General features: G+C 59.4%; 2 protein-coding genes across 2 annotated transcripts; both read left to right on the top strand.

Moving 5' to 3' along the window:
• The first annotated feature begins 24,315 nt into the window (after positions 1 to 24,315).
• On the top strand, positions 24,316 to 111,241 carry DLGAP2 (DLG associated protein 2). Its single transcript, XM_037063384.1, has 13 exons — positions 24,316 to 24,343; positions 57,485 to 57,550; positions 66,742 to 67,787; positions 72,001 to 72,194; positions 75,228 to 75,375; positions 76,952 to 77,171; positions 89,242 to 89,564; positions 90,371 to 90,412; positions 94,815 to 94,900; positions 96,452 to 96,867; positions 102,102 to 102,193; positions 107,907 to 108,059; positions 109,397 to 111,241. The coding sequence occupies exons 3-13, from the start codon at positions 66,810 to 66,812 to the stop codon at positions 109,613 to 109,615; spliced, it is 2,871 nt and encodes a 956-aa protein (XP_036919279.1). The 5' UTR covers positions 24,316 to 24,343; positions 57,485 to 57,550; positions 66,742 to 66,809; the 3' UTR covers positions 109,616 to 111,241.
• A 16,802-nt stretch (positions 111,242 to 128,043) lies between these two features.
• CLN8 (CLN8 transmembrane ER and ERGIC protein) lies at positions 128,044 to 138,746 on the top strand. Its single transcript, XM_037063382.1, has 3 exons — positions 128,044 to 128,131; positions 133,039 to 133,700; positions 137,491 to 138,746. The coding sequence occupies exons 2-3, from the start codon at positions 133,158 to 133,160 to the stop codon at positions 137,812 to 137,814; spliced, it is 867 nt and encodes a 288-aa protein (XP_036919277.1). The 5' UTR covers positions 128,044 to 128,131; positions 133,039 to 133,157; the 3' UTR covers positions 137,815 to 138,746.
• The last annotated feature ends 323 nt before the right edge of the window (positions 138,747 to 139,069 follow it).

Genomic DNA, 139,069 nt, shown 5'->3' with positions numbered 1-139,069 from the left:
GAGACGGTGCGAATGCTGGTCTCTGCTTTGCTGAGGCCTCCAACCTGCAGGACACGGGCTCTAGTCCTTGGTAGAAACAGTTCCCTTTCAAGCCACAGCCGTTGAAGTTATGTAAGGTTCTTGGTTCACATGCCAAATGCTTTAATCTCAAGCGTTTGACTAGAAAGAACCCTTGCTCGCTCCTTGCCTCTCCCCGAGCACGCACCTGGGGGAGGACTCCAGGGCGAGCCTGGGGCTTTCATCCCGGTCTGTCCACAGTGCCCCTTCTTCCCTTCCCTACTCAGCGGTCCTGGAACCAGCAGTAAACTGGTCTCATCTGTTTGTATGTGGGGGACAGGGTAGGGGTGCTGATAGTGGACCCCCCTTAGTGACTCAGTGCCAGGCTCCCGTCTCCCCAGGTTCGTCCGATTTTCCTCATCCTGAGACAGACTCTGCTTCTAGGAGCAAATCATGCAACACTTCAGATATCATTGTTCTCCCATTTAAAAAAAAAGCCAGTTCCTGTACTTTGATATTTTTGGCCTATTTAAAAAGGAGTAGCCAAAACTTAGCTACTTGCAGTTTTATACTCTCAGGACCCTGTGTCGGAAACCTGGAGTCATGAGAACTAGTCACTTTCCCCAGATTCCTGAAACACTCACCATGCCCAAGTCTTCCTCTGAGAAGAGAATGTTACAGTCTGCTTGTTTCTGGAGTTGGAGATCCACGCTTTGCAGGCTTGGTCAGTCCATGTCGGGAACAAACCCCATGCAGGTTGTGGCCCTACAAACACGAGCTTGAGCGTGAGTGGGGCTGCCCGGTGTGCGCGTGTGGACCCAGCAAGGCTGGCGCCCCCACAGGGCCGTGGGGCACTCGGGCAGCTGCGTGACAGGATCCCAAAGGGCTGGGGGTGGCACCTCGGGGGCCGGCTGGCCTTCCTGCACCGACAGGGAAATTGGAGTGGTGTGTTTAAGACAGCTTTGAAAAAGTAAAATTGATTAAAAATCAAAGGCAATGTTATGCTGTTTCAGAACTGAGGAAAGCCCTGCCGCTCACACTTAAAGCTGCAATTCTAATGAAATTCCCGGAACCGCCGCCAGAGACGGTGATGCCGCCCTGACCCAGCGCCTCGGGGGCTCAGCTCCTCACGGGCGCCTCACCCGAAGGTGTGGCCGGCACCCCTGGGCAGGACAGCGCCTGATCTGGTGATTGCACTCTGGCCTCCTTTTCTCAGAGCAGCTGGACGGTGGCGCCCATGACTGGGAGCACAGGGGGCTTGAGTTCCGGGCACACTCCGTGTTTCCCATGTGCATGTGCACGTGTGTGCATGCCCTTCTGCACCGCAACAGGGATGCCGCCGTTCCCCCAGGACTGCAGTGTTCTTGTGCAGGCGGCGCCCCTCACGGTGCATCCCAATTTATGGCTGAGAGTGTGAACCTGAAGTCACCAGGCCAAGAGCTCTCTGAGCTGCGGACCCCCCCTTTGTAAAATGAGGTGACAGTGGCTGCCTCCTGGGTGGCTGGCCGTCATCGCCACTAACCCCAGATACGCTCGGTGTGTGTGAGGTGTGTCACCTGAGCTCAGCGAGTCATGGTGAGCAGGTGCCCAAAGTCCACCTTCAGCTGTTCCCCCTGGATCTCCGCGTCCCCTCTGCAGCCTCTCTGGGCATCAGCGGGAGGGCGTGGCCACGTGTGTGTGTGTGTGTGTGTGTGTGTGTGTGTGTGTCTGTGTGTGCACACATGCGTTTCTAGGGAAGTGAGTGGCTCCCACCCTCCACACTGCTTCACGCGAAATGTAATGCTTTGCTGTGTCGCAGTGGTGAGACTGCCTGATGTTAAAGGCAGCTTCCTGATTTCCGGGCGGTGAAGGGTTTTTATCGAGGGCTTGTCATACACTTTAGGCTCCTTGGGGCGCATCCGTTATAAGGGCGAGCGAGGTCTTCCCCTGGAATTTATCAATTATGCCGATCCATTGTCCACGGGGAATCGTGTGTCCACTCTGGAGTGGACCCCTTTGATCAGGATGGACCATCACAACGTACTGGGTTTAACTGACTGATGTTTTATTTGGAGTCTCTGCACATTTGCCTGGAAGGCAGACGGCAGTGATGCGGAGCATGCCAACCGTACCTGAACTTGGCCGCACCACAAGCTGCTGGCTGCACTCACCTGTCAAGGTGGACTAGAACTCAGAGAGGGGCCGCGCCCGCATGGGGTCGGGAGGGCAGTACCTCAGTTCATTAGAACAAGTGACTTTTTCATTGTGTTTACTGTGACATCCAGATGTCACCACTGTGGGCGACCGCAATGTCTAAAACGGAAACTGCAGAAACAGCGATTTTTGACAACTGACTTTTAAATTCCGTCGTCTTTGCTGTTGGCAGTGTTCACTGCAGAGTCCCTTAGACACTCAGCTTGTTTTATAGCCGATGCCAAGCACGGCCCCCGGCCTGTGGGGGGCCCTGATGGGGTCTGGGGGACACATGGAGCCACATGGTGTCCCACACCTTGCCCCATGCCATTCAGCTGTCCCGAGGGTGAGAGGTCAGGGTCACTGCCGCCCAGACAAATGAATGAGGCTCTTTGGCCGTCAGTGCTGACTAGGTGGTCTTCCTTGGCAACATACTTGTTTCTGGTGGAACAAGGTTCTTAGACGATTATGAAGATGATTTTCTGCAAAAGCATGAAGCCTCACGAGGTGGTCATAATTCTCTACGTGTTGTCAGTAGGTGTGATGATGAGAAACGCACGTTCATATGTAACTCCCCAAATTCCTTTTTTAAAAAACTTTTAAATGGGATGTTGAGTGACACCTACTATATACTCAGTTCCTGGAACACTGAGTCCAAGTCGGTCAGACCCAGGTTCTGGACCGAGCCCGCCCTGCCCAGCTTGCCAGCCGGCTGTGGGTGGAGCAGGGGCTGCGTGCGGCCCTCCGACCCTGAGCCTCGGGGTGCACGTGTCACTGCTGACCAGCCGATGCCGTCCCCGAGTCAGACTCCCCCTCAGCATCACCAGTGTTGGACACTGACACTCGAATTAACCACGCTGAAGTGAGCGGGGCAGTTTAGGGCAAGGAATCTAAAATGGGGTTTTAATGAACTGACGGGAAAGACTCTGTCTGATTAAAAACTCTGATTACGATCTTTAGGGCCAAAGAGCCTTCCGGCGAAATGACTCCACTGCTCTTCACTTTAGTTTGATGGAAACTTTCCATTTTCTCCAGTGCAGCCATTAAAGTATTTCCTTCCCCAAGGGTTTCAGTGCCTCCGCATGGAAAGCTTTCTTGGATTCCTTTTCAGTGTTAGTCTAGCTGTTGGCCACGTAAAATGAAAGTGTGGGCGTGTGGAATAGATGCCCAGCGGGACACTGCTCAGCCATAAGAGGAATGACATCTGGCCGCTTGTCACAACGTGGGGGGACCCGGGATTCTGCTGAGGGAGAAGCGTGGGACAGAGGGAGGGGACGACTCCGTTCTCACGGACACGCGGGGTCTACAGCAGCCGGATTCCTAGGGGCAGACAGCCGCTTGTGGGACCAGGGGCAGGGGGAGGGGGATGTGGAGATGCCAGTCAAGGGGACAGCTCTTCAGTTAAGAGGCCGAGGGTCCCAGGGATTGGACGCACGATGTGGCCTGGAGCTGAGGGTGCTGTGGTGTGTGCGGCAACGCGCCAAGCGAACGTGACTTCCTGTGCCCACCCCTACCAGGTGAAGCAACTTCCTTTCTACTTCTTGTCTGCTTAAAATGTGTTTCCTAAATTGAATTTTATCAAATGCATTTCTACGAAAACAGTCACATGATTTTTCTGTGTTCTTTTTATCTGGTGCCTATTAATGTTTGAACAATAAACCACATCTGCATTCATGAAACAAGCACTGTATTTTGGGCTGTTGATCCACTTGAAATATTGCCTAGTGTTGGCTAACGCCTGGCCTAGTGCTTTTGCAAGTACATTCACGACAGATTGCCTGATGCCTTTGGTTTGGAATTGACATTAATCTGACCTCAAAACACATTGGGGAGTGTTCTTTTTTTCCTCTAAAGAGTTCGTGTAATTAGTATTATTTGGTCTCTAAAACATTGGAAATGTTTCTGGGGAAGCCATCTGCCTCTGCTGATTCTTTTATGAAAAGATTTACAATTCCAGATTTGATTTCTTTCCTAGATGTAGGATTGTTGATCATTTTTATTCCTTCTTGTAGCAATCATAAGTTGTGTTTGTCGAGGGAATTTTTGCATTTCAATTAACTTAAAAATTTGTGACGTGAAGTTGCTGTTCACCTGGCCCTGTAAAATCTTCCGATGCCTGTAGGCTTTTCGTTTTCCATTTCCGATGTGGTTGCTCTAAGCCTTCTATGTTTCGCTTCTTGATTAGCATCAATAGGGGTTTATGAATTTTGTTAGTCTTTAAAGAAAACCAATTTTTTGGTTGTTGATTTTCCTCAGCACTGTTTTTTTCTGTTTAACTACTTTCTGCTTTTGTCTCAATTATTTTCCATTTGGTTTTTACATTCTATTTTATCTAACTTTCTGAGACATGGAGTAAAATCACTGACCTTTGGTCTCTAATGCATATAAGTCTGCAGGTGTTTCTTATGTGTAGTCTTGGTAACACTTGCACGAACACCATTCGCAAAGTGTCTTCTTATTTTCATTCAGTTCTCCCTGGACAAGGAATTTTTGGAAGTATGTTACTGAATTTTGAATTACTTGGCCACTTCCTACTTATCTGTCTTGTCACTGAGTTCAGATTCCATTCGGCAGGGTCAGGGGGCTTCCTCTGCGCGTGCCCAGCCATTCGACCTGCGCTGGCACTCGGCGAAGTCACGGCAGACGCCGACCTTGGCAGGCGCTCCGTGTGCGGTTGGGGGGATGGGACTGCTTGGCTCTCGGATTCTGGGTTCTGCACGATCGATAGCCCAAGGCTACGAATCCTCTCATTCAAATGCTTGCTGTCATTTTCTGATTAATCTGTCAGATAGATCTGGATTTCTTCATTGTCTCTTAGAGGCTTGTCAGCTTTTGCTGCTTAAATTTTGGAGTAACATAATGACATGTAGATTTAGGTCCCTCTACGTTCCGGGAAAATGCATCCTTTTATCTTCAGGAAATTCCCTCTCTCAGTGATTTGCGGCTTCACAATCCACATTGTCTGACATTGAACCAGCCAGCTCTCTGAGTTCGTGTTGCAGAGTGCGTCTCTGCACACAGCTCACGGCTGCCTTCCGAGGCTCTGGTCTGCCAGCCGCACCCCGCACACGCCTGCTGTGGCCTTTATTCCAGCCAGGCCGTCTGTGGCAGGTGGCCCTCGTGATGCAGGCAGGTCAGCTCTGCCGCCTCCCTGGTCCTGGTCTGTCTGCAGCATCTCCTCACTGGTTAGTCTTTCCTCCTTTCTGCTCTGTGAGCCCTGGTTTATTTTGGTTCCCCGTCCCCTCCTCTCAACTCCTTGCACACCCTGTGGCAGTTCTGGCAGCTTCCATCACAACCACCATGGTCACCGGCAGAAACGGAGTGTTCGGATCACTTTGTACCACACGCCACGACCTCGCACTCGCCTCCCGTTGTGCAAGTCTGTCACAGTTTAGATCCCGCCCGTGTCTGTAAACCCGGGAAGACAGTGCCCCCGGCCCTTCCCACAGCTAGTGTTACCTTGTATGCACTCAGCCCCGAGTTCTCCTCCCGCAGCTCCCCACTCGTTTGTACCTTGTCCTGCGCCTGTCTGGGAGCCTGTCCCTTCTCCTCGGAGAAGTGCCCGGGTTTGGGGGCTGTGGCTTCAGTGTGCCTCTGTCAGCCACACGCTCCCTCCGTTTTCCTTTGCCCAGGAACGCCTTGTCTCCCTCTTCCTTTTCGGGAGTGTTCTCTCCGTGCAGGGGCTGGTGGGCAGGGGTTTTCCCCTTCAGCCTCCCCACCTCTGGCACCTCCTGGTGTCCGGTTGTCACAGGTGTGCCCCGTTGGCCGATGCCTCTGCGCAGCCCTGAGGCCAGGCTGGAGAAGCTCCGCTCCTGTGGCCCCAGGCTGGGAGGGCTCAGCCCAGGAGGAGGCCGGGGCTCTCTCCCCTTTCTGGAAACCCCAGGTGGGTGCACGGCCCGGGGCTGCGGGCCTGGCGTTTGGGGAGAGGATGGTGGAGCTCTTAATGTGGAGCTTCCTCAGAAGCGGAGTGGGGGGGGGGTCAGGTGGAGAGTGGGGGATCGTGGGCGACCCTGACAGAATACAGCGTGTTACCGAGTGTGCAGTTTGGCACCACGGTTTTCGTAGCTTAAACATGACACAAATGTGGAACTGTAGGTAAGGGGACTAAAGAGTAATGTAGAAAGGACAGTAAAGGTTAAATAAAGTACAAAAAAATGGGTAACGTTACTTTCTGAGATAATCATCTATCGACCTGACATGAATCCTCCTGTTTTCTCCTGCTGTTTGCACACTCCTGTGCAACAAACACATGCGCACACACACGCACACACACACACATGCACACGCACACGCACACCCACGGCAGGTGGGCCACAGCCAGTTCTGCGCTTCCTGCCTCCAACGCCCTGCGGTTAACATGTTTGTCTTCCTTTAATATTTCCGAAATCATCGAGGGAACAGACTGGCTTGTCTTGCCCCATGAATGGATCTTCATTAATTTAGACGGTATCTGCATAATCGAACACTTAGGTTGTTCTGGTTTTTATTTTTTCATTGCTTTTTAGGGAGAGACCAAGGGGGAAGGGAGAGAGAGAGACATTAATTGGTTGTCTTCAACACACACCCCAACCAGAAACTGCGGCTGCTGCCCAGGCCCGTGCCCGGATCAGGAATTGAACCCACAGCCTTTCCACTTGCGGGACGATGCCCAGCCCACTGAGCAACCCAGCCAGGGAAGGTTGCCCTATGGTGTAAAACCTACCATTACTGCAGTTGCCATCAGCCTCTTTTAACACAAACCTTTGACTTCGTTTCTGGTTATCTCATTAGAATAACTGAGTAGAGGTAATGCAATAAATCAGATGTTACAAAGTTTTCAGGGTCATGGCATATGCAGGCAAATTACTCTTCTGACCGCTGGGTTGGATTTGGTCACCAGGGGAAGTCTGAGTGCCTTTGTCACCCAGTCTCAGCAGTGTCACCGTTCATTTTTTATCTTTCCCGGATTGAGAGCCCACTCTGGTTTCCGAGACAGGTGCGTGTGTATTCAAGCCTTTTCTGGCTATCTCTGCTTCTTTGGGGCACTTTTTTTTGCACACATGTGTTTGCTTTACTCAGGGAGCATGCGTGACTTTTGTTTTCCCAGAAGTCTTCGTGTAATTGCAACACTGCCATTTTTGGTCTTCTGGACATATGTTTCCAGTTGGACTTGGGTGTTTTGATTCTGTAAGCGCTGTTTCTAACACCTGTAAGTTGTGCGAGTCCTGTCAGGGGCCGGCCAGCGTCCAGCCTCCTCCCCTGGCTGGTGCGGGTGGTCACTGTGGCTTTCCTTGGGAGCCCCGTCTAGGGCAGTGAGGGGCTCGGGGGGCGCTCTCTTCGCCGTTCCCCAGACCAGAGTGGCGCGTCTCGGGGGGCAAGTCTGAACTGCTCACACACAGGGTGCCGTCTCCTGTGTCCTCCTCCTGGACACAGTTGTTTCAGCGGCTCACACCCCCCGCCACTGCAGGGGACGCAGAGCCGGGAGAGAGGTAGCGGCAGATCAGACAAGGCCTGTGGGGCCCGTAGCGCGGAGGGCAGACACTGCCACGCAGGACAGAGCGTGGCGAGGGGCCCGGGGGGACAGACGGAAGGATGGACGGTCCGATCTGCGGCCCTGGGCAGGCCCCGCCCCGCCCCTCAGGAGCTGCCCTGTCCGAGAGTGCCGCCGTACAGCAGTGTTCCTCCCGGGGGGTCCGCGTGCCTGGGGACGCCCTGAGCCAGGCGGAGCGAGCCCATGCCACGCCGCCTCTGCCAGCTCTGGCTGCGTCCCCTGCAGTGGCCACCCCCCGCTCTCCCCTCGATTTTGAGAGGACGGCTCTGGCGGGCCAGCTCGTTTCCAACTGTGGCAGCCTGCCCACTCCAACGCTCTTCTTGGCGGTGCGTTCGGCTCTTGCAAACACTCGAGCCATTTGAGGGAACTTAACATGAAACTTGCCTCCTTGACTCATCCTTACACTGCCTTTACGAAAAGGGGGTGGTTTGCTGTGGACGGCGTGGTGTGTGGGAAACACTTCCTCCCTCCGGGTTGTCTCCACCTGCTGCCCTGGCGTCTGCAGGGAGGGGTCTCGGCGCTCCGGCCACGCGTGGACGCGCAGGCAGGATGGCCGGTCCCTCTCCCCGGGAGCAGACGGTCACCAGTCCTACTTCAGGGCACGTCTAGATAGTCGCCACCTTCCTCCAAAGGGAGAGCCAGGCTCCTGGTGTGGCTGCACTCACGTCAGAGCTCACCTGCCTCCGGAGTGGCGCGCACAGCTGCGTCACGCTTGTGGACACGCGGGTGCCGGTGTCCTCCCTGTCACGAGTTGTCAGCCCGGGCGGCGGCCGCTGCCACTCTCAGGGTGTGGATTGGGCCCCAGACCCTCCCTCCGCCTCAGGGTCCCCAACAGCTGACGCACCTCCTTCCGATGGAACTCGCTCGCCTGCTTCTCCCTTCTTTGCCTGCGGCAGAGAGAACCGACGGACGGAGAGACACTCGGTGAGAGCTGGGAGCCAAGCACGTTGTGACCTGGTTGAATGAGAACCAGGCTGTCCCCACGGGGCCTGTCTGGTGCTGCCAGGCTGAGTGTGTGGTCTCAGCACCGGCCGCTCCGGGCACACGTCTGCGGCCACCCGTGTCACGGAGCATCATGACGTGGTCCAGACCTGTCTCGGTGGCACAGTTTTCCCGGGAAACGTGGACCCCAAGGGCATGTGTTCAGTGGGCTCTGGGGTCCATCCTCCGTTCTCTCCGGCTCCGCGGGGACGGGGCTGACACGGAGGAAGGTGCGGCGTGCGGGGTGCCTGGCACCCATCTGATCCACTCCTGTCGTGCGGTGACCACTGTGGGTCCGTTCTCACCGGCATCGGCCGCACGGTCGCCGTCTCTTCCTCGTGGGAGCGTCTGCGATCTTCCTCAGTGCAGCGACCCTGGGGCACCGTTTGTCCTGGGCTTTGGTTTTTAAAGACACCTTTTGAAAAAAAGGAAGCAGAAAGAAAGGAAGAAGGAAAGAAGCAAGCCAGGGAGCAGAAATGAGAAGAAAGAACGCGGTTAACAGAGTATTTTAGACAGTTTCTTTTCTGATGAATTTTCTTTGCTTTCATTTGGAATGAGAGCAATTTTACATGCAAGTAACTTGCACTAATGGTGAGTCACACCTACTGCTTTGGTCAGTTAGACCAGGAGGACACGAGAACAAACGGAAGCTTCGGTAGCTTTGTCGCGGGGCAAACACCTCTCTGGCGGGTGTCCCTCAGGGTTGTCTGGTGGGGCGGGATGACGGGCTGTGTCTGCAGTGGAGGACAGTGACTTTGATGCTAAGCCCTCTGCCGTGCCTTTGGCCGTGCCTTTCACACCCTGCGTGAGTGACTGCAGTTTCTGGCGCCCTGACCTTGGACTCTGGACTGTGCCATCCCCGCGCCGGTGCAGGCCTGCGTCCTGCGGCCCCTGGGTGGACGGGAGCACCTGCATGTGCTGCCTGGTGCACAGCTGGGGGGCGGGGTCCTTTCCACCGTCTTCAGAATCGATTCCCTTTCTTTCTTCAGTGGAAATGACACGTCGTGTTTCAGCCTCCGGGACTCCGAGGCGCGGAATCGCACCCGTGGTTGCTGTTATTCGGAAATGTCTGGCTGAGCGGAAGCCTGACCTTCAGTCCTGGCGCTGCGACCTTGGTGTTTCAGGTTTGAATACAGGCCGCTGTGTGAGAAAACCCGTAGCTGGGTGGTGGGTGGCTGGGGTCGGTGGGAAGGGTGGTGGCGTGGACCCAGTGGCGTCGGAGGCACCGGCCCCAATGGCTCGTCCTGCCCGTCTTGGGTGCCTGTCGGTCACGGAGAGGTGGGGATGACCGCCTGCCTCATCGCCAGGGCTGTGTCCGCTGTTACCGCCACCCTGTCTGGTCGGCCTCGGAGCTGCGCTGCTGATGCTGAGCCTCGGTTGTGTTCTCCTTTCGGTTCAGTCCGAACGCCGAGGGCCTCAGCGCTCAGGGCGGTGATGTCCCCGATCCAATGCGTCACAGGCTCTCACTGGGAGTTCGCACCGAACTCCCGCCTCCCTGGCAGCCTCCCCTTTACCGCCTATCAGTTTCCTTTCTGTTTGCTTCATTTGTGAGGCTTTTAGGGGGTAACGCTCCCAAATGGCAGAGCGCTCTCCCACGGGGAGAGCCAGCCCTGGAGACGCCGTGTGACTGGCTCTGCCCCAGAGCTGGGGGCGAGGGGGGGCGTGGCAGGGACACACCGCGAAGCCCAGGTGCGAGTCGGAAAGCAGGGTGAGCTGAACACCTGTAACAACAGCACCGACCTGCACTCTTCTCTGTCTCGAGGCGTCTCCCTCTGTCCGTCCGTCACTCGAGAGCCCGCAGGGCCACGTTGGTGCAGAAAGTGGTCTCCCCTGCCCCACAGGCTTGCGAGGCCTGCGTGCGGCTCTGTCTCCGTGTGGTGCAGTAGGGACAGGCAGGGAAGCGTGTCGGCACACCTGGGGCAAATCCACAGCCTCCCACACCATCCGAACGGCGTTCACTGTGAAGGAGAAAGGAGAGCAGCTGGGTTTCCTCGAGGACACCTGCCCCGGGTCCTTGGTCTTAAACTCCTCGGTGGCCTCTCCTAATCTTGGGGGGAATTGGGTCATTGGTATGACCCCCAATTTCTCCGCCCTCTGGTGCTCAGGACCTCGCCCTTTGGGGCCTCAGTGCCCCTGGACACTGTGCCTCAGCTCCCATCCGACTCCCTGGGGGCCTTCCTGAGCCTGCCCCACAGAGTCCCCGGGGTGCCAGTGTGTCCCCTGCCCGGCCTGCACCCACTGGCCTGTCAAATGGTTCCTGGACAGCTGCCCGTGGATGTGTCCGAGCTGCACGTGGGTGTGTTTGAGCATGTGCGTGAGCATGTGTGTGTGTGATATACATGTGCGACATGTATGTGTGTGAGCATGAGCGTGTATGTGCATGAATCGTCCCCCCTTCAGCCTCGTTTCTTCTTGGCTCTGAGCATCTCCCGGAGGGGTTGCCTCTCTGGCTCTGGGAGGCACAGGGCGTCTGGTCCCAGGTGAGGCCAGGCTGGGTGAGGGGCGTCTCCCCCCCACAGGGGCAGACGGCAAGGGAGGGGCCGCTTCCCAGTGCCCAGGGTCACTCAGCAGCCTCAGGACATTCCTCCTGAACCCAGGCAGCGGGGCTTTCCAAGGAGCTTCCTAGGCAGGAGGGCATTGAAGGCAGCCGATCGCTGGCGCAGTGTAGGCAGGTTGCTAGGCAACCACGGTGCGGGGCGGCCGGTAGTAGCATCTGTGACAGATGCGGCAGCTGGAACAGACCCGACCCAAGAGCTGGGAGGCAGCTGACTCCATCCTCAAACCCCACGGGGCATCGGGGCGTGGCCAGCAGGGAATTAATTTCCCGATGGGAGAAGCAGCACATGGTGCACCGGTGCCCACTCAGGAGTCTCCCTGTCTCTCGGAGCCGCACAGACTTGGGGCCCGCAGGACAGGCTATGGTGGCCCCTGGAGGGGCCAGACGGACTCGGCCGGTGTCCCTACATGCCCTCAGCCACCGAGCGCTCAGGCTTGCAGAGCTGGCACCTCGGCCCCTGAGCCGTGTCAGTGTGGCAGGGGGCTCAGCCTGCACCCTCTGGGGCTCGGGCAGAAGTGAATGTAAGCGTGTTGGCGTGGTGAACTCTAGTGTGGCGCACCTTCGTTCTTAATGGGATTCACTGGCTTGTGAGTTCACAAAATTCAATTTTGGGGGTGGCTGTGCTCAGCACCAGCTTGTACGCTGCCGAGAACTGGAGGCAGCTCCCTGGCCCAGGTGTGGCTGAGGCAGGACACCTGTGTAGCTCCCTCAGGCCGCCACCCACCCGGATGGATGGACAGCCAGTCTCGTTCCCTGAAATCAAGGCGCTGGTGGGTCCGAGCAGAGACGCCGCTGCTGCGTGGCAGGTGGGACCCTCCCTGACCGTTTACTTTGTTTGCATTCATTTAGTGTCGTTAGTACTGAGAATTAACACAGTAACTTCCTTTTTGATTCAGGAGGGTGAGACAAACGTGGTCCTGCAGAATCACATCAACCCTCTTGTGCCTCAGAATTTTGAACAAGCCCATGTGTCTGTGCGACACAATTGCAACATTTCGAAGTCCTCACGCAGGGATGATCATTGACTTGAGAGAGAGAGTAAGTGGGGAGAGAGGGAGAGAGACAGACAGACAGACGGCGATCGGGTGATCCTGTGGGTGCCCCGGGCGGGGAGCCAACCCACCGTCTTTTGGTGCACGGAACAGCGCTCCGTCCCTCGGAGCCGCCCGGCTAGGGGGCTGTCCTGCCTTTAAAACATACGTCCAGTTCCAATGTCTGTGTTGATAGATACTTGCAGCGATTTGTAATGTTTTTATACAATTAGTGTACTTTTCCTTACTCCACAGTAAAAATACTTGTGTGTCTATAATGCACCCTTAAATGTGTTCCCAGCGGTGGCAAGAATACAATAAAAGCATCCAACATACATGACCAGTTATGTGGGAGCAACACGTGCCTCGCACGCAGGCCGCAGGGCCCTCCCGTCCCTGGAGAGACGGACGCTGGTCTGAGCCAACGCAGCGACGGCGTCTGGGGTTTGGTGCCAGGCAGTCGGAGTGAGGGCTTCGTCTGTCTGTTCTCACTGGCGTGCAGATGTCCTTGCACACGGCTGCTGAGTGTTCGCCTCACGTTTCCGTCCAGTGCCCAACGCCGAATAAATACATCACAACGGAAATGTGCTCTCTGTCACACAAATTTTATTTTTTCCCAAGCTAATGAGGATGCAAATCATAATTTATTTTTTATGAAACCAGAAAGGTTCTCTTCTATTGGTGCAGAATTTAGACTCAGTGACCTGGCCAGGCACCGGGATGCATGTGCCCACGCCCGCACACTGTGGCCAGGGGATGGACGCCGTCCACCCTCCAGAAAACTCCCTCCTGCCCTTCTAGGGCAGCCTCGGCCACCAGAGCAAACCGAGTCCTCGTTTCTGTCATTGAACATAAGGCCGTGTGTCTGTGTGTGGATAGCGTGTGGGGCATCGTCCTGTCCGCAGGCATCTGTACTGAAATGAACGGTGCTTGGTCACGTCATTCAGTCCGTGAGCATGCAAGATGTGCGAACCCACATTGTTGAGGGGAGACAGCCTGGGGCTGTAGGGACGGGACAGCGACCCCAAGGGCCAGTGTGGCCGGAGCCCGTGCCCAGCCTGCGGCGGATGACGTCAGGATCTTCCCTGTACTCCCAGCACCTGGCTTCGCTGTTCCCTGTTCAGGAGGCGTTGACTGATGTGCACATTTTTGGTGGGCGTCAGCCCTGCAGGGTAATCCAGGCGGCCGGTGAGAAGGGCGTTTCACGTGCCATTTTCTCCCAGCCTGGCCGAGTGCCACCTGCGGACCCTGGCCACGAGTTGCTCCCTCACGGGGGGTGGGGTGGGGGTGGACCTTCAGCTCAAGAGGATTTCTGCCTCAACCTCTCGGTCTGTGGTGAGTGAGCTGCTTGGTCCACACGCAGCCTCTCTGCTGGGGTGGGAGCACACCCACATCCCCTGTGTGTCCCTAGCGGGGGGCGGAGCAGGGACCACCACGTCCATCCTCCCTGTTCTGAGGACCCGTGTGAGAGGACACATCACATTCATCTGCGGTCCCCGGATCTTTGTGGCAAAATGAGACTGGGTCTCCCTCCCGCGCAGGCGGGGCGGCGTCAGGCCGCCCCACTCCTGGATTCAGAACTGGCTTGGGGCCTGAACGGAGTCGTATTGCTGGCCAGGCACAGCTGTGTTTGGTGGCCCGGGTTCCCCGGGCTCTGTGACCGCTGCCCGGCAGGTCGGGCCCCCTGGTGCGGACACTCTCGGTGGCAAAGGCCCATGAAAATGTGAGCTTTTACTGGATTTGGACGGGCACAGAGAAAACATTGGGGGCTGCGGAAGTTCTGTGACGGCCCCACTGGGACAGCTGGGTGGCAGCAGCCAGTCTGTCCTCATGGTGCGTGGCACGTGGCGCTCTGTTGAGTTGGTGCGAGTTCACGTGCAGCCGCTTTTCAGAGACACCAAGGGGGCTGCAGGGTCTGAGACGGCAGCCCAGGGAGGGAGCACCGCTGGAGGGGCCCACGGGGATCGGGGCCGTGGGATGGGTGCTGGGACCCGTCAGCGGCCACGTGCAGACACGGTGACCTGACTCTGCTCAGAGACCCTCCTGGGTGACCATCCCCTGCAGGTCTCAGTGCAGCGTCGTGTCTGACCTTCTGCCACCAGGCAGCCCCAGCTGCGCCGGCCCCTTGCGTCCGTGCTCGGTGCTGGTGCAGCGCCTCCTTCCTCAAGGACGGCCACTCGCAGCTGCTTGTGATGATTCATGGTGTTTCCATCCCCACCGGACGATTATTCATCATCGCCCCCTCCGCCTGCTCCTGGGGGACAGCGTGGCTGGGACAGTCCGACCGTCCTCTGCTCCGCCTTGCCGAGTCCTTTACCACCCCCTCCTGGGCCGTGAGTGCCCAGAGCTCCCGCCTCCGGGACACGCGCGTGGCCGTGCTGGGCTGGATGCGCCTCAGGGAGGCGAACAGTCCGTGACCTTCGATCTCGTCCTCTCGGAAGACACGCGAACTCGGGGAGCCGGGGGGCGGGGGGCGCGGACTGACGGGAGCAGCGGTTATTTTGTAGCTGTGTCCGGGCTTGGTGGGACGGAGGCTTCGGGGCGACTCTGACCTGCTGCTGCTGGTTCATTTTTCTGCTGTTGCTGCTTATTTCTGCCCTTGAGGGGCGGGTCGGCTGTGGGCTCCAAGCAGAGAATCGGTGCTCCACCAAGGTGCCTTCCCCTCCTGCCCTCCTCCGTGAGCAGTGACTGAGGGTGAGGCCAGGACACACCTCTGCCTCAGGGCCTGGGGCGTGGCAAGGGCCAGCAGCCGCCACAGCCGCTCCTCAAAGTGCACAGCCTCCCCCCACCCGGCCACCCAGAAGGCCCTCCTCCCGCCCCCCCATGGCCCTGCCCTGCGGCAGCCTCCTGGGAGGGGGGTGGGGTCAGGGCCCAGCCCCAGCTGTCCAGGGTCGGGGGGCGTCTCCAGAGGAGGGAGGAGATGGTTTCTGATGTGACTTCTAGTCTTAGACGCTTGGTGCATTTTTCCAGCCGAGACTATTTTCACAGCAGCGTCGGATTCACAGCAAAACTGAGGGAAGGACACAGAGGTATCCCACCTGTGCCCCTCCCCTCAGGCACAGCCTCCCCCGCACCAGTGTCCCCATCGGGTGGGACCCTTGTCACAACCAACGAACCTGCACTGACACGTCAGCGTCACAGGAGTCCACAGGTGACATCCGGGTCACTCTGGGTGTTGTACATTCTGTGGCATGTGACATGTGATGGTGACATGTGTCCATCATCATAGCATCTCACAGACCAGGTTCATGGCCTGAAAACCCTCTGGGCTCCCCTGTCCACCCTTCTCCTCAACCCCGGCAACCCCTGATCTGTCACTGTCCCCAAAGTCTCGCCTTCTTCACATGTCACATGGTTGGAGTCACACAGCGTGTGGCCTTTTCAGACTGGCCCTTTGACTTAGCCACATGCATGTCAGGTTCCCCCACGTGTCTTCCCGGCTGGAGACCTCATCTGTTCTCAGTGCTGACACTGTCCCACTGTCTGCAAGGACCGTGGTTTGTTCGCCATCCACTGACGGGTGTCCCGGTTGGTTCCCAGCTGTGGCCGTTCTGGGGCAAGCTGTGGTGCACAGCTGTGCAGGTTTTGTGCTTCCGATTCCTCAGAGTCAATATCAGACAGTGTGGTGGCTGATGGAGGCTGAGAGCAGGGTTGGTTTCGTGAGAACCCTCAGACGGTCCCCGGGGTGGCTGTCCCGCTGCGTCCCACCAGCAGGGCGTGAGGTCTCTGCCGCTCCGTGCCCTCCCAGCCCCCGGCCTGTGACACGCCTCTGATTCTTGGTGCCACATCCCTGGAAACTGAGGTCGCCCAGCTGCTCGGCTCCCGGGCACTGGGCCCCTGTGAGTGTCCTGGGCTCTGGGCTGGCCCTTGCGAGTCCTGGTTCATCCTCTAGTGAAGAGCAGGAGGAGAGGCACCTCCCTCTGTCACCCTCACTCCTGTGTCACCGAAAGGGCCCCCAGTGCTCTCTGCACCTCGCACACCCTCGTGCGTTCACAGTGACTGACAGGGAGGGAGGGGAACCAGCACGGATGCAGAGGAGGCGGGGTCGTGGGGACCAGAAACTGTTGGCAGGCCCAGAGGGCGGGCCCTGAGTGGCCAAGTCCACGAGAAAATGCTTGGACTTGTGCCTGTGGAGAGTGAGTGTCGCTAAGCTTTTCTGAGGGAGGAGGGGGCGTCAGACATACAAACTTTGTTTCGGGGGACGTCTGCCCCTCTTCTGCTGGCTCGGTCCCCAGGCTTCAAAGGAAAGGCTTTGGGGGGACGGGTTGGGGATACAGAGCGGCTCCTCCTCCTCCTGTTCGGCAGGAGGCCCTCCAGCCAGCGGTGTTTACTCGTATCTGAGTTGGTTCAAAGCCACGCAGAAGCCTGGAGTGCAGTCAGCGTGCATGTTGCATGTTAAACATCACGGGGGCTGTGTTACGGCGACGATCTGCCGTTGTGAGGCTCCAGGGCCCTGAGTGACAGCCCGAGGCAGCCTGGCTGTTTTCCCCACAAATGAAACGGTTGGACTGTGTGTACAACAGCTACGAGAACAGGCAGATTCGCAAGAACTTTGTTCCAGTGACAGGTCTCGTAGAAGGTGGAGGCCGGTCGCCTCTGGGCACTGTCACCGGGTCAGAGAAAGAAGGGACCGAGCTCCAGCTGCGCCAGCTCTGGGCGGGGAGAGCGCCAGCGAGTGCGGCTCTGTCTCTGAAGGGAGAGCGCGACCACCTGCCGTCCTTCCCGGCCGAGACCTGGACGTGACCAGGTGTGTTCAGATTGTACTGCAGACAGCACCTCCCTCTGCTTTTCCACATCCCTCCCTCCTGTAACAAAGATTTATTTCGTGTCTGCAGTTTGTACCAGTTTTCTGTGCCCCAGAGCTCTGGCCATGAACAGATGAAGCAGGAAATCCCTGCACTTTGCAGGGTAGTTTAGAGGCCGATGGTATAAAACACACTATGACCTGAGTTAGGCAAAAGTGTGCCATCATGGAGGGCTGCCTGGAGGTGGTGACTTAGATCTGGGTTTCCAAGGACGGTTGGCTGCACCTGGCATCCCACCCGATGGCATTTGCCTTAAGAAACTTTCTTACACCTTTATTTTTTCAGCACCATTTTGTCAAGACTTACCTTCATCCTGTGACAGGAGATTTGACTGGTTTAGGGCACATAAAAGGGCAACATTCAGGAAGAATGACCACATGCACGACACTGACTCTTTTCTCCCAGTGTTCTCCTGTCTGTTAATTTACTGAACTCCTCATCTGACACCAGTGCGAACTCTGAGTGTTCTTCATGGCGATGGCCACCATTTCCTGGTAGGTGTGTCCCTTGTCAGTGCATTATTGTTGCTCTTAGGACAGATCCGTTTCCTTAAGCGCCCCCACTCACTGACGAGGGCAGCTCAGGAAACGACGGACTGCGCGTATCTGGCACCTCGGAACAAGTCAGCACCCCGCACAGGCGGCGCGCAGTGAGCCCACGAGACTGAGTGAATACATTTGCTGCTCTTGCGACTATCAAGACTTTCTAATTAGCCTTGGATTACAAATAATATTCTCTCGTGAATCGCAAACCATCTGCTGCTGTTGCTGCTGCCCACTTGTCGCTCAGGCGCACAGAAATCCTCAGAAAAGCAAAGCGAGTGGAACCTGCAGCCACACGGGACGCAGCCAGCGCCACCGCTGGGGGAAGGACCCGAGGCTCTGGAAACGTGCGGGCGAACGGCGGCGGGGAGGGGAGCCATAGGTTATCACGCTGCAGGAAGCAGAAAGAAAATCACACCATCTGCTGGGAATTAAGATAAAGAATTTGTGGGTAGCAGAGAAGTTCAAGTCCGAGGAACCGTCCTCTGAGGCGGAGCCCCTGGCGGGAGGACAGAAGTGGGCACTAGCCTGTGAACAGCCCGTGTCCTGTCACCTGGAAACCGTGCCCCGTCTACCTGCGGTGTGGCTTCGTCCCGCAGGCCTGTCTCCGTGATTTGCGCCTTCCGAGGTGTCCCCTCCGCTTTCTCTCTTTCCAAAGAGCGTGTGTGATTTGTGGCCGTCTTGCGGGGGAGAGCTGATGTGGGCACAGCCACACCATACACGGGGCAGGTGTTCTGGGAAAATGTCTGGGTCCCCAGATGCCATGCAGGGGCCGCAAGCCACCGTGTCTCCGCCTTCAGAGAGACCTGTCGCATGAATTGGGCTTCTGTTCTGATTGTTGTGAAGCCACCAATACATGAAAAAAATTTCCTCCCTAAATGGCACCTTGTCACCCAATGGTCCCCACTCATGAGTGGACCAAGCCACCCTCTCTTCCCTGGACCGAGCTCGCGCTGCCCTGAATGGGGTGTAAAGTGAATGGTTTGGAGCACACGGTAGGGACGTAACTGGGGCAAATTTCGTTCTGTTCTCCTTGAAGGATTCGACCCCCAAGGTGAGCAGGGGCCCTGTCAGCACCCGCTCAGAGTATCGGTTTCTAATGAAACGGATGAGATGCTGCCTCGTGTTTAACCAGCGGCTCTGCCTGTGGAGGGGTGGGGGGTGGGGGAGACGAGGACTTGAGCGCTTGGGGAGGGTGACCCTCCTCCTTTCTCCGCATGACAAGGAACGTTGGAACTGTTGGAGGGGCTGCTGGAACAGAAGCCGCCAGAACTGCTGGGCTTTGAGGAGAAATCCAACTTAAAACAGTGTTTATAGACCTGACAGGCTGACCACGTTTACAGTGTGGTTTACTGAAAACCACCTGGGGCTCCAGGCCAGGGCGTCTCACAGACGCGGCTCCCCCAGGGCCTTGGTGGGGGGACTCTCATCGCTCTGCAGCTCCAGTCCCCGCACAGCCGCCCCTGGTGGTCTGGGTGCTGCAGCCAGTTCACCGGACGGTCCGGATTTTCCAGGGGAGCAAGGACAGGGACCGTCCCCTCAGAAGCCCAGGAGAAAAATTTTGCGTCACCGGAAAAACACAGAAATGTGTGCTCTGAAAACCGTAAAACTACACGGAAGGAAATGAGAGAATACGTAGCGAAAGGGACACGCCCCATGTTTGCGGGCGGCATGGCTACACTCCTCGGGTGATTGCGGGGAGGAGCCCCGGTCGAGTCCCGGTGGTCTTCCTTCTCAGAAATCCACACGCTGCCCCTAAATCCTGTGCGGAGACCCAGGCACTCAGGCAACCCCCACAGTCTTGAAATGGAAGAGCTCCTGTCATTTTAACTTTTCAGAGTGAGAGTGCTTTTGATTTAAACTTGCACAAAGGAGACCCCGTGTAAACGTTGAGAAAGTAATCAATTCTGGATGCGTCCCGACAGCCCGAGTTTCCTCAAAGTTTGGTGCTGCTGAGACTGGAGGATGCGACCCTCACCCCCAGGCGTGCACGGAAAGCACAGCCGTCACGCCCGCACTCGTGGGCCATCTGGTCTGTCCTCCCGCAGCTTCAGGGGGACAACCCGAGTCAAGTAGGAACATTATCTCCATTTTACAGATTTCCTTGTGGGGGGATGATCTTGGGGGCCGGGGTCTGCAGGGAAAGATGCTGCTAAGCCTTGCTTTGATTGACATTTCAGTATAATTTGGTAAAACAGGATTTAATTTGTTTGTAGATAAGCTCACCTAAAGGGACCATCACAAGAAGAGAAATCCCCTAGCTTACACAAACAACAGAAATTAATTAGCGCGGAAGCACTAATTAGTTTATCCAGTTGGCTGGCGGAGCTCCGGGTCTGGAGGGACTGAGCCAGGGCTGGGGGTGTGGGTGAGTTGGGCAGGGGTGGGGTTCAGGGGGAGGGGCTGTTCCCACGGACTCGAGTTGGCGAGGTGATGAGGGTGGGGAAGGGGCTGTAAGGGACCACAGAGCCTCCTCGGCCACCTGGGACCTAGAGACCCAGAAAACGCCGAGACTCAGGGTCCCCAGGCAGGTCACATCTGTAGGACAGGCGGTAGCTACGCTCTGATTTCATCTGCTCCTTGTAAGACGCTCCCTTTCTCTGGAAGGAAGGTCGGCTTTCTCTCCAGCCGCCCAGGTTCGGTCCCTCTAAGTGGCCAGGGCCCTCCCTCCTGAGGGCCAGGGCCCTCCATGCCTGGAAATGGTTACTTTTCTAGGAAATCTAGGGAGCAGCGTAGCTCCATCACCCGCCCAGTTTCCCCCTCCGCACTCTGCAGGTCGGGTGAGCGGGTCTGGCGTGGCAGGGGCTAAGTCCGCCTCCCTCTTCACCTTAGTCCCCGCCCCAAGGGGTGGAACCTGCCTGTGCTTGAAGTCCCGTGGCCTCGGACTGCAGGGCGTGTGGCCCTGGCTCAAAGAGCGTTCCACGCTACGTTTGCACAGTGACCCTTTTGAGGGTCCTATTACGCGCATGTTCTGTGCCAGGCATGTGCAGGGTTTGGGAAAGGTGCCAATCCCGTCGCGTCAGGGAATTATCTGCAGGCCAAACGGCTGTGTCGGTGTGACACTGCCCAAGACTCGGCGAGCCTCGCACATTGCAGGTGGAGACCCCACTGTGGGAAGGGCGGCCGTGGGAGTCATGGGGACCCCGAGGTGGAGAGGGAGCCCGGGGAGGTCCGAGCGTGGTGCCAGCGCTCGCTCCAGAGACAGGCTCTGAGTGAACAGGTCCGGAGTGTGGAGTGAAGGCCCTGACAGTGAGGCTGAGAGGCAAAGGCACCACGGTCCTGGGTGGGGCGAGACTGTGGCTGCATTTCCGGTTGCAAGACCATTACCTGCAGTGGCCGGGACTGTCTGGGGGAGCGGGAGACTCTGGCCACCAGCCAGGGGCGCCCATCGGTCAGAACCTTAACATCCACACTGGAGCCTTGGCCGCCTGGAGCCTTGGCCGCCCGGAGTTTCTGTGCTCCCCAGAGCTGCCGCTTCTGCTCAGAGCCGACTCCCCACCTCTCCTGCCCCGTGTGCGCCTGCTGGAAAGGGCTGCAAACCCTCTGCCTCTTCAGCGGTTGGTGGCTCTTCCCGGGAGGTCAGTGGCGACAGACCCTTCGGAGAAAGGCAGCATCAGGCTGTGGGGCGCAGTGACCAGTCATCACCTCATGCCCTGGACTCATAACCATAGGATGCCACTTTCTTTCATACGACCTCGCGGGAGCTAGTTTTTTAAAGGACGAGGCCTAGGTGCATTACTAGTTGAATCTGCAATGGTGTTTGCTGGAGGCTCGTGTCCAGGCAGAGTGAGCACCCGTTTCTGATTTACCTTTGACCCCGGGATTGGAAGCTGCCGAGGTCCTCGGTGTTTGTGCTGTGTTGCTGTGCTGTCAGTGACTTTGAACTTGCTGGGAAGCGTGGAACATGTAACTTGTCACAGAGCTTGAACCTCCTGGGGAAGTTCTGTCCTTGTGGGTCCATTTGTATGCAAATTCTGGTTAAGAGTCAGGCAAGCGGTGACAAGGCACAGATTCTGATTCCTGGTCCTGAGGGAACTACCTGGGGCAGGGTCTTGGTCCCTGCTGAGGTGGGGGGAGGGAGAGGCAGGGGCTGGTGGCCCAGGTGGGGCTGCCAGTTAGAACCAGTCTCCCGCGGGCACAGCCCTGACTCCCGGCTGCACCCTGGTGTCTGGCTCCAGCCCCTCGCAGGCGCCTCCCTGTGGCACGGGGAGGGTTTCAGTCTCTGCTCTGTGAGTCAACACAAAAGAGCTGAGTCGGGGCCTGGGCCCTGGTGTCACCGTGCCACCTCAGACAGGCCACAGCTCGGTGGTCCCGCACGTGGTGCAGGGTCCCTTAGCGTGTGTGCTGCGTAGCGTCCCCAGTGAGGAGCGAGGTCTCTGCCTTGGGGTGGTTCAGGACTCCTGATCGCACGAGGCTGCTTGGGCCCCCTCATGCCGGAGCCCTGGGCACTGACGGGAGCACGCAGAGACTCAGGCCACGCTGGGCAGCTGCTCCTTCTCCTGTGGGACGAGTGAAAGCGGCCCTGAGCCCGAGGTCTTCTCGGGTGCCCGGTTCCCTCAGGAAGTCTCCTGGGCTCTGCCCTCTCAGTTCAGCCACCGTGGTTTTCGGGACCGAGGCTTCTGGCTGGGAGTCTGGCTGGCAGCTCCTCTGGGACAAGGAGAGCCTGCAGTTTCTGGTAGAAGTGTGGTGGCCTCACAGCGCCATCTGCCTTGTAGTTTCAGTTTCCACCGTCCACGCAGGTGGCTGCGGCCCAACAGACCCCCGCCGATCCCTGGGTGGGTCCCGGGTTCCCCTGCCCCAGGACAGGTGTGCAGGGTCAGACACTTGCATCTTCTGGGCTGTGGCCCCTCCCACAGAAGCATCCCTGTGCCCCGGGCAGCCAGATGTAGCAGGGGAGGGAGCTTGTCTTCAGTGAAGGTGACAGGCAGGACGCTTGGAACCCCAGAGTGGGGCCCACCCTACAACTACGGACCAGCAGCCGGGGTGTGCATTTCAGGTCCCTCAGCCCTGGTCTCTCCCCCCCCACACACACACGAGACCCCTCTGCCAGAGGGATGGCCGACACACTACTGCTCCGCAGACATCAGCGTGGGCCCCGAATATTGTCCCCAAATTGCAGCTCCTTTCACAGAGTTCAGTTTCCTTGAGGTGTCCCAGGATAACTCCTCACCTCACCTGGCTTGGCCCTCACCAGCCTGTGTCCCAGCCAGATTCTCCACCTTCACCTGGGCCTGTCCCTGCCTCGGGGTGTCTTCACCCCATGTTTTTATGAAAGGCCTGCTCTCCTCCGAGACTCCGCCCAGGTGACCTCTCTCCTGCGTGCCCTTGGCTGCTACCAGATGGAAATGTGTGTTCGAGGCTCAGGAGGCTTGGAAGGCGGGCTGGCTGTGACCTGGCTTCTCGAATGCCCTCGTCCCTCCACCCTCCCTGCACGCCGGTGTCCTTGTCCCCTTTGTGGAGCTGAGGGGGTGGGTCACTTACCCGAAGTGACTCAGGAAGGGAGGAGTAGCTGACCGAGTCTCCCTGCAGGCAAGTCTGAGTTCTGCCCGGGAAGAGTGCGGGTCGCAACACTAAGCCTGAGTCTGCTGTGTGCGCGGTGCCGTTTCTGACCAGAGTGTGGTGCCGTGACCCCGACCCGCTCGGCCTGCTCTGCAGGGCCCGGTGCCAGGTCGGCCGCTCACTGAGGACTCGGGCGACGCTGGTTTTTGTGTCTTTCCTGAAATGCGAAGTTATGCTTTTGCTAATTATCATTTGTGCTTGAAAAAAAAACACAACAAACTTGTCTTCAAAGTAAGGTTTGCATGTTGAAATTGATAAAATAGACCACTTTGATTTCAGCAAAGAAATTTGTCTGTTGAGACATATACAGGTATGATAATACATTTATGAGGGGGGACCCAAAATCCCGGAATTTATTCACAAAAAACTGTGTATTTATTCTTACATGTTTAAACTTCAGTCGCCTTCAAAGTGCTCTCATCTGATGCAATACACCCATCGAGACATTTTCCCACTGATCAGAAGAGTTTTTGAACTTGTAGATTTTTGAGCCTTTCTGCTCATCTCCCATTTCCTTGTCTCACCTGTTCCACATCAGCAAAACGTTCCCTCTGAGGACCTTTTTTTTCATCAGAGGAAACACAAAAAGCCTCTCTGGACGAGATCAGGTGAACAGTGAGTGGGGCACGGGGTCACGCGGTTCTTGGTCAGAAACTGCTGACCACTCAGCAGGGTGTGGGCAGGTGTGCTCATACATCACCCGTCATGAAATGGGCAGGCACACTGGCTCTTAAAAAACATTCACTGAAGCAGAACACAGCCTCTCACAACAACGCCAGCTGGCATGCTGATCCAGGTGGGCTCCTAGAACACTCCCCCAGCAGGGGAGCCTGTCCTGCAAGGGGGCCGCCCTCCAGGAGATAACTCCGTTTTGGGGGGGTCTCCTCCTTGTAGTGTGTGCCCTTGGTAGGACAGACAGAGATTGTTATTTTAGGAAAGCGTAATGTCAAAAACATCTGCCCAGGTAGGTTCTGTCAATGAGCTCGGGTGTGAGGTGCGAACTGGCTGTGTGGCTGAGATTCTGTCACCACAGCCAAGTTGCGAGTCCCCTTTGGGCTGCACGCGCGGTGGCTGTGGAGTGCGTGAGCGGGACGTGGTGGAGCCCGAGTAACACCTCTCTCTGTCTCTCTCTGCAGAGTCGCAGTGCACGCTGTGCGGGGAGCCGGAAGGTGAGTGTGACCCCCGACCCTGCGGGGGGGTGTGGGAACCGGGGCTCTGCACACGCGTGGGGTGTGATGGAGGGCGAGCAGCATGCCTGGGACAGAGCATGGGCGCAGGGGAGTCTCTGACGGGCCGCTGGCCTCGCAACTGAGCCGCAGCTCTCTTGTTTTGTGTCAGAAGTTTTCCTCGGTTTCGCACACATTTCCTGGCTGTGGGAACTTCAGCCGTTGGGGGGGTGGGCGAGCCTCGGGTGAGGCGACCTCACAGACCAGCCCTGTTGCCTGTGCAGAGGCTGCGCCGGTCAGCCTGAAGCTGGGGGGCCGTGGCTACTGCCACTGCTGCCGCCGCCGCTGTGACTGTGGGTCCCGATTCGAATGTAGCAGAAGCTCCGTTTGTCTGAGACTGTGGGAGTGGAGTGCCCGAGTGCTAACGCGTGATTTGCGGACACGTCTCAGAGAGCGTGTGGACGGCGGCAGGAGGTGTGGCCCGAGGCCACTGGACGTGCGGTTAATTTGGGAGTTCCTCCGGACACGCTGTCCACCCGTGGTGCGGTTCACGGCAGCCGATGGCAGCTTTCACCTTCTTTCAAGGTCATTTACAGAACACAGGTGCGGTCTCGGTCAAGTTGTTACCTTGCATGTCAAAGCTTTGGCTTCACGGTGTGTCAAAATGCAAAATGCGAGGCCCCTGGCATTTCCACGGTCGAAGGGGACGTGGTGACAGATTGTGTTCTCCAACTGCATGGCGTCCGCCGCACCCGGCGACTCTGTCACTGTTCATCGTCACATCTTTCCACTGTCGCCGCTGCCGCCGCACAGGGAACAGGCACGTCCTGCTCTGTCTGCTGCTCGTCGTCCCCCCCTGCACACATCACACTCTCTCACACACTTACACACTGACACCCTCACACACACAATCACACCCCCGCCCCCCCGACACTCACAGCCTCTGCTAACTTGCTGACACTGTGTCACCAGTGACAAGGTGGCTGGTCTGCACCATGTGGCGGTTCCCGTCTGCTTGTTTCTGTTCCCAGATGTGTTCTGGGTGTGGCCCGTGTGCAGTCTGGGTCTCAGCAACCTGTTGCCACAGCAGGTCTGGTCCGAGAACCAGCGCGGCTCGGGCTGTGAGGGAGCAGTGAGGCGGAGTCAGGGCTGGTGGCTTGCTGGGGTCGGCGCTCCCCGAGGGGTGCTGACTGGTTTCTGAGGTCGTCACAGTAGCCAGGCTGACCCCAGGGGCCGCAGGCTGACCTTGATGGCCACATGGCCTTTGCCCCCCGGGGGTCCTCCCGCCCAAGTGTCTCGGCCCAGGTCTGGAGCCCGTGGGCCCCACCCGTGGGGACAACGGGCTGGGCTGCCCGCCCTGGACAGTGTCAGGCTGCTCCTCTGACAGCGGCTCTGGCATGACCTCCAAGTGTCCACCAGCCCCAAAGGAGTGCGGGAGCTGGCGGGGGAGGGGAGGAGGAAGCAGCTGTGATCATCGGGACAGGTTCACTTGTGAACGTTTAGGATGAGGCGGAGTGGACTCCATCTCCTCGCTGGGCGGAGGGTCCCTGGGGCTGTGTCCTGTGTCCTCGCCGGCCGAGGTGGGTGACCCTGGGGGGACCTCCCCGCCCTGGTCTCTGCAGTGACCCTCATCCTCTGGGGCCGGCTCTGCGGTTCAGATGCGTGTGTGGCGTTGCTCCAGATCAGAGGAAGGAAGGTGGACGGCGGGGCCTCAGCTGCGCTGCACTTGCTGAAAAGCACGAGGCATGAATATTCATCCACTTCCAGATCATTCAAGTAATTAGTCCACGTGAGAGCTGGCCGGGCGCCGTGAGCGGAATCCGAAACCAGCCGCTGGGTTCGTCAGTTCTCCAGCAGTTCCTTTCAGTTTGCTCCTCAGCGTGGCCTGGGAGGGGGTCGGAGTCGGGGACCTGGGGGCAGGGTGTTCTCACACCTGGGAGGTTACCGTGTCTTCGTGGGCACACTGGGCTTCTTGCTCTGGTCAGGAGCTGTTCGCAGCCTCTCACTGCTGAACCGGGGAAGAAGGAAACACCTATCTGCATTTTAATGATTCGCTGTGGGCGAGAGCCGAGAGCCGGGTGCTGATGCAGATGGGGCAATTAGTGTCTCCAATGTCTGCCAAGCAGTGAGCTGAGGATCGCAGTTTATGGGACGCCAAAGACCTCGGATCCTGCGCCGTGGGTCCCTATGAACGGTGCAGCCTGTTGGCCAGAGAACTTGAATTTTTGGTTGTGTGTGAAATGTAGATCGCACTTTCAAAATGCAGATTGTCTGCACTTTGCACGTGGCAAGGTGCCCGCAGTTCGGACGGCTGTTTCGCGAGGCGCATTGTCTAATGGGACATTGTTACCTTTGTCACGTCTTTCTTCCTATTCAGGATACAGAGACAGTTTGGCTCTGGATTTTGAAAGAGAGGCGCGGGGAGGAGGAGGAGACTTAGCTCATCAGACTCATTCCCCAAAGGCACAGAAAGACGCTGGCGGAGTCTCGCTGGACAAGCTCCAGAAAAGAAAAAGTGTGAAACTTACTAAGAACGATCTCATTTGTTCAAACAACTTGCTGCAGGAACATAATAGCAGGACGGTGTCGGGTTGTGTCATTTTCCCGCTGCCTCCCGTTACTTCTAGATTCTCGGCAGTAACTGGATATTATGTGGCCAGAAGACCGCTCGGTCCTTTTATCTCGACATTGCAATCACCACTGAAGGTCTTGTTGATGGAACCCAGGGGTTTTATGTGGGAAAATAGCTAAAGAGGCTGTGATCTGTTTGGAGCCGTGCTGACAGGCCTGCCGTGCACCACGGCCACGGGGAAGGGGGGCATCGGGGGGACCGCGGGCCTCAGTTCAGGGGTCCGCGTGCCCGTTGACCTGTCTGTGGTCTGATTTGTCCTCCTGGCCGGTTCTCTGGTGTGGGAGGGTGGATAATGACCTCTGGCAGGGTGAGGAGAACTTACTTTAAATCCATGACAGTGTAATAAGGATGTCTCAGATCTGCCTCATTTAAGCAAATTAAAAGTAGGAAATAAAATCAGCGATTAAGACACATATTTGGCGCAAAGGGCTATGCTACAGAATGTTAGGGTGGATTTTAGCAGGAAAGATTTTTTTCTGTGGAAGAGACCTGAGGATTTTAGCCTCCGATGCAGTGGACCATTTGTGGAGACACGGGTATGCACCGGGCTGCTTGGAAAATGTTCCTTGTAGAAATCGCAATGCAAAAGCACAGGGCAGATTTAAAAATAAAACTTTATGGTAAGAGATTTTCTTTCTAAATGTGCTTTAGTTTTATAACTGGGATCCTTCGGGAACACCGGTCGTGTGCCCACTCTGTGCATCCTAGATGGAGGCTCGGGTTTCACTGCAAATGGCAGCAGAGCCTCGTTCCCTGTGCTCAGAGGCTCAGGAGGGAGGAAGCGGAGATGTCTCCCCCGTGTTTCGTAACATTATGTTCTTGATTTTTAAATACAAGCGCCGAAGGCTTTCCCCGCGGATGACTCCGAACAACAGGAAATTTCCACACTCTGTGCAGTGCAGTCGGCGTGAGCCATCCTGAGATCGGAAGGCCTCCGTCCTCGGCTGGGAGGCGCAGCGAGGCTGCTTTTGGGGAACGGAGCGGCCGAGGCTCAGACACAAGGCTCTCTCCCCTCACCTTCCAGCTCTGTCCCTGGAGACCTGGGAAGGGGGTCACGTTTTCCAACACAGCAGATTTCCCCCTCGTTTTGAGATTGTACCTTTTAAATTGTACGCTTCGGATAAAAATCGTCTTTTCTGATCACTATTTGGGTGGTTAGTGGACTATCACAAGCATTTGTGAAAGAAAACGAAACTGAAGAATTCAGCTAACTTTTGGCAGGAAGCAGAAATCCACTCCAGCCAGCCGTCCTCTGGACCTGAGAGTGGTTAGTGTTTTTGTGGGCGTGAGAAAACGCCTTCCGGGGTGGGAAAGGGAGTGCACTGGAGGCCTCCGGTCCGAGGAGGGCCGAGCCCGTGGGCAGACACTGCTCCAGGTCTACCGCAAGCCCCTCAGAGTGCTGCGGCCCATGGCGGAGGGCACCTGCTCTCCGCGCTCGCGAGGCTTCCGTGGGAGGAGGAGGAGAGGGATGACACCTTGCATCCCAAGAGCTAAGCACTAGTTTTCACTAGCAGATAAGTGTGACTCCAGTGTCCCTGAGAAGCCAAGCCCAGAGAGGGACGGTGGGGCGGGAGGAAGCAGGGTGCAGATGCCGGAATGGACAGACCCCTGAGGGACACCGGGGTCACTGTGAGTCACAGGTGAGAAAAGGGCTGGAAAACTCTGGCCGAGGAAAGGGTCCGGAAGCTTCTCCCCTTTCCTGGGTGCTGGTGGACACGGAGCTATGAACAAGAGCCGCACACCCTGGTCGTGGAGGAGTGGCCTGCATGCCGCCCCCGGGTGTCGCAGACGGAGCCTGCGGTGTGACCCACAGGACAGCTGCCACGACTGTCCCAACCCGGGGCTGCGGCAGGGCCCAGGTCACCAGTCACCCTCGACGGCACATCACCCCAGCCCCCACTGCACACAAACAAACGCACGATGAAATGTCACAGCCCCCGTGAAGAAATACCCAACCGTAGACACTGGGTGTGTTTAAAATGACCAAACAGATTTCCAGAGGAAAAGGGCTATCCCAAAGGAAGTGCCGGTGAAAACCACAGGGAACGTCTAGACACAAGAAACTGAAACGCGGGGCCGTGCCTGCGTGCTGAGGCAAGGCTGACACCGGAAGGAGCAGACGAGAAAACGGGTCCGGGGACGCGGCCCAGAGCCGCCCGCCCACAGCAAGAACCCCTGTGGAAACCAGGGCTCTCAGGCGTGGCAGCTGGCTGGTCGGGAGCTCAGTGAGAAATTAAAGGGAGTGAAGAGATCAAGAGAGGCTTTACTCAAAGACGGGAAGCCTGAGATTTCCCCAGAACTGAACCCACTTCCTGGGCTTCTGATCTAAAGAGCTTCAATACAGGAACCACGTAGACACACAGGTACATCGTAGGACTGGAACTTCAGGGCGTGAGGGACGTAAATCACTGTGAACGTCTGGAAACAGAACGTGCAGATTCCTTACGGGGGGACCGTTTCCGGGGCGCTTCTCATCGTCAAAGCTGATGCCCCGTCACCTTGGAATACCATCTGAGAGAGAGAAGATAATTGAGGCAGGAAAACGCCGCGCGTGGAACGTTGAGGGGGGTGGACGCACAAACAGAATACGCTCAGAGAACAGCGTGCCTGGTAGAAGTGGTGCACACATGGTACAGGTAATGAAGGTCCCCAGTTCACAACGCGAGGACACTGCTCCTAGAAGCCGAATCGATCATCTGTTTCTAGATTCGAAATACTGACAGAGAGAGAGAGAGAGAGAGAGAGAGAGAGACAGGGAGGAAGAGGGATACAAGGGAGCGAATGGAAAGTTCTAGGAGCCTTGTGTCCGCGTAGCTGCAAGAGCCAAGGGCTCAGAGCCTTCCTGAGGCCCCAACGTCGCCGTGGAACACTGCCTGCGGTGGGCTGAGGGGTCCTGCCCAGGTCACACAGGTTAAATTCCGCCCGAAGTCTGGCCTATCGTGCTTGGGACTGAAGTGGCATCTCGGCAAGTGCTCACCCACCCGATCGGGCTGTCACTGGAAATGTGCGCGGGGTCCCAGGCCCCCCTCGGCTCCTGGGGGAGCACAGATCTGCCGGACCACGTTCTTGGGTGGGGGTGTGTGACGCCATCTGTGTGGCTGTGCCCGATGCCCAGCGCCGGCTGGGTCTGTCCTCTCCTTCCGCAGCACTGGCATCGAAGGTTCTCGTCATCCCTCCCTCCAAGTGCCTTCCCCATGGCGTGGAACCTCACGTGGCGGGGGCCCCTCTGAACTGGTCCCCACGTCCTCACAGAAGTCCAGGAAAAGGGCGGCTGGGACCCCACGCCCCGGTGGAGCCTCTGTCCGCTCTGTCAGGGCTTCCACTGGGCTTCCGGCACCGACACCTGCTGGCCATCCCTGGCACCAGCTCAGGAACCAGGTGGTCTTCACCTTTGTGCTCCCCCATGTCCCCGAGGCCTCTGCACCTCCTGGCCGTGCATTCTCGACTCAGGAGCATTAAGCTGAGCACCTGGCGTGGGGGCTGACCCCACAAAGGTGCGTCTGTCCACTGCCCTGGGCCTCAGAGCTGAGGCCACACCCACTAACAGGGCGGAACAGGGTGCACTTGGGGACAGAGCACAAATTCCACCTGCTGAGACTCAGTCAGTTATGCAGAGTGGCAGAAAACGCACACATGAACACTGATTTGCAGATTTCTGTTTTTTGAGACTGTCCAATAACTCACACATTCGCCCGGCACCAAAACAGTTGCACCTCATTAATTTGTTCATGGAATAAACATGTATTGTTTTGGTCACGAAGGAATTTCAACGCCAGTACCAGGTATCAGGTTTGGCAAAGTCCCGTCTGTTTTCTTGTTGCTCAGCGAGGCCTGTTGGCTGTGTGTTGGAGCGTGTTTGGGAGATGGATGTGACGGAGGAGCTGTCAGAGAATGCCGGGGAGGGAGGATCATAGGTCGTCCTGGTGACTCACAGAAAGCTCCTCCCCAATGTGGAGAAAGGAAGCAGGGAGAGAAGTGTGATGTGAGGACGGGGCCTGACGTTCGTCCTCGAAGCCCCCACTGCGAAAGCGGGAACTTTGTTCTCTTTTTCTTTAGGATTTTATTCATTTATTTTTAGAGAAAGGGGAAGGAGAGAGAAACATCAATGTGTGGTTGTCTCTTGCACGCCCCCTACAGGAGACTGGCCTGCAACCCAGGCATGTGTCCTGACTGGGAATCGAACCAGTGACCTCTTGGTTCACAGGCCTGTGCTCAAGCCACTGAGCCACACCAGCCAGGGCAGGAACTCCGTTTTCAGAGTGAACATCATCGATGCGCTCTCCCGACGGGTGCGTGAAGCACCCCAGAGGCGTGTCGCTTGGTGGATCTGCAGGGGGGTCTGTATCCTTCAGAGAGCTCCGGCCTCCTCGTCGGCCCCAGGGACGCAGGAAAGTCAAGTGCTTCTGTCTCCTGAGAACGAAATGTCTGTGCAGGAGGCAGATGGTCGCCACTTACTACTTGTTTTCCTGTAACTTTCTAATCCCGTATTTTACGCCATAAACTGTGGCCGGGAGGTTCTCCCAGGTGTTTCAGGGACAAAGACCCATTCTTGGGCTCCAGCTCATCAGCCTCGAGGCAGCTCTGTGCCCAGGGCTGCCTGTGCCGCTCACTCCTGCCCCACTGGGTCCCCAAGGCCCTGCTCACAGTCCTGGCCAATCCGGAGGGAGCAGGCGGCCGGGAGACCAGGCCCCAAGGAGGCAGCGGGCTCCCTGCCCCGGGTGCCCTGGAGGCTGGACCCCGGGTGCCTTCTCTGTCTTCCCCATCGCATCTTCTTCCCGCCTCACTGTCACCGCCTCCTTCCTGCTCTTCCCCTTCGTTTCGTCTCCTTCACGTCTGGCTGCCCTCTGCCCTCTGCCCTCTGCGCTCAGTGAGTCCCTGCTGCTGTCCCAGGTGCGGAGAGGAGCTGAAGGTCCCCAGCTCTCGGAGGGAGCCCCCAGCCCAGCCAGCGTGCCCAGCACCCTAAGGACACGCTGGAAGGGCCACCCTGTCACAGGCTCTCACAGAACAGGCAGCACGACCCCACGACCACAGCACCGGCCCATCTGGACCTCTTGTGCGGGTGTCCTGTTCATAAACACGGGCTGCGGCACAGGCACATCACTCCGTGAGCGACGGGCGGTGGTGGTGAAGGGTGTCCTAGCTGACACGTCCCGTTATAACAGTGTGTGTCCCCCTCGTGCTTCTCCCCCAGTGGTTTCGTCTCATCAGCCTGCCACGGGTAACAAATGCTTGGGGTTTCTGCGGCGATTTTCTCTCAGAACGTCCTTGGCAGGAAGGTCTTCCCGCTCCACCGCCAGGCCCTCCCCAGCTGACAGCCCCCGGGCCCCGAGCCCGGCTGGGCGCGGGAAGCGCAGAGATGGGCACTGTGTCGCTGGGCTGGGAGTCGCCGTGGCGCCACAGGCAGAGCTGCGGTCTGGGGACCGAGAGCCAGAGTGGACGTGGAGCTGCTTTCCCGACAGCAGTGGACGTGGGTGGGAGTCCCTGTCCACCTCTGGGAGCCGCCACAGCCCCGCGTGCCCCAGACTGAGGACAAACTTCAATGCAGGAAAACTGAAGTTATGGTCAGAGGAACACAAAGAGACAGTGACGAGCAAGCGTGTGGAGTCTGCAGGGTCCGAGGAACGTGGGCACCAGGGGGACACACCCGTCCCCGAAGCAGAAGTGACCAGGGAAGGAGCAGGACGGTTGCCTGAAGGAATGATGGTGACGTCCTCCAAAAATATTAAGAAAAGCACAAATCCACGCATCTAAGAGTTATGAACCCCAGGTAGGGGCACACAGAGACCCCCTGCAGGCCCGTTACAACTAAACCCCCGAGGGAAAAGCAATCTGTCTTAAAAAGGGTGAGAGAGACCCGATTCATTGCCTGCAGAGCACTTCCTGCCAGAAACCACGGTGGCCAGCAGAGGGAGGGACGACGTTTAAAACGCCAGGAGAAAACTGTCACACGAGAACTCTGTACCCACTAAACCTGCCCGTCAAATATGAAGGGGGAGTGAAGACATTCTCATGTAACAAAAATACTGAAGGAGTTTGATGTTAGACCTGATCTAAATTTTTTTAAAAAGCTGAAGGACGTTGTCTAGACGACGTGAAAGAGGAGACGTCCCCGGCAAATGTGCGAGCACGGCCTGGAAGCTGGCACCGCTGGGTTCATGGTTTGTCTCGCCCCTTTTCATTTCCCGTGGTGGTCAGGAGAGGGGAGCCTGGGAGACGTCCGCAAACCTGCGTCCCAGAGCGCACAGCGGACCAGACAGAGCCCGTGGGAATGAGGAGTGGGGCTTCCTGTGTGTTGGAGTTCCTGATTCTGTGCCAATGAGAACGAGGCTGTTTCAAGTCCAGGATGATTTGCTGGACCCCAAATCCTAAGTTTATCAGCAGAGAAAATACCGGACAAATACCTACACAACGGGGCACGAACGGGAACTCGGAACATGAAAAATCGATCGGCCACAGACGGCAGAAATGGAGGAGATGAGGGGCGACGGACATCTTTTTATGGACGAAAGTACCAATTCACCGAGAAAATGTGACAATTTGGAATGTGTGTTCCCCAAACAACAGAACGTAACAGACGTGAAGGCGACGTTTGTGGAGTTGACGGCTGGAGCAGACACCCTCAGCACCATGTTTGGGGACTGGAGTGCACTTTCCGTGACACGCTGGGTGTGCAGACAGACAAACAGTGAAAACACCAACTCCGTGGACCCGACGCACCCGCAGCACCCTGCCCTGCCCTGCCCATCGAGAGGCTCCGGGACCGTTCTGCATCCAGGTGTTTGCAGGGGTCCAGGTGTGTTGTGGTCAGGTGACCAGGTGCGATCACACAGCAACTCTCAGGAGTGCAGTTGTGGTTGGGCTTTTTTGCCCTGCAAACTCCTGGGTTGATGGCCTGACCCCCAGGACCTGGGAGGGGCCCTCGGAAAGGGACCGAAGGTGGAGAGAGGTCGCTGTGAATGCAGTTGGGGATGAGGTCACCCGGGATCCGGACGGCCCTGCCCCTGCAGGACTGGGGTCCACAGGAAGAGGGGAACTGGAGAGCAGCCCGTGTGGGCGAGGCAGGCTGCGGCGGCCGCAGAGGCTGGTGTGGAGCGGGGACCGCACCCGCCGCCATCACCCCCTCCCCGAGCCGGAGCTGACCCGCTGACCCCTGCTTCCAGACTCGGGGAGAGCAGAAGGCACGCCTCTCTTGTCCGAGTCTCCCAGGCGGGGTATTTGTCACGGTGACTTCTAGCAAACGAATGTAAGGGCTTTAAGAAATAATTTTTTTGCAATTACTTGAAGCGTCTTAAATTCGTAATCAGTTTCATTGTTTTAACAGATTTCTTCTTTTCTGGTCTGTGACCAACAGCAAGATTTTCCTAATCATTTTACTCAATGTGACTATACCCAGGGCACTTAGCCTGACTTTTGCCTGGGTTGACAAATGAATAAATGAGTTAATCACACAGACGACAACCGACCCACCAGCCGGGGAGGCAGCCGGGACGGCGCCTGATGGGGGGCTGGCAGCCCTTCCGATCATCTGGTTGAACTCTCCCTTTGAGAAAAGTGATTTTTCTCAAAATCCATAATTTGTGATTCAGTGATGTACACGCACAGGTACAAAAACTCTCGGAGTTTCCAGTGTTCATCAGTTACAGAGGCTGCCATTTTCTGAATCAGGGCTGTTCAAAATGTGTTCACCTTGATCAAACACAAATCATGCGGCCCTCACACCCGGTTTCTTTCCGTATCACATGCCGGTTGTTACAATGTTTATGAAAGGGCTAAGGAGCTATGACAAAGTAGCTGGTAAAACAAACCAAAAGACTGTGGTGCAGCTCTGTGTGATGGGTGTAGTAATAGGTTCAGCTCCGCAAGGTCGCAGCATAATCTCGGCTCCGTCTCCAGGCTCTGTCTCATCNCAAACACAAATCATGCGGCCCTCACACCCGGTTTCTTTCCGTATCACATGCCGGTTGTTACAATGTTTATGAAAGGGCTAAGGAGCTATGACAAAGTAGCTGGTAAAACAAACCAAAAGACTGTGGTGCAGCTCTGTGTGATGGGTGTAGTAATAGGTTCAGCTCCGCAAGGTCGCAGCATAATCTCGGCTCCGTCTCCAGGCTCCGTCTCCAGGCTCTGTCTCCAGGCTCCGTCTCCGGGTTCCGTCTCCAGGCTCCGTCTCATCCCCACGTGTCCACCACTTGTGGCGACTGCCTGTGGGGCCACACAACTGACCGCTGAAAACACAGCTCGTGTGTGTCCAGCGACGGCTCTCCTTCCTTCTGAACTAGCTCAGTGTGAACAAAATGCACATGTAGGTGCGTTTTGTGCATTGGGACGGGGGCGAGCAGCCCGATGTCTTCCTCGTCCCCGGTGTCACCGTCAGTCTCCCCGCCGCCCCAGCCCCCGGGGTCTCCAGCGTCTTGTTCTCCAGCAGCTGCTCCAGCAATTCTTACTCAGATGCAAAATTGATTGTGTCTTTTACCAGTTGTGAGGCTTCAGTGGGTCCCCGCAGGTTTTAGGATGAAGCCAAAACTGAGCATTGATTTTTCTTCCCGTGAGGTGGAAATCGATTCGGCATCTCCTCTGCGGTTTCTCGGAGATTTAAGTGGTGCGTCCAGGGCTGGGGTTGGGTGGTAAGAGCCTGTTTGCTAGTTTAGGCAGAGGGGGCGTGGGAGGGGAGGGGAGGGCCGGGCTGGCGGTGTGCCCGGCGGCTGCTGGCACCGAGGGGGAGGCTCAGGCCGGCTCCCTGGCTTTCTCTGGCCCTCCAGTGACCCAGAAACTTCGTGGCCATGGCCTCGTCTTCAGCCCTGGCCAGGGGCTCTCTGCTGCTGTCATGAGCAACACAGGTGTGAGCTCACCTGCGGGAGTCAGGACTGCCCTCCCCACCACAGTTCCGGCCAGCAGGATGACGCTAGTTCAGGTCAGACACTGGTGCAGGAGCAGGAGACAGGGCGCGGGGAGGGGCAGGAAGCAGGTGGGATCGAGGAGCCCAGGAAATGCCTCATCCCTGTGGACGAGGAGGCGGGGCCAGCAGAGTCGGCGGTGGCTCAGTCCGAGTTCTTGGCAGGAGACGGTTCCGAAGATGCGGGCCCTGTGTCCCTCAGACGAGACTGTCTGCTGGCGCTGTCTCCTGCTCCGGGTGAACCTGCTCTGCGCTCCTGCCCGCGGTCGCAACCTGCGATGAGTAGAAATCCCGGTTTTGCCCCGGCTGTTAAAACCTAAAGAGACTATAAGAAGTTCTTCAAAACTCAGAATTGCGAGAGCGATCTCACCCCAGGTTGCAGCTAAGCGGGCCTCCCTTCCTTGAAAACGGTCTCTGACGTTCCTCGCACTTCCAACACCAGCTCTCCTGTTTCATGCGTTTTTATGTGATGAGCTGCCTCCGTTCTTGTAAGAAGAGATACAGGTCATAAGCTGCAAAGTAATTTGGTTAAAAATGCATGGTCTCCCTCAGCGGCGACGTGCAGAACAACAGCACACTTCACGTACATAACTCTGTGGTCTCCGTGGCCTGGGCGTTAACTCCTCCGTGCACAGGAGCCCTGGGGGTTGGAGGGGAAGAGGGTCTTCATGTCCCTATAGCAGGAGAGCCCCTGGTCAGGGGCTCAGGGGCAGGCGCAGGCTTCCAGATCACAGACGCTACAAATGCAAATTATTTGCGGGGGATGGGGAGGGGAGTCAGCATAACGGTGCCCCTGAGGGATCTCGGTGGCTGTGGATTAAGTGACCGTGTTTCCAGTGGGCTCCTGGTCGCTGCAGCTCCTGGCAGTCATCTAGGAAGAATGCCCCACGTGGGTGGCAGTGACTCGCTGAGACGAGAAGAAACGGGGTCCGGGCCCCAGTGTTGGGGCGCGTTTGCCTGGGGAACAGCACCAGCGGTGTCGTTCCCAGACAGCCTGAGTGGTCGGACTTGGGGTCCCGTGTGCCTGGCACACTTGGCTGTGCTCCCTGCCCACAGTGTGTGCCCAGGACTGGCTTCCCCATCTGGGCACCCCGTGTCCCTGGGTCCCCCTGTGGTGTGTCTGGGATCACCCCGGGCTCAGGCCTGCCGCCCGGGTTAGCGGGGTTGTTCAGCCGGAAACACCAACAGGCCGCCCTCTGCGCAACGGACAGTGAGGTCGTAGCTGGAGGGGCCAGTGTGGCACTTGGCTCCTGTGAGGTCAGTGCAGGACGCACCACCCCAGGGACCGGGTTTTGGGGCCACGGGCCCCCACCGCGAGCGGTCCCCTGCCGCTCGCTCCCACAAGCACAGCCCTGTGAGCGCAGCGCTGCTGTCCCCATCACATTAAATATTGAAACTTTAATATTGAAATGAGTGAGGCAGTTGCTGTGAGACCTGCCGCCTTGAGGTCCCGAGGGAGGCGCTGTGCCCCCAGCGCGCGGACGGACGCCAGCCCGAGAGGTGGGAACCCGAGCGGCTTTATCACGAAATCCATACACCAGTTAAATGGAATATTCCGCACACATCTGTCAAATGTTCAAGAAAAACACATTTGCTTATGTCTCCGGACACATTCTCCGGAGCAGGCTGTATTTATGGGTGTTCTATTTTCCCCCAGCAACTGTAACGAATACAACCTTCAATCTAATATAAAAAGAAGAAAAATATGGCTTTTGGACGAAACAGGTTCCTTTATGAGGGGCAATAATTCCTTTATATGTGAAGTCAGCCGATCGTTAAAAAGCAGGAGGAAATGGCCTGAGCACCGCTTCCGGTTCTGGTGACACAGAAATGCCACCAAGGCTCTGCAGAGGGGGTGTCGGGCTGCTCTAGGGGGCGGCCCTGGACCCCAGGCCCCGGGATCCCGCAGCCCCTGCCCGGTGCAGGTGCCGCTCAGTGGGTAGAGGAGGTCATGCAGGGTGACGGTCCTCACCCCTCGCTGTCCCTGCTCCCTTCAGGCCCTGCCTCCTGCCCAAGACCAGTTTGCTGGACACTCGGCTCCCATCCCCTGAGGCTGGCCCGACCCCGGGGGCAGGGCATGCCGGGAGGTCACTCAGGAAGTCAGAAGAGACCTACTGCGCATGAGCAGACCCACGTCCCTGCAGCTCCCACCCACCTGCTGAGCAGGGCTGCCGTCGCCCACCCCAGGGACCCTGGTCCGCCGGCTTGGACGCTCACGGTCGTGAAGTGCTCGTCATGACGCTGTCTGTCCGTGCACAGTAGAGGTGACTGGTTCGAAGTGACGTCCCCCGGGAGGACTAGAGCTTCCGGGGCTCACTGCTCTCGGGCTGCACCACCAACCGCCTGGGTTCTGGGACCTTGAACCCAGCCCGGCTGGCCTTTTCCGAGTCCCTCCTTCCCACACGACTTCTCAGCAGAGGCTGCTGTCTACTCGCGGGCCCCGGCGTGCCCGTACTCAGAGTCCGTCCACCTGTCCTGGCTCAGCCCTGCCCTGAGTTTCGCTGCATGAGGTGGGGCGGGAGCTCGGGGAGGAGGCGAGAAGAGGGCGGTGATGCTGGGATCTCAGTGTCACGCAGAACCGGTGTCCCTGCTCCAGGCCCCCTCCCATCGGGACGCCACCGAGTGCCTGTGTTGGTGTCGGAAAGGTGGCCCAGGTTGCTAGGCAGCCCCTTGAGTCTGCGGGGCTGGGGCCGAGACTCACCATCCATCTCAGCCCTGGACCACGGAGCCAGCATCAGCCACACGGGCCTCCCTTCCCTCTGAACAGCGCACATACTCTGGGGGCCCGGCCACGCACCCCCGTGTCCCTGGGCTACCTGGGCCCCATGCACTCCTTCCCTCCTGGAGCCCACTCTGGTCGGTACGTGGTCCCTGTGACCAGAAGGCAGTGGCCGCTCCCACCAGACTCGAGACGTTTCCTGCCCTTCTCATGGGTCCGCGTCCAGGGCACGTGCTGTGTCTGTGACAAAAGTCACCAAACTGAACCCCCCCCCCCCGGCCCCGAGGACAGACAGAGACTGTCCTGGGACCCAGAGGGCAGAAGCCGGTCAACACTGTTAATGGGACAGAAAAGTTAAAATGACCCAGGGACCTGCCTGGCCAAGACTGACAGCCGCCCTCCTGCCCCTGCGAGTCCCCCCCGCAGCTGCGCCCAGGGCCTGTCCTGACCCCCGCACCTCCTTCCGCCCGCCGCAGCCTGTCCTGGTCTCGGGTCTCCCCAGCGTGGGCCAGGGCGTGGATGTGGCCTTGGCCTGGAAGAGCTCCACGCTGCGGGTGACTCTGAAAGGGCACGGGTTCGACTCTCAGGAACGCACAGCAACGGAGACACGGGAACCCACGTGTTGCCTTTAAAATCCAATTTCACCTCTGTGGGTTTCCATCCCGTGTGGCTGTTTGCAGGGCGGATCGGACGCATCGCTCGGTGGGCGCATGGGCAGCAAACCGGCCCTTGCTGGCTGCGTCGGCTCGTCGGCGTCGTGTCAGGTGAACGGTGCTGAGCGAGCCGGGTGCTGGGTTTGATCCCGACTCAGTGTGAGAGGAGCCAGAGGCCCGTCTGCATCCGACCTCGGATCCTCTGGTCGGTGGCCGTCCAGCACCTTCTGGGGGCCGGGCGTGAGTGGGGCGAGTCGGCTGGTGACTGGATTAGTACAGTGTGTCTGCTGCGAGGCAGAGCGCCCTCCAGAACTCGCTTCCTCTCGTGGGGCTCTAACTCGAGGAGAGTGTGTTGCATCCAGGTGCCCTTTCTTTGTGGACACGTGAGGGGGGGGGCGGGTGACTGCCGCAGCCCCTCCGCAGAGGCGTCTTCCTGTCCTGGTCGACCGGGTGCTCAGCCCTGGTCCTGCGTGTTCATTCTGTGCTTGAGCGGACCGGCTTCCCAGCCTTGGAGTTTGGGGAGAATGAGGGAGAACGGGGGAAGCGCTGGGGGGAGGTCCCTGGGCATGGCGACCATCCTAAGGAGGTGACAGTGAGCAGTGGGAGAAAGCCCTGGGGGACCTGCCGGTGTCCTGTGCTGAGACCTGGGGCTCTGGGGTCAAGGACAATACCACCGAGTCTTGGGGTTGAAGGAAGTGACCTGGGTCTGCACCCAGACCGAGCCATCAAAGCCATGACCGCCTCCCTGAGGCTCACGTTCCTCAGAATCGTGGACGCAGATGGTGCTTCTGACCTCATGGAATCCCCTCGTCCATGTCTGCGCAGTTTTCTGTGTTTCTGCAGCATTGGAGGTCTCCATGTCCTGTCACCGCAGACTGCGGACCCCACTATTGGGCAAGTCGGCAGGTCCCCTGCTCTCCGTGTTTACCTGGGCTCCGCAGGTCTCAGCAGACAAAGAACAGACTTGACAGGTTTTCCAAAGCAAATGCCGTGGGAGGAGGGAGGCAGGCCCGAGTCGGGAAGCAGCCTGTCAGTCAAGCGGGGGGAGCGTGAAAGCTTGGTCGGTGGGTCCCATCTGGTCCCTGTCGGGCTGGTCCAGCCGGGGACACCGAGGTGAGTGAGCCACGTGCCTGTGTGGGTCCTGGAATGTGAGACGCAGCAGACAGCTCACACTCAGCTCCGATGAGCACGTGGGTCCCCATCTCTGCGGGGGCAAGTGAGGCTCACCTTGAACCCACGGGCTTCTCTGGTCATAACCCGGAATGTGCAGGACCCTGCGGAGAGCCCGGGCCGGGCCCCTGGGAGCTGGCTTGCCCAACAGCACGGCTCTCGCTGAGCTGAACGCTGCCACCTGAACAGCCTGCAGCCCTGAGCGGCCGCAACCTGCCTCAGAGTCAAGTGCGCAGCATGCGAGACGGGCAAAATCCACCTTGGGTCCCTGCGGACCACGGCCACTGAGCCTGTGTGACTGGGTTTCCCCAGCCCCGGGGCACACGGGGACAGGAGGCTGCAAGTGGGGCAGGAGCTTGGACGGACATGGAGGGCCCAGACCAATTCTCCCCGACCGGGAGCCCGAGCCAAAGCCGCCGCAGAGCTGGGTGTGGGTGCTCAGCGGCGACTGACCTTGCGAGGAGCCTGCCCTTGCCGCCTGCAGAGCCAGCTTCTGTCACCGTGTCGCCAGCCCCATAAATTCACACCTGCCCGGGGCGCGTCTGCTTTACGTAACAGTGCTCCCGCTGCGAATGCGTGAGGCTTTCGGGGGGGAAACATCCCCCATTTTCTTTTCTCTTCTCCTCCCTTTCCCCGTTTTAAAAATGAATTCTAATAAGTCACTTTTAATGGTCAATATTGTTGTGCTCATTTCTTCATAAAATCAATAACTATCACCTAACACATACCAGGTTCAATGCAAATAAATCAAACGAACGTCCCTGTCCCTGAGCTCAGTGTAGCAGGGCCACATGCCCAGTGCCTGGTCGTCAGCTCGCAGGGACGTGGTATTGTGGTGACTGTGTTCTTGGTGTTCTGGGAGAGGAGACAGATGTTGGGCCTGAGGAGAGGCAATCAGGAAGGGCTTCCTGGAAGAGGTGGTGCCTTGACACAGCTTCAGGGAGCAAGGGTAGGCCAGAGGAAAGGGCAGAATCACACAGATAGGCTCCAAGCTGCCATTTCCTGAAGCAGTGAAGGGTGGTCGTCGACCCAAACTGTGGGGGCCTCATCGGCTGCTCAGTTATCGTCCAAGATGCACAGGTGGACACGAACTCAGACGCTCCCTCTAGGCACCGACGTCCAGGGCTCTTTAGATCCCAGCCAACGTTAAGAGTTCGCTGCAAACTGGTCACCTCCCTGGAGGAATTCCAGGCCATCGAGCTGACAAAATTGTGCACACACAGGTTGAGCAACGACTCCCAGAGCCCAGTGGAGAGACCTAATGCCCACCCATGGGGCTGGGGGGCCCCCCGGGCCGCCCCTCCCCCAGCTGCCCTGGTCCTTCTGCAGGTCAGCAGGGTGGAGCTCACACAGCTGACAAGAGCCACCTCGGAGGGCAGATCTGGTGTCCATGCCTCAGAAGGACACCACCTCTGCGCCTGGTCACAACTCAGAGGACTCACTGCGGGCTCTGCTGGTCACGGCCTCTGAAACAGGCTTCAGCTGCACCTGACGTCCAGTCTCATTTTGTGCTGGTGTCGGGGACACAGCAGGGCAGCCAGACAATGTGCACTTAGGGAGTGGCCCCTGGTGTGTCCAGCGCCCGCCTGGCGCCATCCCCAGTTACCAGTGTTGCCGACTCGGTTCCCTGTGCTGCACCTGTGACCACTCTGTGACCGCCTGTCTGTCCGAGGTCCCTTCCCCCTTCTCTCCCAGCCCCCACCTTCCCCTTTCCAGCAACCACCGTGTCTCTCTTAGTCTGTTTGTTTTGTTTGAGAGTTTACTTCGTTCCTCAGATCTCACGTGTGAGCGAAACCCCACGCTCCTTGTCTTTCTCCCACTGGCTCATTTTACTTGTCACCCTGCCCTCTGGGTCGTCTGTCCCTGCTGTCACCAAGGGCGAGATTGGCTGCTTCTCGTGGCCGAGCAGTTCCATGGCGTGAATGGACCATAGCTTTTTATCCGCTCGCCCACTGATGGGCCGCTGCCACGGGTGGCGACTGTGAAATGTCCCTCTCTGTCTCGGAACCTGTCAAGCAGCCAATGTGTGTGGTCACTATCGGCTTCCAGGCGTGGACCTTCAGGGCTGGCCGGGGTCCAGCTTCTGTCTCGGCGTGGTCAGCTGTCAGCCCCACAAAAGTCAAGCGCGGTTTCTGGACTTGGGACAAGAACCATGGACGTCGAGGGGAAAGAGGTCTGGGCGGGGGTCCTGCCCAGAATTCCGGTGGCCAGGCTGCGGTGGGGTTAGCGTCCAGCCAAGGCTGGTGGCTCCGTCCCTGAAAGTCTGCCCAGCTGACCTCTCACCCTCTCCCTCACAGCTGCTCGATGGGAAGGGGGGGTTGAAAGCTCTTCTGTGTTTTCTCCCGGTTGATGGTGATGACAGTGGACGTTGGATTCTGGGGTGAATGACCGCCCGTGGGGTGTCTCCAGGCTGCATGTGGGAAGAATGGAACTCGGCTTGGAGTGCCCAGCCTGCCTGGTCTGGCCGGTTGAGGGAGGAGGAGTGAGGATTCGTGTATGTCCATCTTCTCGGTGGTTTAGTTTGGATCGTGAACCCATCACGTGAACCCTGGAAGAAGGGCCCTTGCGGCCCCACAGCTCTGGTGGAGACACCAGTTCCAGAGCAGTGCAGGGCTCGGGGGCGGGGGGCGGGGGGCGGGGGCCGGGTCCGACCAGACCCCTTAGCTCCGGAAACCGGTGCAGGGAGGAGAGGGAAGAGTTTCTACCAATAGGCGGCATGTTAATGCCACCAGGAAGCTTCGTGTGGCCGCCTCTCGACTCTGCAGGTGGGCTGCTGAGACGCCCACTGGCCGGCAGGTGCTGGGGGCCGAGGGCCCGGCCCTCCCCGGCAGCCCCACCTGGTCCTCTGGCTCCACGGTGTCCGGCAAGTTGTGTCCTGTAACCCCCGTTTCTGCAGCTCGGTCGCACTGTTGTGCCTGAAATGGCTACCTTTGCCGCTGGTCCTAAATACTTCAGGCGAGCGGCATTTTTAATAACTTTTGTTCAGAACAGACCATGAATAAGTGTCAGCCCCTAACTAGGGAAGGCCGCTCGGTTAATCGGGCGTCTAGCGCAAACCTCCTGCCTCCTCTGCTTCTGCCCAGATACCAGGGCCCATGGAGGGCGTCACCTGCCTGCCTGTCTGTCTGTCTGTCTGCATTGATGTCTGTCTCTGCGTCCGAGTGTGAATGCAGCCGTCTGTCATCTCATCTGTCATCTGTCATCTGCTTACCAATCGCCTATCTGCTCATCTACTACCCATCTCTCTATCACCTACCATCTGTTTATCATCTGTCTACCCATCTCTCTATTGTCTGTCTCTCTATTGTCTATCTAGTTATATGTGTAAACCGCACTGGGACGCTCCCTGCTGGTCTGGAACAGGGGACTCACAGAAGTACTTCTGACCCTGGGCAGTCCTGCTCTCTGCCTTCACTTTGGAACGTGCAACCAGCTACCACGGAAGGAGAAGCAGCCACATGAGACGAGCCCAGCCTGGGCCAGCGCCGGGGCTCTGGGCACTGCCCCGTGGCACGGAGATCACAGCAGAACCAGCCCGGAAATCCTGACGGGGGAGTGCAGGCTGCCACAGGGACGCGGCAGGGACCCTCCCTGGGCTGCACGAGGCCCCTGCCCACAGCTGTGGGACAGACCCGCTGGAAGCCGGGGCACAAACGGGCTTCCCTCCGAGGCAGCGCCCAGACCTCCGTCCTCTCCGTACAGAGCGGCCCCAGAGCCAAGCCTGGACGAGCGGCATCACTGTGCTGGCGTCAGAAGTTGCCAGGTGCCCAGGTTCGTGTGGTTGCTCCAGCCTTTTGGCCGCTGGGTGACATGGACAATTCTTCGGTTCCCCGTCCCACTGACCGGGTGACTCGGGCTGTGAGGGGGATGGAGGGACGGCTGCTTGGAGACAAGTGACGTCGGAGTCCCCACTGCAGCTTGACTCCTGCGGGACTAAAGGCTTCGGCGCAAGAACCACAGGGAGGGTGACTTCAGTTCCCAAACGGGATTCCGAAAAAGAGAGACAGAATGAAAGAAAAAGGCTCTCGTATTTGGCTTAATGAAATAAGACTGCGGAAATTCTTCAGAATTAGAATGAAAAGGCAACTGAGAAGTAGAGGAATCGCTGGACGATATGGGGAAGGAGCTAACGTTCCCAACACTAAAAAACTGTGTGAGGTCCCATATACAGACGGGCAAGGTCATGCACAACGACCCCCGAAAACAGGGACCTCCAGGCAGGAGACGCTCGGCTTCGCACCTGGGAAGTGAGCAGAGGCAGCTGCCCAGTCACGGTCTGTCCCTGAAGTTCCCTCCTCAGCGCTCAGGGACGGATGCTTGCTATCCAGGCGCAGGCCCTTGCACGTGCCCCAGCCGTTTGGGAAAAGTGCCTCTAGGGCCACACAGGGGCAGGGGCATTGTGCTCACTCAGTTGTTCGGAGCCCTCGAAGGCTGAAATCACTGACTGCAACTTTTTAGCCATCAGGGAGCCAGAACTTGACGTATTCACCAGTTGGCTGCGTGGGAGCGAGCTGGGTGCACCCTGGGGAAGCAGGAGCAGGAGGAAGAGAGGCAGACAGGCCGTGACCTCTCGCTGTTTGGAGCCCTGGTCCTGAGGTCAGGGCAGCTTGGGGGCCGTGGTCCTGCCAGTGGGCAGATGTGGACGGGATGGAGCCGAGAACCTGGGGTTGGAACTCCAGCCTGGTGGCCTGAGTGTCGGACTCCCAGCTTTCTCTCTTGGGGTTGGGGGCACCTGGGGACTCGCCGAACCTCCCTTTCTTCACATCGCTCTTTCCACCCATGACATGGGGTTACAGACACGCCTCCTCTGAGATCTGTGCTGATGCTCTGTGACGCCCGAGACGGGGACAGAGGCTGGCGCTGAGCGCCCGTGCTGGCTGGTCACCAGGACGACCGCTCTCAGGCCCTGCTTCCACCACAGGCTCATTAGGCAAACAGCAGTTTCTCTCTGTGCTGCTTTTCCTCTGAGTCCCCCCAGTGTGGACAGTGGTCAAGGCTGGTAGCCAAGACCAAGGTCACAGCTTTCAGAAATTCCTCACTGATGCTCTTTGCTTCCTCACAAAAGCTGCTGCCGAATCTGATCGGAGACACTGCAACCACACTGAACACAGAAGGTGGGCGGGGGGCGAGAGAGCTTTGACTTATTGGGAAGGAGGGAGCGTCCAGAGATCGGTCCAACCAGGGAAACCTCAGTGCGGCCCAAACATCTGCTTTTAATTGTCCCATAAAGAGTCACAGGTCACATTCTCCTTCAACTGCCACTGCAGGGAGGGAGGCTCGGCTGGCATCAGCGGGAAGGGCACTGGGCACTGAATTCAGGAAACTTCGTCCCCTTCTATTTCTGCTTCTAGGAAGCTGGGCTGCTTTTTATTATCAGTGAAAGCACATTGGGAGCGTTCGCAGTGAAAGCCCGTCCATGAAGCTGTTGTTTCTGCATCTGCTGTATTTGGCAGCTGCGAGCTTTTGGAAATGAAAGGCCAGGCCGCAGTGGCCTGTCCATGGCCTGGTCCCTTGGAGAACATGCTGAATTCCCCTGCAGGGGTGTCTGTGTCCAGCCAGTCGGCGGGTCCAGTTCAGCGTTGGGGCCTGGGCCACTGGGTCCTGAGGTGTGAATTCCGAGAGTATAGGGGGCACGGAGGGGAGACCCCATAAAGGAGAGAGGCTTCGGGCATGGGAACAGGAGAGCACGTGCGGAAACTCGGGGCAGGTTCCCGGGGCCTGGGCCCTGTCCCATCCTCACCTGACCGTGGTGATGACCCCAGAGCCATTGCTGCTTCTTGACTTACGCAGGTCTTAGTCCACGGCTCTGGACAGCGCTCCGTGGGAGGCTGGGGCGGGCCCTGGACTCCACGGTGACGCTGTGGATGGAGACTCCACGGAAAGAGCTGAGACACAGGCTTGTGTCTCTGCAAACTCAGCAAGGAACTCACCTTGAGAGTGGCTCATCGAAGACACAGCACCCCCAAGTCCTCGATGAGTGTGGGAATCTCCTCTTGCCCAGTCAGCCAGCTGTCCTCTCTGGCAGTGGCAGAATATCACGGAACAGGCACTCTGTGGTGGTGGTGGGGGGGGTGGCGCACCTCCAACACCGGGGCCCAGTCTGGAGCCACTTGGTGGAAGCGAGTCTTCCCCGAACCTCGTTCCAGGGCTGTGGGATCGTCCGGGCCGCACGGCTGGGTTGTGGGGTGAATGGGTTGCACCCGTCTCGTGCGCTGGCCCAGGAAACTCTTGCAGCTGGAGGACATGTTGGCAGCTCTGTCGAAATCACTATAGCAACGGATCCACAAATGGGGAGAGTTTCTGTGTCCACGAACACAGACCACTGGGCTCCCCGGAGGGGCCGAGAACCAGGCTGGATCTGGGAGTGAGAGTGGATGGGCACCCCCACTTCCGAGCTGGGGCTACACATCTCGGGGTGACAGCGAGCTGGGTGAGGTGTCGGCAGGAGCCAGATTTTACCAAAGTCTGCGGTGTCTGTGCACGTGCTGTGTCCACCCCCACCGGCAGGTGTGGTCTGGGGCGGCACGTCCTGCCCATCCCTGGGGACGCTGAGCTCTCAGAGGCTGAGGGAAGAGCGTGGCCCTGAGAGCACCAGCCCGGCCTCCTTCTGTGTGTGGTTGGAGAGAGGGAAGGGCCAGGCGAGACTGAGCCCCGCCGTCCCCTGGAACCGGCAGTTTTCAGGCAGACCCGGGAGCAGCACCTGCGGGGGGGTCTGTCCCATGGGGGCCGGCTGGTCTGAGCAGAGCTTCGGGCTCATCTCACCGCTGCAGGATCAGGCAGGCCCTTCAGCGGGTGGGCCACATTCTCCTCAGAAGGTCCTCCCCGGGAGATGTGGGGCCTCCTGGTAGTGAGGACGTCGCAGTCACCTTCCCCTGCAAACTGGCGCTGGGGCTGTGGAGAGTCGTCCAGACAGACAGGACAAACCGGGTCAGACAGGAAAGGGCCGTGTGAGATGTGACACTCAGACCGCAGGCGCCCTGCCCCCCCAGGGTCCATCTCCTCTTCCCTCAGAGGCCTTCGGGACACTTTCCTCCGGTGGGTCGCGGGGCCGTTGAAATCCCCGTGCATTAAAGGGAAGGCCACTTTGTAGCAAGCTTCCTGGCCAGCCATCTTCAGGGCCGATTCGAGTCCCCCGTGGCGCGAGTGGCCCAACTGCGTAGATGCCAGTGTGTGGCTGTCGTGAAAGTCGCTGTGTGTCCTGAAGGAGAGACCCAAAGTGCAGCGGGCTGTTGCGGAACAGTCCCTCGCAAACCGAATTTGGAGTTGGGTGATGTCGTGAGAAACACCTCTTGGGGTCTCTTGAAAGAAGGAGAATCATGGAATCTGTGCTGTTGGCCCACCTCGGCCCCGGGTTATACCATCTCCAGGCCGAGAGGGAGCGAAGGGGCCCCCAGAGCCTGCGGCCGTGTGACCGGCCTGGCTGTGAGGGTCGGCGGCCACAAGCCTCGTCTTAGCAACAGGTGCCTGGGAGAAAGACCGCTCCCCGCACCTCATGGACCCCCACACTGGAAAGCACCAGGCAGCAATCATGGGGAAAAATCTCTCATTAGACAGTTCCCTTTGATTTCAGTCTCCATGGAAACCGGATACTCAGATGGCGAGATATTCTTGTCTTTGGAGTTTTGCATGTCTTGGAATTTGGACGCGCACAGACAGAGCCAGACGCAGCGCCTGCCTGTGAGACAGGCGGGAGGGGTCTCTTGCTGGGCGCTGATGCCCGTCCAAAACTCAGCGCCCGGCTGGCTGCCGTGGAAGGACAGTTTCGAAGGGGAAGCTGAGGCCTGATGAAACCACGGAAACTTCATAAAAAGAGACTATTCTAACATATCCTGGCCCGGAGTGGGGGTATTGTGAGTGTGTATGTGTGTGTGCGCGCGCCCCCAAAGCCCCCGGTCCGGAGCCCACAGACGTGTGGCCCTGGGCACCTCTGTTTGTGCCTGGCTGTGAGGCCCCGCCCCTGCCCGTGAGGCCCCGCCCCTGCCCCCACCACCATCCCTGCACTCCAGGCTCTGCCTGGCGCCTGGCCTGTCTGAGCAGATGGCCGTTTTGGGTCCTGCTGGGCCCTGAGAGCAGAGGGCTGGTCTCAGCAGCCTGTGCCAGGTCCAGCCACGCAGGAGATGGAGGTGCCGCAGGGGAAGGCCCAGCAACGTCTCCATGGGGCCCCAGCCTGTCCTCGCGTCCTCGTCTCCGAGACCAGGCTTGGGACTAAACACAAGGGAAGAGTGAGTGTGCGGGCACAACGCACCCGATGCCCTGGTTCCAGTCTCCCCTGGGTTGGGGGACAGGAGCTGGGGCTCCACCCCTCAGATCCTCTGAGACAGAGTCCCTTGCTGCACCTCCACCCTCTGCCCAGGGCCACTGCTGGGCACGGTGCCTCCTTTGGCCCCACTCTGGTCCACCAGAGCCTCCTGTGGGCCACATGATCCCCCCAGGGCCCAGAGACCGGTCCTTCTGGACTAAATGTCACTTCAGGGAAGCAGGCCTTGACCCTGACCCAGACCCTGACCCTGAGCCTAAGCTAACCTTGGGCTGCGTCCGTGTGCAAACCATACCTCACCGTCCTTTGGGGTCACTCCCTGGTGTTCTGCACAGGCCCCTGCAGGCAGGTGCGGGTCTGTCTCCTTCCCCTCCCACCCTGCATGGCCCGAGGTCAGTGCAGGGGCTGAGAAGTCCAGTCGGGACCCCGTGCCCCGCTCACCCTGTTGCCGGCCAGCTGGCACACTGGGGGGACTTGCTGGGCAGACGGTCACCCCAGGTTCCCGGCGATCTCCCAGGTGGAGCCTGCTGTTGGCTGACGTGTCGTTTTCAGGGGACACAGTTCCCTCTGCCCCCCGCCTGCATTTTGTGCGGCTGTGAGTCGAACGGCCTCGGGAAGCACCGCGTTCCTGACAGAACTGATGGCCCGCCGGCCTCTGCAGGTGGGAAGCGTCCCTGTCCTGGGGCAGAAAAGCTGAGTGCAGGGCAAGGCACCACCCAGCCTGGAGGACACGCCTTCTCGGCAACGCGGCACCACTCCCCATGACTTTGCCTTTTAAGTGAGACGCAAGTTCGTCAGTCCCGCCAGCCCAGCACCGTGCTCACAGGCAGGCATGCGGCGGCTCCGAGGGGGCTCTTAGGGTGGTTACATGCAGCTCTGAAGCGGCCAGTTTGCAAAGAGAGAGAAGCCGGCTTGTGAAGAGGAAGCATCACCTGTTCCCAGCAGGCTGTGCTTTTTAATTAAAAAAAAAAAAAGTGCCACCAAAGAAACACGAGCTGCATTCATTAAAGAAAAATACTGAAAGATTGTTGACAACTGTCTGGAATGCTTATGCGTTTAATAATTGCCAGACCGTGTCTCTGTAATGGAACGGAGTGGCCCTCGCGTTAGAGAATCATTTTCAGAAGGATCTCTGTGGAGAGCCGAGGGGCCCGGTGTCTACGGTTGGACCCGAGGAGCCAGCTGACACGCAGCAGCTGCCCAGGACGCGGCAGCACCCGGCCTCCCACCTCTGAGAGCCCGGAGCGCGGTCCCACTCCGAGGCCACCGAGCAGACTTCACACCAATGGGGGTCTTTGCTCTCTCAGCCTCAGGCATGGTATTTTTCTGGATGTTTGAGCAGATTAAATATGTTAGATGGGGCATTTCTGTGTGTTTGCCTTCACTCCTCATTCTTTTGCTTAGTTACACTTTTAACGCTGCTGAAGTTGTAGTCTCACTGCATAAAAATGGCCCTCGGTGGGCAAACACAGAAATAGTCTTGGGGAGATGCCAGGGTTGGATGTCGTCCCCGCTGTCCTTGTTCCAAAGAGGAGCTGGGACTCCTCGATGGGGTGGGGGAGTGCGTCACCAAGACCACCGAAAAGCGGAAATGTAAGGGGAAGCCTGCCGCCCGTCTGTCTGCAGCCTGCCACCAGAAACATAGGCTTGTTCCCTTAATTAGTGGCTCAGAGACTCCTTTGGAGCACTACGGGGACCGGCCTGTAGCACCAGAGCCAAGTTCCGACTCCGGCAGGACAGGAGGTTCCTTGCCAACGTGGCTTCAACCAGCTTTCTCTCGAAATACACGCCGTCTCTGATCTTTGCTGGAAGCGGCATCTTCTTGCTGCTGCTTGCCCATCGTTCTCCGCTGGGTGCAGTACTTCTCTTCCCCGTGGCACACAGCATAGCTTCCGGAGGGAAGAGCGGGGCATTGTGGCCCACACCCCTCACTCCTCCACCCCCGGTTCATCCTGAGTGGTCCTCCCTTCTCCCAAGTCCGTCTTGGCGACGGCGCGGAGGCACTGGCTGGGCAGGGGCAGCGGCCTTCAGGGCCGTCACCGGTGCAGGTGGTGATAACCGACCCCTGTCAGGAGGAGACCGGCTGGCTCGTCCTCCCAAGCCACGAGTCTGCTCCCGCTGCGTTTGGAGGCCACGGCGTTTCTGAGTTTCAGTAACTCGGTCATTTAGCGTAGGTTGGTGTTCTGTTTCCCCACAGTCGGGATAAAGGCTTCCTGTGTTACTGGGATTTTTATGGAGTCTAACACAGCTTCCCTTTTGTTGCATTGAGCCTGAGGAGCCGACTGGTATTTCAGTGGCTTTGACCTTCAGAAATGTCACTTTCCTGCAACAACCTCTAACATATTGAGATGAGGGTGTTGGCTGGTCTTGTGGATGGTGCAGACGAAGCCCTAGAAATCTCTGCCCCACGGAGTGAGTGGGTCTGTGACTTTTTACCAGCCTGTTAGCGGCCTCTGACTCTCAGACCGCGTGCACCTGAGCGAGTGGTCAGGTGGCACGGGGCTCAGGTCACAGCTGTTGCCCTGGGAAGGTGGAGTCTTTGCTGAGGCCACGAGGCGGTGGTGGTGTGGACCCAGGGGACACGAGGTGTGGCCAGCACCCAGAAGTGCGCCGAGCACCAATTGGGAGGGCGCTGGGGGGCAACTCCGGCCCAAGTGGGGCGGGGCCTGCCCCGTCTCCTAGCGCTCTGGACCCTGGGCGGTGCCGGTGCGTCCAGGGTCCGAGCGCCTGTGCTGGGCGGGAGCAGCCGCCCACGGTGCAGACAACAGGCGGACGAGGGCGCAGTGTTCTTCCCAGTGTCTGAAGTTCTAGGAGCCGTGAGGTTGTTGCTGGTCACAGGTGCCTTGTTCCTGCCTGCGGTCACAGTCCTCGTTACCCACAGTTCACACCGCAGCGGAGGGATCCTAGGAAGATGTTGCGCTCAAGTGCGCTCGTCTATCTCCGCCAGGGCAACCTCGCAGCGCTGGGACTCACTGCTTCCTCCCATTAGCCGCAGCGCCAAGCGCGGGCTGTTTGTAAAGCTGACTAACGGCTGCACCGCAGGAAAGAGGAGCCCCGTCGCCTCCCGTGAGTGCCCGGCACTCAGTGCCTCTCCGGGCACTTCCGCGGGAGCAGAGGGCGCGGTGACTCGCCTGGGTCGGACAGAGGGACCATAATACTCACGTGTCAATTCGAAGTTACTTTCTGTCTGAGACCACTGACACACACCGTGCCGCTTACTACTGAACTATCTCATTACTGTTCTTGTGTAGCTGTGGAGTAACTAAACCCTTAGCTCCGGTCTTTTAAACACGTTAATAGAGTTTTAATTTTTTAATTAAAATGCTTAAACAAAGTCATCCACACATCTGCTACGACTTCTTCATCTTATCTCACAGGTCAGTGCATGGTGGTTAGCGCCAGTTCAACACCAACAGGAGCCCCCAGTGCGGGGCATGGCACAGAAGGAAGCGTCATTCGGTGCCAACAGCTCAGTGGGGACACGGCTCCCCTGCGAGACCCCGGGGCCAGACCCCTGTCCAGCTGGGCAGCTCCGGCCAAGGAAACCCAGTGGTCAGTGCGAACAGAACGGGGCTCCCAGAGCTCTGGCGGAGCTGGCTTATATGGCCAGAAGTCCCCGCCCCTTGTCGCTGATTCGTCCATTGTTACACAGATGAGAGGGCTCCAAGTCCTTGCAGTTTGGTTGTCCAAAAGGCACCGTTCTAATTGGCCAGAATAGATCCACTCTGATTGGTCAGAACTGTGCAGCTCTGCTTGGATGGGAAAAGCTTCAGTCCTATTGGTTGAAGTTCGATTCCAGGAGCTCCTATATAAGGGCTGCTCAGCAGAGAGACTCGGTGCAGGTGGGCAGTTCAGGGCTGGCCGCTCCCCGACGTGCAGTTTTTGTGAGAGGTGCCTGGGCAAAGGTGGCTGCTAGGCTCTGTTTCCATTTGGATTATTTTCAACTTGAGCCCAGTCAGCCACTGGAACCGGCAGCTTTAAGCCATTTTGGCTGTAGCCCATTCGTTGTAAGAAACAGTTTTTACCCCCAACCGGAACACAGGCACACACAACACACACAGGTGTAGGCACAGTTGTGCGCTTAAACGGGGAGAGCGTCACGGCAACACTCGACGCTGGAGACACGTCCTGATCTCTCCAGCTGTGACTTGTCCTGGCTGCCCTGTCCTCTCCTGACTGTAGTGTTCTTTCAGAAGTAACTCTGGGCACAGACCCCAGGATTGAACAGTAACAGGTCACTGGGCACAGTTGTGAGGCTCGCGCTGGACAGTGTTTTGGGGACCAAGCCTGTGTCTGAGGAGGTCGGGGGGGAGTCCTTTGCCAGCATTTGCACCCCTGTTATGCCAATGAGCTCACACCCGCATCTGAGCAAAGCCCTGATCACCTCATTAGTTCTGTGAGTTTGGTCAAAACTTGTGTTGGGGGGTGGGGCCGGTCAGCCCTGCTCCCCTGCCCCCGTCATGCCCCCTGTCGTGCCGTCTTTCCCTTCTTGGCAGCATCCCCGTCCCCGCAGCTGCGACTTGGCCCTCAGTCTGCGTTCTCATCCTGGAGCGCCAGTCTGGCGAGGTTGCCTGCCAGCCCTCCTTCCTCCTCCTCACCTGGTTTCTGTAAGCGGGGCTTCGAGGTGGGTGGGACCTTTGGCGGAGGAAGCAGGTTTCAGCTGTCATTCCTGTGCCTCTGTGGAGAGGTGACACGGAGCGGTTGCTGCCCCACCCGTGTCCGGAGTCTACACAGCAGCGCCGACTGTGGTGGCCCCGGGTCCATCAGAGGGGAGCGCGGTCCCCAGCAGTGTGGTCTGGAGGAGCCCTTTCATTTGTTGCTGGATGTTTGGGAGGAAGCGTGAAGGGAGGGATTAATTGCCTCCATGCTGCCCTGGGTCACCCCTAGGGCGGCCCTAGCCCTCTGCAGCCCTGACCGTCCCCAGTGCCCGATGCTCCGTGGGGTCACTGAGCAGGAATCGGAAGTCAAGGAGATGTTTGTTAACAGGATCCTCTTTCACCGACTACTTGGTGATATTTCTATAGTTTGGTCTATAGAAAGTCTTTTTTTTTTTTTTGCTAACCACATGGGAAAAATCCAATTTTCGGTTCCTTTATTTTTCTCTCTAGAAAATCTCAGCAGTACCTTTTCTTCAATAAAAGGAAACATTTTTTCTGTGGTCCCACTGGCAGAGTTGGATTGAGCAGAAGGCAGAGCTGGCTGATGTTCCTTCAGAACAAGGAAATCCTAGGGCTCAAAGCCGCCTTCACGTGGGGCAGTCCCCGCGCTGTTGGGGTCATAAAGGGGGTACGAACACCCAACAGCAAGGCCCCCCCGGAGCTGTGTGGAACCAAGGCACAGCTCCGTTCCAACTGCTGTAGGGAGTGAAGATGCTCCCGGGAAAGCCCCACCCGCCTGCGTGTATCTTCGGCACAAATACCACTGCTCAGCGTCAGTGACTTTGCGAGGAGGCACCCAGACCGTCTCCCGAGGCCTCTGGTAGCCTCAGCTACGGGCGCACCTGCGTGAGGAAGACAGTGCAGGCCCAGGGCCATCGCTCCAGCAGGTTCAGGGCCGTGTTACAGAGGGAATCTGCTCCTGGGATGCTCCTGCTGTCCCTTCCCACCCTGGGGTCCTGGGGACCTCTGTGGTCCCTCCCGTGTGCCCTCTGATTCTCCGTGGCCCTGCTGAGCGTGGTGGGTGTGTTTCCAGCTGAATCAGGCTGATTCCTGCTGAGACCCACTGGGGCTCTTGCTCACACTTGCTGTAGCTCCTCCCCCAGGGACACAGGGGTGGTCTCACTGCAGGGACATCTCGAGACATCCGTCTTCCCCCTGGGGACTTCCCCTGAGTCAGACCCAAGCTGTGACGCGCATGTCCTCGCCCAGCACGTAGCCCATGTTCCTGAGAGCAGCTGTGCGTCGTCACCCTCAGGCAAAGGGAAGCCGAGTGGGGGCCTGGGTCACGTGGAGGAGGTGGCACCCTTAGCCCCCCACCCCAGGGCTGCTCTCCGGTCTCTGGGGCCCTGAGAGGACATGCTGTGGAGGGAGGCCTCATCCCAAGTGGTTCTGAGAGTGGTTGCCTTGGCGACGGAAGGCCCCTGTCTGGGAGGCTGTCTGCTCAGCACCCTCCAGGACTAGGAGGGGACAGTGGGGTCTGCTGAGGTGCAGTGGCCTCAGAGTTGGGGTGCCTGTCCCTGCTCTTCCTCAGTAAGTGACGCCTCAGAGCCTGGGGCAGATGGGGTGAGGTGGCTGGGACTTCCTGTCAGAGGGCTGTCACTGTGGGCCCTGCCTGTCACCCATGGGTCCCGACTGTCAGAATCCTGCATTGTTCCACCAGAGTGCTATTCAACCAGCGTTTGTGGGGCTGCTGACCCCATGACCCACGTATGAGGGGGAAATCAGGACAACCCAGCTCGGGCATCCAGGTCTGCACCCCGGGGTTCGCGAATCAAAATTCAGTGTCACAGCTGAATAGGACTGGCCGTGGGTATGCAGGGGTCCGGGGTCGGGGACAACCAACCACAGGTCACACGGGAGGGAGTCATCCTGTGGGGGGCAAGGGGGCGGGCCAGGCGCCAGAGACCCACCGGGTGTGGGAAATGAAGACCACGTGTCAGATAAAGGATTTAAGAGTGTTTACAGTTGGCACTAAACGTGTGTGTGTGTCAGGTGTGAACTCATCTGGAGCATCTGTCTGGGAAGCAGGTGGAAAAGGGGGTGGGGGACAGGCAGGGCACCTGCCGCCGTGCACAGGAAGCTGGTGATCCTGAGCGCGTTGGTCCCCCGCCCTGCCCCACCTGCCCACCATCCCTGCTTGGTGGGTGGCCATGTCTCCTGTTTTTAGTGAGAGGACGGAGGGGACTGAGAGCTTCAGCCAGTGGCTTTTGTTCACTGGGCTGGGGGCGGGACTGGGGGATCTCAGCCTTGGGGAGACACAGCAGGCCCTGCACGGAGCCAGGCTTCCTGTGTGTGGGGGGACTGTTCTCCTAGCCGAATCTCAGATAAACTACGGGAATTGCATGGGACACAACACACCAAAGAGAAAGTCATCCTTTGTGTACCTGAGTGTCAGGTCTGACTGTGCAGCGTCGTATCAGCACCTTACGGAACTTGGAGGGTGGCCGCCCGTTGGAGGCAGAACCGGCTGGTTTCCATGCTGGACCCTCTGACCGCTGAGGTGTGGCCACGGCGCAGGTGTGGCCGTGGCACCGCAGAGCACGGAGCCCAGGTGCATCGGAGCTGTCTGTGCAAAGAGACCTTCCCTCCGCCTTAAAAACAGTGTTTCCGGTTGAAACATGATGGATGGGTCTTCAGCGAAATCGGTGCAAAACCTTATTAAATGCAGATGGCGTGGTGAGAGAGCGAACTGCCCTCATTTGGAATTTAGATTCAAAACATCTTATGTAAAATGTAATTAATGTCACTTCTGAAGTGAAGCCCGTTCAAGTTTAACAAGCAGACAGACACGGTTTCATCGGGAAGCTCTCAGGTATTTAAATAAGAAACAGTCTGCTTTTCGCTTCAGCATTTTTGTCTCTTTTGAGTCCAGAGGAATCCGAAATTAAGTGTGCGCTGCTCTTAGTCAGAACTGGAGTCCTTTGGAAGATGGTGTTGTGATTTATTTGAATGTGCATTCCTTGGTGGTTCACGAGACGAGGTCCCGGAAGCCTGGACACAGGGGACGTGGGGTGGCCCACCGGCCGCAGCCCGTGTGAGTGACTTCCACGCCCGCCCTCTGCCGTGTGACTGCCACCTGTCCCTGTGACTGCCACCTGTCCCGAGAGCCGTTTGTCTTTCCCGTTGGAGTGGAGCCACCTCATCAGTGACTTATAGTTTTCCTCTTTGATTGACTTAAGTGACATTTAAGTGTCAGGGAAAATTCTGCAGATTTAGGGGCAGCTTCTGCTGAGACTGGATCGTTGTTCCAAAATGAAATCATGTGCGTTTCTATAGCCGTCAAAGGAGAGCCATTAGCAGCCGTCGCCGGGGTGGCGGGAGGCACAGCTGTGGCTGGGGTGGGGCGGAAGCTCGGCGCGGGCTAATCAGAGCCTTTGTCCCCAAGGAGCCAAACGAGCCCTTAACTGAAGCCGCTTCGGATGCTGTCATCAGGGAGGCGGCTGCCATGTGGGCTGGCACGTGCCTTCTGTGGAAGTGAACTTGCAGAGAAGGAAAAGAATCTGGAAGCCGGGCGAATGGTCAGAGCGCCTGGCTTTCAGGACCTGGACTCACGGCACATCCTGGAAGGCGCTGCCATTCGCCCTGCCTGGGCCCGGCCCTCTCCCGGCACCCCCGGGACCCCACTGGCTCCTTGGCCTGTGCCCGTGGTGTCCACGAGAGCAGCTTCTTGCTGCAGTGACACGGTGGGGACACATTTTCACAGGTAAAAGGTGCCACTTGACGGTGCTGCCTCCGTCCTTCAGGCAGGTCATCGACGGAAACGGAGTGTCCTTACCCAGACAGGAGACAGTGCCAGGTGGAGGGGCTGGGGAGGAGGCCTCCCACAGGCCAGGGGTGAGGCTGCCGCGGCTGACAGGGCATTGACAGAGCTCTGCTCCAACGTTGACAAAGTCGGAGAAGGCAGGCACGGGGCCGAGCGAAGGTGGGAAGCCCTGGCCTCATGGGCCCCTGCGTGGCAGCCGCAGTCCAGTGCTCTCAGGAGCGGAGGGCACGTCTGCCTGGGGCTCTGGCACAAGACGCAGCTGTGTGCAGGGGTGTGGGAACGAGCATGAGGGCGTCTCTCGGGTTTGGGTGACCAGGGCGAAGCATGGTGAAGAGGTGCTGTGTGACTCGGGCCACAGCGGACACATACTAACCGGTGACTTTGTTTCTCTGTTTGCAGAAGAAGAAGGCGGGGACCTGGTCCAGCCGGGCATCAGCTTCCCGGGGCCGGCGGAGGAAGACCTAGGTAGGGCTCTGGGACCAGCCCTGGTCTCGAACGGTAGTCGTCGCAGGCTCTCGGGCGCAGCCTCTGCCGGGCTGCAGCCGTCACCCCTTCTGCCGACATGTCCAAGCATGTGTCTGACTGCAGAGTGTCCCAGTGAGACTGAGTGTGACGTCCTAAAGCACGGTAGTTTGTCGGCATCCTGGCATCTAGGTGGGCACACGGCTCCTCCCAGTCACTGTGGATTCCTCTTCAAGGCAGATGATACTGCTAGTTAGGAAGGCAGACCTTACTGAGGCAGGTCTGCAGACGGAAACAGCACCCCTCTCCTCGTCTCCTTCGAGACTGAGCCTTGCTCCGCGTGAATCTCAGGAGGTGAAAGTCCTTTCTTTGCATTTTTGCAAGCAGCTCTGTGCCTTGATGTCAAAGAGCTGATTTCTCTGGGCAAACCTGAAACCCAGGGAGCACGGTCAGGTGGGGGCCGGCCCAGCGGGGCCTGTCTCCCAGGGAGCCCCGGCCCCGCCGTGTTGTGTGTCCCTGGTGCCGGGGAAAGCCACATGGACATCGTAGTTTTTTGCTGCACGGACACGGGAAAGCTGGGACTGTAGTGTGCCCTTGTTCTCTGACCTGGAGCCTTGTTGGCATAAAAAGGTGAGAGTCTGTTAGAAATTATCAGGTGTTGGGCGATCTCGACCTCAGACAGAAAGTGAGAAAAGTCACCGTGCAGTGGCTCTGGGCTCTGTGTCCCCACCTGGCACCTGTGTCGATGGCCTTGGCCATCAAACACTCAGGGCCGCATTAAGCAAGTCGACTCGTGTTCAGATTTGAATCTTTCTTCATTTATTTCACATTTTAAGCCAATCAACCTGTTGCCGGTGGGATTGACTTCAAGAATAATATTGAAAATTGAAGGAGTCCATCATGTAAAGCTGTGATTTCTTTTAAAGAAAATGAGAAACCAAAAAAGTGTGCTTTTCCGTTTAAAATGAGGACAACATGAACAGCTTTAAAGGAAGGACGGTGTATCACCCAGTGAGACAGGAATTTACGAGCGCTCCTTGAGGCAGATTTCTGGAACTTTCAGGAAATAGAGCCACGGTGCGGGACAGTAGCGCTGTGTTCATTCACGGCGCCCTCAGCGGAGCCGACCTCCATCCCCACCTCCTCCCCCTCCCCCTCCAAGTCCGGCCCCAGACTGGCGGGTGGACTTACGGCCCCACTGCGGGCCAGGGGAGGAAGGTTAGCTGCCAGTTGTTCAAGGGACCGTCCAGAAAGGTGGACTTCATTTGGACCATGTCAGGTTAAAACTTTATTTCCACACAGACAAATTAAAGCCAGCCTTCCAGCTACTAAATGCGGGTATTGGGATTTTTCGTTTGGATCCCTGGCATGCGTCCCCTTGCTTTCCTTCCAACTGTCTGTCTCTAACGGGCATACAGTCGCTGAGCTTGCTGGCCGCCAGAGGGGCTCCAGGGTCTGCCCCCTGGGGGGCTCCCTCCTCGGACAGTGAGGTGACACAGGTTCCTTCGAGCCTCCACGCACGTGGGCTTCGCCCTCCCCTGTGCGGGCTGTGATGGCAGAACGCCCTGGCCTGGGTGGCATTTAAACAGTCGATTCCTCGCAGTCTGGAGGCTGGAAACAAAAAGCCAAGGCCAAGGTCAGGTTTGGTGAGGCCCCTTCCCGGCTCCTGGAGGCTGCTTCTGGCTGTGTCTCCACAGAGGCTCGGTGGGAAGGGGTTGAGGTAGTTCCAGGTATTTATAGACACACAGACACACGCACACGCATGCAAGTTGAACAGCCGCCTGTGAAGGCTTTCTCTCTCCTTCCAAAGTCATCCCCTTGAAATGACACTTTAACTGCAAGAGTGAGGGAGGCTGATGACATCTAAAGTGAGTGAGTGACGATCGTCACACCGGAGTGGTGTCGGGTGGAAGCAGGTGCTGGGGGCATGTTTAATAGTGATGTTTAATCGCATGTTTAATAGCATGTTTAATAGCGATGTAGTTCGCGTAACCCACCTTCTCATCCGGGAAGTGAATGCATTTTGTTTCATTGTCTGAGAGTTTACGTACATATATATTTCCATTTTAATAGCTTTTTCCTCGTGTAAGTCATTTCTGTTTTCCATGCCAGGTGACATGCATTACTGTGTTCGAGTCAGGGGTGAGCACCAGTGACTAAACACCACGTGACTTGCTCAGTGGCCACCCTGATAGGGCTCGTGTGCACCTGACACTGCACATCGGCGACTTTCAACCTTTTTCAGCTCACGGCTCACACATACTAGTTACTGAAATTCTGCGCACACCAAAACGTGTATTTTTTGCCAATCCGACACAGAAACAAGACTGGTAGTTTGTATTTACCTGACATGGATTTTGAAACTGTGGGTTACAACTCAGTGGGCTGTGAATTCACGTTACTGAGTCACTACCAGACATTTTTTAATAAAAAAAAAGATGGGACGGGAATGTATAGGCCTTACAGAATAGAAAATATCAAAGTACATCCCACGTAAGAATGAGTGTTGTGTGTGCACGTGTGTCCGTCCACACATGTGCCTGTGCGTTAGGTTCCCACGTAGAGTGCGTGCCGTGCTGTGTGACCCACAGACTCAGGAAGCCGCAGGCAGGGAGGCAGGACAGGGCATGCGGCTCCTGTGTGGCCCGGACGATGGGGACGAGGCCAGGTGTGCGTGGGCCCTGCCTGCCTGGGCGCCGGGCAGTTTGCCTGATTCCCATGAGCCATTCATGGCTTGTTTGTTAAAAGAGAGCAGGTGGGTGACACGACTGGTTCCTGCCACCCTGGCCGGGTGGCTCGGTTGGTGGGAACGTCATCCCGTGAGCCAAAAGGCGGGGGGTTCGATTCCCAGGCAGGTACACTGGAGGCGGCCCACCGCTGTTTCCCTCTTCCTCTCCCTTCCTTCCTCTCCAAAATCAAAGAACACGTTTATTGATGTGCGCGTGAGAGTTTGTGTGTGTGCATCAGCAGTATGCGTGATTCAGCATGAAACAAATTTTAAGCACTCATAAATTCCTAATAGTGGCTGAGGTTGTGGTTCGAGTGGATGGAATCTTCCTTTGGGCTGTCAAGGTGAGAAGCGACCAAGCCTGCAGAGAATTTCTACAAACTCAGTGGAGCCGAACGGTCAACCCTTGCAGGGAAGCAAAGTCCCCACGGACGGAGGAAATGCTCCCGCGAAGAGCAGTGTCACAGCTTATTTTGTACATGAACCAAAGAGGCTGTAAGGGGTTGCATGGAACCCGTGGGCGGAGGAGCAGGACAGCAGGAGGAAGCTGAGTCGGGGGACCCCGTGGGCCTGGCTGAGACTGAGATGGGCGGCTCACCCTCCTCTCACATCGGCGGGGGCGGGTGGTCAGCGGTCACACTGGAGGCACAGAGAGGGGCATCAGGGACACGATAGCAAGAAGGACCCTCTGGTCTCCGCTCTGGGGGAGCCTGAGCCCCAGGGGGTCTGGGATGGGGGCAGTGTGACGTTCCAAAGGTGAGGCACGTGAGGGCCTCGGGGACAGGACCCTGACAGCCCCTGACTGCTGCTGCTGCTGCTGATGGGCCCAAGCCCCTGCCAAGTCGAGTGGTGGCCTCCGGATGACGGGCAGCTGGGGACCCGAGGCTGCAGCCACCACCCCTTCCGGGACCTGGGCATCCCATGTGGCTGCCGAGCTGTGGCAGAACAGTCTTCCTCTGAATGCCTGGGGAGTCCAGTCCCCGAGAAAGGGGACGTGATTTATTCTGCCACCCAGGGCCCCACTGCTGTCTGTGCCATTCTCCACGAGGCAGGTTCCCCTTTGCGGGTCGTGCCGCAGGGGCCGCGGCTCCCGCTCAGCAGCAGGAACTGCCGCTCCTGACCCGAGGCCCCCACCTCAGGTCCCGGAACTCGCTCTGCCCGGAGCCCCTCCCGAGACCTCTGGAAGAGCCCCCCACACACACACACCTGCTTGCCTCCCACCTGCCTGTTGCCACCAGGCTTGCCTGCCAGGAGTCAGGCTACGGCCGCTGGGTTCGCCCTCGCCGGCCCCATACCTGGCTGCAGCGGGAGCGACATGCACCCTGACTGACAGCTGAACACAGTGAGTGGGGACAGGAGGGACCCACGAGCCACTGTCTGGACACCCGCCAGAGGCTGTTACCGCCGCCCCCGCGAGGCACGGGCCCCTCTAGGCCGCGGCCTGCAGCTGGAGGAGCGGCCTGACGGCTCTGCTGCCTCCTGGGCAGCCAGCAGGGGGGACAGGTGGTGGGACAGCCACAGGGACGGGCACCTCGGCCGCCCCCGAGGGCTTCAGGGTGTCAGAACCCACTGTGGACCCACAGCACTGCCTCTGCCAGTGGCTTGGACCCCCGAGGACTCCGAGGCCGTGACTCTGTGGTGGAACTGAACAGGCCCCTGAAGGGACAAAGCAGACAGAGGCGACAAAGCACAGCAGGGCCCTGTGAGCTGAACTTGACTCCACACTCACCACTCAGAAGCGGTGAGGAGTCCCCAACAGAAGCTGCTCTTCAAAGGGCTCGGGAAGCTCAGGACTGTCTGCTGCTCCCAGCGACTCCAGCGAGTCCGGTGGGGGGTGGACACGCGGCCGAATGGCCTTGTGGGATCTCCAGGCAGACCCCTGTCTCCCTGCCAGCACCCAGTGCTCCCATCCTTTGTGCTGAGTCAGGCCCACGTGGAGCAGATCGGTCGCCAGACAAGGACGCTCGGATCTGCTTTGAGGACGTCTGCTAAGTGCCCATGTGACCCTCAGAGGTTAGAGAGCTGGCGGGGAGACATGGTGCCACACCAGTTGGCCGAGGATGGCACGCAGGACATGAACCTGTGGGAGCCGCTAGCATTTACAAAGGGACGGCCGGTCCACTGTGTCGGGCGAATGCTAGGGGTCGTCCTTGAAATGCATACGCCCAGGTCTGAAGGCCTTTGATCTATTGGGGACACACAGGCAAAAGAAGAAACACAAGACACCAGTGAGCTGCACGGGGCCACGTCCTGGGTGACCCAGGTGCTCAGGAGTGGCCTGGACGCCTTGGTCAGGGGTCGTACAGGAACAACCAACCAATCAGCTCTCAGCCCTTCCCTACAGAACTGCACTCATATCATCGGATTGGCTGGTGAAAGTTAATTCATTTACTAAATGATACTTTGTTTTCTTTAATAAGAAGGTAAAACAGCAACTGCCAGAAACACGTAAAACTTGCTGACGGCATGAAAGTCTAAATTATGATCCGGGAAACGTAAATAGGAGTGGGGACACCGGTGACGTCATGAGGGCCCTGAAGGGGAGCCCGGATCTGCTTGGGCCTCTGGCCGCCTGGGAGGCGAGCCGCCCCCTGCACTGGACAGGGCAGACCTCCTGAGCCCTGCAGAGCTCGGGGACAGGCGATTTGGTTTGTGTCTTCCTGGGCTCGTCCCTCGGGTGTACCCATCCATTTCTCAGCGCTTTCTGGGATCCAGTTCACAGGCCCTGCAGTCCGTGGCCCCAGGACACTGACGGATGTGTGCGGCCATCGGTCTCCAACGTTTTCATCCCCGCCCCCTTGGCAGTCACCGCCGTCCTACCCCAGCCCCGGCCCCCTGTGGGCAGTGGTCTGCTCTTGTCTGTGGACTTGCTGTTTCACACTTCACGTACACGTCCACAGCAGCTTCTTTCACTCAGCTAGCGATTCGAAGGTTCTCCCACGCCATGGCACGTTTCCATGCTTAGCGGGTTTCTGTTGTGAAGTGAGAGTCCACTGAGTGGGGGTGACCCCTTCCACCTGTCTGGTCACCAGCCGGTGGGCGTCTGGCTGGCGCGCTGTCCGGCACTGGTCCGAAGGCTGCTGCTGTGGATGCTCACATACAGGTTGCTGCGTGGTGTGTGCTCCCTTCTCTCCGGGGTGCACACCAAGGAGCGGGATTCCTGGGGCGTGAGCTCACTCTGTTTCATCTTTGGGGAGCTGCCAGCGTGGTTTCCCAAGCGCGCTCCCCAACGTACACCCCCAGCAGTGTGGGGGGTCCCGCTTTCTCCGTGTTCTCGCCAGCACGAGCTGCCATCTGTCTCCCCGCCGACATCCCAGGGGGAGCAGGGTGGGGACTGCTGCCTCACATCCTGGGGCTGCTGATGGAGCATCTTCTCATGGGCTCACTGGCTTTTCCAAAAACTCCCTTTGGAGAAATGGCTGCTCAGCTCCTTTGCCCATTTTTATTGGACTTATTTGCCTTTTTATAATTGAGTCATATCAGTTGTTTCATACACTCCAGCTTCGATGTCCTTATCAGATATATGACTTACAAGGAACGTTCCCCATCCTATGGGTTTTTTCCACTTTCTTGGGGAAACGCTTCAAAGCACAGAAGTTCTTAATTTTAGGGAGCCCACTTTTGTTTTTCTTCTTCCCTGTGCTTTGATGACATTGTCTGAGAAAACGTCACCTCATCCGCGTCCACGAGGAAGATGCTTGTTTTCGTTGCAGGGGTTTACGCTGTCATTTCTCACCTCAGCTCTGTAGCCCCCCCTGAGGCCTGTTTGCAGGTGGCGTTAGGTAGGGGGTGCAACTTGACTCTTCGGCACGTGGACGTCAGCTGTCTCGGCGCTGTCTGTGAAAGAGGCCATGGCTGCCCACTCGATGGTCTCGCCGCCCTTCGCGGAGCTGAATGGGCCATGAGCATACGCTTTTACTTTTGGACTCTCGGCTCTGTCCCCTTGGTCTCCAGGTGCTCCCCGTGCCAGCACCAACCTCTTTGTGTGACTATAGTTTGCGAATCAGGACGTGAGCCTTCCTTTTGCAAATAATCTTGGCTCTTTGGGGCCGGTTTCCTTTCCAGATGCATTTGAAGATTGGCTTGTCCACGTCTGCAGAAAGCCAGATGGATTTTGATGGGGATGTGTTGACTTCCGAGGCTACTTTGGGGAGTACAGAAACCTTAAAAGGATTAAAGTCGTCCAGCCCGGGATCACAAGACGTCTTCCCACGTACCTAGGCCTTTGACTTCCTGTCTCCCCGCTTTCCGGTTTTCCAGGCGCAGCTCTTTCGCCTGCTTCGTTGATGCGGTCGGGTCTGTGATTCTCTCCAAGGTTCCCGTGATCGTGGTGGCTTCCTAGGTTCACTTTGGATGGTCCCCTGTTGACGTGTAAAAGCACAGCTGATTTCTGTGTTTTGCTCTGCACCCCGAAGCTTTGCTGAACTTGAGATCGGCTTGAACAGCTTCCTTGTGGGTCCGGATGGCTTTTCTCTGTAGAGGAAGACACGTCTCCAGATGGGGACAGACACACCTGCCTCTCTTCCTGGAAGCCTGTTATTCCTCCTCTTGCCCAGTCGCTGCGGCTGGGTCACTTGTCCCTGTGGATCAGCCGACACAAAGGCTTCTGCAAAGCAGGTTGTGAGGAGGGTGACAAGGCCAAACAGCACAAGTGGAGGGTCTGTTACCTCCCCCACCAGGGGACCCAGATGAATCAGGTGAAACGCAGGCAGGTTGGTAACGGGGGTTACGGGGCTTCAGGCAGAAGGAGGTGAGACTGGAGTCCTCAGCGGGGTGGGACCCCCCCCCCAGGGTTTGGCATGGCACGCCCCGAAGTGGGTAGAGGCACCGCTCTGCAGTGTCCCTGGTTCTGGTCCAGCCATGACGAGGCGTGTGCATGCCTGTGCACGTGTAGGACCTCGGCACCCTCACCACCCTGTGCCCTCTAGTGTTGGTTTCCTGAGCCAGCAGAGGGGACCCCTGCCTCCCCCAAGGGCTGCGAGGGGCGCAGCAGGCCACGCACGCCAGCTGGTTGTAAGCTTTCACTCCCGCACTTGAAGCACACCTCCGGGACTGGGGTGGCCCGCCGCCGTGGGAAATCCAGCGGGAACCCCGAAGGAAACGTGCGTCTCCCCGGCAGCTTTAATCCGAGGTGGTGGTGGATGAACACCCACGGTAACTGCTGTTTTCTGTTGCTAATAACAAAAATGGCGTCGTGGAAGTCGGGAATTAGGAACCAAGACGCCTTCACGTGGACATCTGTCACTCATCCCACTGGGAGACATAGCCAGCCCCCCCCCTGCCCCGGGTCATCCTGGTTTGTCCCAGCCCTTCCCGGGAAACCCTCAGCACCCACCCTTGCTGCTGTGGGCGCCCTGGCCTCGCCATCGCCCCCTGTGTGCTGGTGCTGTGCGCACTGCGACCGCCATTATTTCAGGAAGTGCCGCCGGGCCCTGCACCCCCACTGGGAGTTGGTCCTTTGGGCAGCAAAGGGCCTGTGTTACCAGCGAGCCGCATTTGCAGATTTTGCATTCATTGCAGTGCAAGTGCAGTGCTTGTCCTGGCCACAGTCAGGACAGAGCCCCTGGGCCAAACATCAGGCAGTGATAGCTGAGGACAGTGACAGGCTCCCACGCAGGGAGGCAGACTGGGGTCCGGTTAAATCACCTGTGAATGGAGAAATAAAGCAGAAGCTGGCCCAGGACCACGACCGCGGCTGTGAAATCCAGATGACAGCATGTAGTTTTGCCGTGTGTCGGTGAACTGCTGCATTTCCTCGGGAAACTTGCTTTTAACTACATTAAACTGTACTGTCATCCACAGTGTCTTCTCCTACATCGAACGGCTCTGGTGACAATCTGGCTGCTGGAAAGGAGGGCAGAGGGAATCGGCCACACAGTGCACACACTCACGCAGTGGCGCCCCCTGCCCCCACCAACTAGTACAGTGGAGCCGTCGTTGCTCACACACGCGCACACCACTCTGCTCGGCTGCCAGGTCACGTCCATGCCGTGCAACGGTTCTCATTACGTTACCAATGGCTGGACTTTTCCCACAGACCTCATATCCTGAAACTATCGACGTCCATCATATACGTGTGCCGTGTAGTACAGTCTGAGGGCTTCCTCTGCGTTCATATTACCCATCATGCGTGTGTGTAATATTGCATGTAATCCCCAAACCTCCTTGAATGCGACCCACTCTCCCCGCAGGTTGTTTATCTGTGCAACACCACGAAATCTTGCTGCCGAGGGGCCTCATAAAAGCAGGGACACCGGCGCTTGCCTTTGCACAGCGGCATGCGGGGTCACGGGGGCTTATTCTCCCCGAGGCCCTTGTACTGGGCAGCATCGGTCGTGGCATAAAAAAGCGCTGCCCACCAAATGCCCAGCCCCAGTGGCCCCTGGCCCCCGGAGAGGACAGTCCCCGGGTGGGGGCCTTCCTCCAGCGTGAGAGGCTCACCAGCTCCTCTGTGCTCTCTCTGCAGACCAGCAGTACTCGTGGCCGCCCGCCCAGCACTTCAATGAGGACAGGCACTCCCCGGCCCCCAGGACCATGAAAGGGCTATTGGGGAGCCGGAACCCGCCCCCGCTGTGCTCGGGCCACACCTGCGGGCTCGCGCCCCCCGAGGACCTGCTGCTGGGGCCGGACGCGCGGCAGCCCTACCTGCTGAGCCCCGGGGACGGCTGCCCGCTGGACCGCCGCCGCTGCTCGCCTCGCAGCTCCGTGCACTCGGAGTGCGTGATGCTGCCCCTGGTGCTGGCCGACCACGTGTCCAGCAGCACCTTCCCCAGGATGCACTACAGCTCCCACTACGACGCCAGGGATGACTGCGCCGGGCCCCACGCCAGCGCCAAGGTCAACCGGATCCCGGCCAACCTCTTGGACCAGTTTGAGAAGCAGCTCCCACTGCACAGGGACGGCTTCCACACGCTGCAGTACCAGAGGACTTCCTCCGCCAACGAGCCGCGTGGCGAGAGCCCGGGGCGCATCCGGCACCTGGTGCACTCGGTGCAGAAGCTCTTCACCAAGTCCCACTCCCTGGAGGGCTCCTCCAAGGGCAACGTCAACGGGGCCAAGGGCGACAGCCGGGGCGAGGACCACCACGGCCACCACCCCAAGCACAGCAAGCGGAGCAAAAGCAAGGACCGGAAGCCCGAGAGCAAGCACAGGTCGGGCCTGAGCAGCTGGTGGAGCTCCGACGACAACCTGGACAGCGACAGCACCTGCCGGGCCTCCAGCGTGGTGCACAGGCACCTGTCGGACCACGCCTCCCACTGCTTCCCGGAGCCGCTACCCGGCCCCTTCGGGGACCTGTCCCTGAAGACGTCCCGGAGCAACAGCGACGTCAAGTGCTCGGCCTGCGAGGGCCTGGCCCTGACGCCCGATGCCAAGTACATGAAGCGCAGCTCCTGGTCCACGCTGACCGTGAGCCAGGCCAAGGAGGCCTACCGCAAGAGCTCCCTGAACTTGGACAAGCCCCTGGTGCACCAGGAGATCAAGGCGCCCTTGAGGCCGTGCCACTACCTCCAGGTAAGGGGGCCCAAGGGCAGCGGCCGCGTGCCTTGCGGCCTTCGTGGCGCCTCTCGAGGGGCCTCGGCTGGCCTGGTCCGGGAGAGGCGCCCCCCGAACACACGCGGAGGGCCTGCCCATCACACCTCTCAGGCTGCCGAGTCCAGCAGCAGCAGCGGGGTGGTCAGCCCACAGGCGCGTGTTCTGCTCCAAAGGTGGCCAATTTGGCCCAGTGGAAGCGGGCTTGCAGTGTGCGTGAGTTCACTGACCCCCTCGATGATAACACCGCAGGTACGATTTGGGGAAGGCCCTACCCCATTCCTCTGGGTGCACAGTGAACGCACTCACCAGCGGTGAGAACGGGTGAGAGACCGTGGTGGTGAGAGGTGGCAGACCGTGGAACTCTGTTTCTCTCACGGTTTCCTCTCGTCCTGCCTCCTTTGTCACGCGTGTGCGAGGCCGGGAGGCCCCGTGGGTGCTTCTGCCAGGGGTTCCGTCTGCCGAGAGCACAGCGGGGAGTCACCTGCGTGACGTCACTCCCACTCCCACCGCACCTGACCGAAGTGGTTGCAGGCTGCGCCTCGGGCGAGAGGGGCCCTAAGGGCGAGAGGGATCAGTAAGAGGCAGGCGCTGGCTGAGTCCCCGGGGTCCGGCATCGGGGCTGGAGTCAGGGCCTCAGGAGTCAGGGACCGCAGGTCATTTCAGCAACTGCAGCTGCCGTCCTGGCCGCTCGTCCCACACCCGGCGGCTCTGCTGTAGGAGGCAGTGCTGGCCAAGTCGCTTTCACAGGCGGGTTTCCTGAGAGGCAAGTGTGTAGTTAGATGAGCACATTGTTTTTGTAGCAGAGTAAGTTTTGCATGCCGTTGACAAACCCTGACAACACGTCAACGTAAGGGTCACCTCACATGTCAGAAGGGAGGGCATGGCCCGGGGCACCAGGCTCTTCCTAGTCACTGTGAGAGAGGCCAAACCCCAGGCCCCCTGCCTGTCCCCACGAGTCTCCAATGCCATGTCCCCTGGACATTCGAGGGTGATGCCGCAGCCTGGCATGTCCCCGACTGCCTGTCCCAGAAGAAGCCTCTCTGTCTGCTCTGCTTGTCCCCTCCCTAATGTTTTCATTATGGAAAAGGCTAACCCGTGAAAAGGTCAGGCCGTCAGGGGACGAGCACCATGCTGTGGTCACACAGCTTCAGAACCATCAGCACGTGGCCAGGCCTGTCTCCTGGGGACACGCACGCCTGGCCATGCAGGCCCGGGAGGTCCAGCAAGTATTCTGTACCCCTGTGGGGAGCTGCCCCAGAGGGAAGGGCCCTTACTCTGGGGTCATATGTAGCTGCAGCTCCATTGCTAGACCCTGGACACAGTGTCAGCCCTGACGGCCGTAGCCATGCAGCCCAGGCTCGAATTCCCCTGCTGCTCACGCTCCTCTTCACCAGCCTGTCTGAGCTGGGCACCGCGGGAGCCCAGGGCGCCAGGCGGTTGCTGCTCTCCAAGGTCTGCTGGTCCCTCCACTGCGTGTCCTCGTGTCGGGGCCCTGGGGGGCTCAGGAGCCGGCCGGCCGCTGACACTTCCCTGCACCTGGTGCCGCCTGTGCTGGTGCCCCGTGGCGTCACCTGCCCTGCGGCTCCTGTGCCCAGGGCTTCTCCGTGCTCACTGTGAGGTCGCCAAGTGTTTCACATGGCGGACACCCTCCCCCACCAGGCTGCAAGACCATGCCACCCCTTCCCTGCTCTTCCTCGGGTGGCGCTGGGACAGGGACAGGGCTCCCAGGGGTGGGCGAGGGGCTCGGCTGAGCGGCAACCCTGCAGGACACATCCTCCGAGGCCGGGACCCTCGCCCTGCACACAGTAACAGCAGAAAGTGCCACTTGGGTCTGACCCCGGAGCCCCTGTCGTGCCCGGCCTGGGCCAGCACCTGTCCCTAACTTCTCCCCCCTCCCCCCACCGCCTTCGGTTCCCTGTGCTTTCTCGCTCCTGCCTTTCTCGGTGTCCTGTGCTCCAGAGGCCCAGGTGACTTCCGTCTGCAGCTTTGTCCCTGGTGGGTTCCATCCAGGCTGCAGTTTGCGTGGGAAGCGCTTCCACCCGTACATTTGGGAACTTCGGAGGAAATGGGGGGAGGGCGACAGGTGGTCAGAGCGACGAGAACTTCATCCACTGAAGCTCCATGGGGCCAGAGCCACAACGGGGGTGACAGCCACTCGCTGACCAGGACTCTGGGCTGGACTTGGGGCGTCGGGGCAGCCCCGCCCCCAGAGCTCAGTGTCCCCTGCGAGCAGACGCGCACCTCGGCCCCGCCAGGCTCCCCGACACTGCAGCTCCACAGGCCGTGTTAGGGGTTCAGAAAACACCCCTCTCTTACCAAGGGGCCAGTTTCCTGTTCTGTTCCCACGAGGAACATCCAGGGGGGCCCCCAGGAGACGGGGCCCTGGCCAGGTGCTTCCCCATTCAGGCAGGAAAGTGGGGCTTCAGCCCGGAGATGAGGGGCCCGAGGGCCCACGGCTCCCGGCTCCCGGCCTTCTGTGCCGTCCCGGCCCTCCTGCCCGGGGCCTTCTCAGGCCACCCCCCGTCCACCTCCACTGCAGGCTCTAGTCCAGGGGTGTCAGACTCGTCTTCACCGGGGCCACATCAGCCTCGTGGTTGCCTTCAAAGGGCGGGGTGTACTGTTAGGACTGTACATGTGTAACCACTCCAACTGCTCCCTAACTCGGGGCAAGGAGCTGGGCGCTGCCGCCGGGTGGAAACAGGTGCCGGGCTGGACCCAAGGTGGAGGCCGCTCCCGTCTGTTCAGCTGTCCCCAGTTTGCGTCCCCAACCAGATTCAGGCCCAAAGGCACCCTTGTCACTGTGCCATCGGGGGACTGTCTGTTGGGCTGGCGGCTGACCAGTGTCCGCAGGGCAGAGCGGGCCCCAGCTGCGGCTCCGTGGGCTGGGCGGCGCCCGCACAGGGAAGAGTCTCGGGTTTGATTCCAGGTCAGGGCACCTCCTGGGCTGCTGCTTTGTACCCGCCCCGGGTGCCACCGTACATCGTCATTTGCTGTAAAACGAGGCAACTCGGAAGCCAGCGCCTGGCTCTCAACGGGTCCCCGGGGACAGTGGCAGCCCACCAGCTGTGCACGGGAAACAGCCTGTGGAAGGAATGAGGGAGACCCTGCCCCAGGGGACCACGGCATCTGACGGGGTTTTCTCCCCTCGTTTGAACCCCTGGGAGAGAACATTGGTACAAAACCTGGCCCTTCCCCACACCACTGCTCAAAAGCAAGACATTTCATGTGCAGACCTGAGGTGTCCTTGGAGCCAGAAGCAGGAAACACCAGCGTGAACCTTGTCACCCTCAGGAAGATGGCAGCTCAGAAGTGGTGTCTGTCCCTGTCACTCTGTCAGGGGTGACGTGGGTTGTTCCTCCTCGTGGCACGCAGCGGATTCGCTGTGCCCGGGTGCTTGTGGGTTCGCCCACTCACCGCTGGCCGGCCGCACGGCAGCACCGGGGCACCTTGGGGTCACTCCTTGTCCCCATGACAGTCCCTGCATGTGCTCTGGTTGACACTCCAGTACTGAAGCTGCTTCCGTCGAAGACGCAGAATCAGCCCCTAAAGTCAGACACAGGACAGTCCAGGTGACTCTGTGCACAGGCTGCCGGTTAACAGTCTGCGTTACGTCTCTCATGGAAACATGTTTCGAATTCACAGAAACCCTGCCAGTTACCAGCAGGGTGCCCCTCTTGTGGCAGGCAGCCCACTGCCACCTGGTCCTCTGCCCCGACCCCCACGGGGACGCCCCTCACATCGGGTGGCCTCCTTCCCAACGCAGAAACCTGCGTGGTGACCGCCGAGCGTCGGGTGTTTAAACCTCCCCCGTCGGTCACCGTCACAACACAGGAGCATTTTCGTCACCTCGTGTTTGTTCTTCCTTTTCCTCGTCCTCCACATGGGGTGACCCTTTTATCTTCCAGTTCTGTCCCTGTCTCAGTCCCACCGTGCAGGAGGGACGTCACTGTCATCGAGGCTCTTCCCAGGTGCTGCAGTGACAGGGCTTTCCTCACTTCACTGTCCTGACATGTTCTCGCTTCCCCTACGTGGATGTCCTTGTCGGGTTTCCCTGGGAGAGCCCCCGCAGCGCCGACCCGGGCGTCTGCGTTTACTCGGGGATCGGCCGTGACGCGCTGCGCCTCTGAGGACTCCGGAGAACCTGTTCCCTCGGGGACCGACAGGCTGACGTGGTGTGTCTCTTCTCTCCCAGGTGCCACAGGACGAGTGGGCCGGGTACCCGGTGGGGGGCAGGGACGAGATTCCCTGCCGGAGGATGCGGAGCGGCAGCTACATCAAAGCCATGGGCGACGAGGAGAGCGGGGAGTCAGACTCCAGCCCCAAGACGTCCCCGACGGCGGCCCTGCGGCCGGAGCCCCTGCTTGCCTCGCTGGCCGGGCTGCACACGTAAGGCCCCCGCTGGTCTGAACGCACCTCCCGCCTCAGACCCCTCCTGGCGTGGCCAGCCGCGGGCCCCCACCAAAGACGGCTTCTGAGCTGAAAACGCTGGACTGTATGGCCATCAGTGAGCACGTGCTTTCAGAAAGAGCCAGGCTTGGGTGACTGAGTGGCTACGCGGTTGTGAAGGGGCTGGACGGGGGCGACCGCTATGTCAAAGGGTCACTTGAGAGCCGTTATCACGGCCAGGGCAGTCCCTCAGTGTCTTCTCAGGTCATTGCAGGGGTGTTCATCAGGAGCACATCCGTGAGTGGGCGAGAGCGTGTGTGCGAGATTGCGTGAGTGAGTGTGGGAGACTCATCATCACAGGGTGGTTTTTGCTGGAACTTCACAAGTGCATTTGGAGGCAGCCCTGTCTCCTGCTGGGTGATGTGGGAAACGGACTGCGCTGCGAATATTGCAGCACCTGCTACCGTGTTATTGATGAGTCTCCAAAACAGAGAGAGCCATTCAGTAAGTAGCTGTTCTTGTTCTCAGCGTCAGGCTGTGGGTGCGCTGGGTGCCGGCAGCTCGGTTTGGGGGCACGTGGGGGGCCCTGTGAGGGTCCTGGGTGGGTGGTCCGCTGTCCTGCGTGAAGGCCAGCAGCAGGGTGAGCTGGCCAGTGGGTGCTTTGCCGCCACGGCCCCAAAGCCTAGGTTGTCACACTTGTGGGAGACAGTGATGCTCCCCGCCAGGCCTTGTTTTGGGGACATCCCCTTCCGTGCCTGGTGCACAGAGGGACCAGCAACACGTCGGTGTGACTTCTATAGTCATTCTGTCAGGTCAGCTCCCAGGAGGAAAACTGGAAATGTCGATTGGCAGCCAGAGTCAAAGTTGTGAATTTAACAGGCGTGAACCACGTCTCCACAGGGTTCTGTTAAGTCCCACAGCGACTGTGCAGCGGAGAAGGGGGGGCCGACCCCCCATCACACTCCACTGTGCCTGCCGGGCAGGGGGCTGGGCGGGGAGGGCGGGGCGCAGAGCCGAGGCCCCACCCTGCGGACGTGCACACGCGTGGAGGGCCTGTGAGCAAAGAGTCGCTGGGAGCAGCGACCGCGGGTCTGTGGCGGGTCTGTGGCGGGTCTGTAAGACGTGACAGAGAAAGCAGGTGGTGGTCAGCCGTGAGCCAGGGGTGGGTGTTGGTGAGACCCTTGTCCTCCTGCCGCGCCTGCCGACGCCAGGCTCGCTCACGCACCCCGCGCCCACCCTGCGCTCCTCACCTGCGGTGGTGAACTCACCTCCTTCCTCGGCGTGAGAGTCTGGCCTGCACCTCATCTCGGGGGCGCCCAGGCTCCCGCCTCTGGCGAGGATGCGGACCATGTTCAGAAGACGGGGTTCAGATTTACTGAAATCTGCCAAGAGCAGGAGAAGGCCCTGAAACCGGCAGAGTGAGGCTGGGGCTGCAGAGTCTGGGTACTGATGCAGCCCTTCGCTGCCGGGTGAGGAGATCAAGTCGGGCGCATCCCACACGGTTTCAGACCTCGGGGCGCAGTGCGCAGGCACACCGGCTGTGCAGGGTGGAGCCAGACTGTGGCATCCGCAGCCCTGACCTCAGGGTGGCAGCTCTGCCTCCGGCCTCTCCCCACGCACCCCCACCACTCCCCACTGGGCCTGCACAGCCATCCAGCAGTCAGGTCCGTTTTTCCGTCTACTCCATAAGTTATCTATCACCGCAGCCAGCCAGCCACCGGGCGAGGCACAGGTGCTGGTTCCCACCCACCGAACCCTCTGCTAACTTGCAAAGCCCTTCCCTGAGACCAGTGTGCTGAAATGTCTGTTACCACGGAAGTTATGCTACTGGGAAGTTAAGTTGTGGTCACAGCCTCTTAGCGCTCTCTGTTTTTGCCGAGAGGTTTCGATGTAGTTTCACTCACTTTCACTTTAAACGCCGTCACAGAAGCTCAGCTCATTTCTCCGGGAGCTGCAGCCGTGCCCGGTCCGCAGAGCAGAGCCCTGACCGCAAGGTGCAGAAGGGCATATGGGCCAGGCAGTGGACGGAGAGCGGTGGTGCAGCCCCATGCCCAGTGCGAGCGGTTCACCGCGGACCCTCAGGGGCGTCCCGGGCCGTGCAGCCGTGTCACACCCTCTGGCGGAGGAACACGGCACACACATGCCCACACGCATGTGCCCTGCATTGGGTAGAATATTCCGCCTCCGTGGAACGCGGTAGCGTTCAGCCCACCGTTCATGTCGGGTCTCCTTGGTGGAAATGGAGAGACGCCCCTGAGTGTGGAGTTACACACTTGGTGTAAGAATAGTGTCTCCTGTTTTTCCTTCCTCCAGTCCACATGAGATCTCCACTGCTTTTCTGAGGTGACAGGGTTGGGGGCTGGGATTTGTCTGCTGTTCCAAGTTATCTTCCCACAGTAGCCTCTGCCTGCAGCTGGGGTGGCCCCTGCTTTGTTATGTAAATCTGATCTTGGGGACAGGGACACACACTGGTGCTTCTCCAGTTGAATCCCAGGAAGGGACCAGAGAAAGCGAATTCTGAAGGGAGTGTGGGAGGGAGCAGTAATGCTGATGATGAAGTGGATTTAACTTCCTGGGCTGCCCCTTGTCTGCCCAAATTGCCTCATCAGGACAATTCCCGTCTGGGTTAAGACTGGAGGCCTTGTATTTGTTATTTTTCTGAGTAGGCGGGGCTGCCAGAAGCTCGTCCGGTTTTTACGAGACGTCCACACATTTCTGGCTTCGGCTCAGGAGCCCGGCTCTTTCTCAGCACTTTCCTAAACACATGGAAGTGACCCTAATGTTCTGCCTGACCATAAAATGTCAGGCTCCAAAGCAGTTCTGCAAACGGCCTCCCCTATTACTTTCAATGAGATTCACATCTGTAAATGTGAACTTTGGGACCAGTTACAGGAGGCAAAGTATTTGTCAAAAGGCAAACCAGGGCTAGAAATCTCGAAGCAGCCTCTTGGTGTCGGCTCACACGGTCACTGTGCCCCCTGCCCCTCCGGCACCGCTCAGGGAACATCTCTCTCCTCATTTGTGTCTTTGCAGCCAAAGCTACCTGCAGGCGGCCACCGACGGGCCTGCCAGCCACAGCCTGGACCCCGCCGCCAACTACAGCTCCCCGAAGTTTCGCTCCCGGAACCAGAGCTACATGAGAGCGGTCAGCACGCTGAGCCAGGCCAGCTGTGTGAGCCAGGTGGGGGCTCCTCTCCTTCCTTGTCCCCTGGGTTCCGTCGGTAGATCCGTGTCACTCCGGGAGTTGTCCTGGGGGAGGGGGGCGCAGTCGAAGGCCTCAGGTCCGGGGGTCGGGCCGAGGCAGACTTGGAGTCGCCTCTCCCTGGAGACAAACCTGGGAGCATCATGACATCCCGTGGTCCCGGCGTCCGTGACTGTGGTTCTCCTGCTGACGTCCTCTGACCTGCTGCCCGTCCCCGGCTCCCCCGCTGACTGATCAGCTTGCACTCCTTCCTCGTGAACAGTCGTAAACGCGCCGTGGTGCCTGGTGTCGCTCCCAGAGCACAGGGCCCGGGGGCCCCACCCAGGGCTAGGCAGTCGACCTCGGGGTGGGCTGAAGGGAGGAGCCTGCTGGGAAGAATCAGGACCTGGGTGTTGTCAGTGCCGTATGCGGTAGGATGCGAAAAACTGGATTTCCAAATTTTGAATTAAACACAGTGCTTAGCAACTTTAACTGTCTTTAAAAAGTAGTGCTTGAGCTCATGGGTTTTCCAGGGATACACGGACGCTTTCCCAGAGGCCGAGGCCGAGCCCTGTCAGTCATCAGCCCAGGTGACTGACACCTTCCCTCCCGGGCTGTGCTGGCACTGGGCACGGCGATGAGGCTCGGAGCCATCGCCTGCCCCGTGGCAGATGGGGTCGGAGCCCTGGGCCCCTCGTCCTCAGGCCTGTAAGCGGCTGCGTGCCACGGCCCAGGGTCCACTTTTCATCCTTGAACCTTGTCCTTTCTCCCCCCGCACGCTCATCCACCTTGTTTAATCCCATAGTTCGCTGCACTGGATTTCCCCTCAAACCTCCCAGGTGGGCGCACGGGAAACATGAAGACTGCTAGAGTTCTCCGGAAAAGTGTGTTCCCGCCCAGGGCATGCCCCCCCACCAGCCCACGCCCCACCGCAGGCCCCAGCCCCTCTGTGTGCGAGGTCCCTCCGCAGTCCCAGCCAGGGTCCTTGCTTAAAACACCACGGAAACTTTTAGGTTCCCAGGTGACTCCATATCTGGAAATTAGACCACTGACTTAAACATAATTACTTTACCTGGAAAACTACCAAATAAGGTCACTATACTGAAATCCCAGGCTGAAGACGAGAAAGAAAAAAAAAAAGAATTAGGTGAGGCCACCGGTTGGGTGCAGACACCCGCCCAGCTGTTGTGGGGAGAAGCATGAGCTTATGGACAATGGAGGTTAGTTTCCGTGGCAACAGGGAAAGGCAGCTGAAGTCCCTCATACTTTGAACAGGCCCTTTGCACGAGGTGCAGGACCAGACTCAAACGCAGTCTCTCTCCAGTGGGGTGGTGAGGGTCGGCCGTCCTTTAAGCGCCTCGCGGGCCCTCGGAGCGCCAGGGACATCTTGGAACTGGCCGTTGCCGTCCTATCAGAAATACCCCACTAGCTGCGTCCCAGGCTCAGCAGGTCCCCGAGCTGCTGTCGAACTGGCCGTGAAGCGCATGAGGCCACGAGAACCGGGGGGTGGGTCCGGCCCGCGCGCTGGGTCCTGCGTTGGCGGGAGAGCCGGCCGATGACCTCTCGCCTGTTGCAGATGAGCGAGGCCGAGGTCAACGGGCAGTTCGAGTCGGTGTGCGAGTCCGTCTTCGGGGAGGTCGAGTCTCAGGCCATGGACGCCCTGGACCTGCCCGGCTGCTTCCGGACGCGGAGTCACAGCTACCTCCGGGCCATCCAGGCCGGCTACTCCCAGGACGACGAGTGCCTCCCCGCGCTGACGCCCTGCCCCGCCACCTCCACCGTCCGGCCCGCGGCAGGTGAGAGCGCCCCCCGCCGGCTGCTGGTGGAACCGCGCAGGTGCGTGCGCCCCCCACCCTCCCCCGGAGGGAGCCGCGTGCCTTCCCCGCAGGTGAACTGCACCCCAGGTGTTTGGTGACTTTCCCAAGTCGCACTTGTCATGTTGTCACGTTGTCACACGGGCAGTGGCGTTTAGAAACATTCTTTCACAGGCGACCTTTATTTCTCTTAGAGCGAAACCCATAATGGCTGGGTTTTTAAAACAGTCGTCCAACCTCTGTCAGGTCCTGTATGGGGAAAGGCGAAGGCAGTGGTATTTGGAAGGTGATTGCTTTTTAACTGCCGAAGCGGAACAGGCTGCGGAGAAGCAGCCGATGTGCAGAGACGCCCCGGCGCCGCCCCCGCAGCGTCCAGCCCAGTCCTCGCTGGGGAAGCAGACCCATAAATGTGATTCACTGCTGCCAGCAGGCTGGTGGTGGGCATAAATCCTCGGCCCCACTTTGGGCGGCGGATTCAATGTCACCATTTCCTTCACCGTCTGTGGAAACCGCATCCACCCCCTGAAAATTTACCACCTCCGCTGAATGGCACTGCCTGGCGTCTCTCCGCTTTGCTCTCGTTCACGCAGCACGGTGGATGCACCGGGCCTGGGGACCCACGTAGAGCAGAGTGCAGAGTGGGCGGTAACACAGCTGAGCAGCCAGGAGCCGGCGGAACTAGGGAGCGAGAAAGGTGGCCTGGGTATGAGGCTGGGGCGCCGTGGCGACGGGTCAGAAGAATTGAGGGCCGTTCTGAGAAGCACAGGGAAGGGTGCCATCTGTGACTCCTGGCATCGGGACCCACAGTGGGGAAAGGGACAGGACAGGGTGTGGGCCTGTGGCAGGATCGGGTGTGTCGTGCACCCACTGAAGGTGTTAGCAGGAGCTGGGGGAGGCCTCCTGGAATCACAAACTGCAGAGCTGGCGCTGCTGGGAAAGCCCACACTGGCCTGGGCTTCAGGAGGAAGCGCCCGAGGGCCGGCCCAGAGACGGCAGAGCAGCTGAGACCTGCACGGTGCCTCCCTCCGGGTCCCGGCCTGTTCCCGTCTCTGGGCCACCCCACAGAACCAGCAGCTGAGCCTGACTCCTTAGGCGGAACTGACAGCCTGTTTCCAAAGAGGCCAACACCCCATGTGCGTGTTCTCTGTTCCTGGCTCTGGCGGAGTCTTTGTGATCCCCAGGCGAGGCTGCAGGGCCTTGGTTGTGGGGAGCCCTGCTCTGCAGCACCACGTGGTGGCCGGCGTGGGGGTGGGGGCGGAGGGCTGTCCCTGTGACCTCTGCAGGGCTGTGAGCACCGTCCCTGTGCCATCGGGCCCCGGGTGAGGGGCCCAGCTGGCCTCTGAGCTGCCCTGTGGGCGAAGGCCTGGACCCCTCTTCTACCCTTCGTGGGGAGGAAGGTGCAAAATGAGCAGATCAGAACCTCAGGGGAGTGATGGACTTTTCACCCACTGGGTTAAAAACACACTTGAAGAGATCGTTACTGATACACTCGCCACCATCGGTCGGGTGTCTGTGAGGAGCAAGGGACAGCAAAGAGCTGCCCTGGTCTCCGGAAATGCGCTGGGGTGACCGTTACCTCGCAGGACACGGCTGGACTGGCCATGGCGCTGTCCATTAGAGCGGCGTCGCAGTGGAATCAAACCGAAGCGGACTCCCGGAGGCACTGCCAGGATCGGTGTGGAGCGGAGGCTGAGACTCTAGTGCAGGAATGCCTCGCTTTGCCAAGGGTACTGACTGCTGTCGTCCCTAAACGTGTGCGCCCGACACATCACGGAAGACGCCTCTCTCCCAAGTCCCCAGTGGGTCCTGGGCTAGTCACTGAGCCCTGACTTCCTCCGGGCGGTCGGAGGGCGGCCTGAGAGTCGGGGCAGAGAGAAATGGAAGCCGCAGGGGAGGCACCAGCCCTGCCCCGAACCTGGGAAGTGAGTGTTCACCACGCTCCCTCCTCAGTGGGATCGGATGGCAGCAGCCACGGTCTCGTGCACAGGAGTGTGAAAAACACCAGAGAAATGACAGAGCCCGTCCGGAAGAGCAGGCAGACACCAGGACGGAGAAGACCTTCGCACCGCAGCACCTCGCCACCGCCGCCTGTCAGTCAGTGGGACAAGCTTCCGATTGGATGCAGAGCCTCCTGCCGCTGAGTCTGGGCGGGACTTCAGTTGTTTTGTGTCAAATTACTCAGGAGGTGGGACGACACTTCAAAGCCATCCTTTGTCCGTCTGCATGCCTGGGGAGGGGAAGGTTAACTTGGTTAAGGACAGATCCGTTTCCTCTACAGGTCTGAAACTATCTCTAGAAAATAACTCCCAAAAAGTTGTTGTCCAAAACACATCCCCAGTGCTTATTTTGAAAAATGGGGTTTCTTTCAATGTTTCTTTCTGCACGCTTGAGAACTAAGTCGGTGCTGCTAGGTCGCCTCGCCTCGTATGAAATGCAAATATGCAATTTTAATATTCATCCAGCAGTCGTCAGATATAAAAACACCTGCGTGGGCGTTGTGCTAAGGATTCAGAAACGTGCTCTAAGTGCGTATCTCCAGAGCCCACGGGCCGACGCTGTGGCTCAGCCCCTGCAGCTCGCGGGGGCTCAGTGGTCCCGGCCTCCTCTTTTCGCCGAGTCTGCTGGGGCTCAGCCTGGAATCACTGCCGGCTGCGTGACCGGCACCCCACTGTCCCTCTCATCATGAAAACCGCTGCGTATTGATCAGTGTCCTGTCTTTAAACGAAGTAGCTTTGAAAACATCTCACTCTCATTTCACACGTGGGCTCTTTCTCGCCCAGGGAATGATCTATCCATCAGTGTCCCTTGTCTGAATACGCGCGCCACTCGATTCTTCAAGGGAGGGAGCGTCATTGACACCATGGAGGGAACCGCTGGAAAATTAGATTGTAATGATTTTTCTCTGGGTCAGAAACTTTCTGAGCAGAAGTCATTAAAACCAAGGAAAACCCCGCAGGGCCCGAGGCAGCACAGCAGAGAAGCCGCCTTCATCTTGTCGTACCCTGTCCCAGCAACTTGTCTGTGGAGGTGCGTCATCATCCTCGGTTTCCAGGGTAACCCAAGTCCCAGGTGCTGACTCTGAGCACCCCCCCCCACTGCCCTCTTTGCTCGGGGCCCTGGCAACAGCCTGGGGCCCCCCACATGGCTCCAAGAGACTTTCCCACACGAAGGCCTTGACCTTCGCTTATGTCTGCAAGTGGCCTTCACGGAAGGCGGCAGAGTCACAGGCACCAGGGATTCCAACACGGATGGGGTGGGGCACGGCTGAGTCTGCTGTAACAGGATTTCAGCGAGCGCCCTGGGAGTGCAGGAAGAGATGGACAAAGGGCGCCATTCAGCGCCGATACAGCCTCAGACAGACAGAGGTGTGGAGACCCATCGCTCTCCTGGGCACGCGAGGCCAGTCCTTGTAATAAAGTCAATTTCATGCCGAGGACATGAGACCAGATTCAGGCGTCTCCAGAGAAGCCCCCGCCTGTGGGGCCGGGTCGGAGGCCCGGGGCAAGGGGCAGGGTTTTGGTACAAGTTTGTTGCAATCAGGCTCCCCGCCAGGGTCCCAGGCTCGGTCTGCACAGCGGCCTGAGCCTGCGCTGCGATTCGAGGAACCGGAAAATGACAACCTCATGCCTCCGTCTATCCAAAGCTTCTGGAGAACGTCCGGGCCGTTCAAGATGTCCCTGCACTTGTCAGACTCACCCAGGACTTCTCAGAAAACACCTGAGAAGGACCCCTGAGAAGCTCTCTGTCCTGAAAGGAGCCGGGCCGCAGCGTCCAAAGCCCCCAGCCCCCGAGTCTGAGGTTTTGAGGACAGTTTTCCAGACGACCTCTGCCACCTCAGATGCGAAGGCCAGAAAAAGGCCTCTGCACAAGCTGACCTGGTGCTTTCCTTGTGCACGTAGACCCGCGTTTCAGACCAAGTGAGACACAGCCTGGGAACCGAGAATGCGAAACCCAGCCTGCGTCATTTTATTGCCTGTTATTTCCTGCAACTACAGTCAAAGAATCAGCCACTGCTGTGTCCGCTCCCCTGGACTCTCGGTCTCGGCCATTGGGACCCCGGAGAGAAACCACACAGGAAGCTGCCCCAGTGAGAGGAGGGACGCTGGAGGTGGGGGCCCAAGAGCTGATGAGGGACAATGTGGGGACCCACTGGGACAGGAGACACCGGGCCGCTCGTGAAGAAGGGAGAGGAGTCGCCAGCCTCTGGTAGTGCTTTCCAAGGTAGAAACGCAAGACAAAGAACACTCCTGCGGGGTTTTCAGACTGAGAGGCCGTGTCCGAGTGAGAGCCCCGTCCAGCTGGGGCTGCTCAGCAAGAACGGATGTGCTCAGAAAGACTCCCCGGAGCGAACGGCCCACTTTCTTCTCCAAAAGCACCCGTTTCCCAATGCTTCGTGCCCCTCCCTTAGCTGGACGTGCCCGCCCACTTTCCCCAGCCCTGGGGTTTCGAGTGTCTCTGTGGTTGTGCAGCTGACCTTATCCAGGTGGGTGCGTCCTGTGGGCTGAAAAGTGGAGCATCAGATTCCTGACACACAGCCTGGGGCTCCCGCCCCTCACAGCCAATCCTGAAGCAGTTTCTCTCCCGAAGGGGTTCCCAGGGAGGGGACAGGGACCTTGTTGGAGACCCAAGCAGGAGAGTCTACAGTGTCACCATTGTACGTGGCAGCCGGGACCAGTTATGCCGAGAAACAGCCGTCTAACTTACAATAAGGAAACCGTCAGATCGCCTGCTTACCTCCGACCCCCTGAGTAGCTGATGGTTAAGGAAGGAAGCGAAGACAGGCAGGGTCCGCGGGCAGGTGAGGGCGTGAACGTTTCCTGAAGAGGTGTGGTGCCATGGACTCCACCTCCCGTGCCCACCCTCCGCCAGGCCTCAGCCTGGTCCTCAGAGAGGTGCTGCCGTGCAGCCTCGGGGCCCCAGCCAGCGGAGGCCCCGGAGCAGCCCCAGCCCTTGGCAGGCAGGACGTCCATTCCTCTTGAAAGTGGCCCCCTGGAGCCGTTCCCACCCCTGCCCAGGAGCCTGGGCTGCACACACCACTCACTGGACTGGCCGAACGCACGGCTCACTGGACAGACCCAGGACCCGGATGTGCCGCCTCCGACCAACGTGGGGCCGTCTGGGCGTGAGCTTGACAAAAGTGAGTCTGAAAGGTCAGGAAGAAGAGGAAGGGCCCCCTTGGCGAGGTGCCGCGACCCACCTAGCAGACGTCTGAGCCCCTGCACGCCGCATCAAAAGCCTTTCCAGAGCCGCCCCGAAGCCGCCAGCCTCACTTGCCTGATGTGGTGCCTCCTTCTCCCTGAGAAGCAGCTTTCTCCCCCGTTCTCCCCTCATCGGCCGGCGGGATCCTGACATGGGTGTGGGCATTTAAAGTGGGTTCCCTGACCAGGCCACCTGCCTGCCACACTAGACCCGAGGCTCGGGCAGAGGAACGGGCTGTGCAGAGGTTTCCCAAGCACTTGAGTGGAGCTGCACTTGGGGTCTGCCTGGAGCCCGGTGTGTCTGTCCTCTTCCAGCCTGGTGGGCACTTGGTGCTGATGTGGTTCCTGTCCCCTCCTCCGCCCCCCTCCCTACCCCAGCTTCCCCAGAGCAGAAGCTCCCGGACCTGCCTAGAGTAGGGCCTGGCAGGTAGTGGACATTCAGTAAAGACTTGCTGATTTTTTAGTGAAAACAGTGAGAAACGAGTGAATGAATGACAACGAGTCTCCCTCCCAAAGCCTGGCGGCTTGCAGACGGCTGTCCTCCTGGGACACTTCCTCGGCATGAGAGGCGTAGAGGACACAGCCTTTCCCGTTGCATCGGCAGCGGCCCACCCCCACCCCGTGAGCTGCCGGGGACAGAGAGCCCCCAGGGGCGTGGGAACTCCAGAACCGGCCCCTCGGGGTGGCTTGTCCCGTTTCTGGGAGTTGGCAGCCGGCGCTCTCCAGCCATCGGGCTCAGGGTATTTTTAACGCCGAGTGGGTGGCGGCTGGCACCCCGGTGTGGGAGCCATTTCTGAAGAGGACAGTAATTGCCACTTTGGACTCAAGCCGTCTCCTCTGGGTCTCAGCCCCAGGCCGTGCTGCAGGGTGAGTCACGAAGATTTGCCAGCCTCCCTTTGCCTCTGGACGTGGTGGCCTGGAGGTGCTGAGGGCTGCCTGCGGCGTTCCCCGAAGGGGTCTGGAGCGGACACCGATCTGTGACAAGGACGCAGCAGGGGAGTCCAGTGGCTTGGTGTTTGCAGACCGTGTGTTCCTTGCGTTGGGTCGGAGTTTTGTTGGGAAGCAATGACCAAATCTCTTTTGCAGAAGGTTGCCAGGCTCTGGAGGCCCTGAACCTCCTCGGGGTGCAGCCAAATGGTCTTCCCGAGTCCAGGTGGGGCTGTCCCTGCCTACCTCACTGCCCGCGTGGCCACGCGAAGCCAGGCACTGCCCATGCTCAACCAGCAGGGCCAAAGGGGTGCATGGGCCCAGCAGATTCTGGGCATCCAGGCTCAGCTGACGTCAGCCCTGAGAGGCCTCTGGCTGGGACTCACGTACTGAAGGCAGGTCTGTGTGCCTGATCCTTGTTTCAGGGACCGAGGACTGCGTTTTCCTTCCTGCTACAGTCTCCTGAGAGCATGGCTGTCCCATCCATATCACAGGTTGGGGGGCCGTCCCCCTCTCTTGTTGGACTGTATGGGAGACATAGACAGGAAGTAGGTGGGGCTCACTGGGCATCGGTGAGAGGGAGTAAGTCAGAAATTATATGGGGTTCCTGCTCTTTGCCGGTAGCCTTTGCTGGGTTATTTTACTAACCTTTTTCATGGAAGGTCATTTTCCTCTTCTTTGAATAAAGAGACAGTAGCCCCTCTCCATGTATTAACTCAGTCGACAGCCACACACCCACTGTCTGCCGTGTGCACGTGTGAAAATCGATGATTTCATCACCCGACAACACACTGCTCCAGAGTGACCACCCCTCCCCAAACTGTGGCTGTAAAAATGTGATTCTGACTCCACTGGAACAGACCTGGTGCACCGTCGGGCGGCTCAGAGGAAACCGCACGCACGCCTCGCTTGTGAAGTTGTGTGACCAGTGCCATCTCCTGTGCGGTTGGCAGCTTCTCCAAGAGCAGAGTGGTCACGGTCGCCCAATTGCCACCCCGTGCGTCACCGAAAAAGAGTCTTCTTTTCAGAGCTGTCTTTGGTCTAAGTTTAAAGCTTCCCACGTGCTGAGACTGCGGACGAAACTGTGTCCTGGGAGCAGCGGGCTTGGCAGGGTAGCCACCCGGCCTCGCGTCCCGTCCTGAGCGGCTGTTACCTCCTTTTCATGGCCCCGGGCGGCGTCACCCCTACTTACCGCCTGGGCCTCGGAACGCCCCTACTCAGGGACTCTCCTGGCTGTTCGCGTCACCGAGAGTCGGTTCACTCTCAGTTTCCTGCAGAACGTCGGGCTCTGATTGTGTGACGTGGTTTCAACGTGTAAACTGAAGACAGGCTGTGTCGAGCCGGGAAGCAGCTGCCGTCACCTCGCTCCGTCTGCAAGATGTTAAGTGCTGGCTGCGCCGAGGTTCCCTGCTGATTAACACACTTGAAATTGATGTCTTTGCTGCCAATCCATCGCCGCGGCCCCTGAGCTCGGGTGGCCCACGTAATTCCTTGTGACTTTAGGGAAATCACCGTGCGCTCGCCCGTGGGAGACGGTTTCCGTGTCCTGTTTCATCCACGCTTGTGCTCGGAGACTGACGTTAATTAAAGTGTCAAAATAGCTTTCATCTTTCACGCCGCGTCTTTTGCCTTCAGAGTTGGGTTTCTCCGGTACCCAGGCTCTGGTGCAGACGTTCTCGGACTTGATTACTGTAATTCCTTTGATGCGGTTATCTTTGAAGTCCTAATTAAGAGAGTGCAATGGATTTAAGTGTCGCTGTTACCTTCAAATAGAACTCGGTGCCTGCCGTTCGAAATATATTTTGTCTTGATTACATATTTGTGCTTTATATGGTGGAAGGCTAATTTTTAAATTTCCTTTCTGGCTGCAAATGACTTCTGAGGACTGAATTCAGAAACGCTGTCCAGCCTGGCAGGTGTAGGCGGGTAATCAGGCGTGTGTTTAAAGGAACGATGTATCATTCGCAGTTGAGATCTCTGCGAGTCCTGTACAAGTGTGGGCGGTTTATGCACCTCAATCACGTTAGCTGGTCACAATTGAGGAAAATGTGTCTCTCCAAATCCTGCCTCAGGAGATTTGCTAACCCCCTGCAGACCCAGAGGCAAGTCTGCCGGCTAGCTCATTGGCTTTCCCATCACGACGGGGTCAGACGGGGGAGAGGACAGATACAGAGGTCGCACAAGGTCTGCAATGCTGACGAGCTGCCCGTCCCTATGGTCACGTCAGCTGCAGCAACTGTCAAGCAGAGAAACTGGCTTTTAATTGCAGTTTAGCTACGTGGCTATTTTGGAAGTTTGGGTCACTGAAATGTGGCTGGTGGCTATGCTGTTGGATGGTGCAGTCTCGCTTGGTGCCTTGTGCTTGTGATGGGAACAGATCCGTGAGTTTGGGCACAGTATCCCCCCCCCCCCCCCGCAGCCGCAGCTGCAGCCTCTTGCCTGCCTGTCAGCACTTTTGACTCAGGGCTTTGAGCTGTTCCCTTCAGGAGGGTCCCAGCGATTCCAACTTGATCCCAGATACACAGAGAATGTCTCAGATACACGGGGAAGGTCCTGGCTACCTCAGGAAGGTTCTGGATGTCTTGAGAAAGTCCCAGATCCACAGGGAAGGTGTCAAACACACAGGAAGTCCTAAATACGTGGAAAGGCCCACCTTGCTCAGGCCCCTCTACTCAGCTCTCACAGGGAAGAACTGACTCCACTGAGCAAATGTGCTTTCAGTACCTTGATGTCCAGTTCAATACGGTTTTTACAGAAATCTCCCTAAAATGTGCTGTGCACTCGGGCCCGTCCGCAGTGAACAGTGGAGGGGACCAGGCCAGCGCAAAAGTTTAAGCTGGTGCTGGTTTGCCGGAGAAAGGAGGCACTTTCTGAGCAGTTCCCACCCGACAGCAGCTCCCTCCCGTTGTCTGGTCAGAGAGGAAAACCAACCCCCAGCTCGCTCAGCAATTGCATTTGCAAACACAGGTGGGCTTTCTGCTCACTCCCGGGAAGCGGGGCGCTGCCGGGGTCTTCATCATGTCACAGAGAAGAAACCAGTGGCAGGTGGTATTCGTGCCTGGGCTCAGGAATAAAATTAAAATAGAGTAGTCAGGACCTCAGCTACCCAAAGATACCAAGTAATCATTTAACATGATGTTTAGAAATCCCTCTCCCCACTGACTCTCTGCTTTTGGAGGACATATACACACCAGTAGAATTCCGTTGCTAAATTAAATTTAGCTTTTCCGTTTGCATTTCACGTGTGCCTGTCATGCGTATAGAAAATGATGTGTCATGGCCTGTAACTGGTAAGTTTAGTTCGGGTGAGTTTATTTTTGAGCTGTGTTCTCACAGACACAGAAGAAAGGCGATTATTTTTGCCCAGACTGTTCAACGGGATGATTGAATGTTTTTCTTGAATGGGTAAAAGGATTCTTAAAAATGGTTTATTTTAATCCATGGCAGCAAATTAACATGATCAAATGATCATTTTAACTCCCTTTTCCATGACGTTTCCCGGCTTCTAACCCTCCCCGAGGCAAGCCATGCAGGGGTATGCCGTGGGCACCAGCGGATGTGTGTCACCATGCAAGTGAGGGAGGCATTGGTGCACTTCAGTTTTTAAAAGACCCTGTCTCCGTGCTGCATTCTCCAAGATATTTCAGGTGCTGCAATTGCTGTTTACTCGGGAATGACACCAGAGACTTAATTTTCAAATTAGGAAATCGAAGATGTTCACTTCATCAGGAAAGTAAGAGCCATGTGTGGTGGTGCCACTTGTGGGCCCACTCAGAGTGCGTGGGGCCCGGAGCGAGCGTCATGGGAGCAGGCAAACTGTGCAACACGCCCTCCTTCCACCTTCCAGGACAAGCCCCTTCTTGGGTCCCAGGCCAAGTGCAAGGGCAGGTCTGGCGTCTGGGCGTCCGGCAGTGCTGTGCGTCTCTAGACCCGTGTCTTTGACTTGTATGAAACGCATCGTGCTCAGGGGTGGGGCCTTGGCCATTTGTTTGTGTTAAATCCCGTGTTCATTCATCCCTGGGCCATTACAGGCACAATCACAGGGACAAGTGAGGGATATTCTCAGGGACTTGGAAAGGTCCCTCCAGGGCACTTATTTCACCCCCCAAGAGGTTGGCAACACGGGTGCCATGGTGGGAGACGGTCCCCAGGGCTCTCTGCTGAACGTCCCAGACGTCTCTGAGAGAACTAGGGCTGGGAGAGGCGTCCCCTCTGCCACCCACGTGCAGAGAAACACGGTGCTCATCACAGTGACGGGACAGGCAGGGGCTTCTGGGGCCGTGGAGCGGGGATCGACCCTGTCAAAAATAACACCGTGGCGGGCACTGGGAGGGCGCTGGTCCAAGAAGACCCTGTAGGAACAGGGCTATTCCTCCTGTTCATTCAAGAATTAGTGTCCTTCATTCTGAGCACCAGAGACCTCAAGGGTCCGCTCCAGGCTGGGCACCCTCTCCGCCATCCCAACCCCGCGGCCACCTCCTCGCCCGCTTCTGTCCAGGTGGCCGGCCGGATGGCCTGCAGAGCAGGGCGGTGTTGTATCTCGGCCCAGGCGGACGAGAGCCACCCTTGCTTCTCCAACTCCGGAATAACGCCACGAATGCGGGCTGCAGCCAGCCGCCTCCCGGTCCGGGCCGAATCGCAGCGGGTGGAGAAAGCGTTTTCAAGCAGCGGACGGCTCCAGCCGCCCTCTGGGTCCGCTGCGCCCCTGCCGGACCTCCTCCCCGGTTCTACCCGTCGGGGCCCCTGCGTCCATCTTCCTGCGCCGTTTTCGTGCCTTCAGCTCAGATCGTCCCGACGTGACAGACTCTGTCTGTTTGCCAAAGCTTGTTGAATTTTCACTAGAAACTTGCACTCTCACGGGTTGGAGAAAGACCGGAGGCCCGGGAGCAGGTCCAGTCCCCGTGGACAGAAGGCGGCGGGACGGAGACGGCCAGCCCCCGAGGGTCCGTGGGGACGCCTGCCCCTTGGGCGCGGCTCAGGGCAGGCCGGTGCGCACGCGCGTCTGCTCTGCGCCGGGGCCGGGCCCGGGGTCCCCCTGGAGCACGTGCGTGCGTCCTTCCCTCCCGGGGAAGGGAATGGCCGGCCACGACGGGAAGCCCTCCGAGCCAACACGGAGTTCTGGGGGCGGCGCCCCCTCGCGGTGACAGCGGGGAACGGCCTGAGCCCGGCAAGCAGTTCCAGTGAGTCCGGGGAGCTTCCAGGAGAGTTTGGAGGCGATCTCAGCTCCGAATGCATCCGTTCCCCTGGCGGATGCGCCGCACAGCTGGCTTGTGCCGACGGGCGCGGGGCGGGGTTAGGGGAGTGTGGCTGCCGGTGGGCGGGGTTAGGGGGAGCGGGGCTGCCCGGGGGCATGAAGGGGTGGACGTGGGGGGATAGGTTGGGGACCCTCAGTGAACTCTACATTCATACCCAGTGGGGAACAAGCAGGCTCTTACGTCCCACGTGTTGTCCATCTTAAAAACACCTATTTATTAAGCATTTTCGGTTGACAGAGGAGTGGAAGAGAAAACACAGTCACGTTGTCCCACGGGGATGACCGTGGTGGACGGGTTTGGGCGCCTCTAATCTTCACCAACAGATTCTGTCCTGGTACAGAAATGGTTTAGTATATGTTGCCTTTCAATGATGTTATACAATGACCGTTTCCCCGGGAGGCTGTGACCTGCGCGAAAATGACGGTGTGGTCACCTTCTGCTGACTCAGAAGCCACCTGTTGCTGTGGCCGCTGCTGGTTTTCTCGGCGTATTTACAGCCTTTCGCTGCTGAGAAACGGTCGTGAGGACCGTCTCCGAGCTCACAGCAGCTCCCGATCTTGCCCTCCTGTTCTCAGACCGGACGCTGGGCCACAGGCGCCGTCCACCGACCTCCATGCTGGGGAGGCGGGGGAACGAGTTTGTATTGACGTGGCACTTGCGTGTCTCTTGCAGCTGTCTCGTACACGAACTACAAGAAAACACCGCCACCCGTGCCCCCTCGGACCACCTCCAAGCCCCTGATCTCCGTGACCGCGCAGAGTAGCACGGAGTCCACGCAGGACGCCTACCAGGACGGCCGCGCCCAGAGGGTGTCCCCATGGCCCCAGGACGGCCGGGGCCTCTACAACTCCACGGACAGTCTGGACAGCAACAAGGCCATGAACCTGGCCCTGGAGACGGCTGCCGCCCAGCGCCACATCGCTGACGGCCTGGGGCGGGCCAGCGACAAGGCAGAGGACTTCCTCCGGAGTCGGCGCGCCTCCATCGGGATCCAGGTAGCCTCCCTCTGCCGCGGGAGCGAGTGTAGCGCCTGTGCAGACACAGCACCTGGTTCGTGGCAGAGCCGCAGGCGGGCGTCCCCATCCCGGTCCCGAGGGTGTCCTGCCAGTGCAGAGCCACCACTCCTGGTCCCTCACCTGCCCTGCTGCCCAGAGGCCCCCTCCCCCAGCCCCCTCCCCCACCCAGGGCGTTGTCTAGGGACCACAGACTGCTTAGAGCGCAAGGAATTCCGTTATTCTGATGCACAAGGAGGAATTTTTTGTTGAAGTGATTTTTCAAAGCCTTTCAGTTTTTTCAGCCCCACAGCCGCGTGGGGGATGGGCTCTGGGGACACACAGGCAGAGAGGACACGGTGCCCCTGGTTTCCACCCAGGCCAGTGCTAACAGCCACTCACACGCAGGCCACCAGGACACCTCTTCGAGGACCCAGGACGCCCAACGCCTGCTGGGGACAACAGACCGGGCAGCTCCCTCCTCCCTCCTGCGCATCCCGTGGGGTGCGCAGGACACTCACCCGGACGAAGCCACCCCAATCTCTCTTGGGGACTGTCCCCTACCACACCTGAGCCGTGGGGAGCAGCAATGGCATTGGGCCCACTGGAGACAGACAGGGTCCCTGTCACTCCCCAATCAGCCTGTGTCCAGTAGAGACTTTTACAGCCGGGGCCCAGCTGCCGCTGGGGAGGAGGAGGGTGCGGAGCTGTGGCCCCAGGGACCCAGGGTCACTCTGGCATTGGGGACGGGGAGCGAGCTGCCCAGTGCTGCGAGCTGGGCCCCACACGTGGTTCGTTGTTTTGTTTAGGACTCTGAGTTCCCTGAGCGCCCGCCCTACCCAAGGTCAGATGTAAGTACCAACGCTCACGGCCCGCTCGCATGACGTTTATCTCTTTGCCCCTTCTCTGGACCCCACGCAGCCGCTCCTGTCCCCTCCCTGTCCGGATGCTGAATGCCAGGCACTGTGCTGGGAGCCTCATTTGTGCAGGGGACCCTACCCCCCCACATGTGTCATCAGCCCCATTCTCGAGGACAGACGGACTCACCCAGTCCAGTCACCTCCTACAGCCCCCCTGTAGCCCGCCCGACAGCCAGGGGCCCTGGCCATTCTAAGTCACGTCTCGCGAGAAGACTCATGAGGTCCCCAAATTCACCAGGTGGCGTCCCATCCCTGGGTGCTCCCGCACCCTGGCTCTTCCCACGGCCCCCCGTCCACCAGGAAGGGCAGTGCCAGCTTCCGAACATGGAGTTCCCGTTTTCCCAGGACGTCCAGGGCGTGAATCTCAGAATCACATGATGTCAGGTCGCCCGGCGGCCGCCCCCACTGCCCCCGCTCACACACAGTTCACACGGCCGCTCTCCTCAGAGGCCGGTGTGGACACTGTGCCCCCGGACACATATCCCTGGACAACCAGCCCCAGTGCAGTGCCTGGCATGCAGCAGGCGCTCCGTCCATGTTGGGTTTGTGAGTGGACGCTGAGTGGGTTGGTGAAGGCAGTGAGTGTGCGGATGAGCGTGCGTGTGTGTGGCAGGCGGGACTGCCCTTTGCAGTCCTGTGTGAGCGTGTGACGCAGCAGTGGGCAGACTCCAGCGAGTCACACAGCTGAGGGTGAAGGCTGTCCCGTTGGTGTGAGGAGAGAGCCCAGGCCGAGGACCAGGGGGCGTGGGAGCCAGAGTGAAAGGTGGTGCGGGCGCCGAAAGGCTGCCGTGCAGCTGAGAAGATGGGGGGACATCAGCGCCATCAGCCCCAAGTCCATGTCCCGATGACAGCAGTGAGCACACAGCTGGCGGTGACATGCTACTGTGCCCCGCCCCCACCACACTCCCTCCTCGCCATAACCCCAAGTGCTGGGTGTTGTCGTGGGGAAACTGAGGCTCAGGGGTAAATGGCTTGCCTCCATGCACGTGGCGTCCAGGCCACAATGGGGGCCAGGCAGGTGGAGTCCCGCAGCCTGAGGACCAGAAGTGGAAGGAGGGCAGCGCGGGGTCCTGTGTGCCTGTCCCCGGGACATCACTCTGTCTCACAGATGGTAGAGAGGTTCGGCCAGCACTTGACATGCTTGGCCCAGATGGGCAAACTCCCCGCCCCCGGCCCCCCCAGATGCAGCCCCCAGGGCACAGCCGAGCAGGGGCTGGGAGCGCCGCCCCCCCTGCCCCCCCGCCCGCTGCAGCTCTCTCCGCTGCTGGCAGCCCCTTGAGGGTACAGGGGCCTGACGCCGTGGGCATCCGTGTACCACGGGCCCTCCTCCTGCTCCGAGCCCCCGGGTCACTGCTGCTGGGCCCTGTCTAACGAGTGGCAGCCAGAGCTGGTCCTCCTCCCGACCTCCTGCCCTCCCTGCCTGCCCTCTCCGCACGCCCGTCGTGACCTTAACTACTTTCTTTGTGCTGGATTTCGTTGCTGTGGGTGGTTTGCTTTTGCAGAGCTGTTACGTGTGTGTGTGTTTGGGAAACGTTGGGTCTAACGTCCAGGAGCCCTTCAAGTCCATGTGCCCTGGTCCGCGTCATCACAAAGGGAGTGGCCACACTCTGTGCTCTCCTCAGGGTCTAGGGGTGCTGGCGTCAGCCTAGGAAAGCCGCGTCCTTGCTCACTTCCAGAATGTGGTTTTACCCGACCATCCAGCCGAGCCAACCGCCAAGCCCCACCCCCCACCAGCGTCAGAGCCGCGGGGCGGAGCCGCGGGGCTGGGACACAGGACTTACTGCCCTGCTGTGTCCTACCTGCCTGACTGCGCACCAGCTTGTGAAGGCAGAGTGTGAGGTGCACTGGGCACCAGTGCTGTGGCCACCGTGCCAGGCGAGGCAGTGTCCCTCACGCAGCCCAGGGGCAGGGACTCCAGAAGTGGTGGGTTTGCCGGCCCTTCTTTCTTCTCTGGGTCTGGAACGCAGTGGGTCTGGCAAAAATGAAGATAAGCTTGGACTTCTCAAATCTTAAATTCACACACACGTGCCTCCAGAATTTCCTCTTGGAAAAGATGGCTTGAGCTCCTTTCTGCTGTGCAAAATAGCACTTCCTTTCCTTTGTCCTAAATTTGGTGGTTTTTTTCTATCTGCTCCAAGGACTTTGGAAATGGGTAACTGTGGGGCACATCCTGGTCCCATGCAAATCATCACAGACCCTTCACACACCTTCCCTTTTCTTGGAAATGTGCATCCTGTGGATGTAATGCTGTGCCCTTCGAGCCGACAACCTTAGAGGCTGAGGCCAGGGCACTGGCGCTCGCTGTGGGCACAGTTGGGTCTGGCTTTCCGTGCGGGCCTTCACCCACTCCAGCGTGGCGTTTGAGATCAGGCAGAATGGCCTCGACGAGATTTCCCCACCTCCCCAATTTCCGCGGGCAGCAGTCGCTGAATTTAGCTGGCTCCCAAACCTGCGGAGATGCTGGCATTGTCGGAGGGACACTGTGAAGACAGGCGGAGGGAGAAAACCCCCTTCGTTGTGTTTCAGTTGTGTTCGTACAGCATGTGTGGGCACCTGTGGGCCTGTCTGTTCTGTGTGATGTTGCTGTTCGGCCTGCGTCGCACCCTGAGCCCAGGCTGGTGCGGGAACTGCCCCTCACTGCGCTCCTCCCGGCCACTCTGCAGCCCCCCCCGCCCCCGCTCACCCCCAGGCTGCACCTCCAGCACAGCCCTAGGGTGGGAGCTTCTCCCCTGGTCCGAGTTCACGGCCATCTCTGGAGACTAGGACCCTAACTGCTTAATAAGCGAGGCAGGTGTTCTGAGTCCTCAGGATAAAATCAGTGCCCTGCCCACCAGCAGCACCTGTCTGACGGTCGGTGCTCAGGCCACCCCCTGCCCGTGTCGTGAGTCTGTTGCCTTGACCACGTTCACCCTAAGTGCAGAGCGGCAAGCCTTTGAACAGCAGCCCAAGGCAAGGATGTGCACAGGAAGCCGTGCACACATGCAGGCATGTCCCCACCGCGGCAGTGTGGTGGCAGGAAGCCAGCGGTGGCCTGGTCACCTCTCCTCAGCAGCTGGGGACTCAGTCGGGCCCTTTCCATAAGTGGAGCTGCACTCAGTGCAGCAGCCCCAGCAGCAGCTCTGCTCACCCTGACCTGGGCACCACCCCGAACCCCTGGGACTTTGCCGCAGTCCCCGGTGTAAAGTGATATGAACAGCGATCGCCACACCCTGCACAGGGAAGAAATAAAATTCTTTAAAGCCACATCTGCCTACAATAAGAAGAAGAAGGGGGACTAACGGCCAGGTGAGGGGTTTCCCTCTGGGGTGCCCTTCCTCTCCCGGCTGCGGGACATGCGCAGACGAGGTGTGACTTGTTTTCAGAGTTCTGCCAACAAAAGTGGGGTGCCCTGGCCCTCCTCCACAGCTCTGGTCTCTGTGGCTGGAAAGGTCTGGGCGGGAGTCCCGGCGCGGCCCCCGACAAGCTGTGCTCCCCGGGCCATTTTCCTTGCCTTCTCTGATTCCTCAGCTGGCCAGTGGGGCCAGGAACCACACAGCAGGGTGTCGTGTGGACTGCGTGTTTACCGTGCTGTTCCCACAGCGCCTGGCACGTGGCTGGCAAGAAATGAACACCAGCCCTCGGTGTCCCCACTTGTATGGGCCACGAGGGAGTCAGCCCCCGAGGGCCATGGCGGGGCCTCAGGCCGTCATGGATTTCTGCCACAGGTGACAAGCGCACCTTTTCCCTCGACACTCATGGAAGACAGTGTCCTGATGGGGAGACGCTCTGGTGAACACAGCTGCAGGGGGGATTCTGTGCCAATGCCCTGGTCTGCGTCCCCCTGCCAGGCACAGCCCTCCACCGACGGGACGCAGCCACATGCAGGACAGACGGACGCCTGCCTCCCCGCCCGACATCCTCTCCACCTGTCTGTGTGGCTGCAGACGTTGGTGTAACCCTGTTAAATCGCTTCCTTGTCGCTAGCGCCTTCTGGTCCGCGCTGTGCTTACTTTGTCTGCTGTAGGGAGTGATAAGGGCTTGTGAGTCCTGTGGGAACTCGGCCCGCAAAGCCTCTCTGTGCCCGAGCTGCACTGAGCAGTGTTACTCGCTCGCATAGGTTCAACCCCCCAAGTCCAAGCGGCTGAGTAAAACGTGGTGGCACACGGCAGCGCAGCACAATGGCCAGGAGAGTGCGCATCCCTCTCTGTGCAAGGCCCCGGGGCCAGCGCCTGTCTGTGTTAGTTAGACAAACTCAAAGTTGATCGCAGCAAGTGAGCACACACACACACGAAGACAGTCCTGTGCTCGGGTCCCGTGTCTTGGCCCTAAAATGAGATGTTCTGTGTTGACCCAGGTGGAAACGGCGACCGACTCTGACACCGAGAGCCGCGGCCTGCGGGAGTACCACTCCGTCGGCGTGCAGGTGGAAGACGAGAAGCGGTAACTCCCCCCACCACCACCCCTGCCCCCCACGCACAGCTTCTCAGCATGAGCAGCAGTCGGTCGCAGCCCAGCCTCCAGCTGCAGCTCAGGCTGACCCCCAGCGATTCACGCTGTTTGTCGAATCGGTCAACACCCCTCTCTCGTTACAAAACCTTGTACCAGGAAATCGTGAGCGTGTGACTCTGTAACAACAGTCACACACTGTGTCACCTTTTAGGTGAAATGTTCAAAGTAAAGCTACAAATCATTGTGCTTGCATTGTTGCCCTGCCAACCCCACTCAAGCAGGTCCCAGTTCTGCCGGGCCCTGTGTGTGCTCCCCTCCAGCCCTGCATTCGGGGAGACTTGACGCCTGCCCGGGTCCTGCTCTGGCAAAGGCACGGGGGCTGGGGGGGGTGGGGGTGACACTTTGTGAAGCAATTCAGCCTCAGGAACCAGAGAGGCTGGCAGCCTGGGCCTCGTCCCTCACCCGAAGTGGGAGACGGGCTGAGGGGCAGCAGACACCTGCTTTCACAGCCAGCGAGGGCAAAGGGAAAGAAAAACGCAGCGATGGGGCTGAAGGAGATTGGCGGCTTGGCTGTGCTGGGCTCGCTCCGGGAAGGCACACCCTCCAGCCACAGAGCACGGGGACCCCGTCCCCTGGTGTAACTTTTATGAGGAGAGCAGGGGCGTTGCTCCATTTCACACTTAGAATAGTGCCTCTGGTACATTTTGGGAAGACCCATTTTAGTCACCCTCTCCTCTGGACCTCCCACCCCATCTCGTCAGCCAGGTCCTGGGTGGTGTGGCGGCAGGGCCGGGTTTCAGGGTCCAGCCTATGAAGGCTCCGACAGCAGGGAATCCAGACCACAAGCTGGTGGCGCGGGTTCCCAGCAGAGCTCCTAGAGCCGAGGTCCTCTGCCCCCAGGCCCACCAGCCTGAGCTTCCTGCTCCTCCAGCCGAGTGTGCCCAGGCCCTTTGCCCCCAGTGCACGTTTCCCTCCCCCCAGCGGTTGGCGGCTGAGAGCCGGGGCACCGCTGGATGTGCAGACGCACAGAGCTCTGTCCCGCAGCGTCTGCTCTCCGTGCGGCCACCCCGCTCGCTAACGGGCTCTGAGCCGTTGACGCCCGGTGGAGTCCGAGTCCACACTCCTGGTCCTGCAGAGCAGACTCGCGGGAAGACGCTTAGTGGTTCGGGTGGGAGAGGAGAAGACCCTCGCGCCCTGAAACGGGAGGCGAAGTGGCCGAGGCTCAGCAGGCCTCAGGCGCCATCACGCGAGAGGGGCCCCTGCCGGTGCAGTGCAGCCTCGCGCCCAGACGGCGGCAGCGCCGGGGAAACGCTTGTCCTTGGGCCTGGGCGCGACACTGGGACTTGGGCAGACGTGCAGGGTTAAGCGTTTGCGAAGCCCACTGCTCTCCCGCAGAGGAAACATCAGACGCTAGTGGCCGGGAAGCGCAATGAGCTTGCCGTCGAGTGGGCGGACTCGGGGCGTCTGCACGCCGCCGGTGGGGCGCGGGTTGGGGGCGCGCCGTCTGAGCAAGGCCTCCCTGTCTCCTTTCCTCCTGCGCAGGCGAGGGCGGTTCAAGCGCTCCAACAGCGTGACGGCGGGTGTGCAGGCGGACCTGGAGCTGGAGGGCTTCCCGGGACACGTCCCCACGGAGGACAAGGGCCTGCAGTTCGGTTCGTCCTTCCAGCGGCACTCGGAGCCCAGCACCCCGACGCAGTACGGTGCCGTGCGGACGGTGCGCACGCAGGGCCTCTTCAGCTACCGGGAGGACTATCGGGCGCCGGCGGACACTGCGACCCTGCCGGCGCCCGAGCCCTGGCTGGAGCCGGCTGTGGACGCGGGGGACGGCGGGCGGGTGTCGCCCTGCCGCCGGGACGGCTCCTGGTTCCTGAAGCTGCTGCACACGGAGACGCAGAGGATGGAGGGCTGGTGCAAGGAGATGGAGCGGGAGGCGGAGGACAACGACCTCGCGGAGGAAAGTAAGAGCGGGGCGGGGCGCAAGGCCGCGGGTGTCTCCGTAGCGCACAGCCAGCGCCAGTGCGCGCGGGGTTCCCCGCGCGGGTGCGGGCAGGGCAGGTAGCGCCTGCTCCGTCTCAGCAGCGCTGCAGGTGGACGGGCGGAGAGCGGCGGCCGCACGCGCTGGACCCGTTCGCGGTCCCGTTGGGCCGGGTGGGTGGCGTGGTCGGCGGAGCCCGCAGTGCTCCTGGTCCTGTCCTTGGTCTCAGAGGCCGCGTGCCAGCTCTTGATTCCGGCAGCAGCTTGGCTGGGAGCATTTCCTCCGTTTTTTGGCATCGCGGCTGTCTCCTGTTTGGCTTTATGCCAAACAAAATCTGGAAGCGAGAAGGCGAGCCCACAGTTGGCACTCTGCGAGGTGACGGTGTCCCCTTGACTGTGCAGCCTTGGGATGAGGGGGCTTCTGCGTGACTCCCGCCCAGGGGCGGACAGCGCCGTCTGCTCCTAACGCTGCCCACTGGTGGACCCGGCCTCTGTGCAGGAGGGGACGGCGCCCCTGCGCCGCCTCCCGTCTCCCCGCAGTGCCCCAAGCGGCCCCTTTGTGAACCGCTGGTGCGGTCTGCTTGCACCTGCTGTCTGTTTGCAGACATGGTCCTTAACGAAACGCACTTTCTCAAAGGCATTTCCGAAAGTCTTCCCCAGCCCATCGTGCTGTCCGCGTGTCCTTGTCCTTGCCTGTGAATTCCTTTGCCCACGCTCCGTCTCTGGAAATGGCCGCAGCTCAGAAGCATACCTGGCATCCTTGGGGACCTAGCCCTGGCCTCGCACCTCTCGGTGGCTGCCGCGGTGGAGTGTGTCGGAGCCCCTGACAGGGAAGCACCCCAACGAGGCAGTGACAGATGACACCCGGAGAGCTCAGGGCGGGCTCGGAGGCCCTGGGGACGATCGCCGCTGTGTTGGTGTTTAGTCGTGCGCTCTGCGGAGTCTGCCCAGGCAGAGAGCCCAGACGGCTCTGCTCCCAGTGAGCTGCCCCACATCTGTAGGCCTGGGCTGACCCTTGACACGACCCCGGGGAAGCGCCGGCCCCCCAGGCGGCTGCACCACAGGAGCCCGCGGGCTGGGATGCAGGGGTCCTGCTGCCCCGGTCCATGGCACCGTCTGTGAGGGTGCGCGTCCTGATGTCTCAGAACCACTCGTCTCCCTGCCGCATTTTCTCCCGTGTTAGTGTGCTCCGCAACTTGGCGGACGGCATGACGTAATTGCAACAGAATCGATGATCTTCGTCACAAAGATAAAACCCAAAAGACAATCGCCGGCGTTCCCAGGAAACTGGACTACAGCAGTCCCCTGCAGGCTGGTGATGGAGACTGCGTCCCTCCGCTCCTCCGTGAGCTGCCTGCTGGGAGGAGGCGGAGGGGAAGGCACTGGGCAGGAGATGCCACGGGCAGGCCCCACCCCAGGACCCGCCTGGGAACTGCGGCTCCGCCGTCATTTCACCCCGAAAGCTCCAGGCTCCCCCGGATGTGGAGGAAGTGGGCACTCCGCTCCTTGCCTGTTTGTCTGGCGTGGCAAGGCCACACTCACCTTCGCATCCCTTCCCACGGCAGAGCTGTCTGCAGGCAGCGGGAGCACCTGAGTGTAACAACGCCTGCAGAAAGTGCCGGGACATCACAGACGTGCGAGAGGGTTCACCCGCGAGTTCACCAGGTTCACCAGCCTGTTCACAGGGAGTCGGGTCTCCTCCCTCCCGGCCGTGAGCTGGGGTGGGGGCAGGGCCAGCTCACTGGCTGTGCCGTCTGCCCAGGGGAGAGCGAGGACATGCACAGTCTGTCCTCAGCGTGGGGGTGGGGGGCCAGCAGGACGTGGGCCTGTGGCTACGGGTGGCCCCATGTCCCCGAGCAGTGGAGCAGCCAACAGAGAAGCGTCAGGAGCTTGGGTGATGGCTTTGAGCAGGCCGGACGCCGTGTGCACCGTGGTGGCCGCCGGCCCTGGGACTGAGCTCCACCGGGTGGACGGCCACTGCCCCTGGACTTCGGGCAGGCATACCCGTCTCACCAGCCGAGGCCGTGGGGAGGCTGGAGCGTGAGAGATTGAAGGGAGATCTGGTCACCGGGGCTCAGATGCCCGTTTCAAACCATCTGCAAACTCTACAAAAATCTGCTTCAAAATCTGGAAGGAAAGAACAGTGTGAGCATCGTCCTGAAGCGTCACAGCACACTCAGAGAGAACTGGGGTGGTGGGGGGCAGAAAGGAGCCACAGGAGCAGGTAGGTCCAGCCGAGTGCCCGTGCCCCGGGCGGAGGCTGTCCTGGTAGCAGGGCAGCTGCGTGTCGAGAGGCCTTCGCCTGGTCTGCAGCTCTCGGAGGCCCACGCGGCTCAGCGATGACGAAACTCCAGGCACCTGGGGGAGAAGAGCGAGTTCCACCTGCACTTCCAGTTCGTGGCAATGACGGGAAGCATGGCAGGTGCCAGAGAACCGTCCGCCCTCAGCCGCCCTCCCCCTCTTCAAGACCATTCCCTCCCAAGAGACCGCAGGCTGCACCCCAGCAAATCTGCACCTAGACGCTGCCTGTCTGCCTGTGGTGCTGCAGGTGATGCCCAGAAGCCCTTCGTGCGGATACTGCCGTTGAGTCCCAGTTCAGGAAGAATGCGAGTCCGAGGGGTGGGAACTCTCAGAGACATCAGACTGGGCACTTGGGTACCTCGGGCCGGAGTCTGCGCTTGGCAGGGACAAACACGGCTGTTGGTTGCTTTTCCATGTCCCCTCAGCAGCGCCTTAGTCGAACCCAAACCTTCCCAAAGTCTGCGCCAGCCACACAGGTTGCAGGGCCTCCCGGAGGGAGAGCCCGTGTTTCAAACCACAGCTGATCCCGCACTCGGCGGCAGGGAGACCAGCCCTGCGGAAACCTGTGCTCCGGGGGCTGAGATGGGAACTGAGGACGGGGCAGCGCCTCCCTGACCAGCCTTCCCGTCTGCGCACCTGGCCCCTGGCCAAGCAGCCCCTCCCTGCACCCTGTCCCGCCGTTGGGGCTCTGCACCCCCTTCCCTGTCGGCTGCCCAGCAGGGAGGCGGTGGGTGGCTCAGCACGCCCCCTGCGAGTGCACTGCCGAGGACAGGAGGGCCCAGGGAACAGGGTGCACGGTGACCCCGTGGGCTCCTTTTCTGAGCTGGAAAGCCTACCAAAGCATCACACAATTCACTCACTTTTTTTGAAAGTTACATTGTTTAATGCTCACCCTAGGCTGTGTGTATTGGTTTTAGAGGAGGGGAGAGAAAGAGAGAGAGGGAGAAAGTTAAATCAGTTGCCTCCCCTACACACCCCATCCAGGAGTCAAACCGCAGTCTTTTGGTGCACGGGATGAGGCTCCAGCTGACTGAGCCGCCTGGCCAGGGCTGAAAGTCACGCTTTTAAACTCTTAGTATCTGGGAAGCGATGTAGGTTTACATGATGTCAGGGGATGAACCTATTCTCAGGGATGGCAATGGCATCCCGGCTGTGCCCACAGGGACAGGGGATGGGCTGGGACAGGCTGAGAGAGACTCCAAAGATGGATGAGTTCCGGTGGTGGATTCCGAGTGCCGGGCATCAAGGCACCTTGCACGCGTGCCTTTCGAATTTTCGACACGTGTGTGGTTTTCATGTTACAGCCCTGGAGAGCATCGGTCGAGGTTCAAGACAGACGAACCGCCTGTAGTTCCCCTCATGAGCAAGAACGCTGCCTTTAAGAGAAGGTGCCGTGGCCAGCCACACCCTCGATTGCCAGACGGCAGCGGTCCCCGGCCCCCACTGCTCTGCTCTGTGGGTCCTCTCACACCTGTCCCTGGTCTGGGACAGGCGCTGGTCTGGGACAGGCGCTGGTCTGGGCGTCTCCCGGCAGCCGGCTCACGTCTGGGCCACCAGGACCTGTCTCTGAGTGTGTGTCAAGGCCCCTGTGCCCATCTGGTTCCCTCCCCCCAGCACGGGCCTGGGACAAGGGACAGAGCCGAGTGCTGGGCTGCGGGTGTCAGCCTCTAAAGCACGTCGGACAAGCCCCACAAATAAGCAGTGTGCAGGTGCCCTGTTCAGATCTCTGATGTTTGGGGAAACGGAGGGAAGGGAGTGGAACTGAATTTTATTTTCGGGACCCCAGTTATCACCCTGCTGGACAATCTCTCAGACTTTGATGGGTGGTTGCCCCGCAGCCAGTGGGCGTCCCCGGGATCTGGTGGGAAGGCCCATCTCAGGGCCACTGGGTCCTGGTCCGCCTCCCCTCGCACTCGGGTGCAGGTGCCTGAGCTCCAAAGATGGAGCCGGAGTCTGTAAATGGTAAATCCCCAAGTGCGTGAACAGCACATCGATGGTGGTGAGCTCTCTGTGTTCGTGACCACCCGAGAGACCTGCCGAGCCTTGGGGGGGTCTGGCGTGGTCAGCAGGGGCCTGTGTGCCGAGCCAGGAGAGGGCAGAGTCAGGCCGGTGGGATGATCTGCCAGAGGCTCCCAGGGAGACGGACACCCGCAGATGCCGTGGGGTGATTTCAAGCGCAGCCGGGACAAGTGAGACCTTCCGTGGAGGAGGGGCCAGGGCACCGTGGTGGGAAACCTGCCCACCAGGTTCAGGGGTGCTTTTGAGGGTCCTGTGGGTTGGAATGGACCAGAGCTGCCACTTCTAAAATGCTGAGGGCCCGGGATCTGCCGCGTGGGCAGCAGGGGAAGCATGGGGGTGGTGGGGGGCCTGGAGGTGGCGGTAGGAGCTGGCCCCTACCTTTCAGGCACCAAGCATTTTCCTTGCCAGTTCAACCCACAAAGGTCACACCTACCCTCCTTTGAGCTGTCCGGTTCGTTCCACAGTTGTTCACCTTTATAAAAAGTCCCCGATTAATTGGAATCATACAACTCTGATGCCACTGTGGGTTTGCTGAGCCCCACGTCTGGTGAGCGCCCCAGGAACCCTGGCGATGTGGGCGCACTGCAGTAGTGGGGGATGTGGCTGACCCCCAGGAGGGTGTTGGCAGTGGGGGGAGGGGGCAACGTGGGGAAACATGAAAGCCAGTGTGGCCCCCACGTCGGGGCCTTAGGTGCAACCTGCCTTTTGTCGAGTCTGCCTTCCTGCCTGTGAGCCCTCGAGCCGCTTCGCTGGGGCGTCCTTGCCCGTAGAGGCCGAATGTCAGTCATCCAATTGCAGTAAATTTGGGGTGCCCATCTCTGTATCCCCTGGTGGGGTGCTCTTGCTTTTGCTTTTCCTTGACGGCCTCTCCACCTGCTCATTTGTTTCTTCCGAACAGTTCTCGGTAAAATCCGGAGTGCGGTGGGCAGCGCCCAGCTTCTGATGTCGCAGAAGTTCCAGCAGTTTTACTGGCTGTGCCAACAGAACATGGTAAGTGAGCCCCGGCTGCCCCGGCCTGTACCAGCCTCAGCACTCCCTCCTGACATGCTCTCTGCTGCCTTGTTCCTTAAAGATGCCTGCCAGGCGCTGGCGGCTATGGCTCAGTGGGTTCAGCACCTACCGGCGACCACAGGGCCACCGGTTCAACTCCCAGGCAGGGCACATGCCTGGGTTGCAGGCCAGGTCCCCAGTAGGGGGCACAGGAGAGGCAACCACAGATTAATGTCTCCCTCCATCTCTTTCTCCCTCCCTTCCCCTCTCTAAAACTAAATAAAATAAAAATCTTTTTTAAATGCCTGTTTGCAGATAGTCGCATGAGGACAGGATACGCCCAGCTTTGGATAGTTCAGAGCAACCGAGGCCCAGAGGCGGCAAGGCAGGGTGTCCGTGGAAGAGGGGGGCGGGGCCTGCGGGGGCGGGGCCTGCGGGGGCGGGGCCTGCAGGTAATCGGTGCCTGAGTGCACCCGCTGGAGCTGCTGCCTTTGCACCCGGACTGGCTGGCCCCAACCAACTAAAGTAAACCGCTGTCACTGAGAACGTCACACGTGAAGACGATGATATGAGATGGTTCTTTGAATGAAAATGCACAAAGAACACATTTAAGGAGATTTTAGGAGTAAGCGGGGCTTTCTAGCGGACAGTCAGCAGTGAAAGGAGTATACTGTGGGAGGGACTCTGGCCCACAGAACTGTTTCGTCTGCCGTGGGTGAGAAATAATTTGTCCAGGACCGAGTCTTGCTGTTCTGGTGGGAGAGGGTGTGACGATTCCTTCTAGTGGAGAACGCCCTGAGTCCTTCTCCCAAATGGCTTTTATTGGGAATGGTAGGTGTAGGTGTGTCCATGGAGAGCTCACCAATCAATGTCAAAAAGGCTACAGTCACACAAAAACAGGTGTTATCTATAGACAACAATGGAAGGAACACAGACATTTGTCGTAGGTCGGGGTCTGTTTAGTCATGCTGACGCCAGGGGGTCTTTCAGACGTGTTTCACGAGGTAAGGAGTTCACTCCTTATGCCTTGAACTTAAACTTAAACATCCGGTTTATATCACCAGGGCAGAGCAAGCTTCAAAGGACACAGCGTATTTGTGAGGCCTGATTCCCACAGGAACCCTGGCGTTGGTGTTGGGTCCTGCCTGCCACCTGTGTTTCCACTTGGTTTTCCAGGGGGACTTACCAGCCCCTTTCAGGGCTTGCTCTGGCGAGGCTGCAGTCCCCCGAACTGCACACCACTGAACCAGATCAGTTACTACAGTTGGCCTTGAGCTTGGTTCTGATCCCCCTGGCAATCAGCAGGAGAGAAAAACCTCGTATTCATATGTGCACGCACACGTGGACGTTTACCTGTGCTCATTCACCGGCACAGATCTGTGTCTGTGCATCTCCCAGCCTGACTGAAGACAGTGTGCGCTGACTGGTGTCTGGGGAGGGAACCGGTCAGCACTGATGTCACTGTCTAGGCCACTGCACAACCCACACCAGCCCGAACATTGCCACTAAAATGCAAATGGCTCCCGGCCAGGCCTTGCTCAGTGATTCGATCACCGTTGGCTCTGGGCCTTTCATCGGCAAGGAGACAGCGCGTTTACACGTGCTCTTCCACATCAGGGGAGGCACAGCACCTTGCAGTCAGCAATTCACCCCTTTCCATCAGGACCGTGTACAAGGGTGCTTTCTCCGACGTTGCCCAGTCCGCCCTGACAACTGACCCATTACCAGCAGCCAGCTCTGGCGTGGAGTCACAACCAGTGTGTCAAAGAGAAAAGCAGAGCCCAGAATTCCTGGAGAGGGACCGGCCACTGAAGGAAGGTCACACTCTCGTGTCTCCCGGGCGTGTCCCCTCTGTAGTTGCCATCTCTGAAGGGGTCAACCTGTGCCCCCCATTACCCCAGGACAGGTCAGCATCACCCGTGGGGGCTCACGTCTGCAGCTGCCTTCCACAGCAGAGGGACATTGCTGGGGCCTGTCCCTGTCTTCTCTGCCGTAGCAGCTGACATCTGACCTGACAGCTCCCCCTGCCACCGAGCCTTCGGTGCCTCACGCCCACGTCAGCTCACGCCCCACGTCCACCTTGAAAACCCTCTGGTTTTGGAACATGGGCTGTGGCGGCTTCCCTTCCCGCCGATGTCACCGCCTCTTCCAACCACACCGCTGCGGCCTCCCCCGCCACCTTGCTGGTGGCTGGGAGCTGTGGGTGGGTAACTAGTGTTAAGTCAGACAAATGACCCTAGAAAAACGCCCCCACCAGCCTGAGAGCGCCCTGGACAGAGCGCTCGCTCTTCATGGGAAGGCGTTCGGGGAACTCATTTCGGGACAACCCCGGGAGGCGTCTGCCCCACAGCTTGGGGACCACACGTGTGCCTCTAGGGCTGCGGCGCAGGGCCCTGGGGGGGCACATGGCAGTAGCTAGAACTGCGTGCACACTTGCTGGGCCTCCCTCTGCGTGGGCAGCCGGCCCGTGGGGTCTGGGCAGGCCTTCCAGCCCTCAGCACCCCTCGGGCGCGCAGAAAGACTGGGATCCCCTCTGCTGGGGCCCTGGGGGCTGAATAAGGACGCTCACGCCACCCAGCTGGGGCAGGGCCATGACCAGAGGCCTCGACGCGCAAGGAACCTGGACGCCTAGTGGGACAGAAGAGCCACCTCCCAGGTCCTGGCTGTGCCTGGCTACCCAACACAGGGCCACCTCTGCTCCAGGGAGCCCTGGGGACAACGGTTTGGTCAGCCTGGTGGGGTGACAGACGTCTGACCGTGGGGGACGTGCGCCTGGACGCAGACACTCTGGGGCCCAGCCGTCCGCCTCTGGGACTTGCCAGCGGCAGCCCATGGCAAGGTCACACCCAAACTGATAAAAAGCGGACCGTCCTTGCTCCTGGGGCATCTTCCAGAGGAGCACACCGCCAGCTGCCCCAAGGCTCAGACTGGGATGCAGCCCGCCTTTGCCCGTGACCTTCCGAGGACCTCGGCACCTGCTGAGCAGGCTCACTGGAGGGAGAAGACAGCCTGCGGCTCCGGCTGCGGTGGGCCGCGAGCGCCCTCTGGCTGCTCATCTTGGGAACAGCCTCAGACACAGAAACGCTAGTTGCCTGGGCCTGGCTGCCTTGCGAAGAAGGGGTTGGGGCCCAACAGCGATCCTTTTCGACGTGGATGTGAAGCCAGGCTGCTAGAGACTGAATGTCTGTGTCCTCAAGTTCACGTGCTGGAATCCGGACATGGAGTCAGGAGGAGCCCTTAGGGGGTCACCAGGTCATGTGGGTGGAGCCCAGTGATGGGGTGACGCACCCCACAGAGCTCCCTCCCCCTCCTGCCTCCAGGGACAGACAGTGGGGGGCGCTGTCTGCACACCAGGAAGAGAGACCCCCAGACCCAGAACCCGCTGGCCCCAGGCTGGGAGGGGCCCCATCTGGGCTTGTTCCCTCACCTGCACGGGGCCTGTTCCCGCCGCCCCGGCCCGACTAAGGCCAGGTTATGGGGAGCTGAAACCAAAGCCAGCTGAAGTCCCTGTTGTGCTCTGTTTGAGCGACTTATGAGTAAGCCGAAAACCGCTCGTTGTGAGCCAAATCAGATAAATATTTGCCCATGAGAAAGTCCTGTTCAGCGAGAGGGGCCCTGGCTGCACCACGGAGGCTCTTGTCTGAGCCCCTCGGCCCGGGCTGCAAACCCACGCGCCTGTGGGTAGGCCAGGCCCCGCAGTGAAGCGGCCCACGGCCGTGGGGCCCTGGAGGTGGCCTGGGGCGGAGGCCCACAGTGTGCCTGCCGGGGCGGGTGGCCAATCAGACAGCCAACAGAACGGCATTCGTCAGGCCATGGGTGGAGGACAAGACATGACCCTGGGCCATGCACGGCCCACGGGCTGCCAGCCTGCAGCTCTGCAGCTCTGTGCCCTCTGAGTGCCAGGCAGCAGCCCAAGAGGTCGTCTTGTGCGTTCATGAGCCATGGGTCCCCTCTCTGCACAGGCATCGCTGCCATCGGCCTCAAGCGGAGGGGCAGAGCTGGCCCCCGGTCCCAGCCGTGCCCCAGGCCACATGGGCCCAAACCGCACCCGTCTGACCAAAGCACGGGCCCGTGGCTTCCAGGAAGTGTCCAGCGTGGGAAAGCCTTCCTATTTGCCACCGTGCCCAGGTCCTCAGAGAGCATTTTCGGGATGAAACAAGGAACAAGCACAGGGCATATCCAGCTTTAATAAACTTTATTTTTCAGAGCAGTTTTAGGTTCCCAGCTAAATTGAGGGGAAGTGCAGAGACTTCTCACACCCCCGGCCCCTCCCCACGCACAGGCTCCCCACCATCAGCACCCCCACCAGACGGATGAGCCTGCTTTGACACGTCAGAGTCCCCCTGAGTCCACAGGAGACATCAGGGTCATTCCGGGTGTCGCCCATTCTGTGGGTTTGGACAAAGGCACGATGACATGTACCCAGCACCTCACAGAGCAGATTCACTGCCCTCAAACCCCCTGGGCTCCTCTGTGCCTCCCTCCNTTTGAGCGACTTATGAGTAAGCCGAAAACCGCTCGTTGTGAGCCAAATCAGATAAATATTTGCCCATGAGAAAGTCCTGTTCAGCGAGAGGGGCCCTGGCTGCACCACGGAGGCTCTTGTCTGAGCCCCTCGGCCCGGGCTGCAAACCCACGCGCCTGTGGGTAGGCCAGGCCCCGCAGTGAAGCGGCCCACGGCCGTGGGGCCCTGGAGGTGGCCTGGGGCGGAGGCCCACAGTGTGCCTGCCGGGGCGGGTGGCCAATCAGACAGCCAACAGAACGGCATTCGTCAGGCCATGGGTGGAGGACAAGACATGACCCTGGGCCATGCACGGCCCACGGGCTGCCAGCCTGCAGCTCTGCAGCTCTGTGCCCTCTGAGTGCCAGGCAGCAGCCCAAGAGGTCGTCTTGTGCGTTCATGAGCCATGGGTCCCCTCTCTGCACAGGCATCGCTGCCATCGGCCTCAAGCGGAGGGGCAGAGCTGGCCCCCGGTCCCAGCCGTGCCCCAGGCCACATGGGCCCAAACCGCACCCGTCTGACCAAAGCACGGGCCCGTGGCTTCCAGGAAGTGTCCAGCGTGGGAAAGCCTTCCTATTTGCCACCGTGCCCAGGTCCTCAGAGAGCATTTTCGGGATGAAACAAGGAACAAGCACAGGGCATATCCAGCTTTAATAAACTTTATTTTTCAGAGCAGTTTTAGGTTCACAGCTAAATTGAGGGGAAGTGCAGAGACTTCTCACACCCCCGGCCCCTCCCCACGCACAGGCTCCCCACCATCAGCACCCCCACCAGACGGATGAGCCTGCTCTGACACGTCAGAGTCTCCCTGAGTACACAGGAGACATCAGGGTCATTCCGGGTGTCGCCATTCTGTGGGTTTGGACAAAGGCACGATGACATGTACCCAGCACCTCACAGAGCAGATTCACTGCCCTCAAACCCCCTGGGCTCCTCTGTGCCTCCCTCCCCCCAGCCCCATGACACCCCCTGATCTGTCACTGCCCCCAGTCTCTCCTGGTCCAGGACGTGACAGAGTTGGAATCACGCTGCGTGTGGCCTTTTCCTGTTTCAAGCCGTCAGCAAATACTTGTGTAAACTGCTGTGGATCCAGCGGGCCTCGGGAATATTTATCTGAACTGGGGTTCAGCTCCTTTCTGACCCAATCCTGGAAAGGCGCCCCGCCCCTCAGCCCCGCCCCCACGAAGCCTCTCCCCCGCTGTCTGTCCACAGGACCCCAGCGCCATGCCCAGACCCACCTCCCAGGACCTGGCCGGCTACTGGGACATGCTGCAGCTCTCGGTGGAGGACGTCAGCATGAAGTTCGACGAGCTGCACCAGCTGAAGCTCAACGACTGGAAGATGGCAGAGTCTCCAGACAGGAAGGTAACTGCGCCCCGGGCCGCCTCCCCGCACGGGGCTCTGCAGGCTCCCCCCTTCCTGGCAGCGCGGAGCGCGCACTCGCACGTGAACGTGCATTCGCACACGTGTGCGTGCACGTGTGCACGTATAAACTGGGGCGCAATTCAAGTCATGGGCCACATTCTTTCCTGCCGTGTCTCTGGGATACAGTTTGGGGAAGACGTGAACTGAAGGTCACATCCAGTCTCGTTTCTCGGCGAGATTTGTCCTCTGAGTCCTTCCCCGGACTCAGAGGGTCATTCTGAGGTTCCCACAGAGTCACAGGGCCGCCTCCCATCTCCTGCGCGGACAGACTTTCTAGCTGGGTGTCCGCCGTGGAAGACGAGACCCTCTGAACTGTACCCAACAGTCTGATTACGGCAACCTACCATCCATCGGCGCTGGCCCGTAGAAGGGCTGAAATGTCCCATGAAATCTGAAGCTTGTGCTTTGATGTCTCCCCTTAGGGTGTCATCTTCGGTAGGGACCCCAGAGAGCTGTGGGTTAGCCACACATACAGTGGTTTCCTAACCGTTTAGAGAAGTCGTGAGCAACGCTCGCCTGAGTTTTCTGGCAGACACTGTCAGAATAGAAGGATGAAGAAAAGCAACCTGGCAGACTCCGGGGCGCTGGAGCGTAACTCTCAGCTGAGGACGTGCACCCGGGCCCTTAGCTTGGAGCCTGCCGCCGCCCCCAGCTCCTGTCCCCAGAAGGGGACCCTGCCGGCCTGGGCAGAGCCAGGCTGGGGGCACGGGGGCCTCCTCGAAGGCTGGGCAGTCCTCCCCGGGAAGCAGTGCAGGGTGTGGGTCAGCCATTAGCCCGGAACGCACATTGGAGCCCCAGGTGACCCGTGGTCACTCTGAAGTGAAGGGGACATGAGTAGTGGGGGTGAGCGAAAGCTTGGTGGTTTCTTGGGACCCCCAAGAAGGGCGGTTTTCATGAACCCCTTAGTCCGGTCCAGGTGGGGGCCCGTGGCAGGGCGTCCAGTGGCACCTTCCAGAACATTGGGCACTTGAGACCTGGGTGGGTGTGCACCCAGGCGAGTGGGCCCGAGAGGGCCACGTCCAAGTGGGTGTAAGATGGAGGATATGGAACTGCAAATGCGCAGAAGTTACCTCTTCATCTGCAAACGCTGTGCCAAACGCCCCCCTCCCGCTCCCGAGGCGTTGGAGGGAAGTGTAAAGGCGGCCCCCACCCACGGGTGCGGGGCAGAGCAGGGGCTGCCCTGGGTTCGGAGCAGGGCCGGCGTGGGTGCCCAGTTCCGGGCCTGGGCGACCTTGCCGGACGACCCCAAACCGTGCGCTTCTTGTGCTGCTTTTCAGGAGGAACGGAAGGCCCCCCCGCCAATACCAAAGAAGCCCCCCAAAGGGCGACTTCCGATCACGCGAGAGAAGTCCCTGGACCTGCCGGACAGACAGCGGCAGGAGGCCCGCAGACGCCTGCTGGCCGCCAAGCGGGCTGCGTCCTTCCGCCAGAACTCGGCCGGCGAGCACGCGGACAGCATCGAGATCTACATCCCGGAGGCGCAGACCCGGCTCTAGGGCCGCAGCGCCGTCCCGCCCTCCTCTCCGCCCTCCCCACGAACGCTTGTGCAGGTGGTCCCCCCACCCCCGTTCCGTCACATCTGCCGCCCTCGCCATCTGTTCTGGGTGCTGCCGGTCTCCGGAGCCTGCCGCGCCCGCCGCCAGAAGGACGCCGTTTTTATTCCCGGATGTCCGACTCACAGCCAGCCTGGGGGCGGCTGGCCACTCTGCTCCCGGGAGAGTGGGACACGCGTCTGGGGGTGGGACCCGGCTCACCTTTTGTTATTTCTATTTTTTATAAACTGTGAGATAATTAGAGGCGAGAACAGCAAACGAGTACAAACGGGTGCGTCCCCTACTCCCTGGAGTGTTTGTCCCCCCACGCGGCAGGCACTGCAGCTTGAAGGAGGGGGGCAATCCCCCCACCCCCCACCCTGGCCTGGAGCTGCTTCCCTGAGCCCAGCTGACCTGTCACTAGGTTCTGTGGGCCAAGTTCACGGTAAGGAGAAGTCATCTGTCCAGCCACCAAGCGCCCCACCACCTGCTTCTTCATAACTCAGGGGCCCAGGCCTGACCCCTGGGGAACGTCCCGCACCATCAAAACGTAAGTGACACGTCCCTCTCCATGAGCGAGAGGGGACGATCGAGGTGGGGTCGTGGGGAGAGCTGGCGCTTTGGTGACCGGCGTGCGAACCCCCAACGCGTCCTGACTCTGGGGAGGGGTCACTGTGGGTCCCGTTTCTCGGTGACTTCAGACCCCGCCCACGGTCTGTCCTTCATTTCCATCATTCGTGGGCTACGTGTGTTTTTTTATAGATGTGTGCATATATTCTCAAACGGCTCTATCAGTTGACTTTTCAGGGTATCCTTACAAACGCAAAACAACAGAGTTTGCCTGTGTCAGAGGACAGCCGCAGTGCCGTGGAGAGTTTAAGAGCCTTGAGTGCGAGTGTGCATCTGCCTGGGTCTGAGCAGGGAGGCGATGCAGTCCTATCGCGTGTTTCTCCGGGATCCCTGCGCGCCCGGCGTCTGCTTTGAAGGGTGATGGGGAGGAGGTCGCCCTGCCCTGCCCTGCCGTGGGGCGACAGACGGGTTTCCCACAGACGGGTTTCCGTGGCTCTGGTGGGCACCAGGGAACAGCAGGGAGGATGAAACCCAAGGCTCCCGTGTGCGTAACCGAATCACGGTTTCCGAGGCAGAGCCTGTAACTGTATCCGTTTGGCCCCGGACTCAGAGCCCTCCCTGTCCCGCCAGGTGAAAGCAGGCCTCGTCTTCCGCCTGCCGCTGCTCCGGGCAGGGCTCAGCCGCGCAGAGCCACTTCCCGGCTCCTACTGTAGCACTTTGTCCCCCCGCCCCCCACCCGTGACTTGCACTTTAAGCCCTGCCCACCTCTGTCTGCACCCGGCCACCCGGCTGAGCGCGGCGAGGGCGGCGGCCGGCCCCCGGCAAGCCCGCAGGTCCTCCCTCACCCGTCCATCCCACCACGCATGGGGCTAGTCCGGGGCACAGTGGACGCTAAAGCATGTCTAGCTTCAAAGTTTTACTTTTTTAAAGCTGAGTAGTTACGAATTCCCTGTAAGAACAACACCCTGTACACGGAACCTCATATCCAGTATATATTTTACCAAACAGCCTTAAAATATATTTGGAAGCAAAAATCAGTACGAATGTATATCCTTGAAAAATGCAAAAAAAAAAGTTTCCCTGAAATATTCTTCTATAATGAACCCTACTTCCCCAGAGTGTTCAAAGCATTTTTTTCTACCTAAATAAATTCCTAAACCCTGGGCAGTGTCCCATGCGATGCTTCCCCCTGCAGTATGTTACGAACTCACACGGATCTGCAAACACGGCATTTAGACTTCAGAGATGGACTCGGTGGAGGGCCCGCCCTCTGGGGGAGACCCGCAGAGCGGCGGAAACGCCGCCCCCGCGCCCGCCGGCTCCCACGCTGGCCCCCCGGGCAGCCCGCAGGTCTTCTGTCCTTCCACCTGTACGAAAACGCAACAACAAATTATAAAATTAGACAATAATTATTTATTTTGGATCCCAGACTCTCTCATCCTGACTTGAATGAAAGTATTCGCTGGATTGGGATTCTTTTTTTTTTTTAAATGTTTTGCATCGTCACTTTTATCCTAAAGTTCCCCAAAGTCTTGGCCTCACCCACCCCACAGCTCCATGTGACAGCAACCACTGACTGGAAGTGGGGAGGTGTAGGGACGTGCTTGGTCCACCAAGCCCCAAAGGAGGTCGCGGCCAGCGGAGCGGATGCCGGACCCCATAGAATGTGACCTGCTCGCGCGGCAGCCCCCGTGCAACAGTGCCGGTTCCCGAGCCGCGACCTTCCGTCCCCGATGCAGAGACAAGCCATGTTTACACATTTATATGTAAAGACAAATAAAACTGTTTAGAATACTCGCGGTAGTCAGCCCAGCGAATTCATTTCTAGCAGGCGCACGATTCTGAGCTGGGGGGGGGGGGTGGGGGTCCNGGGGGGGGGGGGGTCGTCCCTGCAGCGCGGCAGGAGCCGGGCTTTCGTGGGAGATGGCGCACAGGTTTGAGAACACCTGATGTGCGGCGCTCTGTGAACGCGTCGGGAGGAGGGCGCAGCGTCCTCCGGGCTCCGGTGCCCGCGGTCCCTGAAGGGACGGCCGGTAAAGGCTGAGACGCAAGAGCTGCTCAGAAACCTTCCCCTGGCAGCAGCCACGAGGCCGTCCTTAAGCCCTGATGCCCTAACGCCAGCACCGTGAGCAGGACCGCGAGTCTCAGATGCCCTGTGAGAGGCGACTGGCGCGGTTGGGGTGTAATTCGACTCCCTCCCACGCGCTTGTTGTCCTGTGTTTAACGGGAGGGAGTTTCTCTTGCCGACCTGTTCCTTGTCTTCCCCAGCGGGTTCATGTACCAGTCCCAGAATGGCAATCAGAAATCCAAGTCTTACATAATACAAAAAAACCCTGCACATTTTTGTTTAGAAGAAAGTGTGATTAATGTTTTCACCTCAAGATTGATGCTAAAGACTTGCAGCATGAAACACAACCATCGATTCTTAGGGAAAATTAAACAGATCACCGTGAACTTCCCTCTTTTAGAAAAAAGTAGTCCCGAGCGTAGGGACCTCTGGGCAGGCTGCCGTGGGCAAGGCCAAGTGCCTGCGGCCAGACAGCCCGACTGCAACCATGATTCTTGCCTTTCCTGGCCGTAGGGAGCCGCCACTGCCCCTGTCACCTTCGTCATTAGGTGCCCACGCCAGTGGCCTCTGTTTTCTGGGCGTGGGAGCCCTGCCGCCCCGCCCACTCCAGGTGGACTTCTGCTGGGACTCTGGTCAGAGCGAACACAGCAGCACTCGCCGCTGGTTGGGGCAGACCCATGGGGGGAGTGGGGAGGGGACGGAGGGAGGATGTCCCTTCCCTCTGGCTGTTCCTCAGTCAGTCAGGCTGGCCCAGTGGCCAGGGACACGGAGGACCAGGGACACACTCGGGGAGACATGGCCAGCAGCCTCGTTCAGAGCTCCGGCAGGTTCTCAGGACCTCCGAGTACCACGTCCGGGGTCCCTCGGGCACCTGTGGGTCCTCAGGCCCTGTGGGGGAGCTCACAGAGGGCAGCATGACCCGTCCCCGCAAATGGGAGCCCATCGCCAGGACATCCCAGCCACGGAGGGTAGCGTCGGGTCCCTGGGAACAGGCCTGAAGGGTCCGTTCTGCGTCTTCCCTGAGAGCTCGTTCCTGCCTCCTTTCTCCTCAAGGCTCCAACCCCCTTTTCGTTTCCCTCTTTACTGAAACTCAACCCACTAACCAGATGGGGCCCATGCCATGCACACCCCTCGGAACTTGCCAAGGGCTTTTTGTTTTTATCTGCACGTTTGTTTACACTAGATTGAAAGTTTTGGTGGTAAACGGTTCCAAAATGTGAAGATGAGGTGGAAGGCCACAGGCATGTGGTCAGCTGCTGGCCAGCAAGTGGCTCGGCCTCGGGGGTAGGGCAGAGGACAAGCACTTCGCTCCCCGTCCTCCATCCCTGGATCCCCTGATCTCAGTGCCCGTGGGTGGGGGCAGGGGCTGGGCGGGAGTCTGCCCTCACAGCAGGAGGGCGTCGGCAGCTGCCAAGTTTTGCAGCCTCGATGACGACAGTCCCAGGCACCACAGCCTGTCCCACCGCAGCCAAACACCCAGCAGCACGGTGGCCACAGAACGATCTGGAAGCGCACGGGGTGCCCAGAAACCGGCCACTGGGTGTCCAGGCGCATATTGGTCAGCCACCGAACTCCACGGTGTGGCGCTCCTGTCCCTGGTTCTGGTCACAGAGCACGCAGATCAGTAACACCTGGCTCTCAAGTCCTTTGTGCACCTGGGGAGCAGGTGACTCTTCAAGGTGCCCGGGTCCTCTTCTCAAGTGCTGTCCCCCCACAGGTGTGGCATGCAAGGTCGAGGCAGGTCATAACCCCTTGGAATTAGGGCCAGCAGGCTCAGGGCCCCTCTGCGGAGTCCGGTCTCGGCCCCAGCAGGCGGCAGATGAGGGCCTTCCTTGCAGGCATGGGGGTGGAGAGACACCCTTGGGCCACCCCTCGGTTCCTTCTGGCTGAGATGTCACGTGTTTCTGGCTGCTTCCGTGAGCAAGAAGCAGGTGCCATTGGGAATTAGCATGTTTTCACTGACACTTGAGCTCAGTGGCGTCAGAGCAGAGCTAAAGGGCATGGAGCTAAACGCTGACAGGAGAAGGAGAGGCGGTTTGAAGCAGAAAGCTGGGCCAGGACATGTCCGGCTGACAAAACGCACTGTGGGCCACAGGATCCGGCCTGTCACCGGCTCTCGGTCAGCCCACGTCACACCACAGAGACTGCAAGGGTCTGTGGGGACGAGATGCTGGTGCACACCACCGACGGTGCCAGCCGCTGTCCCAACCCCGCCTGTGTGCCCCAAGGAGAGAAAGTGTTTCAAGTCTCAGTCCCAGCTCCTGACAGATGACTTTCTGCAGAGGGAGTGCCCATCACCTCCCTACCCTGGCTGGCGAGGCCCGAACCCTAACCCTCCCCGAACCCTACTGTTTAAAAGGTCTTGTACGTGCTCAGCCTGAGGCACAGGGGACTGCCGCGCCGCTCTCGTAGGTTTTTCATGACTCTTCATCACAGGTGCTTATTCCAAACCCAGTGTCCAGGAGCGCTGGAGGGATGTCCAGTGGAGGAAAAGGCCATGCCAGGCTCCTGTGCAGACTCCAGTGCCCAGGCTCCCCGACAGCGACTGCCATCCTGTACATAGGACGCCGCCCCAGAAGGGATCAGCAAGGCCACCGCCGCCACTGTGTGCCTGATGACACCAACACCAGCCATTCTCACCCCAACTCCCTCCAGGACCCAGCCCCAGTGGGTTCAATATTAGGATTGTTTCATTTTCAAAGGGCTCAGCGTGTGGGTCAGATCGGCAGTTGGTTTGCTGTGTTTCGAAAGGCTGCCCCTTCCAAGCTGCAGGTCTTGGCATGCCCTTGACCCTGGACTTCCTGAGGCTGAGCCACTGTCCTCTGCTCAGCCTTCCTGCAGGGACCAATTCAGACCCCTCCCCATCACGTGCCCAAACACCCCGTGTGGCCAAGGACCCACGGGGATGCCTCCTTAAACTTCAAAGAATGTTAGAACCAGGAAACTAGCTGTTAACATTTTTAAAAAAACTATTTAAATACTTTTGTAAATATACACACATGAAATCCCATCAACAAAGAGGGAGAACCGAGTGCCAAATTCTCCCCATCCGTACGAAGCCCGGCCTGCCGTGTCCTCTCTCACGCCGTCGTGGTTCTCTGGGTGACTCTGCGGCACAGCAGGGAGGGTGCCTGTGCTGAGCGTGCCGCGTCCTGTCACCGGCTCCTGCTCCGTGTTACTCGGGGCCGTTTCCGGGCGACCTCGCTCGGGCTCCTTGTCCCCCGTGAGTCTGTCCCCTCCCAGCCGAGGACACAAACTCTGCTACAGTAACGCCTCGTGCTGGGGTTCTGTGCGGCTCATGCTCACTCCTGTACACAGTCCAGTGACTAAATTTTTTGAGAAAGTTAATGTTTACTTTCTACTGGAGTGAATTCTCCTGTTATGTTAAACTCTGAAAAACTATACAGACCAAAGAGTTTTATCCGGAAAACCATGGCACCCTCCCTCTACTGTACATTTCATTGTTGAAAATCCTTGATTTCTCTATCTACTAAGAAGAAACAGACATTTACTATGGCTACAATTTCCTATATACACAAAAATGGCAGAGACTAAAAGTGAGTTTAATAAACACTCGGTATTTAGTTCATGTCTGTTCCAGGTGCTCTTGAGTTGCAGTGAGAAGAGACGCCTGTCAGGCAGCCAGTCCTGGGGGGGGGGCCCGGCCGCTGATCACTGTCCTGGCTGGGCCTGTGTCCCCTCTCTGTGGGCGTGGTCGTCCCTGCCTGTGCACCTGCTCTCACCTTTGCCAGGAGCCCGGCCACTTCTGAGGGAACGCCCACTCTCTCTCGGCCTCCACTGCCTTCTTCACCACAGGAGGCTCCCTTTCCAGCCCCTCCCTCCAGCCCCAGGGGAGTGTGAACAGAGGGCTCCAGGAAGCACACTGTGAAGTCAGGGCCCTGCCTGTGGACACCGGGGCCCGGGGCCAACAGGGCCTGTGTCCAGCAGGGCCAGCTCCCTGCGCTTTCCTCCGTGTGCCCTGGCCTGTGAGGTCGTGAGGGGCGTGGAGGAGGTGTGGAGTAAAGAAAAAGTCTCTAGTTAGGGTCTGTTTTCTAATTTCCCCCCAGTGGGTGACATACAGCCAGCGGAGAATTGGCACCGAGTTCACCAGCACCGTATAAGGGCTGCTCGGCAGGCCGGGTCCTTTCCTTCCAACTCACTCTGCAGCAGCAGCGGGGGCGTGTGCAAGGCGCTGGGTTAGGGGAGCCTCGGCTGAGTCACCGAGAGTGCAGGGCTCCTGTTTTAATCTTCCACTGACCCCACGTCTTTCTATAAGAAAGCTAGCAAAGAAGGCTTTGTATAGTTTTATTTTTTTGAGCCTATACTCCTCCAGTGAGAGCTTTAAATTGCTTGGCATTTCCTGGAGACCTGCACACTTTTACCCAGGGGTCAGTTCCAGTCCACAGACAGACGGATGGTGTTCGTTTCCAGTGGGGTGACAAACCGCAGAGAACTTCTCACACGCAGAGAACTGCCACCTGCTTCTTCATGGAGGAGAAGAGCGAGCCGCGGTGCAGTCTCAGAAGCAGAGCTCGAGACCAGCCTGACGCCGGGCAGCCCTCTGTCCGCCCAGCCGCAGCCGGCGCGGCGAGGGAGGCCCCGAGCACGTTTGCTGTGGTTTAAGCTGACCTGGTGGGTTTCCCCGCAGCCGATAGGAACCCACTTCCTGACAACCCAAAGGCCCCGCTCTGGTTGCCCGCAGTTCAGGGTGTGAGATGTCTCATTTCCTACCAACAAACCTTTGCAAAGCAGAGATTCCGACCGCCCACACCCCTCTGCATGTGACCCCAACCCAGCGGCCTCCCCTCAGCCTCTGTGACAGGCACCCCTGTGCCAAGAAACCCTCAGGGACGTGGCTGCCAAGCCTTCTCTCTCGATGTCTCCTCAGTCCTTCCTGCCCTCCCTGAGGGCTCCGGGCACCCTCGCCCCGCCTGCTTCTCCACTGCAGAACCCTGCCCACCGTGCCAGCGCACCCAGCTCGGGAAGCAGGGGCTCCCTGCTTCCCGAGCTGGGGTCTTCTGGCACCCTTGGCTTCAGGGGCAGCCAGTGTTCATCTCTCTCCCCAGTGACCCGCCTCGTCACAAACGCACAAACAGGATCCTCCGCCGGGGCGCTCACCCAGCGTTCACCCCCCACCCCCGGGGCTGCTCCTGCGGCCAGTGTGCCACCTCCAAAGTCAGACCCTGCCTGGCTGCTCACATGACTCTTCCTCGTCACCCGAGCCCACTGCCACCTCCAGCTGAGCATCTTCCCGCCGCTGCCGACTGCGCAGCTGAAGGCCCCCAACCCCAGGTGGTGGCCCATGGCGCTGGCACTCACGTACTGGTCAGTGGGCTCGGCCGGAACGCACACTCTGACAAAGGCGTCACGTGGCCTGCCCACCGTGGATATCCCCAAGTCACCGTCACCCCAGAGGGCCCCCTTGTCCTTCCCCCGTGCACTGGGCACAATCTCCTCTCTGCTCCCCCAGAGGTGCCAACCTTATACCTATCGCCACGTGCCACACTGGGCAGGTCACACTCGGCACAAGGTATTTGCCCACTGGTTTGGGGTCAGACCGTGAGCCTTCGGAGCACAAGAAATATGGTGCATTCTTGTTTCCGTCTCTGGCTCCGGGTAAGACCGGGGACGCCAAGACACCTTCACATGTCCTCACAGACACTCTGGCGGCCAGTGGTGGGGAGGGGTGGGCCCACTGTATCTCCCGGCCATTTGCTGACTCAGCAAATTCGATTGCACAGGGTTTACATACTGGGCACCGTGGTGCCGGGACCCTTTGGGAGGGACACAGAGAGGACAGGTCACGTTTTGGGGGGGTATTTTTTTTTTACTTCCTGTGCATTCTAAAGCTAGGCTGCTGTGTTGGGTGGACACCGGTCAGAGATGGGACCGTCACGCACAGGAAACCTCTGACTCCAGGGTACTGTGAGAGACTTTGGATGGATGCGGGGCCCCGGCACCGACACAGCGAGGAACCCTGAGGCGGGGAGACGCTTCCCGCCCCTCCAGGTCTCTGACAGGAGCACGGCCGGGAGGACAGGGGGCTGAGTGCTGCGCTCCTGCCACACCCACAGTGACAGGGAGGAGGGGACCGCCAAGCACCGAGGACGTCTTCCCAGCAGTAGGTAAGTTTCTGTCCTGAAGCTGTAGGGACACCAGGTGCCCCAGCCGCGCGGGAGCCGCCTGGCAGTTTGTCTTAGACTCTGTGTCGATGTCGCTTTTCTGCTCCCAACCCCCCGGCCAGTCCTTCCTGAGCCAGCGGTCTTGGCTGCGCCCAGTCTGCAGGCCACTGTGGCCTGGGCCCCACGCCAGGGGGAGGCCAGACACTTGAGGGCCCACTGGGGCCACTGGCCTAGGGCTGGCAGCCCCCACAGGACACACAGGACTCCCTGCACAGGGCTGCTGCCATGGGCAGGTAACTTTCTCGTGAACATGGGGACTGAATGCCAATGAGCCTGGACACCCCCCCCCCAGCTCCCCACCTTCTCCAAGCCTGGCCTTGGAGGGGGATCTGCCCTCACCCAGAGAATCCAATCTGCAGTTTTGTCAGAATGTTCGCAGGGTTTCCAGTGCTTAACTCGTCTGCATTCAGAGAAAGCAGTTTTGTACCAGTCTGGGCAAGCCAGGATTCTGGGGGCTGACAGCTGGGGAGGTCAGCAGTGCCCACCCCCCAGCCCCTAGGGACAGCCACCCGCTGTCACCAGAAGCAGCACGCAAGTTGACAGGGAGCCCTCACACAATGAAGCAGCCGGCACCCAGTCAATCAATCTGTCCATGCACGTTTGCATTAACCAGGGGCCGAGGGACTTCAGAAACCACTTGTTTCTGAAGGAAACACATCTAGTTGCCTGGGGAGATTATTGGCTTCAGGCAAATGAAATCAGATCCCTCCACCGGACCCCCAGCCCCCAGGGGGTGCCCGAGAAGGGCTTTGCAGCACCCAGACCGCCCACGAGGGGGCAGCCCGCCAGCACCAAAGACTGAGGGTCTCAGGCATTTTTGTTCAGGGATGTTGATTAAACAGGGACTGGAAAAACCTCACAAGCAGTTGGATAGTTCCACACAAGGTTACAGTTGCCCTTCTAAACGTGAAACAGTCACATTGCGTAATGAGACATCCTCTGAACTAGCAGGAAATGACTCAGGAAGTAACGTCTATGCATCATTAATAACAGATAGGACGCCTAGCCTAGGAAGCAACAAACCTGTTCTTTTTAAACCTTAGTTAAAAAAAAAAACATAAACATGCTTCTAACCAGCTACTGCTTGTGTGCCAAATAACTGCTGGCCGGCCCTGGATGGTGGAGGGAGGAGCGTCTGCACCCACGAACCCTCTCCTCGAGCATCCGCTCACTCTGTTCCGAGACCGCAGGGGGTGAGCAGCAGGCAGATGGCAGTGCCAAGTGCTGGGCGGTGCGGGCCACGCGGGTAAGTCAGGCCCAGCTGTGTGCGGGCCCTGCGGGGTTTTCCACAGCAGTTTCCGGTGATTCACAGGGTTCGGACTCCTGCTGACACCTGCCCCAGACCCACTTCTCTGCCATTGGTTTCTTGGCTTCTCAGTTTCTCTCTCTGCCTGAACCTCAGCCATGATGGGTGCTGCTGGGGTCGGGGGCCAGGGCCGGGGATGGGGGCGGGGTGCTGGCCCTCGGAGGGGGCAGGGCTTCGGGTCTCTCATAAATGTTCTGATAAGAGAGTTGGTCCAAAACGGTGGCTGTCTGGCTTCTGCTTCCACATTTTATGCGGATTGCCCTCCCCTCCCAGGGAACCGGGAGCCATCGGGAAGGGGACTGAGAGAGACGCAGGTCCAGCCCCGCTGCACGGACACAGGCAGTCACTAAGGGGCGAAGGCAGCTGAGTTGTGTTCCTGAGGAGTGACAAGTGCTGTGCACAGGGTGGGGACAGTGACCTAAAAGGGCAGGGAGGACTCTGAGGGAGCCGTGCCGGGCAGGGCCGGGACAGACAGGGTGACACAGGACAAAGGTGGCCCTGAGGCTGGGTCTCAGTGACCAGCAGGGACCTCAGGAGAGGCAGCAACATGAGCAGAGGCTGACAAGTAAAGGTCACACATGAGTGTGGAGGTCAGCCATGAGGCCGGGGGCAGAGGCCCCTGGTATGTACGGAGGGAGATCTCTGGAACGAGAGCAGGAGGTGGAGCAGGGCTCAGGGATCCCTTGTCAGGGTCCGGTGGGCAGTGGCCGGCGTGGGAGCCCCTCCAGCATCCAGTCGAGGCCTCGTGGTGATGTGTCCCCATCCCCACCTCTACCAAGGGCCTGGCGCACGTGGGGACGTGCAGAAGGGAACTCGGGGACAGCCAGCATGTTCCTGTGGCACCGAACGTGCCCCACGAAGTTCCTGGCCCTCCCCAGAGGGAGGACTCTGTGACTGAGACTGGAGCCCATCCGCCACCCCCGCTCCAGGACGGAAAATGTCTCGCACAGAGGCACCAGCAGGCGGCGAGGGGTCAGGTTCAGCCCCGACACCGAGCCCCAAACCTGACAGCACGCGGGCTGAGTCAGCCACTGGTTGCCCCGTGAGAAATGAGGAGGATGGCGTGGGCACCGTCCCCTGGGCCTCTTCTCACTGAGACCCAGTCGACGGAGGACAAACGCCCTGGTTTCAGGTGCTGACGCGTGGTCTGTGTGCACTGTCCTGCGCCCCCACCGCAAATCTGGCTGACCTTTGTCATCACCACCCGTGGCCACAATGTTCTTCTCATCGGGGTGGCTTCTAAGATCTGCTCTCTTTGCACCTTTCAAGAACGCAGGCAGTGTTGTCGGCGACTTGTGTCCCCGCCCTGTTCAGATTGGAGCGCTCTCACGCACGTCTGCACTCTGAGCAGGGGCCCCGAGTTTGTCACGGAAGATCGGGGTGAGGCACCACCGCCGACCCCGCGCTGCCTGCAGAGCAGAGACGAAGCCGACCCGCCTGATCTCCGGAGGGCCGAAAGTAGGTCAGGTGCGCCGACCCGGGGCCCGGAACCCTTGGCACTGCAGGGGCAGCCCAAGGGCGCCAGCCATCCTGAGCCTGAGCCGAGGCAAACCCAGGTCTTGGGGCTTCGTTCCTGAAAACACTCGTCAAAGTGTGGGCTTTCTCTTCTCCTTCTCACTTCCTCCCAGCTGAGCTGTTCCCCCAGATGGGGCGAAACTGCCTGAGAAGAAGGTGGCGTAGGTAGAGGTGTGGGAAGGGAGCACGCAGACCCACCGCGTCCGAAGTCGCGGGGTGTTGTACGAAGACCCACATCCCCTTCTGCTGTGACTTCCCTCGAGGTGCTTTCTGCCCGAACCTGGGGGAGCCTCCACCCCTACAATGAAGTGCAAAGTGCATTCCTGAGGTTGGGCCCACACGGGGCTCTGGGTCTGTGGCTTCTGCTGGGACAAACTTAGTGGCGTGGGGGCCACTGTCCCCACTCAGAGCCCTCCCATCACAAGGGCACACAGAGGAGAGACAAGGTGGGTGAGTCGGGCCCCCTCCTGCTCCTGTGGCACAGGGGCCCCCTCTGGGTCTCTCCCCTCACAGATGTCCAGAGCAGATGCTGCCCAGACACCAGTGAGCTGTCCCCTGGAGAGGACAGCAGTGTGGGCTGGGAACAGGACACGGTCACCTACCCAGCCCCACTCTGTGGAGCTCCTCTGCCTCCTGGAGGCTGGCAGGTGATGGGGGCTCAGGACCACCCGGTGAGGGCGCCAGGCCCACCCGCATCTTCCCGCTACACAGCAGGGGACTTTGGGCAGGAGGCTTGTGCCTCTCAGAAGGTGGCTGTCCTGCTGCTTCTTCATAAACCCCTGGGGCACAGGTCTCATGATGCCGTTGTCTGAAAGTGAGTTCCAAAAGCATTGTGCCTTCGGTGTTGGGCACTGTTCCGATGCAGCGGCAAGTGTCTTTCGCACTGTCTTCTGACATGCTTAGGAGACCCACCATGTAGCCCTGGCTGGTGTGGCTCAGTGGACTGAGCACTGGCCAGCAAACCAAAGGGTCATGGGTTCGATTCCCAGTCAAGGCACATGCCTGGGTTGCAGCCCAGGTCCCCAGTAGGGGGCGCTCGAGAGGCAACTACTCATTGGATGTTTCTCTCCTTCCCTTCCCCTCTCTCTAAAAATAGATAAATAAAATCTTAAAAACACCACACTGTGTAAAATGAAAGCTTTACGTACATGGGAATTTTTTCTACAATATATAGCAACCACCCCAACATTCATCTTGGTCTTTTCTCTTGCTATTTGTAAATACCGGCGCCGACTATTTTGTTTCCTGTAGGCAAACTGTGTGGGAGCAAGACCTGGGCTCCTCGCTGCCGGAGGTTGGAAGCTGACTGATGGTCCTGTCACACTGAGCGTGAGGGAACACGCGCAGCGTGTTCCGGTACAATGAGCACAGAGCTGCAACGCCAGTGTGCAGAAGGGACTAAGCAGGGCTCCTAACCTGGGAGCGGTTGGAGGGTGGCCTTCCCCCCGTGAGGACCCTGCAGTGTCCCCTCACCTGGGGGTCTCGGTCATCTGCAGAGTGACAGCTGTGCCCCTGGGTGTTAACAAGGCCCCATCTCAAGGCCTCACATCAGGTGTGACGGAGCATCAGAGCCCGTGGGTGTCCTGTGGGACTGGGTCACGCCCTCCTCGTGGTGAGTGACTCAGACCTGGTTTGTCAGCCAAGTGATTACTGGAGTCAGCTCCATCCCGGCTGCCCCCATTCGTCCCTCGGGAGTAGACAGGGAAGCCTGGTGGCCAGTGTCCTGCCCACCCTGGCTGGTGGCCCGGCCCAGGACTGGGGACTGTCTCGGAGGAGCATCTCTAAGGGGAGGGACAGGGAGGGCCCAGGGGCTTCCTCACCGTCATTTGAGGTTCCTCATCAGCTGATCTGTGGTTTCACATCCTGGTCCCTAAATCGAACCTCTCCTGTGGTTGCCCAAGAGGAAAACTGGAAAGAAAACTCCCCGGTTGGTAAGTTTTCACTGGCAGTTTCCCAGGCGGGCACTTCTCCTGGTCCTTCTGTCCTTCTGGACTTGACCCCCTTGACTTTTTGCTACACTTCTGTTTCAGGGCTCGCGCCTGTGCCTTTGGTTTAGGAACCCGGTCTGCTTTGCGCTGGGGGAGGGGCACGTCGGAGCCTGTAAAGTGGCTCCTGAAATAGCATTGGGGCTGAGGGACCTGGCAAGGGGCGCCGCCCCCGCCCTTGTGGAAAGGAGCCCAGCGTGGCTCCAGTTGCGCTTCAGGTCACCCGAGTGCCATTTGCTGCACTCCAGGGGTGGGGACGGAACTGGACAGGCCTGTCTGGGCGTGAGTTGTACGCTGTGACTGGGGAGGCTTCTGAGCCCTGGCAGCACTGTGGTCTCTTTGTTGTGGGCGGCAGGACCCAGGCGTCTGAGACCTGGGGCAGCATCTTCCGCCCTGCCCCATCAGCTCCGAAACCGGCCTTGGCCAAATGCTGCCCCCTCACCCACCCCCGCCAGGAGCGGCTGGTCTAGGCCCTGCAGGGTCTGGCAGCCCTGGAGCTGACCTGATCTAATCAAGGCATTTTTTTAAAACCTGATTGTTGTGCTGATGTTGAAGATTCTTCACATTCCAGAGCACTGAAGCCACCAGGTCCTGGGGCATGGGTTTGAGCCCAGAGAACCTGCCCTCTGGGCTGGCACTCACTTGGCCGCCCAGCCTTGGGGGTGAGAGACTTTGGAGAGCAATGACATCTGTTTCCCTCGTGGCAAAGAGAGAGTCACAGACCCTCCTGCAGTTGAGGAGGCCGGGAGCCAGGCCCTCCACCGTGGGAGAACGAGAACTTCAGAGAGAGGTTCAGAGAGAACTGAGAGAGAACTGAGCTGAGAGAGAACTTCAGAGCCTTCGGCACACGCTGAGGGTCTTAGATCCCACCTGGAGGCACTGTGCTTTGTGGTTCAAAGCTGGCTTTTTGAAAAGAGAAATGGAACGATGAATACTCATACAAGCAAGAATCCTTCTAAGAAGACGCATTCTTCTGACAAATTGTTTTCTTTCTGAAACGCTCTTGTTCTGCCACCATGGTGACAGGGAACATTATTCCTGACACTTGCTGAAGAACTGTAAGGCAGATTTTGTTGGGGAGCTAGAGGCGGGGCCAGGCCCACTCAGTGGGTGTGCGGCTGGCACAGCCAGGACCAGGGGCACTCAGCGCTGGAGAGGGCGAGTTGGAGGGGGTGGGTGGCTAATGACTGGGAGGAGGCATCAGGGCCCAGGGCCAGCCTGCCAGACCAACTCAGCAGCATTCTGGTGCGGGGTTTGGGTTTGGTCAGACATCTGGGTTGGGGACTAATGCTGCAAGGACAGTCCCCAGGTCGGCCTGGGGCTGAGAGGGGCCGGCTGGAGTTGGGTCAGGGTGTTGCAGGGCACTTCCTCTTTCTGGTCCTCTGTGGGCTGAGCATGAACTTGGCCCTGCTGCGGCTGCGTCTGGACACGCAGGCTGAGGAACATCCCTCCCAGGGAGCCCTGCTCTCTGCCCAGTGTTCCCTCACCACCGTCTGACTTGTTTTTAGAAAGAACTGGGCAGAGGAGAATTCTCACCCCCCTCTGCCAGTGTCTTTTAAGTATCGGTCTTTTCCTCAATTTAACGAACAATGAACATGCGCTACTGAAGTCATCAGAAAAAATACAACGGTAGAACTGTCCCTGGCCACCTCCTCTGGAAAGGCTGCTTCAGTCGTCTTGGAAGCCCTCGCGGGCTCTGGTTGCAAGCCCAGCTTCTCCTTCCTTGGGGCAGGGAGCTGGTTTCTTACCTATGGAAGATGGGTCCCAGTGCCCGGATGTGTGGGGGCAACGGGAAGGTGCTTGTCCCCGCTGGGGGAAGGAGGGGGCGAGAAGCCAGGGGAACACGTGGCACCTGGCTGAGGAGGAGAGCAGGTGAGCAAGAGTCAGGCGTCTCAGGCCACGTGGGTGCTCATCACCCCCGGACACCTTTTTACGGGGTTGTGTTTATTACTGTCCTTTCAAGGTGGCGGAGGGCAAAGACACAGCCCTGAATCTGGGCCATGGAGGTCACCAGCTCGCTGAGCAAACCATCACTTAGCTCGGCCCAGCTCAGCTCTTGTTTGTTAGGCAGAACACCAGCGCCCCCCCCCCCTGCCCCCCAGCACAGAGGGCAAGGTGACGGACCTGGGGCCACTGCCACACTTGACTACATGCAGGAAGGATGTCACACCATGTATCTGGGTGACTGTGAGGATCCGTTTATTAGAGTTGGGGATGATGAAATGAGGAAGGGCTTGGGAAAGAAGAACCCACAGCAGAGCCCGAGGGGGTGCTGCTTTGGCCCCTAGAAACTTAGAGAAAGAAGTGAGCCACGACGGGCCGCTGTCAGCTCCCTGGAGAGTCAGAGGAAAGAGGGCCCTGGGGACAGCTCTCTTGGTAGCAAGTCTCGTAGGGCCCTTAGAGTTTAGGAAATGTGGGCTTGTGGAGGAAGAAGAGGGCGAGGGGAAAGGCCGGGGAGTGCTCCCTGGACGGGGAGCGCTGGCTGAGGCCTTCGGGAGAGGTCCCAGGGACAGCTCAATCAGCTGTGTCCTTTCAGGGTCCTGGGCTCCACTGACTGGTCAGCACTGGGGCAGAGGGTCACTGGTCTTTGCAGCTGGTCCTGGGGGCAACTGCCTGGTTCTGCTGCTCTTCGGGGCCTGCAGCTGAAACACAGCTGAGCTCTGGACATCACCTCTAGGGGGGAAAGGTCAGGGGAGGATCCGGACTGCATGACCAGCCATGCGAAAGGCCAGGGGGCCGACACCGCCTGGCCAATGATCTGCGAAGGGAGGAAAGGCCACCCCCGGGGCGAGTTCTGGCCCCAGTTTCGCCTGTTGCTACGTACCTGGGGCTTTCCCCCGGTGACCTGTATGTGGCTGTAAATTCCTCAGCCAGTTTGTTCAGTTGTCCCAGCTTCCCCATTGCTCTTGCCAAGGAATTTTCCAAACTTTGTGCCATTCTGCCTCAAGTTCATGCAATACTTAGGGTCAGAGCGTGACCTCCACCAGAGAAACAGCTGGTCTGCCACGAATGGAAGCCTCTGCCAGCGTGCTGGCCTGACAGAATAGTTTTAGGATCCTTTATTTTTAAAGGGCGTTCAGCATGGAAACCTCTCATCCTATCCCCTGAAACGTAGGTAAGGTCATCATGTCCCAGCTAAGACAAGCCGGGTGTCTCAGGTCTGTTGTATTTTTAACTCAATTCATTGAACCGTTAGAGGCCTCCGGGTGGCCTGGGGGTGGGTACAGAGGCAGGGTGGAAGGTCACTTCAGTCCGAGTGCTCCTCACACGGGTCCTCCCATGCACTGGTCACCAGCTGTGTGCCAGGTGCTTTCCTGAGAGCTGGTGGTGGAGAACTGGACAAGGCCAAGCCCACTCCCTGGCAGCTTACATTTCAGATAGAAGCGAACAAAAAACCAAAACAAAGACATAAAACTCCACAATGCCCGGGTGCTGACTGCCTCAAGGAAAGAGGAGCCTCGGGGTGAAGCTCCTAACACTCTGTGACTCAGGAGCAGTCCCCAGTCCCCAGTCCCAGGCCAGCTGCTCATCTGCACCCCAACCAGGAAGGCCCAGAGGCCCCAACACCCCTCCAGGTATGGCTGCCATGGGTCTCCAGGGAGGTCCTGACTGGGAGGCTGACTCCAAAATGAGGCTTTTTCTGCGAGGGGATGAGGCTCCTGGCTCTCCAAGGCCTGGCCACCTACGCTGCAAATCAAAGCCCTGGACCAGGCCCCTGGGCCATCATCCCCACTTCCTGGGCTGGCTGGACAGGAGGGCTGACCAGGTGGGGGGCGTGGGCACCAATTACTCCCACTCCAGAGCTTTCCTCATGGGGTAGTGGGCAGGACACCTGACCTTGTAAACATCGATCACAGTTTATAAAGCTGGTTCACGATCGTATGTATGTCACAATTATTATTTTTTTATTAAGTAATGTGCACTCAATGCGAACTGCCATTCCATGAACTGTCACACCATGAATTCTCTGGGCCGTGCGGGGAGTGCTCACCGTGTCCTCCACCTCTGTGCACTCAGAAGCCAGGTGGGGCCCCTCCAGGCCCGGCGGTGGCTGCAGCATATCGGGGCTCCAGCCGCTGCAGCACATCCGCGCGCCAGAGGAGGCCGGGAACCTGCCCGCCAGAGCCTCAGGCAGGCACCAGCCCGTGTAATCGCGTTTCCCGGGGTCCAGCTGGAGAGGGGAGGCACCCCTTCGGTGCTCCGCTCAGTGCTTTTTTAGGGAGTTTCGCGTACTCAACCTCGGGGGCCGGCAGGCTTTACTCCGGCCGCAGAACAGAAACTGGGGTTCACAGCTCTTGGGTCATCTGCCTGAGCCCACGGGTCACCCGGGAAGTGAAACTCGCGCTTGAATGCTCAGGCGCCTCCAGGGTTTGCGTCCGCCGCCGGCTTCCAGGGTTTACCGGAGCTGCAGGCCGAATCGCCGAGGTCCCCGTGGGGTCAGGGCAGCCTTGTGTGCAGCGGGGCCGCTGTCTCCACCGGGTCTCAGCGCGGGCTCCAGGGGACTCAGTCAGATGTCACTGGGGGTCCCGGCGGGGTCGGCTCCGGCCCTGCTGGAGACGAGGGCCAGGAGCAGAAGTTTGGGCGGCGGAGTGCGCTCCCTGCGGGCCCAGGCTCACCCGCGCCGGTGGTTCCGCCCCCAGAGCCGCCGCTCCCCCGCCCGGCGCAATGGGTTCGCCCGGCCGCCGCACGCAGGCCCCGCCCACCGAGGGTGCGCATGCGCATCCGCGTTAGCGGCGGGGTCGAGATGGCTGCGGCGGGCGAGGGCCGGGCAGAGGCGGGGCCGGGGGCGGGTGACAGATGCCAGTCGGGGACCGTGGTCTTGCGTTCGGCGTCTGTCGTGCGAGATGCGCTCAGGTGAGGGCGAAGGGCGAGTTTGTGACGGGCCGGCCCGGGGCGCGCGGGGTGGGCAGTGCTGTGGGTGGTTCGCGCCCGGGGCCGGTGGGGCGTCTGCTCCGGCCCCGCAAGACAGCGTGGCCTGGGGGGCGAGACCCCGGGGGACCCCCGCCCACCTGAGCCAGGCTGCTGGGCGGCGCTGTCGGCAGCGCACGGCCGCTGCGTCCGCAGAGGAGCCAGCGCGTGGGGTCCGGGCCCAGGGACCGAAGCGGGGTCGAGGGGTTCCGCGCCGCGGAACTGGGGCCGCAGGGGGCTCGGTGGGCCCGGTTCCGGCAAGTTCGAGTCCGTGGTCCCGCGCTGGACGATCGGGGCCGGGGTGGGGGCGAGAGCTCCGGGGATCCTGGGGTGGGTGGGGCCCGGAAAGGCCGCAGCGCTGGACGGAGGGACTGTGGCCAGTGTCTCCTCCGCTGGCGGCGACAGCCCCGCCGGGTGCCTTCCTCGGAGAAACAGTGCTCCCTGGGGCAGCTCTGAGCCACTGCAGCTGAAACAGCAGGGTGTGGGTCTGCGGGAACGCTGGAGCTACACCTGGGGCAATAGGTAGAAAGGGCCTGTGCAGCCTCCCGGGACACCGACCCCGGGGTCACTGGAGCGGAGGCTTCACGGAGCAGCCTCGTCATGGATGCTGTCAAAGCAGCATGTGTCCGCGGACCCCTTCCCCTAAAAAAAGTTACAGTTTCCATTTAGGAGAGCCAGCAGGCGGCAAGGGGTAGTAATAGTTCGTAGAGCTGGGCAGGACCACAGGTTTCTACCTTTCTGTTTCTAGACTTGCTTTTGTTTCCTGAATGTTGTTCACTGAGCATGGATTTCTTCAGTTTGGGAAGATATGTTGTTACCCGCTGCCCGAGTTGACTGTCTGAATGCCAGAAACAGAGCTCCTAGGCCAGCTGCGAGCTCCTGTCCGGTGCGGGTAGCTCGTTGGGGAAGCGCCCAGCAGGACAGAGCAGATGGTCAGAGGGGCCAGAGGGAGGCTGAGATGAGGCATCTGGGGGACTGGGATGCTGAGGAGCCACTGTGGGCATCTCCTCCTGGGCAGAAGGCAAGCAGTCACACCTTGTGCACAGGTGAACCCCTGACCACACAGGCAAAGACCAAGTCTGCCGGCCCAGTTGGTGGTCAGTTGTGTGGGTGGGCGATTTCCCCAACAAGCCAGGTGACCCTGGGGGTGTTGAACAGTCCTCTGGGGGGACTTAGAGCACATGACCCTTCTTCCTGGGTTTCACTTCATTCCCAAGTTTGGGATCAGTTATGTTACCTAACACACTGGTGTCCACAGCGATTGAGGCTCACAGATGTGCGTCAGGGGGACCCCCACCCTGGAGGCAAGGGGCCTGGTCACACTGCGGCTCTGGAACTGAGGCTCTCGCTGGTCGCAGCAGCGCTGTGTGTAGGGCAGCCAACAGCTCAAACCGCCAGACGTTACCGAAGAGGGCGGTGCGTTCTGTAGCAAAAACTCTTCCCCAAGAAAAGTTTGGGGTCGGGACTTCTGCCCCCCTTCACGTCCCTCTCCGCTGAGATGAGGGGACCCTGGGCTTGAAGCCTGCACAGCGAAGGTGCGGGATAAGCCCGTGCTGCTGGGTCTGTGGGTTCCCGGGGAGGGGACAGTGACAACTGTGCATCAGTCTTTAGAGTGAGGAGCCTAACAGGAAGAAGCCCTTAACTCTGGGTCTTGAGGCCCGAGTGGCTGTGACCCATGTCCCTGTGACCCGCCTGCTTGAGAGGGATGTGGTCTGGTGACTGCCTAGCACAGAAGGAGGAACCAGGGCTCTGCCTCTCCAGGATGGCCTGCCGCTTCCATGGGCGCCTGCCTGAGACGTGGCCCTGCAGCTCAGGGCCTCCCCAGGCCCAGGCCCAGTTCCAGAGGGGGTGCCCCCAAGGCCTTGGCTCCTGTCATGCGTGCCTCCCTGGTCAGGGCGCCAATCAGACCTCAGGAGATCCACGGCGACAGTACCAGCTTGCCAGGAAACGCGTGCTTGGGCTCTGCGGGGCCCACGCAGGGAGGAGGTTTGAGCAAGGATCGGAGTGGGGGGGGTCGAAGGGATATGGGGTTCGAAGGGGTAACAAGTGTTGGTTTTTGGAGAGAGTTGTTTCCCTTTGCCTGCTTGGCCCCTCCGCCTGCCCAGAGGGTGGGCCCTTCCCGGCAGCAGCTTGCCTGTATCTCTGCTCTATGTTGGACCCGCCCTGGCCTGCAGTGGTTAAGATAGGGCACTATCTTCCACAAGGTGGCCCAGAGGCCAGAGGACCCGGAAGCCCGCCTCGGCTCTGTCACAGCCACATGCCTTTGGAAGGTCATGTGTTCCCCAAATTTCTGAGGCTTGGGAGCCCATTCTGTGAGCCACCAGGAGCGCTGGCACTGCCTGCTGCCTGCCCTCCTGGGCCTCACCACTGTGCCCTGCCCCTCCCACCCTTGTCTTGGGGCATCTGGCGACCCAGCAACCAATCCTGGTTCAGAAGCAAGCAGACCAGAGACAGGGTCCACGTTCTATCCCCTTCCCAGGTCCTCGGGAGTCGGGGTGGTTGGTCAGTGTTCCTCGTCCTGCAGGCTTCTCTCTTCCACCTCTCAGCCGGGCAGTCCACTCAGCTGCCCCTCTCAGCCCCCGCCCCCCAGTGCCCCAGGCTTGTGCTGCTGGGTGGAAAGACGAGGCTCGTGGAGGTGTGCTCTTAAGGCCCCTCCGGGTGACTGGGTACTTGGTTGGCCTTGGTGTCTGGCTGACATTGAAGCTCTGGGGAAGACCCTGGGTGCTGTGGGTAGCTAGGCTGGCCTGGAGGAGGGAAGGGCTGGACCACCCTCTCGGAGTCACAAGGTTTAAGATCCAGGGGCCACTGGAGGTCATGCCAGTCTGGCAGTTTGTACCCACCGAGCACCTGGGCACCGCCCAGCCGCTGCCCCACTCTGGGGCAGTGAAGGCAGAGGCCCTGGAGGTGGCCCCGCAAGGGCGTATCCCACAGGTGTGGGGAGGCATATCCCACAGGTTTGGGACAGTCCCATTATTTTGTTTTATTTTTAAAGTGTATTTTTTGAGCCTCACTCAAGGATATTCTTATTGATTTTGGAGAGAGGGGAAGGAAAAGAATGGGAGAAAAATGTCGACTGACTGCTTGCGAGGATGCGCCCTGGCCCAGGGTTGCACTGGTGCCTGGGCCTGTGCCCTGACCAGGATCGAACCTGCACCCTTTTGAGTCGGGCCGGTGCGCCAGCCCACTGAGCCCTGTGCAGAGCAGGGCTCTCCCGAGGTAGGCAGAGGCTCGGTGGCTTGGCCAAGAGCTGCTGATGCAGCTGTGGCAAAATGGGAACCGCCCGACCTCGTGACTGACTCGGGGAGAGGCACAGGAAGAGGAGTCGGGAGGAGGGGCGTCTCGGCCCAGGGCACAGTTCTGCACAGGGCAGCCCCTTTAGGGTCACTGTCCAGCTCTTGAGGGTGAAGCGCCTTTGCATGCAGCACTGGGAGGCTGTCTCTCGTCCAGGCTTCAGCACCTTCCCGGAAGTGTCTCCGGCACAAGTGTCACCCGGAAGTGTCACCCTGGGCCTGGGCGGGGGCTGGGGGCTGAAGTGGGGGTCCTCGGGGCAGCCACAGGCGGATGCTGCATATCACACTCTGGGGGCCACAGCAGACCACGTCAGGGAGCGCAGGAGTTGGGGACAGAGTAAGGGGGAGCAGGCCACGGCTGTTCTTGGGGTTCCCCAGGAGGGCAGGTAGGGCTCCTAGGACGGCCTCACCGGGAGGCCTGCAATGTCCTTGGTGTTTCAGAAAGAAAACACAATGCCCGAGTCCCACACATCCGCGCTTCTCAGACCTCGGTCACGGGAGGAGTGTGTGGCGTGTGCTGGCGGAAATACTAGGAGGGCAGTGAGAGAGCAGGCTTCTGTGTTTCCATTGTTGGGAAGGAAGGGTACTGACTCCTTTAGTTGAGCGGATTTCGTGACCAGGTAAACACGCCCCCAGGATTTTCCTGGCTGGCGGGCAGCCACCGGGAGTGGGAGCAACTGAGATGGTTCCGGTGCCCTGTCTGCTTGGCCCTGAGCTGGGTCCTTGTTTGTGCGCTTAGTCCAGGGCCGGGTTCGTGGGTAGAAGGGGAGGCAGAGACGGTCGTTGAGCTACCTGGTCCGGGGGGGTGGGCCGGGGTCCCTGGCAGGGACGTGGCCAGGGGTGGCGGGATCTGCGTGGGGATGAGGGCAGGGTTGGCGGACCCAGCCCTGCATCCGCATCTGTCCCCTCTCTGCCAACAGCCCACGGTTGGGCGGCCTTGCCCTTCGAGGTCTGGCCGTGCACTGCCTGCAGGTGGGCACTGAGCTTGGGGCTGTAGCTGGGTTCTGGTTCACAGATGAGCCTGCCCTTCACCGGGACCCCCATGGCAGCACTGAAGGGTGGGAACACCTACTGCGTGCTAGGCCTGCTTTCAGCCCCAGGTACCTGCACCTCCACGGTGCACACAGGCGGGCTTTCCTGGGCACTCCTGAGGTTGGGGTGCAGTGGCAGGACCCACGGGTCCCCCAGGCTGGCTGCCTGCGTCCATCGGTGGCCTGCGGGGACCCTGGTCCTGTTCTTCAGCAGCTTTGCCATGCAGACTGGGGCGCCGGTCTGCAGGGCTCTCGTCCTGGGTTCTGGCTGCAAAGGTTTACGTTCTGGCGTGGTCGTAGGGCAGGTTGTTGTCCTGCCCTGCTCATGGCCATGCCACATGCCTGTGCTTTTCTTTCTTGTATGTGACCAGGGAGTGTCTCCCTGCCGTGTTTGAGAACCTGTGACCGTGTGTGGAAACAGGGAACAGCCAGAACTGTCCTTGACTGGAGTGGGCAGGGGGCTGGGGCCGTGCACTGTCCCCGAGTCTGCTCAGAGCCCTACGGTGAGCTGTCCTTCTGGCCCCCCTTGCAGGTCAAAGGCGTATGTGTAAGGCCCGAGAGACAGCTGCACGGGCGCTGTTCCCTTGGACCTGAGGCAGCAGGGGTCCCCAGCCCTGTGTCGGCCACGGGACATCTTTGACGGCTGGGACAATGGACCCTGCGAGTGACAGAGGGGCGCCCCAGAGCGTTTTCGACCTGGACTACGCTTCGTGGAAGGTCCGCTTGACGCTGGCAGTCGCCGGCTTTGCCTTCTACCTGGGCGTCTTCGTCGTGTGCCACCAGCTGTCCTCCTCCCTGAACGCCACCTACCGTGCTCTGGTGGCCAAGGAGAAGGTCTTCTGGAACCTGGCGGCCACCCGGGCCGTCTTCGGGGTGCAGAGCACGGCAGCAGGCCTGTGGGGGCTGCTGAGGGACCCCGTCCTGCACGCTGACAAAGCGCATGCCCAGCAGGGCTGGTCCTGGTTCCACATCGCCACGGCCACCGGCTTCTTCTTCTTCGAGAACGCAGCCCTCCACTTCTCCAACCTGCGCTTCCGCACCTTCGACCCCTTCCTGGCCCTGCACCACCTCTTCGCCTTCCTGGGGTTCCTGGGGCTGCTGGTCAACCTCCAGGCGGGCCACTACCTGGCCATGGCCACCCTGCTGCTGGAGATGAGCACCCCCTTCACCTGCGTGTCCTGGATGCTCCTGAAGGTGAGTGCGTTGTGCTTGGGGCAGCTCTTGCGGCATTGAAAGTGGGGGAGGAGGGGCCGCGGGCTCCTTTTGGGCCTGTGAGCATCTGCAGACAGCCCTGGCTGATGGTTCCATCTGTAGAAGCTTTGTCCCGTGCACCAGAGGGCTGCTCTCCCTTCCCTGGTCAAGGCGCATTGGGTCCCCAGTCGGGCGAGTCTGGGTTTGCCTCTCTGCCTCTAAATTAAAACCAGTGGACGTGTCCTTGGGTGAGGACTAAAAAAATAGAAGAAAGCGCCGTCCGCAGACCAGGTGCTAGCACCCCGCGTCAGTACCAGCCCCGTTGTGGGAGTCCCACTTGACTCATTGCAGGCGAATTGTTCAGGCTTCCGGCCTCAGAGCCAAACGACACTCGGCGACCCTGTGACCCCATGGACAGTGTTTGTGGGCCCTAGAAGGCTCGACTTTTCCTTTCTTTGAAATGCCTTTTAAACAAATCGCAGCGGCATCTCTGTCTACACATGTCTGTGACAAGTGCCGTGCTGTGTGTTAAACCTGCGGCCTGCCCTGGTGGCCACACTGCACTGCGCAGGAATGCACGGGGGGTGACAGCCTCGTCCAGACCTCGGGCCCTGCTGTGCATGGGGCTCTGTGCCGCCCCACCCCCACCCCATCCCCGGCCCTGGGAACTGCTGGGCCGGCCGGGAAGCTGGGACCTTGGCTGCTGCAGGCCCCAGTGAGCACCGGCACGTGGCACTTCCTTCCAGGGCCACGCTCTGCCCCGAGCCCTGCGTCCTGAAGGTTCGCCCGTGTTGTCCAGGTTGCCGTGTCTCCTTCCCCCAGCTGGGGCCTTCTCTGTGAGGCACGCACCCCGCATTCTCTCTACTCCTCCCGCATCGGTGCGCCCTGAGGCCGTGGGCTCATCTCGGCCGTGAAGGTGTCTGAGTTGAGCCTGGGGGCCCTGGTCACTCTTCAAGATCCTGGCCCCAGTTGCTTTTATAACTTGTAACCCATTCTTATTGTAAATTGCAGTTACTTCTGGAATTGAAAACCTGTGCACACAGAAAGTTAGACTGTCTCTTACACGGGGACAGAGTCACAGTGGAAGGGAGGTATTTACATCACGTGTCAGGACACAGGAGACTTGCCTTCATCCCCAGAGTTGCTGATGGGACACTCAACACGCAGGGCCCAGTAGAAGCCCTGTGCCCACCACACAGCTGCAGCCTGAGCGGGCAGCACTGCATGGACAGCCTACATCCCAGCTCACTCGTGTCCACTCCGGGGACACTCACAGCCAGCTGAATTCCATCTGGGTGTTTTTTGTGGTGAAAACAATGGCCTTTTCAAGCGACTTGATTTCTAACAATTTCTGTACTCAGATGTAAAAATCTGCTATAAAAAAGCCATTTTCCCTGGCCAGGTGGCTACGCTGCCACCCTGTGCACCAGTAGGTCACAGGTTTGAGCCTGGGTCAGGGCACACGCCTGGGCTGCGTGTCCAACCCCTGTCCAGGTGCACATGGGAGCCAGCCACACAACCCTGTTTCTCCCTCTCCCTCTAAAAGCAATGACAGAGAATGTCATCAGGTCAGGAGCAGGATAGTCAATAGTAAAAAAATATTCTCAGCTGGGAATAAAACAAGAGAAACATATAACTTAGTGATGAATTCAGCTAAAATGTGACATGCGGTCAACACGAACCTGCTACGAGCCCTCGCCTCCTTACCAGAAAGGCTAGACCTGGAGCCGAGTAAAGCCCGTAACTGAAGACTGACTTTCCCTCCCTGTTCGTTTGACGATGGAAATACCGACTCGTTTCGCCCATCACTTGAAGGTGGGGAGTCTTTGGAAAGTGTCCCTTCGCCCCCTCCAAGGGGGATGAGGTGAAGATGACTGGCTTTCCTTTCTGTGAGCTGAAAACGCGACCTGGGGTGGTTCTGTCCCCTCCAGTCCCCAGGTGACTCATTATCTGTCCGGGTCCTGTGGGGGTTTCAGGCCCCTGTCCCCAGTTCGGTCGGGAGGGACCAGCTCCTACATGACGCAGGCCCCACATCTGGCCAGAGACCCAGCCCGCCCTCATCACAGCGCTTCACTTGAGGGACGGAAGTCCAGGTCCCATGGTGGTGGCTGGAATTAGTTCACAGAAATTCGGGGAACATTTAGGCAAGCCGGAAGTGAGGTCAGGCTCTCTCTGAGCTGGCCCTGAGCTCTGTGGCCTGTTTCAGGGGAGCAGTAGGGGTGCAAATGCTGACCTTCAAGTCCACCAGAAGCGTGATGGCTGTGTGTGGTGATGGGTGTTCCCTGCACTCACCGTGGGGACCGTTTTGTGACATAGACGGTCCATGGTGCAGGCCTTCACGACAGCGGGACAGTGGCACGGGCCTGGCAGAGACCGGACCTCAGGGTCAGACCGGTGGTGGCCCCTGGCGAGCAGCGTGGTCCAACCCTCTGCGTGCTGCTGGGCACCCCCCCCCCACCAGCACAGACACCCCGACTGCACGGTGCACAGTGTGGCCGCTGGGCAGGACCCTGTGTCCCCGGCACCTGTAGGGCAGGCGAGGCCTGGCTGTGCTGCCTGGCAGGTGAGGTGTGCTGCCTGCATTCCCAGCTCACACCAGGTGTGTCGGATGCAGCCCCACGCAGGTAAAGGGGGATCTGTGTGGACGGGCACCCCACGGGTGTGCTGTGCCCCCCGACACTTGAGATGGCACATCCAGTGACGTCTCTCCACGAGCCGTCACGAACATGGTAAAGAGACAGCCGTGGAGAGCCGTGCTCCATCTAGAAGAAGCCCTGAAAAAGTCCCTGTCATCCCTGGCCACCCTGCCATCTGCCGGCTGCCACATAACCCAGGGCGGTGGCAGCTCTGGACTGGGCCCCCCCCCCCCCAGGAGCCTGCTCACCGCTTTGGGGGCTTGCGGAACTCTTCTGTGGGTGGGAGGTGCCTGCACCACTCGGCAGAGCCCCCAGCACTGAGGGGCACGGTGGTGCGGTGGCATTGACATGGCCTCGCCGGCCCCTGCCAGCTTGTGGGCCCGAACCCCAGCACCCTCCACACCGCTCTGGGAGTGGCCTGTGGTCTCTCCCCCAGACTGGCACCTCTGGGGGAGGGAGGTGCCAGGTGTGGGATGAAACAAGTGACAGCGGCAGCTGGGTATGTTCCCACTGTCACAGTCTGAGCTTGGCCTTCTTCTGTGCCCGTCCCCTTCAAGCGGGTGCTGTGCTGTGTGGGGTTTTGACTCACATCTCAGTCCTGCAGGGCCCACGGGAGGCCTGTGGTTCCAACCCGCCCAGGACAGTCTGTCCTGTTGTTTTTCTTTTTCAATGTGTAGTTGCCTCTTGTGTGCCCCCTACTGGGGACCTGACCTGCAACCCAGGCATGAGCCCTGACTGGGAATTGAACTGGCGACCCTTTGGTTTGCAGGCTGGCGCTCAACCCACTGAGCCACACCAGCCATGGCAGGCCTGTCATGTTTTATTGTGACCTGTGCCAGCCAGACTCAGCACTGGCGTCCCGGGAAAGCACCTGGTGGTCGGGAGATGGCATGTACCAACTTAACATAAATGTAGTGATCGTAAGGCAGGTTCGTTGTGGCCTGTGTCGGGGCCGCTGGGGTCACAGGAACAGGAGTGCCTCTGACCCTGCGCGCCCGTCCTCTGAGCCTCGTCTCTGGCTGCAATCTGGGAGCTGGGGCCGCAGGCCCAGCCACCTGGCCCGGGAATGCTCGGTGCCTGGAGGCGGAGTGGGGTGCTGAGCAGCAGCACACTGTTCCGCCCCACACCCGTGCTGACGCTGTGCCCTGTCCCCACAGGCTGGCTGGTCGGACTCGCTGCTCTGGAAGGTGAACCAGTGGCTGATGATCCACATGTTCCACTGCCGCATGGTGCTGACCTACCACATGTGGTGGGTGTGCCTGCAGCACTGGGACGGCCTGCGCCACAGCCTGCACCCGCCCCACCTGGTGCTCTTCCTGGGCGGCATGGGGCTGCTGACGCTCGTCCTCAACCCGTACTGGACCCACAAGAAGACGCAGCAGCTCCTCCACCCGGTGGACTGGAACTTCGCGCCACCGCAGCCCGGGAGCAGCGTGCTCCCCAGGACCAACGGCCACGGTCCCCAGAAGAAGGGGCAGTAGCCACTTGGGCAGGGCGCTCACGTCCCCCCTCTGTCCTGCAGGGCCACAGCACGGCAAGACGGTGCCCCGTGTCCAGCAGTGGGTCTGAGAGACTGCAGACTGACTCGCTGTTTCCCTGGTGTGGGCGTCCCAGGTGCCACGGAATGCCTTTGGGGCCCCTCCGAGCCTTCGGAGCAGCTGTCTCTTCTGGGCGCTCACCCACAGCTGCTCGTCAGGAAGGGCGCGGGCCCTGCGGGCAGCTGTCCTGCCCTCCTGCCTGCCGGAGGGCGGCCTGGACTGGTGACCACACGCCAGAATTGCCAGCTGCCAGCTGTGGGTGTGGTCAAGCTGGCCGGATTCTTCCCAGTCACACCTTCAGCTGCGGCTAGTCTTATCCAGAAGTCAGGGTTGGGAAGAATTGCCCTAAGGCGGACTTTTCCGGGTGGGCGGATTTTCCAGGTGGGCGGGTCCAGGCTGAGCAGCAGCTCCTCCTCTGGTGGGAGGGGCTGGGGGGTGGCAGCCATCGCCTGTGGGGAGGAGGGGGAGGAGACAAGACGGAAATCCTGTCAGACTTTTTGTCAAGGAGGCCCCCGTAAAACAAGAATTTTTATTCAGATCCTATTGCTCAGTTAACAAAGTAAGGAAGATATTTGCTAACCGAGACTGCATTTCAGAGTCATTTCTATTGACTCAAGTTGCCAGCAGGCACCCAAATAGGCCCCAGCTCCCTGGCTGGTTTTCTCCATGGATTTCAGGACAAGGGAGCGTCCAGCTGCGTCCCCCTGGCTGGGCTGCGGCCCGAAGCTCCCGCACCTTCAGCAGGCACCGCCCCCCACTCTCTTCTCTACCTGGTGGCCAGCCCAGGTGGGGTTTGCACACCCACCCAGCACCCTTACAAGTGTGCAAGCACTGTTCTTGCCACGAGTGTGCAGTTAAAATTGAGAGTTTATTTATCGAAAGCGCCTTTGAAGCTTTTTTGGAGACACGTGTTGGTGATGAAATCAGCAGGGGGCTCTCAGAGCACTGCCTCCTCGTCACCCCTTCGCTGGACTGGACTGACCACGTGACCCCTATTTATCGCACCCGGAGAAGTGACTGAGATCCTACCCAGAGAAGGCTGCCCCTGCGGAGACCACTGACCGAAGCCACTGTCCTGTGGTCTGTGCTTCCCCATGGGGGGGGGGGCAGCTGCCCTGCAGACAGATAGGAAATAAAGTAAAATAAAGTGGCTGATGTGTACGGCACCCGAGACGTTGTCCACTCCTGCCCCTCAGGG

This window comes from Sturnira hondurensis, unplaced genomic scaffold (assembly GCF_014824575.4).
Source record: "Sturnira hondurensis isolate 20B ecotype Veracruz unplaced genomic scaffold, ASM1482457v3 Scaffold0014436, whole genome shotgun sequence".
In the NCBI taxonomy this organism is placed as follows: domain Eukaryota; kingdom Metazoa; phylum Chordata; class Mammalia; order Chiroptera; family Phyllostomidae; genus Sturnira; species Sturnira hondurensis.
Note: the sequence above shows the minus strand (reverse complement) of the source record. Positions and strands in the feature narration are given on the sequence as shown.

What these genes read in the sequence shown, in the direction of transcription:
- CLN8 (XM_037063382.1), top strand. Translation starts at nt 133,158, where the DNA reads ATGGACCCTGCGAGTGACAGAGGGGCGCCCCAGAGCGTTTTCGACCTG. An exon ending in TGTCCTGGATGCTCCTGAAG is followed by an intron (nt 133,701 to 137,490) that starts GTGAGTGCGTTG and finishes CTGTCCCCACAG; the next exon opens with GCTGGCTGGTCGGACTCGCT.
- DLGAP2 (XM_037063384.1), top strand. Translation starts at nt 66,810, where the DNA reads ATGAAAGGGCTATTGGGGAGCCGGAACCCGCCCCCGCTGTGCTCGGGC. An exon ending in CGCCCTACCCAAGGTCAGAT is followed by an intron (nt 90,413 to 94,814) that starts GTAAGTACCAAC and finishes GTGTTGACCCAG; the next exon opens with GTGGAAACGGCGACCGACTC. An exon ending in GGCTGTGCCAACAGAACATG is followed by an intron (nt 102,194 to 107,906) that starts GTAAGTGAGCCC and finishes GTCTGTCCACAG; the next exon opens with GACCCCAGCGCCATGCCCAG.